The sequence below is a fragment of the Gorilla gorilla genome, chromosome 19 (genome assembly GCF_029281585.2).
Source record: "Gorilla gorilla gorilla isolate KB3781 chromosome 19, NHGRI_mGorGor1-v2.1_pri, whole genome shotgun sequence".
Taxonomy (NCBI): Eukaryota; Metazoa; Chordata; class Mammalia; order Primates; family Hominidae; genus Gorilla; species Gorilla gorilla.
The window spans coordinates 78,296,235-78,440,413 of record NC_073243.2 but is presented as its reverse complement, the minus strand read 5'-3'; the positions used below and the strand labels follow the sequence as shown (position 1 = coordinate 78,440,413).

The following is a 144,179-nucleotide window of genomic DNA, read 5'->3' as shown; positions in this document are numbered from 1 at the left end:
TTCAAAAATGAAGCAGTTCCTCCTTTTAGAAGGAAGGAGTTTGCCATTTTTAAAAGCCAAATATGATGTCTTTCCTTTAACAAATCTCTATGGTGACAGCTTTCATCATGGCTACTTCAAGTCTGGGACCAGTACCTGGGAGGAGAATTGGAGGTCTTAGGAAGCGGCACCAAGCTGTAAAGTCAGGGAACTAGTAGGTACCCGGATGGGGAGTGCAGGGGGAAAGGAGCACATGGTTACAATAAAAACAGAGCTCCTTGTTGGTGGTGTTCATTCTCCTCAAATAAGGAATTCCATGTTTTCCGCAGAAAGTGAATATGAGAAGGTCAGTTAGCCCTGCGATGATTCGCTGAAATGCACGCAGAGTAGCTGTATGTTCACTGGGAGACCCCCATTGGCATTGCACGCTGTAAATTATGGCATTCCTAAGAGGTAACAAGAGAGGTTCTGTCAGCTGTGCAATTACTTTGTTTTGGCAGGACACTTTGGAGTCAAGAAAACATTGGCTGGAGTTCAAGGCCAAGATTTTGGATCAGCTGCCACCATAATTTTTCAGAAATGTGATGATGTTCCTCAAGAAATAGTTTCCTAAGTAGGCTGCAGGAATGTCTCCTGCACATACTCGAAAGGGATTTAAAGAATGAAGCCCTTGGGGATCTACCAGTGCAGCTGAGTTACCATGGGCTTTTCAAGCAAAGGGTGAGAAGTCCAAGTTGCATCACAAATCCTCCTCACCAAATGTAGTGAAGGAATTAGAGAGTGGCTTTCAATGGAGCTAGGACATGCCTGGACTCTGTGTCTTCTACATGATATATGAGCACAATAATATATAATAAAATATGTCTAGACAAGCTACATAGAGCTTCTCTTTTCTTCATTGCAAGATCTGGGCTAAACTAAACAATGCAAGCTCGCTACAATGCCCAGTATCCTGTTTGGATGTAATGATAATCTAGCGGACAGTCATGTGAACTTCTAAACCACCTTCCAGCTCTCGAGAGGACCACTGAAGTCCTGCTTGCTCTCATTTTCTCTTTATTGTCTATTCCCAATCCTTTATTTGTGTATCAGAAAGCATTATTCATACTTTAAAAATTCAGAGGATCATTGCAAGTTGAATACCCAAGTCTATGGCTTGGTATGAAGAACATTCTCTACCCTTTTTTTTTTTTTTAAGAAGGAGTCTCGCTCTGTTGCCAGGCTGGAGTGCAGTGGTGCAATCTCAGCTCACTACAACCTCTACCTCCCTGGTTCAAGCGATTCTCCTGCCTCAGCTTCCCGAGTAGCTGAGACTACAGGCATGCACCACCACACCTAGCTAATTTTTGTATTTTTAGTAGAGGCAGGGTTTCACCATGTTGGCCAGGATGGTCTCGATCTCTTGACTTCACGATCCACCTGCCTCAGCCTCCCAAAGTGCTGGGATTACAGGCATGAGCCACCGTGCCTGGCCTCTCTACCCTTTTTTATTTAGTGTAACATTGCATCTAGACACTCTGTAATTAACACCATATGTTGTGGTTGTCAAGGGAAACATTTACAGTGTGCCTGACTGAGGTCCTAAGATAGAAAAGAAGATAAACTTTAGGTGACAGAAGGTTGGGTGTGAAATAGAATCTGTGTTGAGTCAGAAATACCATTCTGGAACCACAGCGGTAATGCCTAGGGAGACACTGAGCATGTTCAGCCAATAGGGAGGAAGAGAAAAAACACCAGTGTTTTGAGGGCAGTAGCTGGGCCATGCAAATAATATCCTAAAAAAAATGAGATAAGACATTAATTTATTGAGCTGGGCACAGTGGCTCACACCTGTAATGCCAACACTTTGGGAGGCCGAGGCAGGTGGATCATTTGAGGCCAGGAATTCAAGACCAGCCTGACCAACATGGTGAAACCCCATCTCTACTAAAAATACAAAAAAATTAGCCGGGCATGGTGGTGAGCACCTGTAGTCCTAGCTACTCGGGAGGCTGGGCAGGAGAATCGCTTGAACCTGGGAGGTGGAGGTTGCAGTGAGCTGGGATCGTGCCACTGCACTCCAGCCTGGGAGATACAGCGAGACTCTGTCTCAAAACAAAACAAAAAAAGACATTAATTTATGATGAATTTTTACATTCCTTTTAGAAACTTTATAGGAATAAAATTAAGTATATTAAAATACTGCTCTATAGGAGATTTTAAAAGATAGCAGCTGATCTCTGAAAGTTTATACAGTTAACACAAATGATTTCCAAAGTGGAAGCTGATGCTGAATTCTTCATTCCGTTTAGGAAATTATAATCATTATTCGTGGGGAAGCCTGTAAAAATTCCTCTACTTTAATATAAATGTGCTTAGATTGGTTCTACCTTATAAATACAATATTTCAAATGTCACAGAGATAATATCTTGCAAATGGATATGGACTGAAGTCTTACTTGGAAGGCCTACAGTTTCAATTGTTTACAACTGAATTTTTATGTTCCATAGATTTTATGTTTCCACCTTCACCATGTGTGCCATGCATTTGTAAGTGGTGTGTGGGAGTAGAGGCAGTAAATTTAGGAGGAGGCAAGAGGCCTCGAAGGTTGAATAACAGAGCTTCCCCTTATCAGATTCCTGGTGATTCTCTTCCTTTGTGTCCCCCCTCCCCTTCCCATCCATCCCCCAAATTACAATGCACACACAAACCTCACTAAAATACTTAACGTTTCTGGTGAGACAACAATTTGAGACTTTCAGCTGAGGCCATAAAAGAATTTTTTTATGTTAAGGATTTCTGTTTCAGGAATCAAGATCTCTGATCTGCTGGCAGACCTCAGAACAGAACTTTCTCCAGGGCCATTATGAAGCTGGAAAATTCACCCTAAAATTCAAGATACTTTTCAGGGTCAGAGGTGTCCTCATTCACTAGCAAAAAAAGAGCACTAGTTAGATTTTTGAAGCCTTGGGTTGGCCAATTTTCCCGCTATGAGATTTAACTTCATAGAACATCAATTTCCTTATCTCTGAAAGAGAAGTGTCATTGATGGGCTGGGTTCTGGGTCTACCTAGCAGAAAGAAGAGAATGGGAGGCAGTGGTGTCCTGGTAAGCACATAAGAACCAGGTCTGAGGAAAATGTGTCATGATTTGCAGCATTTGTTGATTTCCATGATGTGAATACTTGTACCGTGGCTGATTTCAAGCTACCAATGTGACATCATGGAACACAGAGTTGGGAAGAGATGCACAGAGCCCATGATCACATAGGATTTCCATCCTATGAAAAAGCAAATATAAATAACCTCAACAACATAGATAATAGTAATATGTAGTAAAAATCATTAGGAAGTGCTGTTTTGCATATACAAAAATCAACTCAAGATGAATTAAAGACTCAAAAGTAAAACCCAAAACTTAAAAAAAAAAATCCCTGGAAGATAACCTAGGCAATAACATTCTGGACAAAGAAACAGGCAAAGATTTCATCACGAAGATGCCAGAAGCAATTCCAACAAAAGCAAAAATTGACAAATAGTATCTGATTAAACTAAAGAGCTTCTGCAGAGCAAAAGAAACTATCAACAGAGTAAAGAGACAACCTACAGAATGGAAGAAAATATTTGTAAACTACACATCTGACAAAGGTCTAGTAACCAGCATCTCTAAGAAATGTTAACAAATTTAAAAGAAAAAAAAACATTAAAAAGGGGGCAAAGGACATGAACAGACATTTTTCAAAAGAAGGCATGTATGTGGCCAATAAGCATATGAAAAAAAAACTTAACATCATTGATCATTAGAGAAACGCGAATCAAAACCACAGTGAGATACCATCTCACACCGGTCAGAATGGCTATTATTAAAAAGTTAAAAAATAACTGATGCTGGTGAGGTTACAGAGAAAAAGGAAGGTTTATACACTGTTAGTAGGAGTGTAAATTAGTTCAACCACTGTGGAAGAAAGTGTGGTGATTCCTCAAAGATCTAAAAACAGAAATACCATTTTACCCAGCAATCTCATTACTGGGTATATACCCAAAGGAATATAAATCATTCTATCATAAAGACATATGCATGTGTATGTTCATTGCAGCAGTATTCACAGTAGCAAAGACATGGAATCAACAAAAATGCCCATCAATGGTAGACTAGATAAAGAAAATGTGGTACATATACATCATGGAATACTATGCAGCCATAAAAAAGAATGAGATCATGTCCTTTGCAGGGACATGGATAGAGCTGGAGGCCATTATCCTTAGCAAACTGACACAGGAACAGAAAACTAAATACCACATATTCTTAATCCTAAGTGGGAGCTGAGTAATGAGAACACATGGACACATAGAGGGGAACAACACACATTGAGACCTATTGGAGGGCAGAGGGTGGGAGGAGGGAGAAGATCAGGAAAAATAACTAATGGGTACTAGACTTAATATCTGGGTGGTGAAATAATCTGTACAACAAACCCCCATGACATGAGTTTACCTATGTAACAAATCTGCACATGTACTCCTGGACTTAAAAGTTAAAAAAAAAAAAGAAAGAAAGAAAGTGGTGCTTTGAGTATTCATTACCTTTGCTTTTCATAAAGCTTATTTAATTATAAGTTTTTATAATTTTGTTTTTCAAGAATGGCTTAGTTCCCAACCAGTTCACAAAATTTCTAACAATTTAATCATTTCTTCTCACAAGCCAATCTGAGCCAGCTCCAGCACACTCCTAGTGGGTTGATTTCTTTTATATGAGAGAGATGAACCAGAGAATGCCAATTCATTCTTAAATAAAATATAATAATAGCTTTGAGCTGAGGCTTACTTGAATGAGAAGATACAGGATCTTGGGTGGGTAGAAATGAGAATAAAATGCAAAAAGCATCCCTGTTACGCAGGGATTTGGAGTCAGGGGCTTTTTTTTTTTCTCTCTCTCTCTCTCAAGTCAAAGCAGCTAAGTTTAGAAAAGTCTTAAAGTTAGAAAAATACGTTTTAGTTTCACAGTTTGGAAGGATCCACTAAGTGAAACGTCTCTAATGTGTTGTCACATTATTATCACTCCCATTATTGCTGTTGTTATAAGCCAGTGAGTAGTGATCTGTTTCACTATAGAGGCTGCTTGTAAATGCAGCTGAAACTTCAACCTCGGGGCCTCGATTTGAGAAGCAGCTCTGAAAACCTTTCAAGGAAAGAGCAGTGGTCTGAGATGTTTGTTTTGCCAACGGTTTTGGTTTGAGGATGACTTGTTCGTCACTCAACTATAGTCAGAATGTGAGACATCTTTCACAGAAGGACAGAGATACACTATTAGGAACCTGGGCTGGGACACAGGTTTTGTGTGGCCCTTAGAAGAATCAGCCAGCAAGGATTTACTGAACAGATAGCTCTAAGTCACTGGGTATGAAACGAGGGAAAAACTGAATCCTGATGCCCAGAAGACAAGACACATTCTCATGTTACAATGAGTAAGCATGCAGATATGACATCATTCCATGTAGCAACAGCCTAAAGCAATGTTTCTAGATTCACCAATTTTATGAATTTCATTCAAGTCGAAAAAAAATGTGAGTTTGCCAACTTTTTATTTTGTCAAGTAAGAATATAAAACAAAAAACCCACTATTATGACTATCATTTTTAACAGAAAAGGTATTTTCACAATTCATACACAAAATCATGAAGTTATAATGTGAGAAAAAAGCTTTACATATTGTTTTAAGTATTGATATTTAATATTTGATATTTAAGGCTGGGTCTGGTGGTTCACGCCTGTAATCTCAGCACCTTGAGAGGCTGAGGTGGGAGGACCACTTGAACCCAGGAGTTTGAGACCAGCCTGGGCAACGTGGCAAAACCCTGTCTCCACCAAAAAAAAAAAAAAAAAAAAAAAGCAAAAATTACTTGGGTGTGGTGGCATGTGCCTGTAGTTCCAGCCACTCAGGAGGCTGAGGTTGGAGGACACTTGAGCCTGAGGAAGGCAGAGGTTGCAGTGAGCTGAGATCACACCACTGCACTCCAGCCTGGGCAACAGAGCAAGACTGTCTAAAAAAAATTGATATTTAAATATTGAATCAGTTTATGTTTATGAACACTTCCCTACATCATCTTAATTCATCTTAATTTTTCTTTATTTCAGCACAGACTGGTAAAACTTTCTGAATTGATACCAGTCTACAGATGGGAATGTGGGAAGCCCTGAACTGTGATCCTCAATTCTGCTGTAAAGGCACTCTTTTCCTCTCATCATGATTGATAGGGCAGCAGGCAACAGGGGTGAAAGGTGGCAGACCCTCTAGAGGGTCCTCCAGGTATTCTTAAGGCATGTGCCCTGGAGACCACCAGCAGTACCACTGCAGCCATCAGAGTGGAGGAGCACCTGGGCTCTGCTGCCAGACTCCCTGCTGTCATATTCTGGCCCTGTCATTTCCTAGCTGTGTGACCAGGACAAGTTGTTTAACCACTCTTTGTCTCAGGGATGACGACAGTGCCTGCCTCAGTGGGGTGCAGTGAGGATTGTGTGAGATCTGGGGCTTAGCCCAGCATGTGGAAGAGAGTCCATGTCACACACATGAGCTCTCATCCTTGCTCCAGCCAGGACCCTCACACGCACAACCTTGTGTGTGCCTCAGTGTCTTTATCTGTGGAATTGAGAGGTGAAGCCAGCTAGACTTCCTGGGTCGAGTGGGGACTTGGAGAACTTTTCTGTCTTACAAGAGGATTGTGAAATACACCAATCAGCACTCTGTAGCTTCGATTGTAAAATGCACAAATCAACGCTCTGTAGCTAGCAAGAGGATTTTAAAATGCACCAATCAGCACTCTGTAGCTAGCAAGAGGATTGTAAAACGCACCAATCAGTGCTCTGTAGCTAGCAAGAGGATTGTAGAACGCACCAATCAGCACTCTGTAAAGTGCACCAATCAGCAGGAGTCTAAAAGTAGCCAATCGCAGGGAGGATTGAAAAAAGGGCACTCTGATAGGACAGAAACAGAACATGGGAGGAGACAAATAACGGAATAAAAGCTGGCCACCCCAGCCAGCAGCAGCAACCCACTCAGGTCTCCTTCCATGCTGTGGAAGCTTTGTTCTTTCGCTCTTTACAATAAATCTTGCTGCTGCTCAGTCTTTGGATCCGTGCCACTTTTAAAAGCTGTAACACTCACGGCAAAGGTCTGTGGCTTCATTCTTGAATTCAGCGAGACCATGAATCCACCAGAAGAAATCAACTCCAGACACAGAATGAGGATGAGAATGAGAATGTACCTGCTCTGAGCCACACACTAAAGAGACCCCCAGGGCCTCCGTTATGGGCCAATCTTAACACCAGGAACCCAGCAACTTGAGGCACTAAGTAAATAAGGTTTACCTCATGAAAATATTAATGGCTCCAGTCTATTGAGTTTCTGGTGCATATCAGTCACCACTTGAAACCCCTACAAAGAAGTTATTATCCTCCCAGTTGTACAAAGGCAGAAACTGAGGCCCAGAAAGGTCCTATGGTTTGCAGAAGCCACAGAGCTAGAAAATAGAAAAGCAGGGATTTATGATCTCTTAGAGTCTTTCTTGTGGGAAGCCACTTAAGAATAAGCCAGTTTTCAGAAAATCTGCTTTCACAATGCAGATTTATTATGGAATATTAGCATTACAAAAATGCTACAGTTTCTTCAAGTAATAATTCCCCAGGTACAGCAAATATTTTGTTTTGGAATCACTTATTACTTGATAAAGAGCTAAAGAGAGAGAAAGACAAATCTACAGTGTCAGGCAATTCTCTGAAGGCCAGCAGCCTGGAAATTATAATGTCAAAAGGATAAATAAGGTAGCAATAGAAGAGAGAAGAGCTCACCAATTAGCCATACACACAGGGTTTGCAAACCCTAAAATAAGTTTGTGAAGACAGCTGGGTTTAAGAACATCAGGAGTGTAGGGAGGCTGGCAAATCGAAAGCATTTGCCCCATCCAAAGACATTCACATTCCATTTCTTTCTAAAAACTGGTTGCCCAAACAAAACGCATCTGCCAACCACCCGTTCATAGCCCCTGAGACACAAAATAAGGTAGAGTTCATTTCAGGTTAGGGGGAACAGGGACGCTTACAGAGGAAATAGGATTTCAAAGTGCAGATGGGTGGACTCAATTAGAAAGCAAAGGATTTTTCAGGCAGGAGGAACAGTGGGAATTGAGAGTTTCTGGCAGGAAAGGGCAGGGAAGTAAATCAATTTCAGTTAAGTCAAATGCAGCACAATTTAACTGCATCAAAGCAATAGTGAATGATAATAAACCAATACAGCAAGACTGAGGTTGTAGGGCTTTGGACATCAGGCATAGAATATGGAACCTGATCTGTGGGGAATAGGAGTACTTAAAGGTTTTTGAGCAAGGGAGTGAAACTGCTACACTGTCTGGGGTACATACCCTGGGGTTCGTTGTCAAGCACTGAGAAAGAATTCAGGACATGGACACATGTGGGTGGGTTAAAGAGTGGAAAGTTTAATAGACAGGAGAAAGGAGGGAAGAGAGCAGCTCCTTGCCAAAGAGAAAGAGATGTCCAAAAGAGGGGAAGCCACAGACCACAGCAGATTTTATAGGCAGGATGGAGAAGGCAGTGTCTGATTTACATAGGGCTCAGATTGGTTCAATCAGGTATGACGTCTCTACGTAGCATGTGAGGAAGGCTGGTCTAATTTTCTTATGCAAATGGTTTTCCAGTCGATCAGTGCCATCTTCTCTGCACATTTACAGCACACGTGGCTGGCAGAGAAGGGAAGATGGAGCCGCCATCCTGAACAGGTCTAGTCCTTAGTTCCTGCCAGCATTCACCCCTGCAAGCTCCTAGCTTGGAGGCTGCTCTTTGTTAGAAAATGGTTTGGGGTTGCTTTTCGTTAAAAAAGAAAAGCCTTACCAAGTACTCCCATACCCTTACTATCTGCCTAAGTAATTTCTTCTTAACTCCTAGATCAGGAGTAACATTATCAGTGCAGTATTTTAGGAAGGATGAGATGGCAGTTGCATGAAAGAGGAGAGCTTAGAAGGAGCAGAGTTAGAAGGCTGCTTCCTCTCATTTGGAGATAAGGTGATGAAGGCCTTGTTTAGGGGCAGTGAAAATGGAGATGGAGAGATGGGTGTGAGGTAATGAAAAGGAAGGGAGGTCACTTATAGAAGACTGAAAATGACGAATAATGGATTGAGCCATTTGGTGTAGCCACTGCCTACAGCTGTTAGCCTAACTCCAAACCCCAGCTCTGCCACTAGTTAACTGTGAGACCTTGGGCATGTTACTTAATTTCTCTGTGCCTTAATTTACACGTTCTTTTCTTTTATTTATTTTTTTTCTTGTGTTGGTAGAGCTTTATTGTGGGGGGGGGGGGGGGAACCAGATGATGCCATTTACTTTGTAACTGCAATATTTCTGTGAGAGGTGCGAAAACATACAAACATACTGATATTTTATACGTGGGGTTAAATGATTCATCTAACACACCCAAACAAGACACTTGAGCCCACAAACAAGTCTTGATCCTCTCTCTGATTGACTCCCAACCTCCACTTGTTTTCACCATCCCATAAAGCCTTTTAAAACCTGTCTGACTGATATGGTTTGGCTGTGTCCCCACCCAAATCTCATCTTGAGTTGCAGCTCCCATAATCCCCATGTGTTGTGGGAGGGACCCAGTGGGAGGTAATTAAATCATGGTGGCAGATTTTCCCTTGCTGTTCTTGCGATAGTGAATAAGTCTCTTGTGATCTGATGGCTTTAAAAAGTGCAGTTCCTCTGTACACGCTCTCTTACCTCCCACTATGTAAGACGTGACTTTGCTCCTCCTTCACTTTCCACCATGATTGTGAGGCCTCCCCAGACATGTGGAACTATGAGTCCATTAAGCCTCTTTTTCTTTATAAGTTACCCAGTCTCAGGTATGTTGTCAGTATGTATCAGTATGTATCAGTATCATACACTGGCTATGGAGATAACTGTCCTCCCTGACACTAGGTACTAGACAGCAATACCTTGACTTTGCTAGAATTAATACCCCCAGGCCAATTTATTTTAATTCATTAAACATTTCTTTTTATTTCTTTTTTTTAGTCCAAATAGAATTTAATCAGAAGAAAGATAGGTGGATTACATTTTTAAAATGCTGATCAAAATAAAGATGCTCTAACTATATAAATAGCAGATGAAGCAGACTTTAAAGTAAAAAAAGGTTATCACACAATATATCAGAAAATATAACAAACCTGAACCAACAAACATTAGCAACATAGCTCCAAAATATTAGATCAAACTATATGAAATTGCCAATAGTTGACCACTTTTTGACTTACAAAAGCAACAATTCATATAAAGTAAAGATCAATAAAATTATGGTAAATCAAATTTTTTTATTATGTTCTGGGATACATGTGCAGAACGTGCAGGTTTGTTACATAGGTATACACGTGCCATGGTTGTTTGCTGCACCCATCAACCTGTCATCTACATTAGGTATTTCTCCTAACACTATCCCTCCCCTAGCTCCCCACCCCCCAACAGGCCCCAGTGTGTGATGTTCCCCTCCCTGTGTCCATGTGTCCTCATTCTTCAACTCCTACTTATGAGTGAGAACATGTGGTGTTTGGTTTTCTGTTCCTGTGTTAGTTTGCTGAAAATGATGGTTCCCAGCTTCATCGATATTCCCGGAAAGGACGTGAACTCATCCTTTTTTAAGGCTGCATAGTATTCCATGGTGTATATGTGCCACATTTTCTTTGTTGAGTCTATCAGTGATGGGCATTTGGGTTGGTTCCAAGTCTTTGTTATTGTGAACAGTGCTACAATAAACATACATGTGCATGTGTCTTTATAGTAGAATGATTTATAATCCTTTGGGTATATTATCAGTAATGGGATTGCTGGGTCAAATGGTATTTCTGGTTCTAGATCCTTGAGGAATCACCACACTGTCTTCCACAATGGTTGAACTAATTTACACTCCCACCAACAGTGTAAAAGCATTGAGATGTTATCTCATTGTGGTTTTGATTTGCATTTTTCTAATGACCAGTGATGATGAGCCTTTTTTCATATGTTTGTCAGTGACATAAATGTCTTCTTTTGAGAAGTGTCTGTTCGTATCCTTTGCCAATATTTTGATGGGGTTGTTTTTTTCTCTTAAATTTGTTTAACTTCTTCATGGATTCTGGATATTAGCCCTTTATCAGATGAATTGATTGCAGAAATGTTATCCATTCTGTAGATTGCCTGTTCACTCTGATGTTAGTTGCTTTTGCTGTGTAGAAGCTCTTTAGTTTAATTAGATCCCATTTGTCAATTTTGGCTTTTGTTGCCATTGCTTTTGGTGTTTTGGTCATGAAGTCTTCACCCATGCCTATATCCTGCATCGTATTGCTTAGGTTTTCTTCTAGGGTTTTTATGGCTTTAGGTCTTATGTTTAAGTCTTTAATTCATCTTGAGTTAATTTTTGTATAAGGTGTATGGAAAGGGTTCAGTTTCAGTTTTCTACATATGGCTAGCCAGTTTTCCCAACACTATTTATTAAATAGGGAATCCTTTCCCCATTGCTTCTTTTTGTCAGGTTTGTTGAAGATCAGATGGTTGTAGATTTGTGGCATTATTTCTGGGGCCTATGTTCTATTCCATTGGTCTATATCTCTGTTTTGGTACCAGTGCCATGCTGTTTTGGTTACTGTAGCCTTGTAGTATAGTTTGAAGTCAGGTAGTGTGATGCCTCCAGCTTTGTTCTTTCTGCTTATGATTGTCTTGGCTATACAAGCTCTTTTTTGGTTCCCTATGAAATTTAAAGTCGTTTTTTTCTAAATCTGTGAAGAAAGTCAATGGTAGCTTGATGGGGATAGCATTGAATCTATAAATTACTCTGGGCAGTATGGCCATTTTCACAATATTGATTCTTCCTATCCATGAATGTTTTTTTCCTATCCAAATGGAATGTTTTACCATTTGTTTGTGTCCTCTCTTATTTCTTTCTTTGTGTGTGTGTGTGTGTGTGTGTGTGTGTGTGTGTGTGTGTGTGTGTGTTCTCTCTTATTTCCTTGAAGAGTGGTTTGTAGTTCTCCTTGAAGGGGTCCTTCACATCCCTTATAAGTTGTATTCCTAGGTATTGTATTCTCTTCATAGCAATTGTGAATGGGAGTTCACTCATGATTTAGCTCTCTGTCTATTATTGGTGTATAGGAATGCTTGTGATTTTTGCACATTGATTTTGTATCCTGAGACTTTGCTGAAGTTGCTTATCAGCTTAAGGAGATTTTGGGCTGACACAATGGGGTTTTCTAAATATACAATCATGTCATCTGCAAACAGAGACAATTTGACTTCCTCTTTTCCTATTTGAATACCCTCTATGTCTTTCTCTTGCCTGATTTCCCTGGCCAGAACTTCCAATACTATGTTGAATAGGAGTGGTGAGAGAGGGCATCCTTGTCTTGTGCGGATTTTCAAAAGGAATGCTTCCAGTTTTTGCCCATTCAGTATGATATTGGCTGTGGGTTTGCCAGAAATAGCTCTTATTATTTTGAGATATGTTCCATCAATACCTAGTTTATTGAGAGTTTTTAGCATGAAGGGGTGTTGAATTTTATTGAAGGCCTTTTCTGCATCTATTGAGATAATCATGTGGCTTTTGTCATTGGTTCTGTTTATGTGATGAATTACGTTTATTGATTTGCATATGTTGAACCAGACTTGCATCCCAGGGATGAAGCCGACTTGATCATGGTGGATAAGCTTTTTGATGTGCTGCTGGATTCAGTTTGCCAGTATTTTACTGAGGATTTCCACACTGATGTTCATCAGGGATATTGGCCTGAAATATTCTTTTTTTGTTGTGTCTCTGCCCGGCTTTGGTATCAGAATGATGCTGGCCTCATAAAATGAGTTACGGAGGAGTCCCTCTTTTTCTATTGTTTGGAATAGTTTCAGAAGGAATGGTACCAGCTCCTCTTTGTACCTCTGGTAGAATTCTCTGTAAATCCATCTGGTCCTGGGCTTTTTTTGGTTAGTAGGCTATTAATTACTGCCTCAATTTCAGAACTTGTTATTGCTGTATTCAGGGATTTGACTTCTTCCTGTTTTAGTCTTGGGAGGGTGTATGTGTCCAGGAATTTACACATTTCTGCTAGATTTTCTAGTTTATTTGCATAGAGGTGTTTATAATATTCTCTGATGGTAGTTTGTATTTCTGTGGGATCAGTGGTGATATCCCCTTTATCATTTTTTATAGTGTCTATTTGATTCTTATCTATTTTCTTCTTTATTAATCTGGCTAGCAGTCTATCTATATTGTTAATTTTTTCAAAAAACCAGCTCCTGGATTCACTGATTTTTTGAAGGGTTTTTTGTGTCTCTATCTCCTCCAGTTCTGCTCTGATCTTAGTTATTTCTTGTCTTCTGCTAGCTTTTGAATTGTTTGCTTTTGAATTTTATTCTCTTAAAAGGACTTGCTTCTCTAGTTCTTTTAATTGTGATGTTATGGTGTCGATTTTAGATCTTTCCTCCTTTCTTCTGTGAGCATTTAGTGCTATAAATTTCTCTCTAAACACTGCTTTAGCTGTGTCCCAGAGAGTCTGATACATTCTGTCTTTGTTCTTATTAGTTTCAAAGAACTTATTTATCTCAGCCTTAATTTCGTTATTTACCCAGTCGTCATTCAGGAGCAGGTTGTTCAGTTTCCATGTAGTTGTGTGATTTTGAGTGAGTTTCTTAATCCTTACTTCTAGTTTGATTGCACTGTGGTCTGAGAGATTGTTTTTTATGACTTCTGTTCTTTTGCATTAGCTGAGGAGTGTTTTACTTCCAATTATGTGGTCAATTTTAGAATAAGTGAGATGTGGTGCTGAGAAGAATGTACATTCTATTGATTTGGGGTGGAGAGTTCTGTAAAATGTCTGTTAGGTCTGTTTGGGCCAGAGCTCAGTTCAAGTCATGAATATCCTTGTTAATTTTCTGTCTCATTGATCTGTCTAATATTGGCAGTGTGGTGTTAAAGTCTCCCACTACCATTGTATGGGAGTCTAAGTCTTTTCATAGGCCTCTAAGGACTTTTTTTAAGAACTAGGGTGCTCCTGTTTTAGATGTGTATATATTTAGGACAATTAGCTCTTCTTGTTGCATTGATCTCTTTACCGTTATGTAATGCCCTTCTTTGTCTCTTTTGATCTTTGTTGATTTAAAGTCTGTTTTATCAGAGACTAGGATTGCAACGCCTGGTTTCGTTTTTTTGTTTGTTTGTTTGTTTTGCTTTGCTTTGCTTTCCATTTGCTTGGTAAATATTCCTCCATCCCTTTATTTTGAGTGTATGTGTGTCTTTGCACATAAGATGGGTCTTCGGAATACAGCACACTGATGGGTCTCGACTCTTTATCCAATTTGCCAGTCTGTGTCTTTTAACTGGGGCATTTAGCCTATTTACATTTAAGGTTAATATTGTTATGTGTGAATTTGATCCTGTCTTTATGATGCTAGCTGGTTGTTTTGCCCATTACTTCCTGCACTTTCATCATAGCATCGATGGTCTTTACAATTTGGTATTTTTTGCAGTGGCTGGTACAAGGTTTTCCTTTCCATATTTAGTACTTCCTTCAGGAACTCTTGGAAGGCAGACCTGGTGGTGATAAAATCTCTCATCTTGTCTGTAAAGAATTTTATTTCTCCTTTGCTTATGAAGCTTAGTTTGGCTGGATATGAAATTCTGGGTTGAAAATTCTTTTCTTTAAGAATGTTGAATATTGGCCCCCACTCTCTTTCTGGCTTATAGGGTTTCTGCAGAGAGATCCACTGTTAGTCTGATGGGCTTCCCTTTGTGGGTAACCCGGCCTTTCTCTCTGGCTGCACTTGACATTTTTTTTTCTTCATTTCAACCTTGGTGAATCTGATGATTATATGTCTTGGAGTTGCTCTTCTCGAGGAGTATCTTTGTGGCATTCTCTGTATTTCCTGAATTTGAATGTTGGCCTGTCTTGCTAGGTTGGAGAAGTTCTCCTGGATAATATCCTGAAGAGTGTTTTCCAACTTGGTTCCATTTTCCTCATCACTTTCAGGTACGCCAATCAAATGTAAGCTTGGTCTTTTCACATAGTCCCATATTTCTTGGAGGCCTTTGTTTGTTCCCTCTTGTACTTTTTCCTCTAATCTTGTATTCACGCTTTATTTCATTAAGTTAATCTTCAATCTCTGATATCCTTTCTTTTACTTGATGTATTTGGCTATTGATACTTGTGTATGCTTCACGAAGGTCTCGTGCTGTGTTTTTCAGCTCCATCAGGTCATTTATGTTCTTCTCTAAACTGGTTATTCTAGTTAGCAATTCCTCTAACCTTTTCTCTTTTTTTTTTTTTTTTTTTTTTTAGTATTTATTGATCATTCTTGGGTGTTTCTCAGAGAGGGGGATGTGGCAGGGTCATAGGATAATAGTGGAGAGAAGGTCAGCAGATAAACATGTGAACAAAGGTCTCTGGTTTTCCTAGGCAGAGGACCCTGCGGCCTTCCGCAGTGTTTGTGTCCCTGGGTACTTGAGATTAGGGAGTGGTGATGACTCTTAACGAGCATGCTGCCTTCAAGCATCTGTTTAACAAAGCACATCTTGCACTGCCCTTAATCCATTTAACCCTGAGTTGACACAGCACATGTTTCAGAGAGCATGGGGTTGGGGGTAAGGTTATAGATTAACAGCATCCCAAGGCAGAAGAATTTTTCTTAGTACAGAACAAAAAGGAGTCTCTTATATCTACTTCTGTCTACACAGACACAGTAACAATCTGATCTCTCTTTCTTTTCCCCACATTTCCCCCTTTTCTTTTCGACAAAACCGCCATCGTCATCATGGCCCCTCCTCGATGGTCGCTGTCTCTTCGGAGCTGTTGGGTACACCTGCAGAAAGGCTGTCACTTCACACTCGGAAGACTGCACAGCAGCCAGGCAGAGGCGCTCCTCACTTCCCAGACGGGGTGGCCGGGCAGAGGCGCTCCTCACCTCCCAGACGATGGGCGGCCGGGCAGAGACACTCCTCACCTCCCAGACGAAGGGCGGCTGGGCAGAGGCGCTTCTCACATCCCAGACGATGGGCGGCCAGGCAGAGGCGCTCCTCACTTCCCAGACGGGGCGGCTGGGCAGAGGCGCTCCTCACTTCCCAGATGGGGCAGCTGGGCATAGGCGCTCCTTAATTCCCAGACGCGACGGCCGGGCAGAGGTGCTCCTTACTCCCCAGACGGGATGGCCGGGCAGAGGCGCTCCTCACCTCCCAGACGATGGGCTGCCGGGCAGAGGCACTCCTCACTTCCACATCTGGACTTTTTAAAGTGTCTACATTTATATTACTTTGGGGATCATTTTGTCAAAGTCTTGAATAAAGTTACCCAGTCATAGCATGGTAAAACAAAACAAAACAAAACAACAAAAACAAACAAACAAAAAACCCAAAAAAACCCTTAATTTTGGGGAATTAGAATCTTACAAAAGAGGCCAATTCAACCAAAGGGGAACATGGTCATTGTTAAGACAATATGATTTTTTTTATTATTACTTTTATTTTTATTTATTTATTTTTTTATTATACTTTGTTTTAGGGTACATGTGCACATTGTGCAGGTTAGTTACATATGTATACATGTGCCATGCTGGTGCGCTGCACCCACTAACTCATCATCTAGCATTAGGTATATCTCCCAATGCTATCCCTCCCCCTCCCCCCACCCCACCACAGTCCCCAGAGTGTGATATTCCCCTTCCTGTGTCCATGTGATCTCATTGCTCAATTCCCACCTATGAGTGAGAATATGCGGTGTTTGGTTTTTTGTTCTTGCAATAGTTTACTGAGAATGATGGTTTCCAATTTCATCCATGTCCCTACAAAGGACATGAACTCATCATTTTTTATGGCTGCATAGTATTCCATGGTGTATATGTGCCACATTTTCTTAATCCAGTCTATCATTGTTGGACATTTGGTTGGTTCCAAGTCTTTGCTATTGTGAATAATGCTGCAATAAACATACATGTGCATGTGTCTTTATAGCAGCATGATTTATAGTCCTTTGGGTATATACCCAGTAATGGGATGGCTGGGTCAAATGGTATTTCTAGTTCTAGATCCCTGAGGAATCACCACACCGACTTCCACAATGGTTGAACTAGTTTACAGTCCCACCAACAGTGTAAAAGTGTTCCTATTTCTCCACATCCTCTCCAGCACCTGTTGTTTCCTGACTTTTTAATGATTGCCATTCTAACCGGTGTGAGATGATATCTCATAGTGGTTTTGATTTGCATTTCTCTGATGGCCAGTGATGATGAGCATTTTTTCATGTGTTTTTTGGCTGCATAAATGTCTTCTTTTGAGAAGTGTCTGTTCATGTCCTTCGCCCACTTTTTGATGGGGTTGTTTGTTTTTTTCTCGTAAATTTGTTTGAGTTCATTGTAGATTCTGGATATTAGCCCTTTGTCAGATGAGTACATTGCGAAAATTTTCTCCCATTTTGTAGGTTGCCTGTTCACTCTGATGGTAGTTTCTTTTGCTGTGCAGAAGCTCTTTAGTTTAATTAGATCCCATTTGTCAGTTTTCTCTTTTGTTGCCATTGCTTTTGGTGTTTTGGACATGAAGTCCTTGCCCATGCCTATGTCCTGAATGGTAATGCCTAGTTTTTTTTTCTAGGGTTTTTATGGTTTTAGGTCTAACGTTTAAATCTTTAATCCATCTTGAATTGATTTTTGTATAAGGTGTAAGGAAGGGATCCAGTTTCAGCTTTCTACATATGGCTAGCCAGTTTTCCCAGCACCATTTATTAAATAGGGAATCCTTTCCCCATTGCTTGTTTTTCTCAGGTTTGTCAAAGATCGGATAGTTGTAGGTATGCGGCGTTATTTCTGAGGGCTCTGTTCTGTTCCATTGATCTATATCTCTGTTTTGGTACCAGTACCATGCTGTTTTGGTTACTGTAGCCTTGTAGTATAGTTTGAAGTCAGGTAGTGTGATGCCTCCAGCTTTGTTCTTTTGGCTTAGGATTGACTTGGCGATGCGGGCTCTTTTTTGGTTCCATATGAACTTTAAAGTAGTTTTTTCCAATTCTGTGAAGAAAGTCATTGGTAGCTTGATGGGGATGGCATTGAATCTGTAAATGACCTTGGGCAGTATGGCCATTTTCACGATATTGACTCTTCCTACCCATGAGCATGGAATGTTATTCCATTTGTTTGTATCCTCTTTTATTTCATTGAGCAGTGGTTTGTAGTTCTCCTTGAAGAGGTCCTTCACATCCCTTGTAAGTTGGATTCCTAGGTATTTTATTCTCTTTGAAGCAATTGTGAATGGGAGTTCACTCATGATTTGGCTCTCTGTTTGTCTGTTGTTGGTGTATAAGAATGCTTGTGATTTTTGTACATTGATTTTGTATCCTGAGACTTTGCTGAAGTTGCTTATCAGCTTAAGGAGATTTTGGGCTGAGACGATGGGGTTTTCTAGATAAACAATCATGTCGTCTGCAAACAGGGACAATTTGACTTCCTCTTTTCCTAATTGAATACCCTTTATTTCCTTCTCCTGCCTGATTGCCCTGGCCAGAACTTCCAACACTATGTTGAATAGGAGCGGTGAGAGAGGGCATCCCTGTCTTGTGCCAGTTTTCAAAGGGAATGCTTCCAGTTTTTGCCCATTCAGTATGATATTGGCTGTGGGTTTGTCATAGATAGCTCTTATTATTTTGAGATACGTCCCATCAATACCTAATTTATTGAGAGTTTTTAGCATGAAGGGTTGTTGAATTTTGTCAAAGGCTTTTTCTGCATCTATTGAGATAATCATGTGGTTTTTGTCTTTGGCTCTGTTTATATGCTGGATTACATTTATTGATTTGCGTATATTGAACCAGCCTTGCATCCCAGGGATGAAGCCCACTTGATCATGGTGGATAAGCTTTTTGATGTGCTGCTGGATTTGGTTTGCCAGTATTTTATTGAGGATTTTTGCATCAGTGTTCATCAAGGATATTGGTCTAAAATTCTCTTTTTTTGTTGTGTCTCTGCCCGGCTTTGGTATCAGAATGATGCTGGCCTCATAAAATGAGTTAGGGAGGATTCCCTCTTTTTCTATTGATTGGAATAGTTTCAGAAGGAATGGTACCAGTTCCTCCTTGTACCTCTGGTAGAATTCGGCTGTGAATCCATCTGGTCCTGGACTCTTTTTGGTTGGTAAACTATTAATTATTGCCACAATTTCAGCTCCTGTTATTGGTCTATTCAGAGATTCAACTTCTTCCTGGTTTAGTCTTGGGAGAGTGTATGTGTCGAGGAATTTATCCATTTCTTCTAGATTTTCTAGTTTATTTGCATAGAGGTCTTTGTAGTATTCTCTGATGGTAGTTCGTATTTCTGTGGGATCGGTGGTGATATCCCCTTTATCATTTTTTATTGTGTCTATTTGATTTTTCTCTCTTTTTTTCTTTATTAGTCTTGCTAGCGGTCTATCAATTTTGTTGATCCTTTCAAAAAACCAGCTCCTGGATTCATTGATTTTTTGAAGGGTTTTTTGTGTCTCTATTTCCTTCAGTTCTGCTCTGATTTTAGTTATTTCTTGCCTTCTGCTGGCTTTTGAATGTATTTGCTCTTGCTTTTCTAGTTCTTTTAATTGTGATGTTAGGGTGTCAATTTTGGATCTTTCCTGCTTTCTCTTGTGGGCATTTAGTGCTATAAATTTCCCTCTACACACTGCTTTGAATGCGTCCCAGAGATTCTGGTATGTTGTGTCTTTGTTCTTGTTGGTTTCAAAGAACATCTTTATTTCTGCCTTCATTTCGTTATGTACCCAGTAGTCATTCAGGAGCAGGTTGTTCAGTTTCCATGTAGTTGAGCGGCTTTGAGTGAGATTTTTAATCCTGAGTTCTAGTTTGATTGCACTGTGGTCTGAGAGATAGTTTGTTATAATTTCTGTTCTTTTACATTTGCTGAGGAGAGCTTTACTTCCAACTATGTGGTCAATTTTGGAATAGGTGTGGTGTGGTGCTGAAAAAAATGTATATTCTGTTGATTTGGGGTGGAGAGTTCTGTAGATGTCTATTAGGTCCGCTTGGTGCAGAGCTGAGTTCAATTCCTGGGTATCCTTGTTGACTTTCTGTCTCGTTGATCTGTCTAATGTTGACAGTGGGGTGTTAAAGTCTCTCATTATTAATGTGTGGGAGTCTAAGTCTCTTTGTAGGTCACTCAGGACTTGCTTTATGAATCTGGGTGCTCCTGTATTGGGTGCATATATATTTAGGATAGTTATCTCCTCTTGTTGAATTGATCCCTTTACCATTATGTAATGGCCTTCTTTGTCTCTTTTGATCTTTGTTGGTTTCAAGTCTGTTTTATCAGAGACTAGGATTGCAACCCCTGCCTTTTTTTGTTTTCCATTTGCTTGGTAGATCTTCCTCCATCCTTTTATTTTGAGCCTATGTGTGTCTCTGCACGTGAGATGGGTTTCCTGAATACAGCATGCTGATGGGTCGTGACTCTTTATCCAACTTGCCAGTCTGTGTCTTTTAATTGGAGCATTTAGTCCATTTACATTTAAAGTTAATATTGTTATGTGTGAATTTGATCCTGTCATTATGATGTTAGCTGGTGATTTTGCTCATTAGTTGATGCAGTTTCTTCCTAGTCTCGATGGTCTTTACATTTTAGCATGATTTTGCAGCGGCTGGTACCGGTTGTTCCTTTCCATGTTTAGTGCTTCCTTCAGGAGCTCTTTTAGGGCAGGCCTGGTGGTGACAAAATCTCTCAGCATTTGTTTGTCTGTAAAGTATTTTATTTCTCCTTCACTTATGAAGCTTAGTTTGGCTGGATGTGAAATTCTGGGTTGAAAATTCTTTTCTTTAAGAATGTTGAATATTGGCCCCCACTCTCTTCTGGCTTGTAGGGTTTCTGCCGAGAGATCCACTGTTAGTCTGATGGGCTTCCCTTTGAGGGTAACCCGACCTTTCTCTCTGGCTGCCCTTAACATTTTTTCCTTCATTTCAACTTTGGTGAATCTGACAATTATGTGTCTTGGAGTTGCTCTTCTCGAGGAGTATCTTTGTGGTGTTCTCTGTATTTCCTGAATCTGAATGTTGGCCTGCCTTGCTAGATTGGGGAAGTTCTCCAGGATAATATCCTGCAGAGTGTTTTCCAACTTGGTTCCATTCTCCACATCACTTTCAGGTACACCAATCAGACATAGATTTGGTCTTTTCACATAGTCCCATATTTCTTGGAGGCTTTGCTCATTTCTTTTTATTCTTTTTTCTCTAAACTTCCCTTCTCGCTTCATTTCATTCATTTCATCTTCCATTGCTGATACCCTTTCTTCCAGTTGATCGCATCGGTTCCTGAGGCTTCTGCATTCTTCACGTAGTTCTCGAGCCTTGGTTTTCAGCTCCATCAGCTCCTTTAAGCACTTCTCTGTATTGGTTATTCTAGTTATACATTCTTCTAAATTTTTTTCAAAGTTTTCAACTTCTTTGCCTTTGGTTTGAATGTCCTCCCGTAGCTCAGAGTAATTTGATAGTCTGAGGCCTTCTTCTCTCAGCTCGTCAAAATCATTCTCCATCCAGCTTTGTTCCGTTGCTGGTGAGGAACTGCGTTCCTTTGGAGGAGGAGAGGTGCTCTGCATTTTAGAGTTTCCAGTTTTTCTGTTCTGTTTTTTCCCCATCTTTGTGGTTTTATCTACTTTTGGTCTTTGATGATGGTGATGTACAGATGGGTTTTCGGTGTGGATGTCCTTTCTGTTTGTTAGTTTTCCTTCTAACAGACAGGACCCTCAGCTGCAGGTCTGTTGGAATACCCTGCCGTGTGAGGTGTCAGTGTGCCCCTGCTGGGGGGTGCCTCCCAGTTAGGCTGCTCGGGGGTCAGGGGTCAGGGACCCACTTGAGGAGGCAGTCTGCCCGTTCTCAGATCTCCAGCTGTGTGCTGGGAGGAACACTGTTCTCTTCAAAGCTGTCAGACAGGGACATTTAAGTCTGCAGAGGTTACTGCTGTCTTTTTGTTTGTCTGTGCCCTGCCCCCAGAGGTGGAGCCTACAGAGGCAGGCAGGCCTCCTTGAGCTGTGGTGGGCTCCACCCAGTTCGAGCTTCCTGGCTGCTTTGTTTACCTAAGCAAGCCTGGGCAATGGCGGGCGCCCCTCCCCCAGCCTCGCTGCCACCTTGCAGTTTGATCTCAGACTGCTGTGCTAGCAATCAGCGAGACTCCGTGGGCATAGGACCCTCCAAGCCAGGTGCGGGATATAGTCTCGTGATGCGCCGTTTTTTAAGCCGGTCTGAAAAGCGCAATATTTGGGTGGGAGTGATCCGATTTTCCAGGTGCATCCGTCACCCCTTTCTTTGACTCGGAAAGGGAACTCCCTGACCCCTTGCACTTCCCAGGTGAGGCAATGCCTCGCCCTGCTTCGGCTCGCGCACGGTGCACGCACCCACTGGCCTGCGCCCACTGTCTGGCACTACCCTAGTGAGATGAACCCGGTACCTCAGATGGAAATGCAGAAATCACCCGTCTTCTGCGTCGCTCACGCTGGGAGCTGTAGACTGGAGCTGTTTCTATTCGGCCATCTTGGCTCCTCTCCCCTCTAACCTTTTTTCAAGGTTCTTAGCTTCCTTGCACTGAGTTAAAACATGCTCCTTTAGCTTGGAGGAGTTTGTTATTACCCACCTTCTGAAGCCTACTTCTGTCAATTCATCAAACTTATTCTCTGTCCAGTTTTGTTCCCTTGCTGGTGAGGAGTTGTAATCCTTTGGAGCAGGAGATGTGTTTGTTTTTTTTTTTAATTTTCAGCCTTTTTGCACTGGTTTTTCCTCATCTTCATGGATTTATCTATCTTTGGTCTTTGGTGTGGGTGACCTTTGGATGGGGTTTCTGTGTAGATGTCCTTTTCGTTGACGATGATGCAATTCCTTTCTGTTTGTTAGTTTTCCTTCTAACAGGCCCCTCTGCTACAGGTCTGCTGGAGTTTGCTGGAGGTCCACTCCAGACCCTGTTTGCCTGGGTATTACCAGCAGAGGCTGCAGAACAGCAAAGATTGCTGCCTGTTCCTTCCTCTGGAAGCTTCATCCCTGAGGGGCACCCACCAGATGCCTGTCAGAGCTCTCCTGTATGAGGTGTCTGTCAACACCTACTGGAAGGTGTCTCCCAGTCAGGAGGCATGGGCGTCAGGGACCCACTTCAGGAAGCAATCTGTCCCTTAGCAGAGCTTGAGCACTGTGCTGGGAGATCCACTGCTCTTTTCAGAGCCAGCAGGCAGAATGTTTAATTCTCCTGAAGCTACGCCAACAGCCGCCCCATCCCCCAGGTGCTCTGTCCCAGGGAGATGGGAGTTTTATCTATAAGCCCCTAACTGGAGCTGCTGCTTTTCTTTCAGAGATGCCGTGCCCAGAGAGGAGGAATCTAGAGAGGCAGTCAGGCTACAGTGGCTTTGCCGAGCTGCCATGGGCTCCACCCAGTTTGAACTTCCAGGTGGCTTTGTTTACACTGTGAGGGGAAAACCACCCTCAAGCCTCAGTAATGGTGGACACCTCTTCCCCCAACAAGCTCGAGCATCCCAGGTCAACTTTAGACTGCTATGCTGGCAGAGAGAATTTTAAGCCAGTGGATCTTACCTTGCTGGGCTCTGTGGGGGTGGGATCCTCTGAGCTAGATCACTTGGCCCCCTGGCTTCAGCCCCCTTTCCAGGGGAGTGAACAGTTTTGTCTTGCTGGCATTCCAGGTGCCACTGGGGTATTTAAAAAAAAAAATCCTGCAGCTAGCTTGGTGTCTGCCCAAATGGCCGCCCAGTTTTGTGCTTGAAACCCAGGGCCTTGATGGTATAGGCACCCGAGGGACTCTCCTGGTCTGTGGGTTGCAAAGACTGTGGGAAAAGCATAGTATCTGGAGTGGAATGCACCATTCCTCATGGCACAGTCCCTCACAGCTTCCCTTGGCTAGGGGAGGGAGTTCCCAGACCTCTTGCTCTTTCCAGGTGAGGCAACACCCCACCCTGCTTCTGCTGCACCCACTGTCCAACAAGTCCCAATGAGATGAACTGGGTACCTCAGTTGGAAATGCAGAAGTCACCCCCCTTCTGTGTTGATCTTGCTGGGAGCTGCAGACCAAAGATCTTCCTATTTGGCCATCTTGCCTGCAACCTAGTTTACACATTTCTAAGATGAATAGGATAACCACAGTCCTAGCTCATAGAGGTGCTGTGAGAGTGCAATACCTGCACATATCTAAGGTGCCTAAGCCCCACTTTGCCATGTGGAATGCTCTCAATAAATAGCTAGTGTCATCAAATTGAGAATGGCATACATTCTGCTGTCTTCATTTTCCTTCTGAATAAAATGCTGAGAATAGTCATAAAGTAGTATATGGTTAAAATGACAGGTGGCAAATTCTACTGAGACTCAGCCTCTTGCTGGATGTTTGCCTGAAAGTGTATCTTTGATATCACCCAAGAGGTTCCCACTGGGGGAACACCAATCTCTTCATGCACTGCTAGTCCTTCTCAAGCATTCCACAGAACCAGTTTATGCACCACCAGAGGGAGCCTAGCAGGGGTCACTGTGCAAGGGATGGAGGGGGTGACACAGCCTAGAGTAAGCGTCCCAGATCTGCTTTATTCCATCCTCATTCTGAACTGAACTGTCAGAGGCCCTTCCAGAAGAGCGGATGTCATCTCTATTCTGGTCTCTGTAGCTGCTAGCACTGGGAGTAGGAGGATCTTGTGGGTACCGGGAACCTCATGTCCTCTAGTCCATAAAGGTCACTTTAATGCAGCATTCTCTGCCAGCCTGTGTGATGCCTGGTCTCTCTTGAGCCATTGGAGTAGCAGTGGAATAAAAACCTCCTTTGTCTACACTGGGAAATCCCCTGCCCACCAACACCCTTAATGAGGTGCTACTCTTGCATTTAGGACAAAATGCCAGCATTCTCGGGAAAGACCTGGGGCTGAGGGCACCGAGGTGGGAGGCTCTTCTTTAGGACACACGAGTCCTCTATGTCATGGCAGGAACTGCTCTGACCAATCACAGCAGTGAGGTGATGAATTCCAAAGAGCAGTCCCCAGACCCGTCTCAGCCAGGGGAGAAAGCAGGGGGTGGAAGGCAGGTATAGCATGTATGGCCTACTGCTCCAGGATTGGCGCCTACACTCTAAGGAGGGAACCCAGATTTGAGTAAAGCTGCGCAGGCCCTCTGAAAGCTTCAGAGGCAATGTGGCTATCACTGTCCCTTTCTCGGCCCTTGTCAGGACCCTTTAGAGAGGGGCGGTGTACAGAAAAGGGACCTCTTGCCTTTCATCTCATCCTCCACGAGGTCGAGGCTACTTGTCATCAAGCCAAATTGAAAAGAAAGAAATGTGGGCTGCCCGGCTTTCAACAGTAGAAATTCCTTTTGCCTTAAAGGCCTCAAAAATTACCAACTGAGAGGTTTGTCTCCTTATCCAAGGAGACAGGAGAGTATAATAGTAATTCCACTGAATCTTTCACTACCTGCCAGGCAGAATCCTAAGCGTAAAGTTCTCACAGTAGCCCCATGAGGTTGGAATTGGTATTATCCTCATTTTCACACAAGGATCGGAGCCAGGCTATGAAACCCCAGGAGTCTGGCTCCAGAGAGTCGCCATCTATGAAATGGAAATGACAGAAGTGGCAGCATGTGAGAAAATGGCATGATGGATTAATACAAACCACATAGCACATCATGCCCTGCTCATCTTCCTCCTCCTCTCCACTCCTCAAGAACTTCAGCAGCTAATGATCCTCAGGGTTGCACAGGCCTGCAAAGGGAATTTTTTTCTTGACTCTAGTTTGATGCTAATGGATGGTTTATAAAAGTGCTATTTTTTGGCCAGGCATGGTGGCTCATGCCTATAATCTCAGCACTTTGGGAGGCCAAGATGGGTGGATCACCTGAGGTCAGGAGTTTAAGATCAGCCTGACCAACATAGCGAAACCCCATCTCTACTAAAAATACAAAAATTGACCAGGCGTGGTGGCACACACCTGTAATCCCAGCTACTCAGGGGACTGAGGCAGGAGAATCGCTTGAACCCAGGAGGCAGAGTTGCAGTGAGCCGAGATCGCGCCGTTGCACTCCAGTCTGGGCGACAGAGCTAGACTCCATCTAAAAAAAAAAAGTATTTTTTTTTAAAGACACATGGCCATTGGTATCTCCCACTATAGTAGTTGCTATTTAAGTCAATGCCAGATGCCCCTGATTTAGGATTAGGGCAGAGCTCTAAATCAATGGTGTTTGGAGCTCCCTAGGGCTTCTTCAGTGGGCACAGCCCCAAGAGCCAGTCATGAGGCATCTTTAGCCCATCATGGGATGTTGGGTATGCATGAAATGAAATTCAGAGGGGACTGGGGAGGTAGGAATATGGTGGAAAGATTCAAGGAGGCCATGTTTCCCAAAACGGAGATGGAAGAGTCACAGTGGGAAAGCTTGTTTTCCAGAGCTTTCCTGTCTCTACACTTCATTCCTGCCATGCCCCCATGCCCTACCCCACCCCACCCCGAGTCAGCAGAATCTCCTCAAACATGGGGAGTTTGAGTGGTATTTGTGGTGTCACCTGGGGACCTCATTGGTGGTGGCAGCAGCAGCAGGATCAGGGGAACATTGCTCCAACCATGCGAATTGCTATATGTTTCTTGGGCTTAAAATAAATCATTAGTAACTTCCCAGATGGTGAAGCAGCTTTCTACAACCCAGAGGCAACTGGAGATGCTGGAGGCTGGTTAATCTGCTTAGTATGCTGGAACATGGGGAGGTCTTTAAAGTGACAAAATTGACTTAGGACCTCTTTAAAGTGGCAAAGGACTTAATAACATGAGTCGATGAAGTCAACCATGAAGTGCTCTCGAGCTGTAGTGACTCAAGATGACGGTTATTCTTCATGAAGATTCCTTCTCTTACCAGCTGATTCAAGGTTTGCCCCTCATTTTAAAATTGTGTCAACGTGCCTTTGCTAGGCAGAAATTCTTGGGTTTTTTTCATGGGTATCATTCAAATATTACAATTCATCGGACCCACCTATTGCTCTTTGACCTAAACAAGTCCCAGGAGAACAAAAGCCCTCAAAGAATATGGATATGTGCAGTGCATGCTGGTTGAATTATAAACAGGAAAAGGTTTCCGTGGGATGTATTTTTTAATGAGAACACACTGTTATACTCTGAGTACGTGGCATTCTTGCTTGATAGAAACATTTACAAGGACACATACACATTTATATCCAAACATCAAATGAAGTAGATATTTTAAATGACCAGTTTGCACAAGAAATAAAATATATTACACAAAACAGGGGTTATATCCACAGTCATTAGTTCTCCTTTTCTACACAAAACAGCAATAAATTAAATCACATTATATGCAAATAGTTGTACATTAGAACAATAAACAGTATGTAACGTGTGCAGCTTTTACTTTTACTTTTCTACCAGACTCATGATAGATTTGTACTGTTTGGTAGTCCTGTATTTAAATCAACAATGAATAATGTGACCCAGAAGACAGGGGTCACAGAATTGATCTGTCACAAGGTCTATACCATGTCCTCTTGGTTTCAATTATCCACCATGCACAGGGAACAAATCTCAGATTCCTAGGACCCAACACAAAGGTCTGCAATGAACAAACTCACAGCAACTCCATGCTGTTCAGGGGCTACTTCATTGTTGTCTTATAAGATGTTGAAGATTTTCAGATCTTGGCAATAAATAATGAAGAGGCCACCCTGTTTCCAAATCTGAATTTGCCTCTTTTTTAGCCATCTCTGTCCAACTATCATGCACCGTGACAGCTTTGTTCTCCTAGCAAATAAGAAATATTTTGGTAGCCTATGTTGTGATTTACACTTGGTAAGTAGGCCCTTTATTCCTTGTGCGTAGAAATTTAGGTCTTTAAACATGAATCGAAGCAATGCAGCATTTTTGCTAACACTTAATTCTGCTTGTTCAAATCTCTCCCCTACGAATCATCTCCCACTGATATATCACAGAGCTATCATAAAATGGATTTTTACTCATGAGATCTGGCTCCCATTGAAACATTTCCATTGTGTTTGAAGTCACTTAAAACTTGAACACTAACAGCGTCAGCTGGTTTAGAATACTTTGCATTTGGTATGAATTAACATTAGTGGTTAATGAGAAATTTGAACAAACTCCAATCCAGCACCTTTGGGAAGTTATTTTAATCCTGCAGTCTAGCTGTGGGGTATGCCTGCAAGAGATATTTATGGAATGTGCATGCTGAACACCAAAGCCAGGCTTGTTGGAGTTTATGCACATCACAGGCTTGAACTTCCCTGAGAGCAAGTGTGGTCAGGTTAGCATAAGGGTTCTGATGAAAAGCCAGCTACATTCTTAAAACCAGCACTAGTTTCTCTTTCTTCCCCCGAGGAAGTATGGAGGCCTACTTACAAATTTCTACCTGCATGGGCAAGGTGCTGACACATCCTTGGAGCGATGCTGAATGTGGATGTGGGTGGAGGGGCAGAAGGGGCAGTAAAGACAGTGGCAACGGGCAAAGCTACCCTCTTCTATTTCTGTTAGAGGATCAAGCTTCTGATTCTTCTTGCTCAGCACGTTCCATGCTTCTTGCTGAGTATGATTGTTGAAGGGGCACTAAATTATTGATTACTCTTTAGTTCTAAAGACAACTGAAAAAGAAGCTGGTCCCTCTGAACACCATCATCTCATTCTCTCCGCTTCCACAATTGCCTCTAAAATATATCCCGTGTTTTTAGACAGTTTCAGTTTTTTCCACTGAATAAGAAATTCAGCTCATTACCAGCTTCCTCATGTAGCCCCAAACCATGGGGTGTGATTAAATAAAACCCATGAAATGTCTGTAGGTCGAGGGGCCTAATTTGGGCTGACATTTACTCTCATGTCTGCATCCACTCAGGATCTGAGTGCTTTGTGTCCCAAGAAACACAGGTGCTTGTTCCTTCCAGTTTATAAACACTCACAGTGGCATAATACTCTATTTGATCTCCCAAAGAGATTTCCACAAATAGCCAGTGTATACTGGCTTACAAGAAGGTAGTGACGCCACTGGAACCTACTTTCTGAATCCATCACTATCTGCATGAGATCTATGCAATGGCCTTCATCTCGTTGTTGACTGCATGTCTTACACACACACACCCAAAATCAGCCATAACTAAAAGGAAAGTGATGCATTTGGGGCAAAGAAGGCACATGTGCCTTGAGTAAATTAATGATTTTAGAAGCCTGTGAATAGCGAGAAGTGAGGGCATTCCAAAGCAAACGTCTTTGAATTTAAGAGAAAGGAGAAAAGGAGGTGTTCTTTTCTCATGCATTTCTCTCTTCCCTCCATTAAACATGGGTTCTGAAATGTGAAGAATTATAGTAGGGTCTGTAGAACCATTCCTGTGGTTCAAGAAAAGACAAGTTGATGGTTCTTCAGAGAAACGTGATGTTTTCAGGGACCTTCTCATGAAACCTGTTGTCAGTCTTGAGGGAGAGACGGACTCTATACAAAAAATTCTTCCCAGATTGAAGTTATCTGGGGAACGCTTTTATTTCTGAGTCTCCCCCTACCTGGCCCCCCTACCCAAAAATCTAAGAAGACAATGATGACCATAAGACAGACACTTATTTCCAACACCAAAAAGCATCTACGCATTTTGACCTGTATCAATGTCAGCTGAAGTTTGACTGGATGAGAAAATACTGATAAAATATCCTTTTTGAAATCTGAACACCCTGGATTTCAGGGTAAAAACCTATAGAATGACTTAAGAACTAAAGCCCTATTTATTTTACTATATGACATGTGACTACTAGTAGAGTATGAATTACTAGTTGTCAAAGATGTTGCTTAGCAGTTAGGAACGTAAATCCCCAAATATAATCATGAGAGATCTGAATCCAGGGTAACCTTGGGCCAGGCACCTACATTTTTAACGAAGGTTTCCAACTTAATGGAATTTTCAAAACCTAACAGAGTTTTTGTAACCCATATGCAGATTTCAAAGAAAAAAAGTAGATGACTGACATGTAAATAAGCAATCAATATTAACATGAGAATTGATTTTAAATTGGTATAGCGTCCAGAAACCTCATGATTTGTTCTGCCACTTTTAGAATACTAAATGCTCACTTATCTTTAAGATCTTATCTAGAGCTATCATATTAAGTTTAGGACTATTCCTCTACCTGAAGTTAAAATAGAATATATTTGCTCTAAAAATGTTAGTGTTAATGGGCTGCTATAGAAGTTTTAAAAAGGTTAGAAACGTTTATACTCAAAGACTGCAACCAGGTAGATTATTTTTCCCCTGTAATAAGCACATAGACTTGAAATGTAAATGCTTTTTACAAGCACAAGATAAGAGAAAATGAATATCTCTAAAATATAAAGAAAACATCATTGAAAAATAAAAATGAGAGAGAAACAAGCTCTCCAATTCAAGTAACTAAGATGGACACAATCCTTCCTTGCTGTTTCACTTTGGGGAGTCCCAAGCGGTACAATGCTTTGCTTTCCTGGATTTTACTTCTCAAACTCTCTTCCTGCACTAGAACTTCTGGAGTTTGCCCTTCTTGCCTTCTTCTTCCATCCTCTCTGGAATTCGACACTTTTTCCTTTGCATCCAGCATGGAGAACTACAACATAGTTGTTTCAGTTGATCACACTTAATTCTTTTATCACGCCCTCTCAGCTGCCTCCCAGCTCCCATTTCTTAAACAACAGAAGAGAAATGTGCCTCACACAGAAATAATCTGTTAACTGTGACTCAGGTGGGAGCAACAGAAGCCGACTTCTCCAGGGAAGTACTCACACATGGGCCAGCATCTGGGACAGGCAGCTTGCGCTTACCTTTGCCTCCACTGTTACTTGTGTGAACTACCACCTTCATCACCACCAAGGGATTGCTCAAACTCTCCTGTTTCCTCCCTAGACATGCCTTTTAATAGATATTAAGAAATTTTTTAAACTATTTTTCAGATGCTCAAAATGTTATTGAGGAAAGACCCCAGTTATGTAATTCCAAGATGGTGCACTCTCATGACAGCTTCCCATTCCTCCCTCACTATCTTCTCCATAAAGTATAAGTGAAAGTAGTAACCTGAGTTTAAACTCATGTTGCAAACTACTGGGCGCAAAGCAGATACCCAGTAAAAACTTACTCAACTTTCTCCAAATTCCTTATCTCCACACCTAACCCACTATTACAGGTATTCATGGATGCCTACAAAGTTCTGTGGAGTTAACTGAAAGGGAATAGAGTAGATATTTAGGTTCCCTCTTTTAAACAAAATAATCACTGGGAATTTTGGTAAATGCCATGTGTAAAAGTTTTAAATTTGTCATTTCTGTGCTTGCTGTCAAGTAGTAACTCTCAACAAAGTTGTTCTTGAGGGAAAAGGGCTGCCTCCCTTTATAAAACTGTTTAATTCTAATAACTTTTTACTCTTGATCTTGAAACTCATGATCTGGCCAGAACTGGAAGGAGTGTCACCCTAAAATAACTTGCATTTAAAACAGTTAAACAGTAAAAACGCAAAAGAGTCAAAATTTTGATGTATTCCTGTAGAGTTTGTAATCTGAATACATTTACACATCTCTGTAATTAAAGCAGCAATTAGCATTTGGCTGTGGCCAAGGGAAAAAGGGAAACAGGGAGAAAAAGAGAAGTTTTTTTTTATCATTATTGGTTTGTTGTACACTTCACCCATGCTTTTAAAATGTAAGCAACATTTAATCTTCAAAATGAAAAAATAGACAAATTTTTCTAATACCAAAATATAAGATTAAAATACTTGTAAAATAAAATGTTAGTGCGAAATAGGGCTTTTTTTTTACATCAAAAAGGAAATATTTTTGACTTGCTTTTCTTCTGTAAATCCTCCCATCTCACTATTTACAACAATCCAGAGTAGCGTTTATGAGACACTGAAAAAGACAGGGAGGAAATCCTTTTTCAAGATATGAAGTCAGAACCTGAATGTAGACATTGGACAGAGAAGTCCTCAACCACAAACCTGTCCTCCAGCTCTAGAGGGAGTAAGGCTGTATTTCCAACCTTGAGATTTTTCGTTACATTTTCCCCTTTTTGGGTGTTAAATTCTTTCCAAGAATGCTGTACTTGTAAAAATGATTTTATTCTAGCTACAAAACATTTCATTTAAGAAAACCGCATTTTATATCCTTGTGTGAAATGCTCCCAAAAGCCATCAAGATATGGAGACAACAGATTTTAAAAACATAAATCTAATCATATGGCCTTGAAACAGTATGAACATTTAACAGAGTGACACGATATCATTATTATATTTGTTTGTCATGAGATGAAAGGCCTGGAGGCAGATGGTGATTAATAATAATTCCTGAGCTTCTACAGAAATTTTAAAATGAAATTACTAACTGCTTAAAATAATGAATTCTTCAAGAACGCCCCTTCTGTTTCATTGATGTCTTTCAACCCGTCTATCTCCTTAAAGAATCTCAGGCAGAAAAAAAGAAGTGGGGGGCTTCCTTTAAGCTACTGAAAAATGGGATCTGATGGAATCTTCCCGTAATTCCCGATGTTTTCCAAGGTTACTTTCTTCTTGCTGGTTTCGCCTCTCAATGGTTATTCTGTATTTCTTCCTGGGTAAAGGGAAAGTGAATGTGGTAATAAAACTTGGCTACAAAATACCATGGTTTCTCTTACAAAGAGTGCCCTCAAGGGACATCTGGGTTTCAGTTGATAAATGAGAAGTGACAGAATATGAAACCCTGGTCAGAGATTAAAGTAGTGTGCCCCCAGGCATGGTGCCCTTATTCAAGAGAGAATATTGGCATGCTTTCCCAAATACCACAGAACAAGCCTTCCCCTTCTTCCCTGGGTGCCTTGGGGGTTAGGTCTTGTCTATTAGGCTACAGAAGTTCTCCCTGATTCCCAGGATATGCCCGAGATAAAGATCAAATTACATGTACTGTGGCCAAAGGAACAGGAATACAATTGTTCCCACAAAGGGTCACATATGCCTAGTTACAATCCCATGCAGAAATAAAGAAACCTTGCTCTAATGACTTACGAATAAACCACAAACTCAACTACCAAAGATTACAAAGGAATGGGCCACCCTCACGGGGCAGAACAATCAGTACCAGTGCACACACGTACATTATTACAATTTTGCAAGCCTTGGAGCTTAACCACAGTGGCAAATGAGCATGTGGGCTCTCCAGATACTGAGCACAGATCAGCCTGAGAGCATGGGCTATGCAAAGCTCCCTCCTCCTCTTTAAGGTGAGCCCAGGCATCTATTTCTGAATTGGAGAAAGCCTGAGAAGGGGGAAGTTGATTTCCCCCTTTATCCAGATTCCCTCCCCACTGCTTCACTTGGTGGGTGGTAGGAATTCTTGTCAGAATATCTGTGATCAAAGGGCTAGACACAGTGGCTCACACCTGTAATCCCAGCACTTTGGGAGGTCGAGGTAGATGGATCACTGGAGGTCAGGAGTTCAAGACCAACCTGGCCAACATGGTGAAACCCCGTCTCTAATAAAAATACAAAAAATTAGCCAGCCATGGTGGTCTGCACCTGTAGTCCTAGCTCCTCATGAGGCTGAGGCAGAATTGCTTGAACCCAGGAGGTGGAGGTTGCAGTGAACAGAGATCGTGCCACTGCACTCCAGCCTGGGTAACAGGGGGAGTGAGACTCCATCTCAAAAAAAAAAAAAAAAAAAATCTGTGATCGAAGGGCAGCAGCAGCTCTCTGTCCCACTGTGAGATGTAGTCAAAACCCATGACCCTGGCACCCAGTATGCTAAACCACTGACCGCACCAAACCTGGGGTCCTGCCAAAAGAATGGCTGAGATTTTTTAACCACCGTGCTTCCTGGGTGAAAGAGGGATGTGGACAAATCACAAAGAGAATCATGCAAAAACAAATGACAAAGACAGTAGAAGAGAGTGAATTGTACCTTTACAAACGGTCCTCACCTGAAAAAGTAGAAGGCCATTAGCAAGCCAGCTCCTAGTAAAGCCCCCACGACAATTCCTGTCACTGCCGATTCTTCTAGGCCACCTGCTTGAAAAAGAAGCATGGATAATCAGGGTTCATTTTGAGATACAGTTAGAAATGCCTCGAGTTTCATTCATTGCAAGAAGTTCCTCGATTTCCCATTGGAGGCAACTTTTCCTTTTTCAGAAATATTTTCTAAGGGACCCTACACTTATTTTTTTTTTATGTTTTTGTTTGTTTGTTTTTGCCCAGTGCAAAGCTTAAGAACCACTTGAGAAAGTGCTAGATAAACAAAAACACTATTAAGACAGTGGACACAATGAGAACAGAAGAAAATTCAAGAATCAGAGGAAAACTGGAACTGAAGATTTCAGATATAGCCACTCTCTTTTGAGTTTAAAGTCAAAGAATTGGGAGGCCAAGGTGGGTGGATCACCTGAGGTCAGGAGTTTGAGACCAGCCTGGTCAACATGGTGAAACCCTATCTCTACTAAAAATACAAAAATCAGCTGGGTGTGGTGGCAGGCACCTGTAATCCCAGCTACTCAGGAGGCTGAGGCAGGAGAATCACTTGAACCCAGAAGGTGGAGGTTGCAACAAGCCAAGATCACACAACTGCACATGAGCCTGGGTGAGACAGCAAGATTCTATCTCAAAATAAATAAATAAAGTCAAAGAAGACAACCAGATGGACCGGGGCACTGACCCAGGGCTTCTTATTTTCACAGATGGATGGTGACACTTCAAAGTGCTAGAAGATTTGATGAAAAATTCATTGGGTCAATGTTCTGTTTTTAGATGTTCTCTCACCAAAGCCAGAGTTTCATGTCAAAATGTCCTACATAGCTTTGGAAAATGTGGATAACAATTTGAAACAATCAAGTTCAGTAGTGTCCCAGTTACATAAAAGTGATAAATAGCTAACTTGTATCTAGAGTTTAGTACGAGGCCCTTCAATGTGTTATCTTGTGTAATCCTCAAAACAGCCCTGAAAACGCTTAGGTGGGCACAATTCTTTCTCTTTACACATTGGAAAACTGAGGCTTAAAAAGCTGAAGGAAGACTCCTAGGGTCACAAAACCAGCAAGTAACAACAGTGGGATTTCAAATACAGGCCCAATCTCCCCAGTGTGTTCTTAAAATTCTTCCTCCTTAATTCCTTCCCATAATTATTGCATAGACATAAATACCTAACAGTTTAAAAGATACTTTCAAAAGCACACATATATTAGCCTGAAATGATCAACTGGCCTCCTGAAAGACCTATATTCACTTTGTTCTCCCTCACTACCGTATTCTCTAAAACAATTATTTCTAACAGCTTTCCTATTTGTAAGCTACTTATGAGAACATCCAATTGCTTCTCTACTTATATACAAAGCTGCTCATAAGTAATACATCTTACACTTATTTGCCAATGTGTAAATGTTCAGATGTTTAAGGGATCTTATCTCTTTGGTTCGGAGGAGCTGGAAAGTAACCACAAACTTGAAAAATCAGAACGAGACTTGCTGTGACAGATGAATAAGCGAGTGATATTTACTGATTGATATTTTGATTTTCTCTAAAAGTGGAAACATGACCTAGCCAAGAGATTATAGTAAGAGATGTAAAAATAGGAAGAAACATTCTACCATTGTGGAAGAGAAGACTGGAAGGGAAGGAAGACCTGAAAGCCCAGAGACTTACCACATCAGAGAAAGAAATGTAAACTTCCAAAATGTAAGCCCCTAGAAACACTTGGGTTTTAAACTTACATTACACTGAGGTTAGAGGTGATGACATACATAGCAAATTAAGTCTCTAGACTTACATGATTTGCAGGGAGAGCTGTTTGTATGCTCTACAATTCGGTTTTCATCTATTCTCAGTTTTAAAGGGCCCCAAGGATATTTGACATTCGGCCGCATTTCAAAACGACCTTCTTTTCCAAAATAATCACCAATAACCTATATAGAGGCAAAAAACAAATAGACAAACCGAAAAGTCAAAGGAGGCACCAAGCTCGCAGCCTTCCACAGCTATTCCCCAAAATGTACAGCCTGATCTAAACCGGCTGCCTCTGGGCATTTCATCAAATCACCATCTCCAGGGCAAGGATAGCAAGTGCTTCAGAAAAGCGTGGTACATTGGGCATGTTCCTCGGTTGTCCACACTGATGGTCATGGTGTGTTCTGGGGACTTCGTAAGTCAAGATTTGAAGTCGCTAATGGTGCTCTCAAGAGGGCATTAAGAGCGGTCGTGCCAGAGCAGGATGTGGGAAGCAGTGAGAGTGGTGCCCCCTGGGCCCTGCACTCACTGAAGGCCCAGCCCTGTCAGTGCTGCCCCTAGGATTCTTCAGTCACTACCACCTCGTGGAAAGGAATAATCTCGGAATTCCGGCTTTTGCTTTGTTCATCGGATAAGGCACTGTCCCACCCATCTGTCCCAGAGCAGCCCACCCCATCAGCCAAATGTAAGGCCCAAGTTACTTTCAGGGACATGTGAAGGACAGCCAGGGCCCACCGTATACCCGATTTAAGCATATGACAGGTACCCAGCCTCACAGCCCTCAATTGTTCAACATGTAATTAAAGAGCGTCTTTCAGGAACCTCCTATTTCACCACTTCCGGTTGCCAGACTATTTCTTCAAGAGTTGCACTCTCCTCTCTGATGAACCCACCCTATGTGCGCCCCCATTTCCAGGCTGAATTCTCTTTCTCTTAATTGGCTCCTCTGGCCCCTGGAAAATCATTATTCTGTTATGGTTTAATTCCATGGTCATCCCTCAGTTTCTGGTTAAAATGATTGTTTGATCAGCTCCCCAAGCCCCAATCTAGAAGTGCCTTCCCACCCAGGTTCTTGGAAGTCATTTCTCTTTTGTCTGAAAACAAGCGCATGGCTCCCGAGTGGCTGGCGACATCTCCTCCCCTTCTCCTGACAGAGGTACAGCAGGTTCTCACAGGCCGTGTCAGGTCTAGAGGAAGTCTAGATTGCCACCAAAATATAACAATCACTGGCGTGTACTGAGCACTTGCCAAGGGCTTTATACACCTCCACCCCTGCAACCTCACAATGGACTCTGATGAACTGTCGCTACCCACCTTTCCCAGGGGGAACCAGAAATACAGATGAGACCCAGACCACTCAGTGGGCAAAACAATCATTCATTAAACATAGCGAGGGTGACTCCTGCTGCTTCAGAACTTCCCACAAGAGCCAGGCATCTATTAGGTTGGTGCAAAAGTAATTGAGGTTTTGGTCATTAAAAATAAATAATTAAAAATAATGGCAAAAGCCGCATTGCTTTTGCACCAACCTGATACAAATAAAGAGGAAAACAGCAAGTCCCATATGCCAGGTCCCATGAAGGGCACCGGAGCGATGACCCTGGGAGCCGCCGATCAAGGAAACAGAGGAAGTGGCATTCTTTGCTGAAGCACTGCATATTTGTATAATTGTATATGTATATTTATAATTTAAAATGTAGATAGTACTTTTCTAGGTTTCATTTGATCTGTTCCCCTTAACAATAGTCATGTGACATCAGCCAGGAAGACATGATGATTTCCATGTTACAGCTGAGGAAACTGAGGCAGAGAGTTCACACTCCCAAGCACAGAAGACTCATCTTTGTGTCCAGGGCCCTCTTTTCTCTTCACGATGTTATCCTGAAACTACATCATCTTTGGAAATGTTAACACACATTGAGTTTGTAACCACCCACCCTACCAATCCCGCTCAGAAAAGCTCAAATCTTAAGGGAGGAAATATAGTTTCACTTTACTGATTTTACCCGATGACCCTCATCCGCAAGACTAAGGTGTGATTCTTGGCCACTTGAAGGGTAGGATATCCTCACTTAGAATAAACAAGGAACCATTTCCTGAAGTCTTCCTTGAACCCTCAATCAAAAGTTGAGGGTTTTCAACTCATTTTTATTTGGAAGCTGCATTGGAGACAGCTCTTTGGCCACCAGAACAAATGCATTCCTCAGAGTCCCCACGAGCAGAAGGAGCAACTGGTGCAGAGGTCTCGCGTGCTCACCTCCTGGGTGCCCGCCTCCACATCAGTCATGGCAATCACAGAGAAATCCCCATATCGGTCTCCGTTGGCATCTATGGACACCTGCCCGGCGATACCTACAGGACCAGAAGCGAAGAACTCAACGTTGGTTACTTAAAACACCTCTGTCTGCCAACAAAAACAAGAAAATGAATTGGCAGGATTTTTTAAACAAACTCATGCCACAGGGAATCTCATCAGACTCTGAGCATTTTTGTTGGCATTTTGGAAAGACATTGTAATTTCATCTGCGTCTGCATTCCTAAATTCTTAACATTTCTCCATTTAAAAATGAAAAGAAAAAGAAATAAATGATCTTCTTTAGGGGATATGTTTGAAAAAAGATTAAGGCTAATCCTGAAAGCAGCATGCTTATCCCAGAGTTTTGTATTAATTTTTTTTTAATCGCAGAGTTAGAAGTGGAGGTGGGGTACATTTATAGATTTGTCATGGGTTTGCGTTATCATTGGATGAACATTATAATAGAAAAATCATTCCAGCCCAGGACTCAGTGAATGTGCTTTTCTCCAGGCTGCTTTAATACACAGGAGAGCAGCAGGCCTGCTTTGTGGGTCACTGGAGCCAATAGCTAAGAAGAGCTATTCTTCTTTATCCTGGTTGAGTTCTTCGCTAATTGTTTATCCAAACTTTCTCTGGACGCTTAGTACTGAATTAGTGCTGCAGCTGAGGCAAAGATGAATTGAACACATTCTCTGCTCTAGAGAGGGGCAGCCTGGACTGGGGATTTAGCTTGTTCACACCAGAATCTAACCACTTACATTAAAATCCCAGTTTTTACATTTACATAGCTCCATGACCTTGGACAAGGAACTTAGCCCTCTAAGCCTCAGTCTCCACAACTGTAAAATGGGCATAACAGTACCTCCCTACCAAGAGGCTGTGGAGAAGATTAAATGAGACAAAACAAATAAAGCACTTTCAACACATTTAAGGGAAGTTAATTGTTTTCATCTACTGTCGTTATTACTGTCACTATTATTACTACTATTTATTTTATAATTACTCTTGGTAGAGAAGACCCAACTGTACCCACATCACTCAGAGGAGGAGCCAGCACATCAAGTTGGAGAATCAGGGAGGACTCAGTGAAAGAGCGGGAATTTTAGGCCAGGTGCGGTGGCTCACGCCTGTAATCCCAGCACTTTGGGAGGCCGAGGCGGGCGGATCACGAGGTCAGGAGATGGAGACCATCCTGGCTAACATGGTGAAACCCCGTCTCTACTAAAAATACAAAAAAAAATTAGCCGGGCGTAGTGGCGGGTGCCTGTAGTCCCAGCTACTCGGGAGGCTGAGGCAGGAGAATGGCGTGAACCCGGGAGGCGGAGCTTGCAGTGAGCTGAGATTGCGCCACTGCACTCCAGCCTGGGCGACAGAGCCAGACTCCGTCTCAAAAAAAAAAAAAAAAAAAAAAAAAAGAGCGGGAATTTTATAGGGATGTTGGAGGAAGTCTAAGATTGGGCAAGCAGTAATCAAGAAGTGGGAGAGAGGCTGAAACGCTGGCCTAGGTGTATCTGCCAAGGCACAGAGGCCCAAGAGGAATTGTGAGATTTCTGGGAAGATGGCCCATGTGGACAAAGGGAGTCAGTGACATGTAAGGCTGGAACGGGGTGGCCAGAGAACGGAGGGCCTTGGGTATCCACTTGCTTTGGCCTATAATGGTGGCTCAGAGCAACTAATCAATAAAAGCAAATATGTCATCGGCTGATATTAAGTATGTCTGTGTCATAATTCTCATTCACTAAATAAGAGAATGCATACATCAGCCCCATTTTAATTAACTAAAGCTATTCCCTTTTCAACTGGGGAGAGTTCAGTGTAATTCTTAATTGGCATTTCTATTGATTTGGTTCTCTGATTTGGTTCTCTCTGGAAGTACTGACTCTTCTAGTAAAATGAATGTCTGGGAAAAAGGATCCCAAGGGAAAGTTCCAACCTCTAGTGTGGCTTGGAGAGGGCATGTATTTGGGTTTACTGTCCTTTGGGTTGTGGTTTGAAGGCCCATTGATTTTTCCAGACTTTGGTCTACTTTACCGGAAACAGAATGGAAGCTACCATTCACTTTGATTTTTTTGTCTTCTTAATATAGACTGGTTACAAAGGGTACACCTACCATAAACTTGTGTATCCTTGACAGCCTATAAAACTCTTAAGTGATAAATAGGCTTAAAATACACTTGTATATTGGCTATCCAAAACCATTTGTCATTCTATTGAGAGATGTTTATGATGTTGTGTCCTGCTAAGTATTTTGCAGAGTATTTTATAAGATGAGGTGGCCCTAGTAATTTAAGACCTCATTATACCTTTAAGCTATTGCAATTCTGCCAAGAAATGGGGTAAGAATCCTCAGGGTGGCCAATTAGCAAAGTGATACTTCACCTGAGAGTATCGTACATAAGGGAGATTGTCAGGCTTACAGTAGAATTTTCCTGTACATAAGTAATGAGACTTTCCACCCTATTTCTGTTTGGCTGTAGTGGAGCTCAAAGTTTAAGCCACAGTCCTATTTACCTTGTCACTCTGACCTCTCACACAGAGGAAATCCAGCTTCTTCCCAGGCCATTTATTGAAATGAGAGTTGATCACAGGTTTCATGGCAATAAAAGCCAAATTTGTCAAATCACAGTCAGAGTATTTTTCCCTTGACAACTTAATGGTCACTTAATGGTGACCATTAAAGTTAAAATTGTTTTCAATTTTAGGAAGGTTTGAGTTTTTCTTCATACAGATACCTTAGAGATCTTTTTAGGCCTACCCTCAAATGGACCATTGTTTAGCAAATAAAATGGGCTCTCCAAGCAATTCAAGCCAAAAACTTAGCTTGGCTTCAATTATCTTTACATTTAAACAAATGAGATGCTAATTGTAGACTGAACTACACAGTTGATTGTTTCAGGACTCATTTCATATTGCCTGTGTAGACCTGGCCCTAGAATAGAGACATCAAGATGGCCTATGGGAAAATTGAACCCATGCCCTGGCTCTAACCAAAATACATTCCAGCCATCATTGGCACCTACCCTCCCCTTCACATCCTCCCTCAGTGGCGCCCTCCAGCATCCCCCAACTCTGGCTCCTGTCCCTCTGTCAGAAGACCAAGAACAAATGACCACACCATGTAGTGAGTAATAGCTAAGAATGGGATGTGGCCGACCAAGGTTGTGTCCACAGATGCCAGGTTCTCAGTGTATTGTGCAAAACTTCTGGGAAATTTGGCTCTGTCCTAATATGCCCCCTGAATTATCCTATTGGATTCTAGCTCCTCAACTGAAGCAGTCAGAGGTAAAACAAGATAATCCCAGAGGTCTACTCACCCATGAACTACAATCTGTCTAATGCTAAGGGAGATGTCACTCTGGTTTTGAGTAAGACACGGCATCCACTAGAGAGAAATGAAATATACCAATTGCCACCATAGATACTGCCCAGACAACTCTAGCTGGAGCTCAACCTCTCCCTACTGTCCTGTCCTGCCCTTTCTAAGAACTGAGGACAAACTGAGGGACAGGAGTCCCAACTGAAAAAATATGAGCCCCAAATCTAAACTTGGCAGTATTTGCTCCTGCCATTGAAAAATGTCACTAGTTGGATTACAAATAGATATAGGCATACCCCAGTGCATTAAAGGGCTGAAAGAAGTAAGAGCAAGCACAATGTAAAACCGAAAGAGCTCTTGTCAGTCATTAACTAGACCAACCTCCTTATTATACAGGTGAAGAAAGAGAAGCTCAGAGGACAAGGTTACTAGTTAGTGGCTAGGATGCACTGAACCCTGGTTCAGCGATTTGTACCTTATGTTACCGGTTGTCAAGTGATACCCATAAGCATATATAGTTTATTTTCCACATAGCAGCCATAAGGACCCCTTTTAAACACACAAGGCAGATCATGTCAGTCAAAAGCCTCAGGTGACTTTCTGTCTCACCCAGGTGGAGCCCAAAGACCTCAGCAAGGCTTGCAGGTCCGCATGATCTGGCCTCATTACCTCTCGGGTTTTGACACCTATCACACTGCCTGTCACACTTGGTGTCAGCCACATTAGCCATCTTGCTCTCTCTGGGGACACTCCACAGTCTCCCAGATGCACTCAGGATCTCCACGTTTGCCATTCCCTCTGGAGTGATCTCTCCTAAACATCCACAGAGCTTCCCTCACTTCCCTCGGGTCTTTACTCAACTTCACTCTCAGAGACCTTCCCTGACCACTCTAAACTAGCAGCCCTACTCCTCCTTGCCTGGCATTTTCTAGCTCCCTATCCTACCTTATTTTATAGCTCTGAAAGATATACTGTATTCATTGTTTGTTGTCTCATCCCCCCACTGGCATGTAAGCTCAAATGATTGCATAAAATGTCTTTAGTTCACTGGTGAATCCTCAGCACCTTGAACAGCACCTGGCACATAGTAGGTGCTCAATGAACATTTGTTGAATGAATAAATTAATATAGAGTTGATATCTGCAAGGCTCCTGCAGTGAGATCACTTCCATATTGAGTTTCATGTTCATTTTCTTTGACTGTTGGTGAGGTGAGAGGAAACTAGCACTCTTATATACACTGTTAGCAAGAATATAGATTAGCAGAACTTTCTGGAAGTTTTTGGCAATTTCTAATGCACTTTAAAAAGCACCAACATACTTTTGGACCCAGAAATCCCACAAGTAGGAATGTTCCCTGTTGGAAGGACTCACAAAAATTCTTCAAGATGTGCAAGAGGCTTGTGACAGCATATTGCATAATAGCAAAAATTGCAAACAATTTTACAAGTGACCATCAATAGGAGATTGGTTAAAGAAATTCCTGTACAGCCATACAGTAGAAAAATACGTAACTGTCATTTAAAACTGCATTGGATCTATGAGTTCTCATATGGAAAATTCTTTAACTTGACATACAAGTAAAAAACCTAAGATGAAAAATAGCATTCATACTATCATCCCCTTCATACAAATTTTAAGATAAGATATACAAATGCATATGTGCTGGCAGAAGGCTTAAAATATTTATACACAGAATCATAGAAAATCATTAATAGTGATACACAGTGGGGAGAGGGGACTAGGTTGGGAAGGAAAGCTTTCAGCTTTCAATTTGCACATTTTTGTACTGTTTAAATTTCCTAGCCAAGCATAGTCTTATCTTGTACAATTTTTCAGTGCCAACAGAAGCTGCTTGAGATGAGATTATGGGTCATTTTTTGTTGTTTTCCTATAGTTCTCTGTTATTAAGAAAGCTTGGGAGGCCAAGGTGAGTGGATCACCTGCGGTCAGGAGTTTGAGACCAGCTTGACCAACATGGTGAAACCCCATCTCTACTAAAAACACAAAAATTAGCCAGGCGTGGTGGCACACGCTTGTAATCCCAGCTACTCAGGAGGCTGAGGTATGAGAATCACTTGAACCCAGGAGGTGGAGGTTGCAGTGAGCTGAGATTGCTCCATTGCATCCCAGCCTGGGCAACAAGAGCGAGACTCCATCTCAAAAAAAAAAGAAAGCAAAAACTAACATTCACTATTTTAAAAGTAAAATAAAAGCACTTTGGGAGGCCGAGATGGGTGGATCACCTGAGGTCAGGAGTTAGAGATCAACCTGGCCAACATGGTAAAACCCTGTCTCTACTAAACAATACAAAAATTAGCCAGGTGTGGTGGCAGGCGCCTGTAATCCCTGCTACTCAGGACACTGAGGCAGGTAAATCATTTAAACCTAGAAGGCAGAAGTTGCAGTGAGCTGAGATCGTGCCACTGAACTCCAGCCTGGGCAACAAGAGCAAAAACTCCATCTCAAAAAAAAAAAATGCAGAGGGCTCAATTGAACCTGCTAATCATCTCAAACCACCAGGTTTAACTGTGACAGCTAATGTTTTCTGTGTTTCACAAAAACCAACATAGTCTGAACACATGAATGTATATCTGGGATTAATACTGGTTTTAAAACTCATCACAGAACTCTTCACAAACTGTCCTGTCGTGCATGAGGCTTGTGTTCAATGCAATATTAAGAAGCATAGAGCTATTACCTAAATAATCAGGAGACAAGGCCTTTCCTCTTTCAGTGGGGCTTGTTCAAAGCACTTTCACGTGTATTATCTCATTTAATTGGTACAACAAGCCTATGAGATGGGCTGCTTTAGAGCTGAGAAAAGCAAGAAGCTGGAAAGGCCCCACAGCTGCAACTGAGAAAAACAGAACCAGAAAAGCAGCAGCTCATTTGGCCCCATGTCGTTGCTTTATAGATGGAATCCCCACCTTCAAATGTTCTGTTCCAAGTCTGCTGTATAATTTTCCCTCCATCCTTTTTGCTGTAACCAGCTCTGAGTACTTCATGTAGAGCCAAGACGTAGAGGAGGATGGCATCGTGGAATCCTTCAACAAACATGTTAACCTGAAAAGAAAACCCCAGATCGGTGAACCAAAACACCAAGTGACACATGCCAGGAATAAGATGAGCAATCCAAAGGGTTAACAAGTTAGACTTCAGGTCTGTTAGCCATGGCAGAGGTGGCCAGAAGGGGCACTAACAAGAATCACGCCATGACTTTCCTGGCATGGCTCAGAGGGGAAAACCCTTCCCCAGTTGGGGAATTTGGAAAGCCTCGTTCAGAAGTCAAGAAAACTGTACCTGTTGACCAGGTCAAGTATTTCAAGTGTGCCCACCTTTGCCAATGGTCCCTTTTGGACAAGTCCCCTCCTCCTTCCCCACATCTGCCTCTATCTCAAGCTTATGTGAATTCAGCTTCCCCCTTGAGGTCTTCTCCACCTTCAACAGCCCCACGATCTCTTCATGCTCTGAACATGGAGCATAACTAAAGAACAGTAGAGATCCATTCACTTATATTTAGCAACTGTTGATACCTACTAGAGTGCTGGTGCTATGGGTACAAAGAGTAGATGTTGCAACTTCTGCCTGTCTGCCTAGCATTTGTGTCCTCTCTCCCATTAGTAATAATGTCTTAGTCTCTCTTTCCAATTTGTGTTTTGAGTGCATCTAACCACTCCCTATCCCTACTCCCTGCCAAGCTCCAATGACAGGAATGGAAAACAGGCTTGCACTGTTGGTATATCCCAGTTGAGCCCTGACTCAAGTAAGCTAGCCCTTGCCCTCAGGAAACTTAAAGTTTCATAAACATAAACACTGGTCATGTGGACTTGGGGAAGTCACTTCATCTCTTTGAGCTTTGTTCTTTTCATCTGTATATTGACCATGAGACTAGTGCCTGCTTCAAGAGGGAGTTGCAAGAATTCTATTAAATAAAATGTTTGGTATTATCATGCCTGGCACATATCAAATTCTCAACAAATAGAAGCCAATGCTATCATGATATTATTTGTGGGCTTTAAAGTGTTGGAGTCTGTGCTGTGTTCGAAGTCTGTTCAGAATACAGTACAAATACCAAAAAGGGAGTGGTCAATCTGATGGGTTGGAGAAGGGCGGGCAAGAGGGGCTTAACAGCGGTGAAAAAAAGTCGAACTGAGTTATGAAGATGAAGGGATGTTTCTCAAGTGAGGGCAAAAACACAGAGTCAGGGCACATTCTCACAGCCTGGTGTATTTTGGGAAGTGCAAATGTTTTGCTCGGCTGGGAGCAGGAGAAACAGGGTCACACCAAGATGGAGAGGTAAGGAGGCTGGAGAGGTAAGGAGAGTCAGATCATCGAGAATCTGGAGACCACACTGAGGAACTTGGACTGTCTTCAGTAGGCATCTAATCACTTTAGTTCACCCCTTACCTACATTAAAAGCAACCTTTGGTAAATTCTAATACCACATTTAAACCCATTATAACATTTATTGGATATGAAATGAGCAAATTGAATCTTGAAACACCAAGAGGTTTACAAAAAACTCTGTACAAAAAGTACAAAAAAATCCAAGCCTTCTCATTTCAGAAAAAAGTGTCAATGATGAAATGCCAATGATGCAGAATGAACTGGGCATTCTGTAGATGACCACCTGGCATGGCTTAGTGGGGAAAACCTGCTACCTGCCCCATCTCTAGAAGGAAACCTCGTGGGAAGAGAGCTGCAACTGACCTTCTGCATCACCTGGTTCAGATACACAAACATTCACAAGATACGGTTCCGTGACTGGATCTACTTAACCTTATCCCACCCCTAGCTAGGATGGGGACTCCTGTTTGCATCCTGGAAGCAGATATTTCGTGTTTGCCAAAAGCTAGTGCTGAGAAGCAGTTTAGAATAATGGTTAAAAATCCTCGCCCCCCTTTCCAGTTCTGCCACTTCCTAGTTGTGTTCTGGTTTCCTCATCTGGAAAATTAGAAAAATTAACAGTACCTATTTCGTGGGGATGTCGTTAGGTTTAAAAAATTAATAAATGTAGAAGACTTCACATAGTGTCTGGCAGAATCAGCATTCCCTGTTAGCTTTTGTTGCTGTGTCTAGAGATGCAGAATTATTAACCTAGAGATCCTGCTTAGTTTCAAATTATTAACACCAGTATTCAAAATAGAAGTGATTTTCTTACAGGTATCATGTATGTTATTGGCCCATTTTACACTCAGTAGGAGAGAAGCCTACTATTCATGTTGTTTGTGCCCTAGACAGTTCTCTCTATTCCACAACACCAAGCTCTTAATTCTACCCCAGTATGACAAGTGCAGTTCAAGTGGTCATCTGCTGACCCTCTGCAAGAGGTGGAGGGTGGGAAACAGTGCTGATTTGCAGGAGAGTTTGGAGTTAGCTGGCTGGACCCACAGTCCAGTCCTGGCGCTGACAGGTTACTTAATCTCTCTAATCTTCAGTTTCCTCATCTGTTAAGTGGGGGTTTAGTACCATCTCACTTCAGAGAGCTCTTCTGAGGATTAAATGAAGAAGTGCATGTAAAACACCCAAACAGTTCCTGGGACCGTGGAAGGAACTGATAGATTCTGGCTCTTACTCTTAGCTGTCAAGCTTAAGTGTCAGAGTGATTATTTTCTCAGGCAAAGAAAAATAATGTAGAAATAACATCTACCAGTCAAAGATAATTTCTGCTCATTTGGCTATGCCAATTTGATTTTCCAAAGGAATATGAAATTTCCACTTAGGCCATGAAGTCATTATGGCTTGAAAAGTCTTCATGCTGATGAATTTTAATAAGTGAACTTTAGCAGTGTAATTTCATTCTCAGTTCACATTTTTTTTTAAGTTTGAGGTCTATCTTCTCTTTGATAATTTTACAGAAGCCAGCCAGCTACAGAGGGAAGTCAGAGAATCACAGAGTCATGGCCTATGGGAGATGCCAGGTGCCCTCGGAAAGCTCTGATCAAATCCCCTTCTTACTTTGAGGACCCAAAGAGCATTCATTGCTCTCCTCAGTCTTCCTGCATTCTGTTCTTATTGTACAAGGGTTGTGCCCTGCAAGCTACTTGTTCCTGGGGTTCCCAAGACAGGCCTTGTTTAAATTGTGAAGCACCAGCCACTGGGCATCACCCATCCCCCTCTCGTCCTCCTCCTTCCATCCCATCCTCAAAATCCTAACCCAGGACCACCACGTTGATGTTGATCACCCAAAGCACTGACTGTGTGCCCCAGCACCATATCCTGTATAGCCCTTCCCCTTCCTTCCTTCTTGACATGCCCTCTGAGCTACCCCCGCTACAATCCAGGATAGGAAGAAAGATTACATGGTGGAGAACAATGAACTTGAGTTACTTTCGTCCTCACAGGTTTAATGGTAGAAGGAAATAGACAGGCCCTGAATACACACCCAGGTCTGAAAATACATTCTAGCTTGATTTGCAAATGGATCGCAAAATTTACCTTCTTTCTTCTCAGGGTGGCTGAGTGTCTCCCTCTCCTGCCAAAATTAACAGGAGAGCTGCTGACCCCGCTGAGGTTTGCTGGCACCCCGCCCACTGCGGGGGAGGTTTCATAACACCTACCCCACAGGACCTCAAGCCAGAAGCAAAGCCCCAGAGACCGGCTTTTCTTGAGAAGAACATTCTCACATCTACACGTGATTTTTAGTGGGAAGAAAGCCCATTAGCACATTGTAGACACTGAAAATTCGACGTGCAAATTAAGAAAAAAATAAGGGAGAAAAAAAAACCCAAGTATGAAGTTGGCTTAAGAACACTTCCTATTGGCCCTCCAGGTTGAAAGGAACAAGGTCAGCTGGTATGTCTCCTGCCTCTGGACAGAACAACCCTTGAACCTCAAAGTCCAAGTCCTGACTAACACAGGTCATGCTGCCGTTATACTGTTGTTACCTATCACAGGTAAACAACTGGGATTTCCCCACGGAGCAATCTGTTCTAGTAATTAGCATCCTTTATTGCCAGGAAGCTTTCCTTACTATCATCAGCCATAAGTCTTAATTAAGTTCCTACATGCAGCCATTTCCTCTGCTAGATGCTCAGAAAACTGGGAGAAGAGAACAATGCAGTTTCCAATCTCCACCAAACAGCACCACTGCTACCTACAAACAGGTAGATGGGCTCTGTGCATGCAAGTTACGAAGTTGTGACATGGGCCTCGCTGAAAGCCAAGCTCCAGGGTAATCATTATTGGTGCTGTTTATCAAATAAAGTGGCCTTCCAATGAGATGAAAGTCATTCACCATCTTCCACTCATTCTTGCCAAAACAAGGTAGCATGACAAGAGGGTGCTAACTCTCGTTCCTTTCATTTCTATTTTCTTTCTATTCCTTTTTCTTTTCTTTTTTTTTTTTTTTTTTGAAACAGAGTCTCACTTTGTCACCTAGGCTACAGTGCAGTGGTGCAATCTCAGCTCACTACAGCCTTGACCTACCCAGTTCAAGGGTTCCTCCTGCCTCAACCCCACAAGTAGCTGGGATTACAGGTGTGCACCACCATGCCCGGTTAATTTTTGTATTTTTTGTAGAGATGTGGTTTCACCATGTTGCCCAGGCTGATCTCAAACCGGAGCTCAAGTGACCCGCCCACCTTAGCCTCCCAAAGTGCTGGGATCACAGGCGTGGGCCACCGCACCAGACCTGTCATCTCCATTCTCTTGCTTCTGTCCTCTGCAGCTGGCCAGAATGGAAGAACACTGTTTTGCCCCGGCCTTCCTCTCTGATAGCACCTGCCAGCCACATTGATTTATTAGTGTTTTTTTAGATCCTCTATCATGGGGAGAGCTGAATAGAAATCATGTTGTTGCTGCTGTTTATCTTCTAACTGATCATAAAGAGTTGGTGCTCACAGCCTGGCTCCCAACCGTGGCAGCGAGCCACGTCGCTCTCACTTCTCTCTGGAGACACAAATTCATAGTTAGATGAATCCCTCAATGCCTGTGTTCCAAACAAGTCAGCATAGAACGCTGCGGGCCTCAGCTGTTCTGTAAAGTGAGAGTGGTCTAGCTCTTGGGGTTGCTGGATAACTGACAAAGCCTGTCAAGCTCTCAGATAGAGGCTGCTGGAAGAAAGTGACCGAGTTCAATGCTTAGCTAGGCTGTCCTGGAGCTTTGCCTTTGGTGTTCACGGGAACACAAGCATAGCACACAGTAGTTCTACCTTCCCTACCACAGACCAGTGGTTCCCAGTGCAAAGGAGGGAAACTGAGGGTGCCAGGCAGCATTTCTCAAGACTCTCTTGCAAAAGACATGCCTTCTAACCACCCATTTTGGTTGAAGGGGAGATGACAGAAAGGGAAATTTGGATGGAAAGTAGGTAAGAGAGGAGATGGGCCCATCATAGGCTTGTCCCTCATCATAGTGAACAATGGCTGGACCACCTTCTCTGACCTGAATTGAAACTGGTCCAGCCCACCTGGACCACTTGAGGTGGTAGATAGCAGAAGGAAGTAGTCTGGGAGTGCTGTGTGCATAGCACGAGGGTTAAAGAACATTCTGCATTTGATGAACACTTTACAAATAAAATACAGTACCTAGACTTTAAAAATAGAATATCTATTTTTGTTCAATTTCCTTTTAAATCATTAAAATAAGTGTACAATTTAGGGTCACAGCAGCAACTGCCATAAACCAAGTAGCCTCACAACCTCCTCAGCACCAAACAGAGGGAGGTCTCTTTCTTACTGACAGAGACCCCAATTCCTGTTCTATAGTGGGCCTGTCTTCATGGAATTCTCACTTGGTCACTTGATGACGTATTTTAGCCTTGAGGAAAGTTAAGCTGAAAATCTGCGCCTTTATCCCAGTGGAACTCTGGGAAAATGCAAAGGGCAGGTGACTGACAGGAGGCACCACAGAGAGAGAGCTGGGGTCTTCATCTACAACTCTGTGCATAGTGGAAGCATCTCTGAACCCTCTGGCATACTTCTTGCTCCCCCGACTGAAGTTAGAACTTACTTAGGGTGGGATCTGACCTAAGTTTTCCAAATAACTGTCCCCATCATGGGCTCAGCTCTGCACTGGTAGCGATGCACTGGGCTGGCAAATTAACTTGGACCTTCCTGAGGTGTGGCTGCCTGCAGACTGTTTTCTCTCTCATGACCTAGAACAGACTGGATCGTTAAACAAAAGCAGTCTTAGGAAGATCATTAGGTAGAGTTAGGGCCCTCATTCACCTTCTATAATGACAGGGACAACAGAGGGTCACACAGCTGGCACACGGAATCCAGAGGCATAAGCACACCTCAGCAAGGAAAGCTGGTCCTGTTCATGGGAAGCAACAAGGAGATCTCTGTGGGCATCAGTTTTTTGGAATTGGTGGGTATGGAGCACAAGTAAGTGAGAATGACTTTTGAAAATTCTCCCAAGGCTCATGCAGGGAATACAGTCATATGATATATTTGCCCTTTGGATGTGTCACACATGCGTCATATACAGATGCTTCTCATCCCGTCACCCTCTTGAAGGCTTAGTTGAGAAATGCACATACATAATGACACAATCGTTCCTGGCCTTCAGATGAGTAAGTGAGTGATGTCTGTCCTAGGCCCTGATGATTCACCAGTGCCAGCCAGACATGCCTCTGAAAGGCTGGTGACCCAACCCCCACAAGACTGCTCGGGACACATGCAGGCCTCTCTTCCCTGAGGTCTGTGTCCTGTCAAGGCACGAAGTTGAGGTGGGCAAAGGCATAAACCAAAACCCAACAGGAGAAGGGCGGGAAGAGGAGCAGGATCAGGAGCAGGCATCCCACTCACCCTGCAACTGTGCCGGGCAGCAATACAAACAGGAAGAGGGGTGATCAGGTCAAACGGAGGTGGACGCAGGGAAAGAGGAGGGGCACAATTTCTGGCCTCATTACTTCTGATCGTCCAAAATCAGAAGGAGCATGTAATTCTAATTTCTCTGACTTCATGATACCCTCTTAAACTTGTCCTGAGAACTTCGGACAGCTTCCCTTGAACTTTTTGAGTCACCTAGAGATGTGTTTACAAAGAAGAGATTAACAAAAATACAGGTTTTTATATGGATGGCTTTTTTTTCATTTCTGCTTTATACCCTAAAATGAAACTTCCCTATTTTTATTTAAGCAATTTCAAGGTGTGGTGAGGACTGAGCTAAGATCCAGAACCCCAACTCCAACAGTTTAATTTTGTCCAATTCTTAATTCAGAGTTTCCCAAGCTGTATTCCACAGAACAGTAGCATTCCTTGAAATGTTAATGAATGGTTCTAGAAATAGAAGTATTTTGGTTAAGCAGGTTTACAAAATGCTAAATTAAACAAAGTCAAGCAGTTCTCTTCACTGCTGGGCAATAATTATAATAGCCAACTTTTATTGAACACCTACTATATGCTAGGAGTTACATAAACATAGCTTGAGTTCTGTTGCACCTTACAAAACATTCATAGATGCGTACTGTTATTATCCTATGACAGAGAGTCTGACCAACCTCCGAACAGGAAAAAGTGATCCTGGTCAGTGGATGGGGTCAAAACTCAAGAAAACGTTGAGTGGGCAAGTTTTTAAGAGTCTAAAGCTGGCTTGCCCAGTTATAACATTTATCCTATTGACACATTTGTTCAGCCAGCAAATATGATAAAACAGTTTTGTGCTCCAGTTTGTGTTTTTAATTGGCCAATACTTGGGTGGCTCTACAAGTGAACATATATGCTGTGAGAGACAAATGACACAAGACTAAGACTGACAATGTCCTTCAGTTGCTGTGACTGAGTTGACCTCCAACCCATCATCAGGGTGAGGGAGGAACAGAAACTGCACCTGGAGAGGGAATGAGAGGGCAGAAGATGGAAGAGAAAGGACAAAACAGTACGTAAAACAACAAGCTAATTGTCCCTCATCTCAACCTGGTCTTTAAACCAACAGCTAACAACAGCTTGACTCAGGTCAAGTGAATCAGGATTTCTGCTAAGTTGTGAACTCACCAAAGATATCTCTAAATAAGCCAGACATGAAGGATGAGTGTCCTACCTCACATAGCAGCTAAACACATCAGCAACTCCACCAGGTAATAAAAGATCTACTGATTAAATGTTTTCCAACTAGCACTCACTATGAAATAAGATGACTTTGGTTTTGAAGGGTCTTTGTTCTGGAGTGATAATTACAGTAATAACCTTGATAAATAACAATAATAACCTTGATAAATAACAATAATAATAATAATAAATGTAGTAAAACTTCATTTACCCAGTCTCATTAGGAAAAAGAGATGTTACAAATAAGCAAATTTTCCGGGTTCCTTAATGTCATTTCTCTAAGTATCAAAACTTTTTATATAATCTAAAGACCTTTGATTGGAAATGCTCCTAAAATGAACCACAGACATTGCTGTCTTGGTAACAGAAACATGCTGACTGTGATATGGAATGCTATGATCATGAGCAGTCCAGTTGCCTCCACCACTATTGAGGTTGGGATTCTGCTGTCTACACAATGCCGACACCAGACTTGTGTTTTTCAGATATTATTTTTTAATCTGCACTAGTGGAACATGAGCTGACGACCCTCACTCTTTCCTGCCATGCTTTCTCCCCTTGGCTGCTGGTCCCCTTCCTGCTAGGGACCTCTAGCGTACAAAATTCTACTCAACTTTGCTGGACATTCTCAGGTTACTCCTCCAGTCCACTTCCCACCCTTCTCCAGCCAGCTCTGTGCTGACATATACCCACAGCACCAATGGGCACCCCCACCATCCTCTGGCTTCCGGTTGGATTAGCAGGAGGTGAGAGGGCAGAGGAGATAAAGTTGGAATGCCAGGGGCTGCTCTCCCAGACCAGATGCCACAGGCAGTTCCCCCACACACACTGCCACAGGCCTTGCAGGCTCTGGTAACTTTTCCTCCTCTTGCTCCTTCTGGTCTAGGGGTGGTCACAGCTTCCCACCAAGTTCACAGGCCCTGGGGTTCTTAACCACCCTTTGTAGGTTTTCCTAAACATAGCTTTGTAAATAGTGCCTTTATTTATAGATTCCGTTTGATTCCCTTTCAATGTGTCATCTGTATCCTCCAAAGACCCCTACGGACACAGAGATCAACCTTATGTGAGCCAGCGAACTTCTCACTGAAGTCTTCTCTGAACCATCCAATTCCTCCTTCCTTCCATAACTGCACTCAGTGAAAATTTGTTATTGTTTCACTCACCAGTCCATTTTGCACTTTTGTGCATCTGTGTACCCGATACTGCACAAGCTCCCTGATGCACAGCCAAACCTCAGGTATCTTTGTTACTCTGGGACCTAGCCCTGCATCAAATACAGAAACTGCACTCACTGGAGTTAATGCTGCTGTCACCAGTCACTTCCTGCCACTGTCATCGTGCCTGCCCATAGCATGCCATCATCCCCTCTCTCACTCACTCCCACTAATGTTCTATAAGCTAGGGGAAGAAATCACAAGGCTTGTTATAGCTGTACTTAAAATCGGGGTAAATAGGTTCCAAGTGAGGATTTGAAAGATTCCCCTGTGATGAAATTAATTGATTATATGTCTATTTTAGCTGTTCAGAGGCCTTTGTCACATACTTCTTTGCTCTTGACTGTGTCTTGAATACCTGAGATTACCATAAAACTGGCTCAGCAGCTGCTGCCAAGGGGAAGACTTCCAGGCTTTAACACCAAGACAGGGATGCTCACGCTATAACTATTAGCAATTGCGGTACTTACCATTACTTTTAATGCACCAACCTAGTAACAATATGCTTCTCAGCCAGTGAATGAGCAAACTCATTTTTTGAAAGCTTTTCTATCAAGTTTGCTATAAAAAAAAGAAAAAAGCTAAACTAAATATTATCTCCCTCACAAGAAACTTAATTCCCTGCATTTGGGTAAAATTAAGGAATCATTGGCAACTTTTTGGTGTGATTAGTAGAATTATTGTTATGTTTTAAAAAGAGCATTCCAGTAGTGGTGGCATAGTTTGTATCAGATTAACTCTCTCTAATAATAATTCTATATCCTGGACAAATTCTTTTTTTTTTTTTTTTTTTTTTTTTTTTTGAGATGGAGCCTCACTCTTGTCACCCAGGCTGGAGTGCAGTGGCGTGATCTCGGCTCACTACAACCTCCACCTCCTGGGTTCAAGCAATTCTCCTGCCTCAGCCTCCCAAGTAGCTGGGACTACAGGCACCCGCCACCACGCCCGGCTAACTTTTGTATTTTTGGTAGAGACGGGGTTTCACGATGTTGGCCAGGCTAATCTCAAACCTTTGACCTCAGGTGATCCACCCGCCTCGGCCTCCCAAAGTGCTGGGATTACAGACAGGAGCCACCGTGCCCGGCCAAATTCTTTTTTGAAGAACTACTTGAAAGCACTAGAAATTGACCAAATGCAGATGCTAGCTAGCAGAGATTTGACCCTCAAAAGAAGAGACAACACTATTTGGAAACTAAATTGACAGGGCTTTTCCCTTGAGGGTACCCCCTGGCCCCAGAAGCAGGGGGCAGCTGGCACTCAAGCAGAAGGTCACAAGCTTCTTGGCTTTAAAGATCAGAAGAGATAGGTGAGAGCTGATATCAAGGGGGTAATTCCTGGGAAGAACAGAGCCACAGAGAAAGGAGCACCCAAGTCTTTCATAAACTTCTGCTGTCCATGGTAAATCCCTAAACTGCACATGCATGAAGGAGACATCAGGAGTCCAGTAGAAAGAGGGTAGCCTGAGAAGCTGAGGAACATCTGAACTGCTGCCCTCTGTGTGGAAGAGAGTTTGGAGTTTGAACCCCACCAAGCTAGAGGAAACTGGGGAATGCCTCAGACTTTCCATGAAAACCCTACAAAAGGACCACATGTTAGGAGTCAAGACTATGTCCAAAGACTAACAATTCATTCTAAGACTAAAAGCAAAACCAAAACAGAGCAACCCTAAGAAAGACCAAAACCAAGTTTCCAAAAGTTCAAGGATGTCAGTCAGTAATTTAATTACCTGCTAGAACAAAAATTAAGACTTCAAATAAATACTCTGAATACAATCTTTATAACATAATATCCACAACATCCAGTATAAAATCAAAACATACTGGACATGCGGGGGCTGGAGAGGTGACCTATACTCAAGAAAAATATCATGAATAGAAAGTGACCTGGAGATGATATAAATGTTGGAATTAGCAGACATGAGTTTTAAAGCAGCTATTATAAATATGTTTAGAGACTTTTCAAAAAGATGGCCAAAGAGACTGGGCACAATGGCTCACATCTGTAATCCCAGCACTTTGGGAGGTCAAGGTGGGCAGGTCACTTGAGATCAGAAATTCAAGATGAGCCTGACCAACATGATCAAACCCTGACTCTTAAAAAAAAAAAAAAAAAATAGCTCAGCGAGGTGGCCATTGCTACTAGGGAGAATGAAGCAGGAAAATTGTTTGAACCCAGGAGGCAGAGGTTGCAGTGAGCTGCACTGCAGCTCTGCACTGCCACTGCACTCTAGCCTGGGCAACAGAGTGAGATTCTGTCTCAAAAAGTAAATAAATAAATATAAATAAAAAACAAAAGATGGGCAAAGAACAAAGCTGGAGGCATCACACTACCTGACTTCAAACTATACTACAAGGCTACAGTAACCAAAACAGCATGGTACTGGTACCAAAACAGATATATAGACCAATGGAACAGAACAGGGGCCTCAGAAATAACACCACACATCTACAACCAGCTGATCTTTGACAAACCTGACAAAAACAAGCAATGGGGAAAGGATTCCCTAGTTAATAAATGGTGTTGGAAAAACTGGCTAGCCATATGCAGAAAACCGAAACTTGACCCCTTCCTTAAACCTTATACAAAAATTAACTCAAGATGGATTAAAGACTTAAATGTAAGACCTAAAACCATAAAAACCCTAGAAGAAAGCCTAAGCAATACCATTCAGGACATAGGCATGGGCAAAGACTTCATGACAAAAATACCAAAAGCAATGGCAACAAAAGCCAAAATTGACAAATCGGATCTAATCAAACTGAAGACCTTCTGCACAGCAAAAGAAACTATCATCAGAGTGAACAGGCAACCTACAGAATGGGAGAAAAATTTTGCAATCTATCCATCTGACAAAGGGCTAATATTCAGAATCTACAAAGAACGTAAACAAATTGACAAGAAAAAAGCAAACAACCCCATGAAAAAGCAGGTGAAAGATATGAACAGACACTTAGAAACAGAAGGATATGACAGAAGGATATGAACAGACACTTCAAAAGAAGACATTTATGTGGCTGACAAACATGAATAAAAGTTCATCGTCACTGGTCATTAGAGAAATGCAAATCAAAACCACAATGAGATACCACCTCACGCCAGTTAGAATGGTGATCATTAAAAAGTCAGGAAACAACAGATGCTGGAGAGGATGTGGAGAAATAGGAATGCCTTTACACTGTTGGTGGGAGTGTAAATTAGTTCAACCATTGTGGAAGACAGTGTGGTGATTCCTCAAGGATCTAGAACCAGAAATACCATTTGACCTAGCAATCCCATTACTGGGTATATACCCAGAGGATTATAAATTATTCTGCTATACAGACACATGCACATGTATGTTTATTGCAGCACTGTTCACAACAGCAAAGACTTGGAACCAACCCAAATGCCCATCACTGGTAGACTGGATAAAGAAAATGTGGCACATGTAAACTATGGAATACTATGCAGCTGTAAAAAAAGGATGAGTCCATGTCCTTTGCCAGGACATGGATGAAGCTGGGAAGCATCATTCCCAGCAAACTAACACAGGAACAGAAAACCAAACACCACATATTCTCACTCATAAGTGGGAGTTGAAGAATTAGAACACATGGACACAGGGAGGGGAATATCACACACTGGGGCCTGTTGGGGGATTGGGAGGTAGGGGAGGGATAGCATTAGAAGAAATACCTAATGTAGATGACAGGTTGATGAGCACAGCAAACCACCATGACACGTGTATACCTATGTAACAAACCTGCACATTCTGCATATGTATCCCAGAACTTAAAGTATAACGAAAAAAATATTATATTTTTGAGTTAAAGAAATAAAAAAAAACTAAATTTAAAAATAAAATAAAATAAAAATAAAAGTAAAAAGGTGGCCAAAGAGAGTTACCATATGAGTAATCTCAGCAGAGAAATGAAAGCTATATTTAAAAAAAATAGAAATTGTAGAACTGAAAAGTACAATATTGAAAAAGGAAATAGTCACTAGACAGGCTTAAAAGCAGATTAGAGACAGCAGAAGAGTCCGTGATCTTGAAGAAATAACAATAGAAAATATCTCAATCTAAAGAACAGAAACAAACACCAGTATACAAAAATCAACTGTATTTCTATATACTAGCAATGAACTATTGGAAATGGTTGTTTTATTCTGTGTCCAATAGCAGCAAAAGACATAAAATTATTTTTTTAAAAAATCAGAAATGTGCAGGATCTTTACACAGAAAACTATAAACATTGCTGAGATAAAGAAGACCCAAATAAATGGAGGAGTATCTCATGTTCATGGATTGAAAGACTCAGTATATTTAAGATGTCAGTTTTCCCCCAAATTGGTGTACAGATCAATACAATCCAAATCAAAAATCCAGGATTTTTTTTTTTTAGAAACTAACAAGTTGATTCTTAAATCAAATTGACAAGTTGATTTATATATAAAAAGGAAAAAACTTACAGTAGGCAAAACTTTTTCAAAGAGAAGGACAAATTAGGGGGCTCACATTGCCAGATTTGAATATTTGCTACAAAGCTACAGTTTTCAAGACAGTGTAGAACTGGTGTAAGAATAGACAAATAGATAAATGGAACAGAATAAAGAGTCTAAGAACTGCACTTAAAATAGTCACTTGAGTTTTGACGAAGGCACCTGAGCAAGACAATGGGAGAAACAAAGTATTTTCAATGCATTGTGGCAGAACAAAAAAAGATGGGAAAAAACTAAAACTTGATTCCTACCTCACAGCAAATACAAAAATTCACTTGAGACAGATCACAGACCTAAATATAAAAGCCAAAACTTTCATGAAGCTCTGAAAGAAAACCAGAAAATATCTTTGTGACTTTAGGGTTGGCAAATTTTTATTAAAGATGATACCAAAAAAGCAGAACATTAAAAAAACTGACTACATCGAAATTAAAAAAAAACACTGCTCATCAAAAAGCACAGTTAAAATATTAAAATGCAGGTGAAAGACAGAGAAAATATTCACTGTACATATATCTGACTTATATCCAGAATATTTAAAAAAGAAATCTTTCAAACAACAATAAAAAGACAGCCTAATTTTTAAATAAGCAAAGTATTTCAGCAGACCGGTCACAAAAGTGAAGTAGCCAACAAGCACATGAAAAGTAGCTCAAAACCACTAGTCATCAGAATATAATTTAAACTACAGCAAGGTAGCATTTTACATCCATCAGAATAGCTAAAATTAAAAAGCTGACAACACCAAGTGTAAATGAGGTTGTAGAACAACTGTAACTCCATACATTGCTGGTTGGAATGTAAAATGATACTACTTTGACAGCTTCTTATAAAGTTAAACTTGCATCTATGCTATGACTCAGCAATTCCATTCCTGGGTGTTTACTCAACAGAAATGAAAGCATGGGTCCGCAAAAAAACGTATACAAGAATGCTCATTGCAGCTTTGGTCACAATAGTTCCAAACTGGAAAAAAAAAAAAATCCATCAACAGAAGAATAGATAAACAAATCGTGGCATATTTAAACAACATAGTATTACTCAGCAACTTTCTGAAAAAGAATGAACTACTAAGGGCAGCCACAGAGAAAAGTCGGGTTACCCACAAAGGGAAGCCCATCAGACTAACAGCAAATCGCTCAGCAGAAATGCTACAAGCCAGAAGAAAGTGGGGGCCAATATTCAACATTCTTAAAGAAAATAATTTTCAACCCAGAATTTCATATCCAGCCAAACTAAGCTTCATAAATGAAGGAGAAATAAAATACTTTACAGACAAACAAATGCTGAGAGATTTTGTCACCACCAGGCCTGCCCTACAAGAGCTCCTGAAGGAAGCACTAAACATGGAAAGGAACAACTGGTACCAGCCACTGCAAAAACATGCCAAATTGTAAAGACCACTGATGCTAGGAAGAAACTGCATCAACTAATGAGCAAAATCACCAGCTAACATCATAATGACAGAATCAAATTCACACATAACTATACTAACTTTAAATGTAAATGGGCTGAATACTCCAATTAAAAGACACAGACTGGCAAATTGGATAAAGAGTCAAGACCCATCAGTGTGCTGTATTCAGGAGACCCATCTCATGTGCAGAGACACACATACGCTCAAAATAAAGGGATGGAGGAAGATCTGCCAAGCAACTGAAAAACAAAAAAAGGCAGGGGTTGCAATCCTAGTCTCTGATAAAACAGTCTTTAAACCAACAAAGATCAAAAGAGACAAAAAAGGCCACTACATAATGGTAAAGGGATCAATTCAACAAGAGGAGCTAATTATCTTAAATATATATGCACTCAATACAGGAGCACCCAGATTCATAAAGCAAGTCCTTAGAGATCTACAAAGAGACTTAGACTCCCACACAATAATAATGGGAAACTTTAACACCCCACTGTCAACATTAGACAGATCAACGAGACAGAAAGTTAACAAGGATATCCAGGATTTGAACTCAGCTCTGAACCAAGCAGACCTAAGAGACATCTACAGAACTCTCCACCCCAAATCAACAGAATATGCATTCTTCTCAGCACCACACCACACCTATTCCAAAACTGACCACATAGCTGGAAGTAAAGCATTCCTCAGAAAACGTAAAAGAACAGAAATTATAACAAACTGTCTCTCGGACCACAGTGCAATCAAACTAGAACTCAGGATTAAGAAACTCACTCAAAACTGCTCAACTACATGGAAACTGAACAACCTGCTCCTGAATGACTACTAGGTACATAATGAAATGAAGGCAGAAATAAAGATGTTCTTTGAAACCAGTGAGAACAAAGACACAACATACCAGAATCTCTGGGACACATTTAAAGCACTGTGTAGAGGGAAATTTATAGCACTGAAAGCCCACAAGAGAAAGCAGGAAAGATCTAAAATTGACACCCTAACATCACAATTAAAAGAACTAGAGAAGCAAGAGCAAACACATTCAAAAGCTAGCAGAAGGCAAGAAATAACTAAGATCAGAGAAGAACTGAAGGAGACAGAGACACAAAAAACCCTTCAAAAAATCAATGCATCCAGGAGCTGGTTATTTGAAAAGATCAACAAAATTGATAGACCACTAGCAAGACTAATAAAGAAGAGCAGACAGAAGAATCAAATAGATGCAATAAAAAATTATAAAGGGGATATCACCACCAATCACACAGAAATACAAACTACCATCAGAGAATACTATAAACACCTCTATGCAAATAAACTGGAAAATCTAGAAGAAATGGATAAATTCCTGGACACTTACACCCTCCGAAGACTACACCAGGAAGAATTTGAATCCCTGAATAGACCAATAACAGGTCCTGAAACTGAGGCAATAATTAATAGGCTACCAACCAAAAAAAGTCCAGGACCAGACGGATTCACAGCCGAATTCTACCAGAGGTACAAGGAGGAGCTGGTACCATTCCTTCTGAAACTATTCCAATCAATAGAAAAAGAGGAAATCCTCCCTAACTCATTTTATGAGGCCAGCATCATCCTGATACCAAAGCCTGGCAGAGGCACAACAAAAAAAAAGAATTTTAGACCAATATTCCTGATGAACATCGATGCAAAAGTCCTTAATAAAATACTGGCAAACCGAATCCAGCAGCACATCAAAAAGCTTATCCACCATGATCAAGTGGGCTTCATCCCTGGGATGCAAGGCTGGTTCAACATACGCAAATCAATAAACGTAATCCATCATATAAAGAGAACCAAAGACAAAAACTACATGATTATCTCAATAGATGCAGAAAAGGCCTTTGACAAAATTCAATAGCCCTTCATGCTAAAAATGCTCAATAAATTAGGCATTGATGGGACATATCTCAAAATAATAAGAGCTATTTATGACAAACCCACAGCCAATATCATACCGAATGGACAAAAACTGGAAGCATTCCCTTTGAAAACTGGCACAAGACAGGGATGCCCTCTCTCACCACTCCTATTCAACACAGTGTTGGAAGTACTGGCCAGGGCAATCAGGCAGGAGAAAGAAATAAAGGGTATTCAGTTAGGAAAAGAGGAAGTCAAATTGTCCCTGTTTGCAGATGACATGATTGTATATTTAGAAAACCCCATCATCTCAGCCCAAAATCTCCTTAAGCTGATAAGCAACTTCAGCAAAGTCTCAGGATACAAAATCAATGCATAAAAATCACAAGCATTCTTATACACCAATAACAGACAAATAGAGAGCCAAATCATGAGTGAACTCCCATTCACAATTGCTTCAAAGAGAATAAAATACCTAGGAATCCAACTTACAAGGGATGTGAAGGACCTCTTCAAGGAGAACTACAAACCACTGCTCAATGAAATAAAAGAGGATACAAACAAATGGAAGAACATTCCATGCTCATGGATAGGAAGAATCAATATCGTGAAAATGGCCATACTGCCCAAGGTAATTTACAGATTCAATGCAATCCCCATCAAGCTACCAATGACTTTCATCACAGAATTGGAAAAAACTACTTTAAAGTTCATATGGAACCAGAAAAGAGCTGGCATTGCCAACACAATCCTAAGCCAAAAGAACAAAGCTGGAGGCATCATGCTACCTGACTTCAAACTATACTACAAGGCTACAGTAACCAAAACAGCATGGTACTGCTACCAAAACAGAGATATAGACCAATGGAACAGAACAGAGCCCTCAGAAATAATACCACACATCTACAACCATCTGATCTTTGACAAACCTGACAAAAACAAGAAATGGGGAAAGGATTCCCTATTTAATAAACGGTGCTGGGAAAACTGGCTAGCCATATGTAGAAAGCTGAAACTGGATCACTTCCTTATACCTTATACAAAAATTAATTCAAGATGGATCAAAGACTTAAATGTTAGACCTAAAACCATAAAAACCCTAGAAGAAAACCTAGGCAATACCATTCAGGACATAGGCATGGGCAAGGACTTCATGTCTAAAACACCAAAAGCAATGGCAACAAAAGCCAAAATTGACAAATGGGATCTAATTAAACTAAAGAGCTTCTGCACAGCAAAAGAAACTACCATCAGAGTAAACAGGCAACCTACAGAATGGGAGAAAATTTTTGCAATCTACTTATCTGACAAAGGGCTAATATCCAGAATCTACAATGAACTCAAACAAATTTACAGGAAAAAAACAAACAACCCCATCAAAAAGTGGGCAAAGGATATGAACAGACACTTCTCAAAAGAAGACATTTATGCAGCCAACAGACACATGAAAAAATGCTCATCATCACTGGCCATCAGAGAAATGCAAATCAAAACCACAATGAGATACCATCTCACACCAGTTAGAATGGTGATCATTAAAATGTCAGGAAACAACAGGTGCTGGAGAGGATGTGGAGAAACTGGAACACTTTTACACTGTTGGTGGGACTGTAAACTAGTTCAACCATTCATGGAAGACAGTTTGGTGATTCCTCAAGGATCTAGAACTAGAAATACCATTTGACCCAGCCATCCCATTACTGGGTATATACCTGAAGATTATAAATCATGCTGCTATAAAGGCACATGCACACGTATGTTTATTGCAGCACTATTCACAATAGCAAAGACTTGGAACCAACCCAAATGTCTATCAATGATAGACTGGATTAAGAAAATGTGGCACATATACACCATGGAATACTATGCAGCCATAAAAAAGGATGAGTTCATGTCCTTTGTAGGGACATGGATGAAGCTGGAAACTATCATTCTCAGCAAACTATCACAAGAACAAAAAACCAAACACCGCATGTTCTCACTCATAGGTGGGAACTGAACAATGAGAACACTTGGAAACAGGAAGGGGAACATCACACACCGGGGTCTGTCGTGGGGTGGAGGGAGCAGGGAGGGAAAGCATTAGGAGATATACCTAATGTAATGATGAGTTAATGGGTGCAGCAAACCAACATGGCACATGTATACTTATGCAACAAACCTGCACATTGTGCACACGTACCCTAGAACTTAAAGTATAATTTTAAAAAAGGAAAAAAATAGAAAAGAAATATGATAATGAACAATTTAAAAAAAAGAATGAACTACTAAAATATACCTCACCATCCAAAATCTCAAAAGCAGCATATAAAGTGAAAGAAGCTAGACACAAGAGTATAAACCACACGATTTCACTCACGCAATGTGTGCTGTATGAATTCAAAACTGGACAAAACTAATGTGTGGTAATAGAAATAAAAATGCCTGCTTATGGAGGTGATAATTGATTGGAAAGGGACATGAACGAACAGTATATGATCCCACAAATGTCCTATATCTTGATTGGAGTGGTGCTTACAAGGACATACACTTTCATCAAAGTTGACCAAATTGTACAATTAAGGTCTACATATTTCATTGCATACAAATTTTAACAAAATAGTAAAGAGCCTTATCTTTTAGACACATACTAAAATATTTACAGATGAAATCATGATGCCTCAGATCTGCCTCAAAATTATCAGGATGTGAGAGAAGGGAAAAGGTTATAAATCAAATTAGATCGAGCTGATAATTGTAGGATCTGAGTGATGGGGGCATGGAGTTTCCCTTTACTGGGCTTTCTATTCGTGTGTATTTGAAATTTGCCATTTTTTAAAGTTTTGTTTATTAATCAATTTCCTAAATGAACAAACTACGCCTAGAAAATTGTAGAAGCTTTTCCACAGTCAGTACCTTTAGAACATATGAAAAACCATTAATAATAAGGTCAACATTCATATTTTTGACCAGTCCAGCACTGTTTTCTCATCATTTAACCAAAATAATTCTTTAAAAAAAAAAAAAAGACATTTGTAGATCTCAAATGTCAACCTAAAAGGATAGGGCAACACACCAATGATCAACGCTCTCTTATTCCCATTTGCAATCCATCATACTGAACTGATCTAAATCACTCTGGAACCCATTTTAAAAGTCTTTGGAAACTATGGAAATAATGAATTTCATATGCTTATTAGCTATCAGGAAAAATAATAATTCATTATAATTATCCTGAAATTATCCATTCAGTTTGAGAATTCCACTGTCTTCAAATTTCAAGAAATGCCCCATAGTCTTCACAAGGTTGGATCATGCTGTATCCTATATATTTTAAAGAGACTGATCTTTTTAGCCTATTTTATAAGAAAGTTGTTTCACTCCTTTGGGCAATTAAAAGATACTCTATTTCTTTTTTGAAACCTTTAAAGCTAACATACTCTACTAATGTGGTGAGACTTATTTCTGTTAAGAAATTTATCAAAACTATACAGAGTATTCCAGATGCAGATGTATCATGATTTGGAATCATAAAGATATTCCCAATATTTTGAAAGGTAGAATGACCTGAGCCCAATAAATGCATTGGCCACCATACAAGAGAGACTCCTGGGTACAAGTCTTAGAAGGATGCATTACCTCAACCTTATAGGCATTCTTAACAGCCTAAAAGAGTTACAGATCACAAAATTTTACAACTGGAAGGGAATTTAGACCTCATACAGTACAACAAGTGTACTGTGTAAATGAGAAACTGAAGCCCACAACAGTTGCCTGATTCACCCAACATCATGCAGAGGGAAGGATGGAGCTGCAACTAGAACTGAAGTCTCCTAACACCAAACAAGCACCTTCATCATCAGTGTCCAGTGTTTATCAAGCAACACACCTCCCTAAACACCTAACTTACACTCAGGGATAGAACTCCAAGTATATCAGCCTCTTCTTTAGAAGACTTAATATGACTTCTCTAGCAAGTATAAAAAGTTCCAAGATGCTATCTGCGTATCAGGAGGGATTAAAAGAAAGAAAGAAAGTTTGCCCTATCAAACACAACTTTTAATTAACTGTCAGGAAAATATGAACCATGAAAAAAAAAGGTAACATTGGATATTAGATTGTTAGGCAGCCTTAGGGTTGTTGAAAAGAATTCTGTAAATTGACATAAAGCCAGAAAAGAAGGCTTAATCTATTTAGATCCACTGCTGACAAAGCCAATTCATCATTATTTAAGGATCTGCTATAATTTTTTAAGAGCTGAGATGCAGAATTTAAAGGGAAAAGAAATCATCTTAACCAGAGTGCTCTCAAAGAACTGAGACATCAAAAATCTTATATGTCAAATATCATTATCAACTGATACAAGTGCCCTCCCTCACTCTCAGGGCATAATGAATACATTACGGAGGTCAGAAGTCAGCTCACATTCTTCTTCTCCACCCACATTCTATGGCATTTCTGGTGAGCCACTTCAATGTCCCTGTGCATTATCCATCCATTCAACACTGTAACCTCTTGGTTCCTTGCCTGCCATATTTCATCCCCATTCAATTTCGTCAATTCACTTTTATGCACAAACTCTCTACCAATGTCTCTCAGACTTTAATGTGCAGACAGTGCCCCCTGAAGATTGTATTCAAATGCAGATCATGATTCAGTAGATCTGAGGAATGGAGGACTAAGATTCTTCATTTCTATAATCTCCCATGTGATGCTAATGCCACTGGTCCATAGACCACCAGTTTGGTAGCAAGCCTGTAGACCTTATTATAGGCTGGAACAGCTCAATTTTCAAAATCCTTGGAAATCATACTTTTTGCTACTATCCCCTTGCCTTCCTACGCTCTTCTGTGGGCAGAACAAGCTCTTTGAACTCAGACTTTCGTCTTCCTTGATTCCTCTTCCAGGCTTGGTCACAGAGCTCTGAATGGAGTAGTCAGGAGGTGACATAGATAGATACAGTGCTACTTAGGCAGAGGTGCCAGCGGGAAACTGGAAGTGGGGGCTGTCACTCAGGAGAGAGGTTGGAGTCAGAGATAGAAGGTTAGGTGTTATCCACATAGAGGTGAACATCCTGCTCAGGCAAGCAGATGTATTGCCTAGAAATAGTGTTTAGAGAGAAAAGGGCCAAGGGAAAAAGCTTGGAAAACATCAATATTTATGGAGCAAGTAAAAAAAAGGCGTCATCAAAGAAGACAAAGAAGGATGCGGCAATGTAGGTAGAGAACTTGGAGATGATGGTGTTTTGGCAGTCAAGGAAGGAACAAATTTCAAAAGGACACAGATCTTTCCAAACCACTCTTCTAAGAAACCCATCCATTCAAGCGGGGTTATTTCACTATTTCTTAAATGTGTCTAATGCGTCTCTAGTTCTAAGCTTGGATTCCCTGTATTTGCCTCACTTAAGAGGCTCATATCTACTCATCTATTTTGACCCACGAGGGAACCCCAACACAGGTGCTAAATTGTCCTCACAGCACATAGTACAATACCTTACCCAGAGGAGGAGCTCACGGAGTGCTGGAGGGTGCATATATGGGTTCAATCACCAACCATCTTCAGGCTTAACTATATGCGTGCTGATAGGGAGAGTCAAGTGGTTAACAAAAATATATGTGCACTGAGAGGTCAAATAAACCACATCTGAAATCTGTTTAATCCAAGGAATTCTTGAACATACAGTTACCATAAATATATGTCACCACTGAGCACAGAAAAGGAAAAATAACCTAAGATCGAAATGAATATAATATGTGTGGCAACAGTGGGAAAATTGGTATGTCAATCTCACACAGAATTGTTGACTAACAAAGAAATTAAATCTCTTGGCCGGGCGCGGTGGCTCATGCCTGTAATCCCAGCACTTTGGGAGGCTGAGGCAGACGGATCACGAGGTCAGGAGATCGAGACCATCCTGGCTAACATGGTGAAACCCCATCTCTACTAAAAATACAAAAAATTAGCGGGGCGTGGTGGCGGGCGCCTGTAGTCCCAGCTACTCAGGAGGCTGAGGCAGGAGAATGGCGTGAAACTGGGAAGCCGAGCTTGCAGTGGGCGGAGATCACGCCACTGCCCTCCAGCCTGGGCTACAGAACAAGACTCCGTCTCAAAAGAAAAAAAGAAATTAAATCTCTTTAAGATAGGGTATAAACACAGCTTTCCAACACCAGTGATTTAGTAATTATTCCACATAGAGATATCTGGGTAGAAGAAATAATTAATAAAGGTCTCCAAATTCAGGCCAATAGTCATATTGTTTATTATACAAAAAATAATCCTCTCTGCACCCCCTCCCCACCTCCAAATCACAGTCTGTGGGGCCAGATTTTTTAAGATCTTTATACAAGAAGCAAGTTCACCCCAGAGGAGAAAAAAATCAGAAGATAAATACTAATCCAAACTAATTTCCTACAGCTTGAGCTCCTTTGAAATTTTATGATCAGTAAGAGGGCTGAATCCCCAGCAATATATTATTCTAGTTCCTCTCTCTTAACAATTGGCTGGACCCCAGAAAGGATATCACTTAAAACTGTTACTACATACACACTGCTTGCAGGGCCACGGGGAGGTTCTACACTCAGCTGCTGGGACTATTGTCTTTGGCTACTATCACTCAAAGTGCTTGAGCTTAAAAAAAGAAAAAAAAACCCTTACAATCATTTTTCATAACTTCCAAGAGCAACTCAGTGTGGTTTACTTCATTTAACAAATTAAAGTCTCTGGCACACGAGGTGGCATGCCCTTGGGTCATCGATTGTTTTAATAGCCATCAATTAATATTTATTGAACCACTACCTTGGGCTCGGTCCACCACATCCACCCACATGGATAGCAGCATCAATGGCCAGGCCTTATGAACCAGAACTCTGCCCTAAGACTTTAAAAAACTGTGGCTGCTGTCAGCATCAAACACCAGAGTCCTTGGTTAGTACAGTGGCCAAGGAAGCTGGCAGTGGCCTGTCAGTCTCTCTTCTTCCAAGCTGGAAGGCTGACTACATGAGCATGCTTTTCTGGGTCCTGTCAAATGATCTAAAGTGCAGAGTAATATTGCTTCCACTTTACTAGTGCAATGCAAAACTTCATGCAAGGGAGTTTAAGTTGTGAATGTGGCCATCAGGTGGTCTGACTGAAGACATGTCTCATGAGCAGGGCTCTCTTATCAAAGGAGTAAATCCTGGCATTTGAGGGACACTCTCATCTCCTGTGACTGACAGCAAAATATCACCTTTAAATTTGTTTACTTTAAGCCTTCCTTTTCCAGGTTCCTCCTTTAAATGCAATGTCCTGGTAAAGCTACTCTACTGAACCTCTAATGGTTTGTGCAACAGTTCCTCACCAAGTTAAAAAAAAAAAAAAAAAAAAAGGATGCTGAGACCCTGCAGTGCTCAGAGGCATTGGAAGGGGTAAGAAAGGCAGAAAAATAAAGGAAATCTGAGCTTTTATCCTCTACAGTTTTGCCTCAGACTCCTTCAGTTACACTGATGGGTATAACTGCTGGAGCTGATACATGTTCTTTCTACAGGCTGAACTGGTAATGTGTCTATAGTCCATATTTTAAGTGATCAGACTATTCCAACAAGAATTTAAATTGTGTTTCAATTGTGAAGAAGTTGGCCAAATTAACTGAAGTGCCGTTCTCCTTCATACAGGAAAAAAAAAAGAAAATAGCATAGCATTTCAATTATAAAACATATTCCCATGCTGCATTGCTATTTTAGTCATGCATATTTAAGTATATTGTCACCATTATTGCAAAACATCTTTCTAACTGAAATTAATTACATTACCACACATAATGGAAAAAAAACAGTGACTACCTTTCAGAAGGACAAAATGAAGCTCATTGCTTGGAAAAGACCTTTTTCACAGGTGTTGCTGCTCTTCACATTTTCAGATTGTACCACTTCAATAGTATTTTTGAAATTAATAAATCCATACCTGCCAATATGTGCCAATTGCAAGCAAATACTTATTTACAATCAAACAAAAAACACTCTAATCAGGAGATTCCCAAGTTCTTCAAATATTCTACTTTAGCACAACTAAAGCTAAGTAAAGATCAGAGGAATAAACAAGTTTCCCTTTTAATCCAAGAAAATGGGAGTAATGTATATTTTTTAGATTTTAATACCTCTTTATTTAAATGAGTTCTGAAAGCCAACTGATAGTTCTTTAGCTAGAGAAAATGAATGGCTTTTAATCAGCCATTCCTCCTGCAACACCTCAGTCCACTTGATTACATTTTCCTAATAAAACTAATCTTATTAAACATGTTGCCATGCAAACTCATTATTTTTCTGTTGTTAAAAGCCAACTTGTAGTTTACCTTTATTCTCTCAAATACAATTAGCAAAGCCCTCCAGTGCCTGAAAGGACCTTTTTATATGGACAAATTATTCCCTAGCTGACTTTAAAGAAAGGGAGTGAGGGCGAAGGAGGGGAGGGGAAAGCCTCCTTCTATCCAGACGCAGCTCCAGCAGAAGAGCCCAGCCTTGCAGTCTCGCTGGAAGGGGGGCAAATACAGCTTCATTTTATTTCTCCCATTAGCTTCTCCCATTAGCTTAAAATTTTTTCTCTAGGAGTATACAATTCCAATTAAATGATATTGTACAAGGCAAGAGGGCACGAAGTGTCTGGCCAAGATTTTATTGATGATCTGATAACTTTTCAAATAATGTCACCTCCCATACTGCTTCTGTGCAAAACTAGTATCAAAATCCAAGTTGGTTTTTTGTTTTTGTTTTTGTTTTTGGAGGTGGAGGAGTCTCGTTCTTGTTGCCCAGGCTGGATTGCAATGGTATGATCTTGGCTCACTGCAACCTCCACCTCCTGGGTTCAAGTGATTCTCCTGCCTCAGCCTCCCAAGTAGCTGGAATTACAGGCACCCACCACCACACTCAGCTAACTTTTTTGTATTTTTAGTAGAGACGGGGTTTCACTATGTTGGCCAGGCTGGTCTTGAACTCCTGACCTCAGGTGATCCACCTGGCTTGGCCTCCCAAAGTGCTGCGATTACAGGAGTGAGCCACCACGCCCAGCCCCAAGTTGGTTTAAACAGCTTTAATGCTGACACTTCTCCCTCATATAAGGAAATTAGAGCATTGTTTTTCAACACTTTAGACTTTCCAACATGTGACGTCTGGGCTATTCTAAACAATTACTTTTTAAATCCAGTCCCTTTCAAACATCTTGGCTAGATAAACCACCTGCTCCTCAACCTCTTGTTTCATATTTTAGTGTCAGAGAGAGACCTGGGAGAGAGGGAATGCCCAACACACATCCCACCTCCCTATCAATACTGCTGTGCATTGGTTACTACTGGGGTATTTGTTTAATTAGTTAAATTTTCACTTCTAAATAAAGAGAAAAAACAAGCTACGGGTGGCCTGCTAACCTCAAACGAGCAAATATCCAAGGTTATAAAATCACCCCCTGCTCAGAATACCTGGTTAGAAATAAAAACAGCATTTACCAAATTCTACCCCAAAAACAAGAACAGAGGTTGCATTAAGAAGTATAAAACTGAATTTGAAAGCCAAAGTACTAAGGATGCAGCATTATTTTATTTAAAATGTACTTTACATGTTCTTTATAACTAACACAACTTTCTTTAATGAAACAAAACCAAATATATATATATATATATATATCCGATCTCTGAAATTCACTGGAGAAATTCTGACCCACTTTTAAAAACTAGGCTCTAATTTTATGTTTGCAAAACTACACTTGCAACTGTATCTTTGCAAACACATATTGGACACAGAACATTGCAATTACTTAATTTGTGTATACAACGGTGGGTTTTACATTGAGAAACAGTTACACACCATAGAACGGTGACAGTTTAGAGCTGAAGAAAAGCTGGCCCTTTGTATTTTAAAGCTGAGTAATGAAAATTTCCAAGAGACGTTTCTGATGTAGTGTTACAAGCAGCAGAATACTTGATTGTAACAACATTATCCTCAAATGGGGAGTGAGAAGGGGTGCCTGTGATTATTGGGATTCTGATTTGTCAATAAGGGCTAAGTAAATTCCATACCAAGATAACAACAATGAAACTCAGCCTCTAAATTAAGACTATTAGAAAAACACTGTTTGCCTGCATGTAATACCAAAATCCGGGGAATGCGAAGGCCCTTTGTGGTGGGGGACCAAATGTCTGGCTGCACAACAGAGGAAGCACCAGGAAGATGAGGGACCTAGCCAAGGGCTTTCTCAGCCCAAGTCCGCTGAGCTTGGCCACAGTCAGGACCCTGCCTTCCCTCCTTTGGCACTAGAAGGATGCTGTCTGCAACAATGGAGATTACTACAGAGTGGATTCATTTCAGAGGAGATGGTCTCTGCTCTCTAAGGGTACAAGGGAAGGTAACTGCGGCCCTTTCAACAAGTTTATATCCTCAAATATTTTTCACCTTTTTCTCTCTTATTTTACAACAAAAGAGTTTTAACAGATTGTAGAAAGGGTATAAAATTGCTACATTATGTTGTGATAAACTACAAATAATCTGCCAGGACACAAATATCTCCAATTATTTTTATGTAAATATCCCTGTTTTTACCTTAAAATCGAGTCAGCTCAATTTTTTAAAATCTACTTTAAAACCTAAAAGTCTCTTTACACTGCGAACAGGATCCCTAAATGATGTTCCTGTCCATGTAGGAAAGACACATTTTTAAAAGCCAACAAAGAGCTATGTTAGAGGAAACAGCTCCAGACATAAAGTAAAATCAACAGTCTTCATATACCAAGATGACAAACCTGCAAGACACCACCCTTTTTGTTGTTACCTGGCAAAGCAATTGGTATGCATTATTGTTCGTGTGTTTTGCTTGTCTGTGGTTGCTTTTAAAGAACCACAGAAGTCAGGTATGTCCACAAGGGTAAAAGAATGCACTGAGTTAGTAAATGAAGAAAAGCAGCCCTTAGAAGGAAACTATAACCAAATGGGAATTTCTAAAGGAGCTAGGGCATTTTGGACCAAAACATATGTTCACTTGCTCTCTCAAATACATCCTGTCTCTCTTTCCCCTGCTTTGGTAAGATTATTCCCCACCCCACCTCCACCCCACAAAAAATGGCACCACCATCTTTGAACACTTGCATGGTACTGAGAGTCAACAATACAGAAGAGACTTCAGGTAAATCACAGCCATATAAACACAGATTCTTTCTAAAATCCCCACCAAAATGAAATAAATAAATGTTTTAAGACATAAACCTACAAGTCTAAAGAGTACAGAAAGGAAATAGCAGATAAGAAATATCGACAAGCCGGGAGGGGTGGCTCCCGTTTGTAATCCCAGCACTTTGGAAGGCTGAGGTGGGCGGATCAGCTGAGGTCAGGAGTTGGAGACAAGCCTGACCGACATGGTGAAACCCTGTCTCTATTAAAAATACAAAAATTAGCCATTAGTCATGTGTGGTAGCCGGCGCCTGTAGTCCCAGCTACACGGGAGGCTGAAGCAGGAGAATTGCTTGACCCTGGGAAGCGGAGGTTGCAGTGAGCCGAGATCACGCCACCGCACTCCAGCCTGGGTGACAGAATGAGAAATATCAACAAAATGTTGGAAGTTCGGAAAAGGTAACTGACTCAATAGAACTGAAAAACTACAACCAAAGTGTACACAGAAGGGTGGCGGGGAACTCCAACAAGAAGCAAAGCCAATCCAGTTCAGAGGCTCTAGAATTGGAGTCACTGTCACCTCTGGAGGTGGGGGATGCAGTGGCACTGAAAATAGCAAGATTAGTTGAAAGTCTGTATAAGGAGCTCTCATAATTATTTTTATGTAAATATCCCATTTTTCAACTTTAAATTGAGTCGGATCTCCTCCCTAACCTTATACAGAGAAGAAAGTGCCTGTCCCATCTAGGCAAAAGGCATTAGTTTTATTGTCTGAAGATGTTGAAGCCAAGAAGATCTGAACAGGAAGGTACCAGGCATAGCTGAAGATTGGGTGAAGCATAAAACTGAAAATTGAGTTTAAGTAATAAGTCTGCAGTCCTAAAAGTGAGACTTTCACTCCCTGGGCCCCAAGAATATAGAGCAGCCTTATGACCCTCAAGAAGGAATTTGGAGGGGAATTTTGTAGTGAAACTGAACAACCTAAGATAAGCAACTTCCAGATATTCATATTTGGGATAATCCATTGAATAACAAGCTTGATACATTATTACCCTATAGTAAAGTTCACCACTATAACAAGTTCCACTCATACACATAGAGCTTCTGGAAAGCTCCATAGTGGCTCACCCTTAAATATAAACAGCTAAGGATTACCAAAAGTTTAGGAAAAGTTTATAATAGAAAAGAGAAAGAGATCAAAATTAATTGAAAAAAATGAACTTGAAAGGCAAACACTACGCAGAAAGTAAAAGAAAATTTTTTTAAAAAATCTTTTTTCCTTCTGATTTAGTTCTCAGAGGAAAAAACTTTATCTCAACAAATGTAATATACCTGCAATTGTAAGAAGCACCTTTTTTTCTAAGTTGCCCTTAGAAAGAAAAAATTCTACTTATTAAATTATAACAGTCCACCAATTATAAAATGAATCTCAATTTTGGATAAGTTAAAATATTTTTTAAAAGTGTATTCTACAACTGATGAAAGCATGCACTCAGAAAGATAAAATATTGTATACAGGAAACAAGTCAAGGTGCTATCTTTTAAAAGGGGGGCACAGAAAACAAGAGAGAGCTCTTGGAAATTAAAAATATGACAGCAAAAATTAAAAATTCAATAAATAGGCTGGAAGGTAAAGTTGAGTCAATTTCTCAGAAAGTAAAAGAAAAAAGAAGAGTTGGAAAATAGGAGAGAAAATTAGAGAATCAACTGAGAAGAGCCACATCCCATTTTAAAGTTCCAGAAAAAGCAAGCAAAAAGTGCTCATAACAAGGATGTAAAAACATTCATATTATTGTGAAATTTCAGAACACCAGTGAGTACAGTTTTCTGCCTATTTCATTCCCTTCCCTTCATCTGCTTTGCTCTGCCCTATATCATATGAAAATGACTCCTCCAGGTCCCTTTCCCTGTCAGCTGACATCTAGTTGGTTCAGCCAAGAAGAAGCACTGGTGGGAGACTAGCACCAGAAAGAAGAAAAAAGCCAGGATATTTCTCCCACTTTCCCTTTGCCTTGGGCAGCATCTCTAGAAGAACCTGCATTTACTCTGTCCTTTTATCTCCCAGGGCAACCCTACCTTTGGAGTCTTAGGAAAACTATCTCTTCCTTGGTCCTTCCAGCTTTACAGGTGGTAATCCTTTCTGCTGTTGCTAATCTCTGGCTTGCATTATTCTTGCATTTGGCGTCTCAGCTCTTTCTACATCTTAAAGGTAATTCCTCATATTAAATCCCTGTTGAATCACCTGGCATAGGCTCTATTTTCCTGACTAGATCCTTACTGATACAATCAACAATACAGAGAAAATACTAAAAGCTTCTAGAGATGGAGAAAAAGAAAGCATGAAAAATATAAATAATCAGAATGGTAACACCAAAAGCTACAAAACAGCAGAGTAATAGCATCAAAATTTTGAGGAAAATTAATATTCAAAGAAAATTTTATACCCAGCTAAACTGTCAATTAAATGTAAGACTAAAACAAAATGTTTTCTGATACTCAAAGTCTCAAAAGATTTTCCTGCCGGGCATGATGCCTCATACCTGTAATCCCAGAACTGTGGGAGGCTGAGGTAGGAGGATTGCTTGAGCACAGGAATTCAAGACCAGCTTGGGCAACATGATGAAACCCTGTCTCTACTAAAAATACGAAAATTAGCTGGGCATGGAAGCACGCCTATAGTCCTAGCTACACAGGAGGTTGAGGTGGAAGAATCTATTAAGCACAGGAGGTGGAGGTTGCAGTGAGCTGAGATGGCACCACTGCACTCCAGCCTGGGTGACAGAGTGAGACCCCTTCTCAAAAAAAAAAAAAAAAATGCATGCCTCCTTTCTTCTTCAAAACCACATGGAAATTTAAGAAAAAAGGAGATCTGATACCTGAGAAAAGAGATATAAGAGAGAACTGAAGGACATTTCCAGGTGGTATTGGAGAAATAAATTGCTCTAGATTAGAGCAGGAAGATAAAGGGTTTTAAAAAATCAACATTATCTAAAATGTTTGGCAGAGAAAGTGAAAATGAAACAGTAAGAACTACATAGGCACAGAAGCAAATAAGAAACTAAAGCAATTAGTAAGGCCAGAGAAACAAAAAGCTATACTGGAAAGGATATGTAATTGTAGAATACTATATGGTTCTACTATAAATATTTATATGGTCATAATAATAAAAGCTCTGAATTTTTTTAGCTTTTCTTCACATTTTATTTTATGAATGTATTTTTAACCAGAAACTATGTTATAAAGTATTAGGAAGGTAGAAGGAAAAGAAAGAACTGGCAGAGAAAGAGTACATAAAAGAGCTAGCTAAATCTTTTTCCACTTTAGGAAGTCAAGAGATAATATCAAAATTTTTACTATCAAAAACAGCAATATGGATAATCAGTTTTAGAAATGTGGAGAGAAACAGCAGAAAAGCAGATAAAACATTAATGATGATTGTCTCTAGGGAAATGGGAATTAGAAGTAGAGAATGGCAGAAAAGAAGATTCATGTTTATCTATAACTCTTTAGTACTATGAATGTATTTTTAATTCATTATATTGGGCCCTTTCAATCTAGAAAGTTGTATATTATTTATCATTTAATTTGTTGTGTATCATTTAATTGTGTATCATTTAATTCATTATATTGGGCCCTTTTTATCTAGAAAGTTGTGTATTATTTTGACTTAAACAACAACAATATGAGGGAAGGAATGTGAACTTCACCCAAAGACAGAACCAACTGTTAAAGGGCCAGTCAGTGAATGGGTCTCAAAAGTGCCAAACACAATCAGGAGAGTGGGTCAAGTCAAAAGTGAAATTTACAGGCCAGAAAAGCCAAATAAGCTGACTGAGAGGAAAATCTGTCTCCCACACTGACTCAGTCTAACATGAGAAATAGTAGCAGGGACAAATTTAAGTCTACTCTTAAAAGCATAAGGCAAAAACACTGGGAATTGAAAAGACTGAACTGTCTCCCTAGTCTAGAATGAAAAAATGAATATATCTTTCATTTCAGAAATAAAACTAATGGTTTTTATCATGTAAGATAAGGTAGCATTTAAGCATTTAGGTCTTTGTTTAGTTTCTTCCAGGGGGGTGATTTTTCAGTGCAACCTGACATACACGATGTTGTCGTACCCTATCCATGTGAATAAACAGGGCTCAGGACAGTAACTGGGTGAATGGAATACTGACAAGCCATGGTCTAATTCAATGATTTTCTACTTTTTGCTACACTGACTCCCATTAAGAATCAGATGATGGATGCTGACCCTTCTCTCCAAAAGTATATATACACACGTGCACTTACACACAACATTTTGTACATAATTATAAAGTGCTAACACACCCTAGGTCAAGAAAACATCCACCTAACGAGCTCATGAAAACATGAATGAATTTGAAAGATACCTCTTACTAAAGAACAAAGTGAACTCACTGTTAAATTTCGATTCTCTAGAAACATGGATATTTTCACACATATGCCACATTCGATCTGCTACAAAATAAACTGTCCAGACTCCTGTGATTATCACCAGCATGTCAGAGTGCTTTACACTAAGGTATATGTTGTTTTTTGTGCATGCTGGCATAAGAATGCAGCTCTCATGGGCCCCCAGAGCTCACAGTCATGGATATTTACGTACCTGCTCAAGTATTTTTAGGGGGTGAGGATCTCACCCCAAATGGGACCACTCATTTTCCAGGATCAGACTCACATTCATATTTCTGGAGCACTCAATAAACAGCATCTAATTATCAAGGGAATGATGGTTTATACTTCAGAAAAAAATAGGAAAACCAGGTCACTGAGGATGAAGAGGAGATGAAGTCCTAGCCAGACTTTGACAAGTGTCTGAAAGAGGAAAGAGAAATCAGTATCTTACAAGTGTGTATTTGGGCAGGTGGGGTGCAGGGAAAGGAAGGAAATTCTTCAGCCTGTGTTGCTGCCAGGCTTACTTGTAGAGCCTGAGACACATAATCTTCAGGTCATGGGTTTGCCCCCTTATGGGGTACATTGTTGTTAAAAGGGTCAGACTGATGTAGTGGAAAAAGAAAGTCACTGACCCAGGCAGGAGTCAGGGGATGCAACTAATCTTGGCTTGGCCACCACACAGTGCATTCTAAAACCAAATACCAGTGCTCTGGAATTGGAACTGCTCATGGGCAGAGGCCAAGCACCACCATTAAGATGCCCTTGAGTGAGGGCCACTGCACATATGGGCAACCCAATAGAAACCACCAGAAAAGGCCAGGCGGGTACTTGGCAAAAACTTGTCTGAGCCATACCTAGAGCCCTACTGACACTTGAGAGCCTCTGCAGTAGGGCTTTACTTCTCACTTTAGATTTCAGGTGACCTCCAGATGGTCCTCAGAACCCCCACTGTGAAACCCCATTACTATCCCCACACTATTTCCCATGGTATAAGTGAAACTGAATACTTCGCTTTGTGTACCCAATAAGGTCTAAGCATAAGACTCCACCACCAGCCAACATCACTGTACTGCCTGCAATATACTAGTTACATTTGGAAAGGCCACCCCACCTTTCTCAGCCTCAGTTTCCACCACTGTAGAGGAAGTGTGTTTGATTTGATGTACTTTCTATTCAATAATAACAAAAATAATAACCATAATAATAATAATAGGTACTTTGGCCATTTCCTATGTGCCATGTACACAGTAAGGGAATGCAAGAGTGGGCAGAAACAAGAGTAGTTCCTGCTTTTGTAGAGTTTACAGTAGAAGAGACAAAGGTTAATCAGAAAATCCCACACATCGGTGTGCAATTACAACCCAAGAGGTGTGCTGCGATGCAAAGGAACCGAGCACCATGACATAGTCTGGGGTGTCAGGAAAGACTGTCCGGAGGAAGTGGTGTTTGAGTTACAATCTGAAGGATGAGTAAGAGTACTGCATGCGGTAGGCACACAAGAGTGTCATATGTATCAGCCTGGAATACAAGAAACAAAAGTAAGAGAAATGATAGCTATCATCCAATGAATGCTTACCAAGTATTCATCATGGTAAGTATTCATCATTGGTAAGCACCGATGAATGCTTACCATCCAATGAATGCCTGGCATTGTGGTGAATATTATTTTTACACAATTCTTGAGTTATTTGAACAACTTTGTCAGTCAAAAATTGTTATTCCCATTTAATAGCCAGTAAACTAACGAATTAAGTCTCAGAAAGGTGCCCAAGATAAGAATTGTAAGAGGCAGCTAGGTCTATGAAATCCCAAGCCTGCGTATTTAACCACTGGGCTGCACTGCCTCCAGTGGTGGTCACTGAGCCTCATTAAAACATGATGCAGGCAGGGCGAGATGGCTCACGCCTGTAATCCCAGCACTTTGGGAGGCTGAGGCAGGCAGATCACAAGGTCAAGAGATCGAGACCATCTTGGCCAACATAGTGAAACCCCATCTCTACTAAAAATACAAAAATTAGCCAGGCGTGGCGGCACGTGCCTGTAATCTCAGCTACTTGGGAGGCTGAGGCAGGAGAATCACCTGAACCCGGGATGCAGGGGTTGCAGTGAGCCAGGATTATGCCACTACATTCCAGCCTGGCGACAGAGCAAGACTCTGTCTCAAAAAAAAAAAAAAAAAAAAGATGCATCAGAATGGAATAGATTTCCCCTTGATTCACTAGTAAAAGAACAAACGCATTTTTTTAATATTATAGTACCCATAGGAATAGTGGGGACACTGTCATAAGATACATGTACTAATAACTAGACAATTATAGTATATGCAACACTTACAGCCCCAGTGATAGACTAGCCCTAAACAACCCTATTTTCTATCACACCACACACATGTAGCACCCAAGCTGAGGGAAACAGGAGTGAACACTGGACTCAGGGAAGCTAATTTACAGGCTGCTAATAGCATTTGAGACAACCCAGCCTGAAAATCTCCACCTAGGCAGGCATGTGTAGGTTCAACCATAAGTATATTCTCCAAAATATGAACTGGGAAATAGAACGATTCAGTCTTGAGGTTGAGATGGTCCTGAGTTATTCTAGGAGTGCAGAAATGGTTACAATCAGAAACATCTACTAATGCAACTCACATCACAACTTTATAACAGAATAAAGAAAAACTGAGTATCACAATATGTGTAAGAATACGCATTTGATAAAATTCAAACACTCAAATCTACACAGAATAAAATTGCATAGAACTTAATACACACACACACACATACAAAGAGTATAGATAAAACTGGGAAATCTGAGCATAATGATTGCATTGCATCCGTGTCAATATCCTAGTTGTGATCTTATAATTTTCCAAAATGTTACCATTGCGGGAAACTGGGAAATGTATACAAGGAATCTCTCTGTATTGCATCTTATAAAACTGCATGTAAGTGTGCAATTACCTCTACTAAAAAGTCAATTAAAAAGAGAGAGGGCAAGAGATGGATAGAGGAGAGAAGAGATCAATTTTACCAAAACAAAATGGCATTAATCCATCAAAATTTGGTAAGTTATAAATATGAAACATTAATTTTACTAAAAACATCATTGCTACTCTATCCTCTCAATGCTTCAGTATAGTCTGTAAATATTTTAAAGTTTCAAATTTTTCATTTTCAGAAGACCATAACCTTTTTAAAGATGCTGACAACATGGTAATACGATGAATGCAATACTAACATATAAGAAAGAGTCAGTGGTATCATACAATACATAACGTCTAAAGTAAAAAATCTATGTCCAAAGATTTTCCTTAACCTACATTATACAAACCTTGATGCTTGATGTGCTATTTTTGTTTCAGTTATCGTATTAGAAGGAATAATTTTGCCAAAGAAAAAAACTTCACTAACAAGAGAGAAAAGGGAACTGCCACAGTCTAATAAAGAGTGTCCCCCGAACCCCACAGCAAACACCATGCTTAAGTGGTGATGTGAACAGATATGAATTCTGTTATATGCTCTTTACATTAAAGTTAAGATGCCCACTATCACTGCTTCTATTTAATACATATTGGGATCCCACCCAAGGCCATTTAAAGTTTTAATTTAATTAATTATACTTAATTTTAATTCAATATATTTAATACTTAAATTCAATTAAGTATACATATACTTAATTATATTTTTAAAAAATTACCTTATTTACTTATTTTTTTAGAGGTGAGGTCTTGATATGTTATCCAGTCTGGGCTCAAAGTCCTGGACTTAAGCGATTCTCCCACCTCAGCTTCCCAAGTACCTGGGATTACAGGCATGTACCACTGTGCCCAGCTTCTTAAGTACACTTTCAATTAAGCATACTTAAAAGTAGAAGAATTTAAAAGAAACAAAACTGTCACTATTCCTAGGTCATGTGATTCTTTGGAAAATGCATGGTAAATTTTAGAACAAATGAGAGAGTCCACCAAAGTCACTGAATTCGAGACGGATAGCAGAGAATGAAGAGCTCATGATGGGCATCATGAACTGGAGTTCTAAGTAAGCAGATGAGACAACTCATTAGCACAAATAAGAGAAGCAAAAAGACTGAGTCTAGAGAGAAGACCCCAGACTCCTACAGGCTCCTGCACCACACTAGATCAAAGACTAGTCTCTGCGAACCCAGCCACACCAGGTGCTGGCTCTTTGGCTCCCATAGTTCCTTCCCATGATACTTACCAGGACCACCTGTCTAACCTAACTTGATAAACATCTGCAGCTGGTGTTCACAACAGCCCAACTCAGCCAGGCGTGGTGGTGTGCACCTGTAATCCCACCTACTCCAGAGTCGAAGGCAGGAGGATCCCTTGAGCCCAGGAGCAGCCAGAGCAACACAGGGAGGCCTCATCTCAAAAAAAAAAAAAAGCCCCACTAAAACCTACATACATACAAAAGATGGACACATCTTCAGAACTAAAATAAGTTATTATAGTTAGCTCTAACTTCTACTTAAAATTCTAATTTTTATTTATTTATAAAGTCAGTTTTAATAGGCCCACCATCAGAGGGAAGCAGTATGGTAATCTAGGGCTGCAAATAATCTCTAAAGTGCTCTTATCAGGTTTGGAATGTACTATAAATCTTTGTAGTAGGTATACCTTTCCAGTGAGATTTTGCTTAGACTACAATTAAAATAAGATTTAATATTATGAACACAGAACAACAGATAATCAAGAAGAATTACCCAGTAGTGGGATGCCAACTTTTTCTTTGAGACAGGGTCTTACTCTGCCACCCAGGCTGGAGCACAGTGGTGCAATCACGGATCACTGCAGCCTTGAGCTCCCTGGGTTCAGGTGATCCTCCTACCTCAGCTTCTCAAGTAGCTGGGACTACAAGTGCATGCCACCATGCCTGGCTAATTTTTGTATTTTTTGTAGAGATGAGGTTTTACCATGTTGCCCAAGCTGGTCTTCAACTCCTGAGCTCAAGCAATTGCCTGCCTCAGGCTCCCAAAGTACTGGGATTGCAGACGTCAGCCACCACTCCTGGCTGGGATACCAACTTTTGCCCAATGAGAGGAAACCAGACAACATGGCACCACTGTTGAGTCTTTAAACCATAAAATCAATATGAACCTAATAAAGTAAAACAATATACAGTGGCATATGTAAAAGAGTTTGGTGTTTTCAATAATGGCCCAGGCTACATTTGGCAGCACTACTGAAGGAAGTTCAGTACCCTTTGTGTTCTTTCATATTTCTGAGACAAAGGATTTTGATGATGACAACACTATCACATGTTTCCTTAAACGTAGGCTCTGTTGCAGAAACCCTACTTCTTTCATAATTCAGAACACGCTGTCCAATATGGTAGCCACTAGTCATGTGTGGCCCAATGAGCACTCGAACAAGGCCTCCGCACACTGTAAGTGTAAAATCACACTGGATTTCCAAGACGTAGTACAAGAAATACATTAAAATCTCATTAATAATTTTTAATTGATTAAATGTTGAAATATTATGTTTATATTGTGTTAATTGGAATATATTATTAAAATTAATTTCACCTGGGGTTTTTTTTCACTTTTTCAAATATGTCAACTAGAAAATTTTAAATTCTATATGTGGCTCACTTTTTTGGGTCACATTGTATAACTACCAGACTGATTTAAAAAGTCAAAAGGTATTTTAAATGATGTGAATATAGTATATGTAACATTTAAAACATTAATAAAATGTTTATAAGATCCTTTGTATGTCATTTGATAACAAATTCCTATAAAGACAGGTATAATCTTGCAACAATGGTACAAAAGAGGTACAGTTTATTTTTTTCTAACTTTCTGACAGGGATATCGCTAAATGCTTCAGCTAAATAATCCGAAATCCTCCCAACAGGAAAAAGTAATTTGAATCGGGGAAACTGAGCAATTTTTCCAAGATCACACAGCTCAGAAGTGCTAGATCTAGACTCAGAAGGCAGCTCTGAGGCCAATGCCAGTACTCTGTGGTACCTCAAGTAGAGAAACTAGGAGAAATCCTGTTTGGAAGTGGCCATCTCTTATGAAGTTGATCATTATCCAACTTGGGCAGAGACTATCCAGGCCGTATGCCTATCATTAAGAAGGTGCTTCTAATTAGCTGGGCATGGTGGTGTGTACCTTTGGTACCAGCTACTCAGGGGGCTGAACTTGGAGGATCGCTTGAGCCCAGGAGTTTGAGGCTGCAGTGAGCCGTGATCGTGCCACTGCACTCCAACCTGGGAGACAGAGCAAAATGTTGACTCACAAAAAGAAGAGGAGGAAGAAGGTCCTCCTTTTCAATTTGGGATGCTGTAGAGTGATTAGTTTTGAAGACCAGTACACCAACTCAACTAGCCCAAGGTGCCCATCACTCATCCTGTTCTAAGAAAGGATTTACAGGAGTGGCATGTTGGCCATGTAGCAAAGCATGTCAGAGGCAGTCAAAACAATGATGCCAAATGAGGTGTGGTCAGCTGCCTGCGGTGCCAGCTCTTAGATGAATCCCTCTGTTTAATCCTCAGTCTGAAATGAGGTTCTGACTCTTGTCCACTCTTGAAATGCACTAGTAACAACAGCACTAATGGAATGTGAAGCCCTACAATATGTGAGTAGGAAGCAACTTACAGCAGAAAGAGGCAACAACACCATCCACAAGCAGACTAGCCAGAACGCTAAGCCAGGCTGCCAAAAGAAAGTGTCTCCTAAAACCCCAAATATCAGCTGCCACCAAGCTTTGGAAAAATTAGGCATGCAAATCTTTGACACTCCTTCATCCTCCTTCTCCCCCAAAACCCTCTTAGTCAAATACGTGATGGAAGTCTACAGACATTCTACTCAGCACCACCACAAGTGCCCATGAAAAAGCAATTGTCTGTCCTTCCTGCAGCAGCTGAAAAAGTGTAAGTGAAGGGTAGAGATGATAGTGGGTATACTGAGGTGGGAAGGAGGAAAACCACCCAGAAAGGAAAACACACACACACACACACACACACACACACACACACACACACAGAAGGCAACAGTGACATTCAGACCTGAACCTAGGAATTTTTGAATGGCTCAGAATGGGACACTCTGTCATCTCTGATTTAATTAGAAGACAGTTTTCAGGATGCTAAAGGTCTAGGCTCATAATCAGGCACTTACGTAATCCTCCATATTGAGCCCTTGTTTCTCAACTGAACTTTTCACCTCCATGGAAAACTTCTCAAACTCAGGTTTCACTGTCCTCAGTAGAGTGACTGTCTGGAGGGACGAGTATGCTTGCTTAGCTTCAAAGTCGTGTTTGTCTCCTCTCTTCCATGAGCCATCTCCTACAGAAGAAATAAAAATATTTATAATTCCAAGCCAGCCACCATAAAGAGGCCATTCTCCCTTCACAACTGTGAGGTGCCCCCGCATGTTACTTTTGGCAACCAGGAAGAGAAGTATTGTCATAGTTTTGCACTTAGGTATGATGGGACAACGTCAAGACCATTAAAGGAGAAGAAGGCCCTTTGGACATGTGTTCCTTTGAAATGTGAGCGAGAAAGAAGAGTACTGTTGAGGTAATTGCCTTGTAATAACCATGTAACTGCAATTTTCAGCCCTGCCCCACCCCCAAAATTGCAGCACTGTAAGAGAAAGAATTCAGTTTTTATTCCTTGCCATTCATACTTCTTTTTTAATACCTACAATCAACTGTGGAGGTGAATCAAGTGGCTAGTGTGGTATAATAAACCTGATGTTATGTGTGTGTGGGACGGCAGGTCACAGTGACGCATGACAATGGATATGCACAACTATTAGACAGTTAGTGATGTTACTCATAAGTGGGAGTTGAACAATGAGAACACATAGACACAGGGAGGGGAACATCACACACCAGGGCCTGTCAGGGGGTGGGGGGCTGGGGAAGGGATAGCATTAGGAGAAATATCTAATGTAGATGACGGGTTGATGTGTGCAGCAAACCACCATGGCATGTATATACCTATGTAACAAACCTGCACATTCTGTACATATATCCGAGAACTTAAAGTATAATTTAAAAAAAAGAAAGTTAGTGCTATTAAAATAAAAAACTTTGAGATTATTGATATTTATTGAGTCTTTTCAGGGTGAACAGTAGCTTAGGTGAACTCAAAGATTTGTGTCTCTCTCGTGCTAGCAACATCATAGAAATTATTTATTAGACAATGTCCATTAGTGCATTAGTGGTAATGAGATAAAAATTGCTAACATTTATTAAGCACATATATAATAATAATAATAATAATAATAATAAAAGCTCTATTTGTTGAGCACTTTATATGCGTAAAAACTTTACTCCTCAGAAGACCCCGTGATATGGGTACTATGATCCTCTTTATTTTACAGATAAGAAAACTGATGCATTGAGAAGCTAGGCATCCCAGTGTTTCACAGGTCTCTCTTTTACAAAAGCAAAAAATTACATGAATAAGAATAATTATTTTTCTCTTCGTTATTTTATTTTCAAGAAAACATGTGGCTTACAGGGCCCCAAAAGGCAAGGTGGACCTCTAACTTTTGACAATAAGCTATTTTTTCTACGAAGTATTGTTATGATTCCTGGAGAGCTCTGAAAATACAAGGAACTCCACCTGCTGGAGTCCAGTGCCAAAGTCATTTGTTTGCCCCAAGCCCCCTCATCCTTGGTAGAGGCCTTGAACCCAAGAGCTACGCAGTGAGAACGTCTCTGGGATATACGGCCAGGACTTTGTGTCACTCACTCTACTCTTCCTGAAGAAGTTTAACAAAGACCTGGTGGCTTTGGAATTTCTATGACAGTGTGAATCAGACAAACATCTATGAACTATGCCAGGTCCTGAGATTGGCAGGGTGAGCATTGTAAATACAGTCTCCACCACAATCAAGAGAAAGGCTGAGGGAGTGACATGTAAACAATTGAAGTTATCACAGGTAGGACCACAGCTTACTATGGGGGGTACAAAGAAACAACACAGAGTAGAGAGGAAGATGCAATGAGCTCTAAACTGGGGGAAGGCTGCATGTGAGGAAGAGGCATTAGAAAGTTCCTAACTGTGTGAACAGGATTTTAATAGGAGGGGAGGAGGGTGGAAGGCATGCTTGGCTGAGCCTACATCACAGCACAGGCAAAGGTGCAAATGTGCCTGACAGCCAGGAGGCAGCTGGACACTTAGTCTAGAGCCCGAGAAAAGGCAGAGACAAAGAAAATGTTTGCAGAGGCATCTGTATAATCATAATCCTAATAATAGCAACCATTTATTAATTGCTTACATATGCCAGGGAGCTGTTAAAAGACAAATAAGACACAGCTGAGGACAGAATTCATTAGGAACTAAATCTGTGCTCAATGAGCATAAGATTAAATTTCAGGCCACCGAGCAAAACTTGACAAAGTCCTCCTCCTCTCCCACGAAACCTCCCAGACACTGAGGAGGCCACAGTGTGAGCAGAGCCATACCCCTGCTCGGGCCAGTGAGCCACCAGGCAGGCAAAAACCAGCTGGATGCTCAATCACCAAGATACAGCATGGCCTTTGTTAAGGGGCCAAGTCCATTGCCAGGAAGACCCCAAATTCTAAGAATGCTCAGGACATCTTTGTCCAATGGAGGAGCCCATTGCTTGCAGGCATGCAATAAATAGTTATGGATTCATTTTTAATTGACTCAAAGTATCAAGACTCAGTAGAGGTGATGTCTCAGGCAAAGACGGTGTGAGTTTCTCAGCTCTGGAAAAAAGTTCTCTCCAGGGGAAGGGAAATGCTTAACTCTACAGACTTGTATGTTATGTAATTAGAAAACACACATAGGACTAGAAACTGCAACTATCTCACGGACCGAAATGGACAAAAACTTTTTTTAATTTGCAAAGAAGTAAAATGCAATACAATAAATCTGTCTACCACAATCTAAAAGGTAATGGCTTTGGAGTTTTGTTTTCCTTTTTTTTTCTTTTTTCTTTTTTTTTTTTTTGAGACAGAGTGTCTCTCTGTCACTCAGGCTGGAGGGCAGTGGCATGATCTCAGCTCACTGCAACCTTTGCCTCCAGGGTTCAAGCAATTCTCCTGCCTCAGCCTCCCGAGTACCTGGGGTTATAGACATGCACCACCACACCCGGCTAATTTTTGTATTGTTAGTAGGGACAGGGTTTCACTATGTTGGCCAGGCTGGTTTCAAACTCCTGACCTCAAGTGATCCACCTGCCTCGGCCTCCCAAAGTGTTGGGATTACAGGCGTGAGCCACCGAGCTCAGCCTGGAGTTTTGCTTCCTAGAAAAAAGGATGGAAATAGTAGTGCTTATTAAATTTAAGCCAAGCTAAATAGGTATCTATTCCCAACCATAACTGATACTGTGACTTCTTGCTTTTGTGGGCATTTCTAACTGTGGTGTGTCAGTAACATTTCCCATATCAGGGCTGTTGAGCATTATGAAAGCAGAGGTCGGCTTGGCATGACGCCCCATCAGTGGGGACAAACTTAATGCAGTAGACAACTGGGTGCCTCTGGAGATTTATGAGCAGAACAGCAGAGTGATATGATGAGAATCAGCCTTGGGAAATAGCAGTGGATTAGGGTGGGGGAGACACCAAGCGTTCACAGCCGCAATAATCCAGGCAAGAGGTTAGGGAAGGTTATATGTGGGAAGTCACACCAAAAAAGTTAAAAATGGTTCTTGGGATGTTACAATTATGAGCAAGTTTTCTTTTCCTTTTTTTTTTTTTTTTTTGGTATTTTTCTGAATATAGTAAATTTTCAACAATAAGCATTGACTTTTATTATAAAAAAAGAGATAGAGCCCTTGAGAACAAAGGCAGAGCACTGTGCATGAGGAATCTCAAGACTGTACAACAGTAAGGGAGTGAGGGACAACACAGAGGGAGGCATGTCACAGATGACGCCAAGGAGAAAAGGAAAACAGGTTAACAGTAAAGAAGCAGCAGAGCCAGATGGAGGAGGAGGGGTTAGAAGGACATGGAAATGATTATTTCAGTTAGGGGTATGGTAAATCCAAGGTGACTGCAGAATGCCCAAGTGACCACCAGGCTAGAGGTGGAAATGCTAGTCCGAAGCCAAAAAGAGGAGTGAGGACTAGAGACCGTGCTGGGTGTCATTTCCACACGGCTCCAAGTTAGAAACCAGGGGCTGCCTCGCCAGACATGAAATACAGTGCAGAAAGCAGAGGGAGAAGGGCAGAGCACAGACACTTTGGGGGGATGCTATTTTTAGTGGGCAAGAGGAGTAAGAGGAAACAGAAAGGAGCTAACAGAGAACCAGAAGAATGCTGTGTCACCAAAGCTAAGAGCATAGGGTTACCAGAAAGGGATGGATGGCAACAAGATCGAATGCTCTAGAGCGGTGCTGTCTCACAGAGGCGCCACTAGCCACATGTGTGACTATTTAAATGTAATTAAAATTAAAAATTCAGCTCTTCAGTCACACTTGCCATATTTAAAGTGCTCAATGCCACATGTGGCTAGTGGCCACCACATTGGGCTGCACAGACTAGAACATAGCCGTCATTGCAGAAAGTTCCATTGGGTGGCACAGCTTTGGAGGCATGAAGCATGGTCTCAGGTAAGGCTAATGGATTTGGTAATGAGAAGCTCACTGGTGACCTTGAGGAAAGCACTTGCAGAGGAGTGGTGGATTCTAATGCTGTATTGAACACCCAAGCTTGCACTGGGTACAGAATATTTATGAAAGAGGAAGGTAGTCTGTTCAGCACCAAGCCCTGTGCCCAGCGATCCTGTGGCTGAAGAGCTGCAGCCAATAAGGGGTACCCATGTTGGGGTAACTGTGCCATCCTGTAGTTCCCAGTACTTACCGAGGACCTAGCACATAGTAAACTTTCAATATATATCACCTGAATGAGTGGCTGAGACATCACAGAATCTGTCCAAAAAATGAACGCTAAGCATTCACCTGGCCTGGCCCCACAGTACTGTGGCTCTTCAGCTGTGGTGGTCATTTAAGGAGAGAAAATATCTGCCTTCCTTGGCTTACCCCCACCCTGTCCAAACGACCCACTGTCACATGGTTGCCATGGCTAGGCTGGTCCAATCACACCCATTGTTAATAACAGCACCCCTTAATGGGGGATACCACTGCGCACAACTCCATATGGCTGTTTGACCTGCAGTATTTCTTTCTTTAATTCTCATAACAACTCTTTGAAAAAGATTTCAGTACAATCCCTATTTTACAGATGAGGAAATTGAGGCTCAAGGAGATTAACATGCCCGAAGTCATTTAGCTAATAAATGATAGGAACAAGATCCAAATGCAAGCCAGACTCCAGATACCAACACCCCACCTAACCTACATTCATTTCATCAGAGTTTGGGCGTTCTAAGATTTAAAACTGCATATGCGGTGATTGACAAAAACGTTAAAAACAAATGTAGAAGAGGAAAAAATATCAGAAGGGTAAGTGCCAAAAGCTGTTTAGCAGCTGTTATGATTGATGAATTATGTAAGAATTCTTTTTCTTTTTTCTATGTTCCAAATTGACTTTAATGTACATGTATCACTTTTATGGCAAAACATAATTCTAATCTCTCCCTGGTTTTTCTGTTTTTTTTCCATTTTTAGCCAGTCAAATAATTTAATTTGTGCACATCACCAATCTCTACTATACTTCTGTTCTCATCTTAATTAGTGCTCTCTGAGTTCTCAGGAAGATAGGGAAGCTCTACAATAATAACAGTTCTAGACAGGATCGCCCAGATAAGTTACCACCTAACTCACCTTCTAAGTAGGTAATGCCAATGGACAAAAATGTCAATCGGTGCCTTTAAAAACTCTATGGGGCAATATATATTATCTTCTTTCTAGACTTTTTTAAACCTATGTTTTAAGTCTTATTTTCAATCACTTGAATTATCCCATAATATATTACCCATTGAACTCCTGTAATCACATAATTTGGGCAAATCTGAGAATCTTTTTTTGAGTGCTCACCAAGACCAAACAATCTAGTAATTAGTAAAAATGGACGCACTATCAATATGTTTTTTTTTTAATCCAACATCAAGTAAGTAGTGACTAAAATTAGATGCCTTGGCCGGGCACGGTGGCTCACATCTGTAATCCCAGCACTTTGGGAGGCCAAGGCAGGCGGATCATCTGAGGTCAGGAGTTCGAGACCAGCCTAGCCAATATGGTGAAACCCCATCTCTACTAAAAATACAAAAATTAGCCCGGCGTGGTGGCACATGCCTGTAATCCCAGCTACTCGGGAGGCTGAGGCAGGAGAATTGCTTGAACATAGGAGGCGGAGGTTGCAGTGAGCTGAGATCATGCCATTGCAATTCAGCCTGGGTGACAAGAGCAAAACTCTGTCTCAAAAAAATAAAATAAAATAAAATAAAATAAAATAGTGATAAATAATAAAATAAAATAGAGGCCTTTTCCTAGAACAAGCATAGGGTTTGGTGTGAAGAGGCCCAGGGAGAGGTAGATGTTGAAGAACTTTTCATGAACATATATATCTGATTATTAGGGCACAAAGTTTCAAACAAGGCCCTTTACTACTGATGTATAGCAGAACCTTGCTCTAGGTCACTCTGCCCACCATGTGATTCTGTTGACTGCTTCTACCCCAAGGAAAAAGGTGCTTCAGAGTCTGTGGAAGATGGACAGTTGCCTTCCCACATCCATGCTCTCTTCTTCCTCAGTAACAGATTCCTAAATTGATGTAGGATAGCAGTGAGTCCAATTAAAAGCACACATTCCCTGATATCCCTTGTCACTAGAGCTAGTCAGTGACATGTAAGCAGAAGTTAATGAGCGGGGCTTCCGGGAAAGCCTTTCACAGAGAACCATGTCAACAAGGAGGGTCTCTTTTTACCTGTTGTCTTTTCTCTTTGTCTTGCCTAGAATTAACACACGATCCCTGGAGCTCTAGCCACCATCTTTGATCTTGAGAATGGATTTTATGCACTAAGATTGAGAGTAGCAGGAAAACAGAACCAGCTTGGACTCCTGATGACATTAGGAAGTCATCATCCCTGCCCTCAACTTCCCACCTCTGGATGTGTTTCAGGTAAGAGAATAAATCTCTACATTTGTTTAAAATCACTACAACTAGACATCTTGGTTAGGTGCATGAAGATGCAATTCCTAATGCACCGAGGTCCTTGGGATATATTATATTAACATTGGCTAACCTGATAACAGAATGTATGACCTTAAATCTATCTATAAACCTAACACCACAGAAAAAATGTATAAACTTAACATAATTTTTTAAGTATTAGGTGTAATGGTCAAAGTAAACTAGGACTAACAAAATATAGCTAACATTTATTAAATAGTTATTCCAAGAAGTTTGCAAGGTATTTTATATACATCACCTCATTTATTACTGAGTCTGATGCCATAAGATAAGTATTATTATTCTCATTGAAGAAACTAAGGCTTGCAGGGGAGGGCAGAGTTATGTTACTTTGCCAGGGTCAAGGATTAAGCTCTTAACCATCTCTTAACCCTTACCTCTTAGAGTTAACAGCTGGTTCATGGCAGAGCCTCTCAGGCAGAAAAACACAAAAGCACAAAGTCTGAGCAAATATGGTGTAAAAGGTAAAATATAAAGGATCTAATCAGAAACCCCAAGTATACTTTGTAAGTTGTATAAAAGCATTCTATATAACTCTGTGTAGTAGAATTTTCAAGAAGCAGAAAAATTAAATTCATATGAAAGGAAGTGTTAAAAAGTTGTCCAAACATCACCAGCAATAAGTCATATAGTATGGCTTCTTATGCACTGGTATTATGCAATGAGAGGGACACAACATCACGTCAGCAGTATTCTCACCAAAATACATAAACTCAATCTCATTGTGGAAAAATACCAGATAAATCCAAATTGAAAGACATTCTGCAAAATAATGGGCTCATGAAAAGTGTCAAAGTTAGAATAATCTTCCTTACATCTAAAAAAAATCTTGTTGACATTTTTGTAAGATATTTATTTAACCTCAGTGTAAGAAAAAATTGTATTCTTTACCATGTTGAGTTTTCCAATTCATGAACAAGGTATGTCTCTCATTAATACAGATTTTTTTATTTCTTTCATTAGTGGTTTCATCAGTGTTTTGTAGTTTTCAGCAAAAAAACTTAGACATTTTTTAATTTATATTTTTAAGTATTTCTTTTTTGACTAAATGATATTATATTGTTGATTTGGGCATCTACATGTTCATTGCTAGAATAGAGAAACACAAGTGATTTTTGTATGTTGAACCTGTATTTTGGGACCTTGCTAAACTCATTAATTAGCTTTAAGGAATTTTTGTAGATTATTTGGGATTCTCTACATAGACAGCCATGACATCTGCACAAAACAGCAGACTTTTTTCTTCTTTTCCAACCTGTATGCTTTTTATTTTCATTTCTTGCCCTGTTTATCTGGCTAGAACCCACAGTGGCAAATTGAATGAGTAATGAAAGTGAACATCCTTGCTTAGTTTCCTGTATTATGGGAAAAGCATTCAGTCTTTCACCATTAATTGTGATATCAGCTGCGAGGTTTTCGTAGGTGTTCTTTGTCAACCTAAGCAGGTTCCCCTATATTCCTGGTTTTATAATTTTTTATTTTTTATTTTTAAAATCATGAATGAGTGTTGAATTTTGTTAAAAGCTTGTTCTGTATCTATTGATATGATCATGTGACTTTTTTTAACTTCCTTAATTTGATGGATTAAGTTGATTGCTTTTCAAATATACAACCAACTTTGCATCCCTGGGATAAACCCCGCTTGGTCATAGTGAAAACTTTTTTTTTTAAAGTGTCAAAGTCATGAAAGACAAGGAAAGACTGAGGAACTATCACATACTGGAGGAGATAAAGGAGACACAACAACTAAATAGCAGTGTGAGATCCTGGATTGGATCCTGGAACAGAAAAAGAACATTAGGAGGAGAAGTGGTAAATTTCAAATAGGCCTGTAGTTTAGTTAGTAATACTGTGCCAATGTTAATTTCCCTGTTTTGATAATTGTACTATGGTTATTTGGTAACATTAGAGGAAGCTTGGTAAAATATGTACAGTCATGCCGCATATAACATTTCAGTCAATGACAAACAACATATATGACAGCAGTCTCAGAATATTATAAAACTGTATTTTTACTATACCTTTTCTATACTTAGATAGAATCTGTGTTTAGATACCCAAATACCATCATGCTATAATTGCCTACAGTACCCAGTACAGTAACTTGCTGTACAGGTTTATAGCCTAGGAGCAATAAGCTATACCATGTAGCATAGGTGTGTAGTAAACTATCTGCCATTTAGGTTTGTATGAAAACCTATGGTGTTCATACAATGATAAAACTGCCTAACCACTCATTTCTCAGAATGTATCTTCATCATTAAGCAACACATAACTGTACACGAAGTCTCTACACAGATTAAGCTTCCTAATCCAAAAGTGGGAAATCCAAAATGTTCCAAAATCCAAAACTTTTTGAGCATCAACATAACAACATAACACCACAAGTGGAAAAATTCCACACCTGACTTCATGTGATAGGTCAAAACACAGGCACACAATATACAGTTTATTCAGCATCCTCAGGGAAAAAAATAAAATTATCTTTAGGCTATGTTCATAAGGTATATGGAACATAAATGGATTTCATGTTTAGACTTGGGTCCCATCTCCAAGATGTCTCATTTTACATATATATATATATACATACACACACAAATATTCCAAACTCCAAATAAAAACTTGGAATCTGAAGCACTTTAATACCAAGAAATTTCAAATAATTGATTTTCAACTTATATTTTTTTGCAAGTTTTTTATATCTGACATTATTTCATTATAGAAGGGTTTTTTGTTGTTTTTTTTTTTTTAATTTTTTTTTATTATACTTTAAGTTTTAGGGTACATGTGCACATTGTGCAGGTTAGTTACATATGTATACATGTGCCATTCTGGTGTGCTGCACCCACTAACTCGTCATCTAGCATTAGGTATATCTCCCAATGCTATCCCTCCCCCCTCCCCCCACCCCACAACAGTCCCCAGAGTGTGATATTCCCCTTCCTGTGTCCATGTGATCTCATTGTTCAATTCCCACCTATGAGTGAGAATATGCGGTGTTTGGTTTTTTGTTCTTGTGATAGTTTACTGAGAATGATGGTTTCCAGTTTCATCCATGTCCCTACAAAGGACATGAACTCATCATTTTTTATGGCTGCATAGTATTCCATGGTGTATATGTGCCACATTTTCTTAATCCAGTCTATCATTGTTGGACATTTGGGTTGGTTCCAAGTCTTTGCTATTGTGAATAATGCCGCAATAAACATACGTGTGCATGTGTCTTTATAGCAGCATGATTTATAGTCCTTTGGGTATATACCCAGTAATGGGATGGCTGGGTCAAATGGTATTTCTAGTTCTAGATCCCTGAGGAATCGCCACACCGACTTCCACAATGGTTGAACTAGTTTACAGTCCCACCAACAGTGTAAAAGTGTTCCTATTTCTCCACATCCTCTCCAGCACCTGTTGTTTCCTGACTTTTTAATGATTGCCATTCTAACTGGTGTGAGATGATATCTCATAGTGGTTTTGATTTGCATTTCTCTGATGGCCAGTGATGATGAGCATTTTTTCATGTGTTTTTTGGCTGCATAAATGTCTTCTTTTGTGAAGTGTCTGTTCATGTCCTTCGCCCACTTTTTGATGGGGTTGTTTGTTTTTTTCTTGTAAATTTGTTTGAGTTCATTGTAGATTCTGGATATTAGCCCTTTGTCAGATGAGTAGGTTGCGAAAATTTTCTCCCATGTTGTAGGTTGCCTGTTCACTCTGATGGTAGTTTCTTTTGCTGTGCAGAAGCTCTTTAGTTTAATTAGATCCCATTTGTCAATTTTGTCTTTTGTTGCCATTGCTTTTGGTGTTTTGGACATGAAGTCCTTGCCCACGCCTATGTCCTGAATGGTAATGCCTAGGTTTTCTTCTAGGGTTTTTATGCTTTTAGGTCTAACGTTTAAATCTTTAATCCATCTTGAATTGATTTTTGTATAAGGTGTAAGGAAGGGATCCAGTTTCAGCTTTCTACATATGGCTAGCCAGTTTTCCCAGCACCATTTATTAAATACGGAATCCTTTCCCCATTGCATGTTTTTCTCAGGTTTGTCAAAGATCAGATAGTTGTAGGTATGCGGTGTTATTTCTGAGGGCTCTGTTCTGTTCCATTGATCTATATCTCTGTTTTGGTACCAGTACCATGCTGTTTTGGTTACTGTAGCCTTGTAGTATAGTTTGAAGTCAGGTAGTGTGATGCCTCCAGCTTTGTTCTTTTGGCTTAGGATTGACTTGGCGATGCGGGCTCTTTTTTGGTTCCATATGAACTTTAAAGTAGTTTTCTCCAATTCTGTGAAGAAAGTCATTGGTAGCTTGATGGGGATGGCATTGAATCTGTAAATGACCTTGGGCAGTATGGCCATTTTCACGATATTGATTCTTCCTACCCATGAGCATGGAATGTTCTTCCAATTGTTTGTATCCTCTTTTATTTCCTTGAGCAGTGGTTTGTAGTTCTCCTTGAAGAGGTCCTTCACATCCCTTGTAAGTTGGATTCCTAGGTATTTTATTCTCTTTGAAGCAATTGTGAATGGGAGTTCACTCATGATTTGGCTCTCTGTTTGTCTGTTGTTGGTGTATAAGAATGCTTGTGATTTTTGTACATTGATTTTGTATCCTGAGACTTTGCTGAAGTTGCTTATCAGCTTAAGGAGATTTTGGGCTGAGACAATGGGGTTTTCTAGATATACAATCATGTCGTCTGCAAACAGGGACAATTTGACTTCCTCTTTTCCTAATTGAATACCCTTTATTTCCTTCTCCTGCCTAATTGCCCTGGCCAGAACTTCCAACACTATGTTGAATAGGAGTGGTGAGAGAGGGCATCCCTGTCTTGTGCCAGTTTTCAAAGGGAATGCTTCCAGTTTTTGCCCATTCAGTATGATATTGGCTGTGGGTTTGTCATAGATAGCTCTTATTATTTTGAAATACGTCCCATCAATACCTAATTTATTGAGAGTTTTTAGCATGAAGGGTTGTTGAATTTTGTCAAAGGCTTTTTCTGCATCTATTGAGATAATCATGTGGTTTTTGTCTTTGGCTCTGTTTATATGCTGGATTACATTTATTGATTTGCGTATATTGAACCAGCCTTGCATCCCAGGGATGAAGCCCACTTGATCGTGGTGGATAAGCTTTTTGATGTGCTGCTGGATTCGTTTTGCCAGTATTTTATTGAGGATTTTTGCATCAATGTTCATCAAGGATATTGGTCTAAAATTCTCTTTTTTGGTTGTGTCTCTGCCCGGCTTTGGTATCAGAATGATGCTGGCCTCATAAAATGAGTTAGGGAGGATTCCCTCTTTTTCTATTGATTGGAATAGTTTCAGAAGGAATGGTACCAGTTCCTCCTTGTACCTCTGGTAGAATTCGGCTGTGAATCCATCTGGTCCTGGACTCTTTTTGGTTGGTAAACTATTGATTATTGCCACAATTTCAGCTCCTGTTATTGGTCTATTCAGAGATTCAACTTCTTCCTGGTTTAGTCTTGGGAGAGTGTATGTGTCAAGGAATGTATCCATTTCTTCTAGATTTTCTAGTTTATTTGCATAGAGGTGTTTGTAGTATTCTCTGATGGTAGTTTGTATTTCTGTGGGATCGGTGGTGATATCCCCTTTATCATTTTTTATTGTGTCTATTTGATTCTTCTCTCTTTTTTTCTTTATTAGTCTTGCTAGCGGTCTATCAATTTTGTTGATCCTTTCAAAAAACCAGCTCCTGGATTCATTGATTTTTTGAAGGGTTTTTTGTGTCTCTATTTCCTTCAGTTCTGCTCTGATTTTAGTTATTTCTTGCCTTCTGCTAGCTTTTGAATGTGTTTGCTCTTGCTTTTCTAGTTCTTTTAATTGTGATGTTAGGGTGTCAATTTTGGATCTTTCCTGCTTTCTCTTGTGGGCATTTAGTGCTATAAATTTCCCTCTACACACTGCTTTGAATGCATCCCAGAGATTCTGGTATGTTGTGTCTTTGTTCTCGTTGGCTTCAAAGAACATCTTTATTTCTGCCTTCATTTCGTTATGTACCCAGTAGTCATTCAGGAGCAGGTTGTTCAGTTTCCATGTAGTTGAGTGGCTTTGAGTGAGATTTTTAATCCTGAGTTCTAGTTTGATTGCACTGTGGTCTGAGAGATAGTTTGTTATAATTTCTGTTCTTTTACATTTGCTGAGGAGAGCTTTACTTCCAACTATGTGGTCAATTTTGGAATAGGTGTGGTGTGGTGCTGAAAAAAATGTATATTCTGTTGATTTGGGGTGGAGAGTTCTGTAGATGTCTATTAGGTCCGCTTGGTGCAGAGCTGAGTTCAATTCCTGGGTATCCTTGTTGACTTTCTGTCTCGTTGATCTGTCTAATGTTGACAGTGGGGTGTTAAAGTCTCCCATTATTAATGTGTGGGAGTCTAAGTCTCTTTGTAGGTCACTCAGGACTTGCTTTATGAATCTGGGTGCTCCTGTATTGGGTGCATATATATTTAGGATAGTTAGCTCCTCTTGTTGAATTGATCCCTTTACCATTATGTAATGGCCTTCTTTGTCTCTTTTGATCTTTGTTGGTTTCAAGTCTGTTTTATCAGAGACTAGGATTGCAACCCCTGCCTTTTTTTGTTTTCCATTTGCTTGGTAGATCTTCCTCCATCCTTTTATTTTGAGCCTATGTGTGTCTCTGCACGTGAGATGGGTTTCCTGAATACAGCACACTGATGGGTCTTGACTCTTTATCCAACTTGCCAGTCTGTGTCTTTTAATTGGAGCATTTAGTCCATTTACATTTAAAGTTAATATTGTTATGTGTGAATTTGATCCTGTCATTATGATGTTAGCTGGTGATTTTGCTCATTAGTTGATGCAGTTTCTTCCTAGTCTCAATGGTCTTTACATTTTGGCATGATTTTGCAGCGGCTGGTACCGGTTGTTCCTTTCCATGTTTAGTGCTTCCTTCAGGAGCTCTTTTAGGGCAGGCCTGGTGGTGACAAAATCTCTCAGCATTTGCTTGTCTGTAAAGTATTTTATTCCTCCTTCACTTATGAAGCTTAGTTTGGCTGGATATGAAATTCTGGGTTGAAAATTCTTTTCTTTAAGAATGTTGAATATTGGCCCCCACTCTCTTCTGGCTTGTAGGGTTTCTGCCGAGAAATCCGCTGTTAGTCTGATGGGCTTCCCTTTGAGGGTAACCCGACCTTTCTCTCTGGCTGCCCTTAACATTTTTTCCTTCATTTCAACTTTGGTGAATCTGACAATTATGTGTCTTGGAGTTGCTCTTCTCGAGGAGTATCTTTGTGGTGTTCTCTGTATTTCCTGAATCTGAATGTTGGCCTGCCTTGCTAGATTGGGGAAGTTCTCCTGGATAATATCCTGCAGAGTGTTTTCCAACTTGGTTCCATTCTCCGCATCACTTTCAGGTACACCAATCAGACGTAGATTTGGTCTTTTCACATAGTCCCATATTTCTTGGAGGCTTTGCTCATTTCTTTTTATTCTTTTTTCTCTAGACTTCCCTTCTCGCTTCATTTCATTCATTTCATCTTCCATTGCTGATACCCTTTCTTCCAGTTGATCGCATCGGCTCCTGAGGCTTCTGCATTCTTCACGTAGTTCTCGAGCCTTGGTTTTCAGCTCCATCAGCTCCTTTAAGCACTTCTCTGTATTGGTTATTCTAGTTATACATTCTTCTAAATTTTTTTCAAAGTTTTCAACTTCTTTGCCTTTGGTTTGAATGTCCTCCCGTAGCTCAGAGTAATTTGATCGTCTGAAGCCTTCTTCTCTCAGCTCGTCACAATCATTCTCCATCCAGCTTTGTTCCGTTGCTGGTGAGGAACTGCGTTCCTTTGGAGGAGGAGAGGTGCTCTGCGTTTTAGAGTTTCCAGTTTTTCTGTTCTGTTTTTTCCCCATCTTTGTGGTTTTATCTACTTTTGGTCTTTGATGATGGTGATGTACAGATGGGTTTTCGGTGTGGATGTCCTTTCTGTTTGTTAGTTTTCCTTCTAACAGACAGGACCCTCAGCTGCAGGTCTGTTGGAATACCCTGCCGTGTGAGGTGTCAGTGTGCCCCTGCTGGGGGGTGCCTCCCAGTTAGGCTGCTCGGGGGTCAGGGGTCAGGCACCCACTTGAGGAGGCAGTCTGCCCGTTCTCAGATCTCCAGCTGCGTGCTGGGAGAACCACTGCTCTCTTCAAAGCTGTCAGACAGGGACATTTAAGTCTGCAGAGGTTACTGCTGTCTTTTTGTTTGTCTGTGCCCTGCCCCCAGAGGTGGAGCCTACAGAGGCAGGCAAGCCTCCTTGAGCTGTGGTGGGCTCCACCCAGTTCGAGCTTCCCGGCTGCTTTGTTTACCTAAGCAAGCCTGGGCAATGGCGGGCGCCCCTCCCCCAGCCTCGCTGCCGCCTTGCAGTTTGATCTCAGACTGCTGCGCTAGCAATCAGTGAGATTCCGTGGGCGTAGGACCCTCCGAGCCAGGTGTGGGATATAGTCTCGTGGTGCGCCGTTTTTTAAGCCGGTCTGAAAAGCGCAATATTCGGGTAGGAGTGACCCGATTTTCCAGGTGCGTCCGTTACCCCTTTCTTTGACTGGGAAAGGGAACTCCCTGACCCCTTGCGCTTCCCAGGTGAGGCAATGCCTCGCCCTGCTTCGGCTCGCGCACGGTGCGCGCACCCACTGACCTGCGCCCACTGTCTGGCACTCCCTAGTGAGATGAACCCGGTACCTCAGATGGAAATGCAGAAATCACCCGTCTTCTGCGTCGCTCACGCTGGGAGCTGTAGACCGGAGCTGTTCCTATCTATAGAAGGGTTTTTTAAAGTTGTCCAAAAATTACCTCCAGAAAGAAGTTAGGTGCAAATACAGAGTTGAGCTGTTTTCTTATTTCAAGGAATATTCCTATGGTATCAGAATTGTTATAGAGCATGGAAAACAATGGAAATTATCTCAGTTAATTCTATAAAGCTAATAAGAACCTGATATTAAAATCTGGCAATACCATCCCAAGAAAAAGACTCTTTTTTTTTTTCTGAGATAGAGTTTCGCTCTTGTTGCCCAGGCTGGAGTGCAGTGGCAAGATCTCAGCTCACTGCAACCTCCACCTCCCAGGTTCAAGCAATTCTCGTGCCTCAGCCTCCCAAGTAGCTGGGATTATAGGCGTGCACCACCATGCCCAGCTAATTTTTGTATTTTTAGTAGAGACGGAGTTTCACCATGTTGGCCAGGCTGGTCTTGAACTCCTGACCTCAGGTAATCCATCTGCCTTGGCCTCCCAAAGTGCTAGCATTAAAGGCATGAGCCACCGCAGTCCAGCTAAAAACTGCTCTTGAATCTCACTCATGAATATAGATCCAAAACCCTAAATAAAACACTAAAAACTTAAACTCAACAATATATCTTTTGAAAAATCATCATGACAAAGTACACTTGATTTCAAGAATGCCACGGTGGCCCAATATTTTAAAATTTATTAAGAGAACAGGTCAAATGCATTTGACATTATTCAATATTCATTTCTGATTTTAAAAATCAGACTTGATAAACTGGGAATAAAAGGATACTTTACCATCTACTTCATGACAGAAGTCAAAATTTAAAGTATCACCCCTGTTATATGATATTATTCTGGAAGTTCTTGCCAATGCAATAAGAAAAGAATAAGAAATAGGATGTTCAACTATCAAAACGGACAAAAAAACTGTCATTGTTATTTGAAATGATATAAAAACTATTAGAGCAGAGGATTTAATAAGTAGAATTCTTGCAAAATAAATAAACAAGAACTCATTGCTTCTCTACATAAATACCATTCCAAAATACAACAGGAAAAGATCATGATCATAATAACAACCAAAAAACATAAAATACTAAGAACAAACTCAACAAGAATAATGCACAATATAAATGAGAAAACTGCAAAACTTTGCTTATAAACATAAAAAGAAATTCAATTAAATAAAATAAGGTAAAAGTTAGATTACACAGGCTTGACAAGGCTACAGGAAAACAGATAATCGCATACTTTGCTGCAAAAGTAAAAATGGACAATATCTATCAAAACCTAAATGGCAGGCAGCATGGTAGCTCATGCTTGTAGTCCCTTTGGATTTTGAGAGGCTGAGGCAGGCAGATCACTTGAGCCCAGGAGTTCGAGCCCAGCCTGGGCAACACGATGAAACCCTGTCTCTAAAGAAAATAAGAGAAAGTAACCAGGCGTGGTGGCACACACCTGTTGTCCCAGCTACTCAGGAGGCTGAGGTAGAAGGATCACTTGAGCCCAGGGTGTTGAGGCTACAGTGAGCCAAGATCACGCCACTGTACTCCAGCCTGGGCAACAGGGTGAGATCCTGTCTCAAAAAAAGAAAACAAAACATTAAATGCACATAACCTTTGAGCCAGCAATTCTACTTCTAGAAATTTATTTTACAGATAATATATATGTATAAATATGTGAGACAGAAAGTGTATGTGTGTATGTACACTCAACACAGCATTGTTCTTAATAGCAGAAAGCTGGGAACAACATCAATATTGAAAAATAAGACTCATAAAAGATGACTATCAACATTATAAAAGAACTTGTAGCCATACCATAAATAGTGTGATCAATATATTGAAGAATATTTTTGTAAAACATGTATTTATAAAATAGGCAGGATGTACATACTTCTAAAAATTATCAACGTACTTTTGTCTGCGTGGCAGAATTATGGTAACTTGTTTCTTTCCTGTGCTTTTCTATGTTTTCTAAATTGTCTGCAATACTCATGTATTGTAATTAACAGGGAAAAGTAATAAAAGCTTTATCTGTGGATAAGAGGAATTCTAGTACCTAACATTTGTATCAGGTACTTGCCAGACCTAATGCTTCTAAATTCATATGCACTGCCTCTAAATTCTGTATTTGTAGTTGCCAACTTGCAAAACTCAGCATACATGTTTTTCATTTTCACCAGTTTCTACCACTATTTCAATGAACTCAACCCTGCAGCCCATAGTAAAACTACATTCTGATCTTGAGTGAAGAAGTGAAAGCACCACTCCGCTTGTGTAAAACAGAGGGGAAAAGACCATCATGGCAGGAAGGAGGGCAAACTAGGGTGTTTATCTTGCAAGCCTCAAATCTCTAATTTTATCCACTACAGGAAGCAGTGGCTACTTTTGTTTCATCAACTTTTCTTTATCTCCATGATAAGCGTGTTTTATTATCTGTATATGCACAGTGATGTACTGCTCCAGTAAGCCAGGATATCAGGGCAGGAAACCGGGGAGTATGTTTTAAGGTTTAGATCCTGTCCAACTATATCTCATCAGCAAGAACTGGGAAGTGAAGCTCAGTATAAACATGCCATTTGTGATATACACACTTACACTTCCCCTACAACTGCTCCGCTCTGAGCAGCCAGCATGCAGCGTTTGAGAAAATGTTCTGTAGCCCGATGCTGTCTGCTTCAGAGAGAGCCCTAACCACATTTGGGGGAGAAATGTCTTGTACCTGTTATCTTTATGATCTCCTTAAACACCCTCCATGACAGGAACCCTGCAAACTTCCCCAGATTCATTATAGGGAATTAAATGCTTTCAACTCTATACATTGGTGGTTCACAACTTCTGTATAGGAGAGGTTTAAGGTGCAGTAATCTGGAAGAAAGAGGGGACTGGGAGCAGTGGCTTTCAAATGATTTGTACCTCAATTTGCAGTAACAGTTATTTTATTTCACACTGTGACCCACTGTAAACATAGGTGTAACATGCACATATACACACAAATGTGCAATAATATTACTAAAGTAAAAGCTTTCTAAAACAATACACAGGCTAAGTGTGACACACCTTTACCTATTCAGTAGTGTTATGTTCTAGTCTATTCCATTCTATTAAAAATTCTGCCCAAATCTCACTGAAATTATTCTGATCATGATGGTATCATGATGATAGCAATGTGCAGTTGGAAAAGCACTGGACAAGAGGTCTTTGGGGCCTGGATTTATGACCATTGGAGTGCAGGAGTGGGCTACGCTCATACCCAGACAGATGTCTTGACATCATAGGTACATGGTATCTTTTTGCTCTAATTGAATTGTTGGAGATGAAGCAAATTCAAGAAATTTTTGAGAAGCTGTAGGAGTGTTCAGAGTCACAAATTTCCAAAATTGCATTTATGGAAATCACATTTATGGACATAATTCAAATTTCTGAATCTTTCTCACAACCCTCTTGTTTTTTATTTTAACTTTTACTCTAGATCCAAGGGGTACATGTGCAGATTTGTTACATGGGAATATTGCGTGATGCTGGGGTTTGGAGTATGGATCCCATCACCCAGGTGGTGAACGTAGGACCCAACAGGGTTTTTTAACCCACCCCCACCACCCCCAGAAGTCCCCAGTGTCTATTGTTCCCATGTTTATGTCCGTGCTTGCTCAATGTTTAGCTCCCACTTATAAGTGAGAGCATGCAGTGTTTGATTTTCTGTTCCTGCATTAATTTGTTTGGATCATGGCCTCCAGCTCCATTAATGTTGTTGCAAAGGACATGACTCCATTCTTTTATAAAGCTGCATAGTATTCCGTGGTGTTTATGTACCACATATTATTTATCCAACCCACCATTCATGGGCATCTGACTACCTCTCTTGGAACCCTAGCAGAGGAGGGGAAAGTGGAAGCAGAGTTACCATAGGAAGAGCTGTTGAAGAGCTCAATGTTGAAGAAGGCGTAGTCTCCACTGGTCATGCCATGCCTGTGCGCCGCCAGCATGATGCTCCGGATGGTGTCACTGCTTGCACACATGATCACCACTAGGGGAGGAACAAACAACACACATGAGGCACCCCTTTGCAGAGCACTTCGAGCATGCTGACACCAGTAAGGGACATCTGACAAGGAACGGGATACTTATATGGTCCTGAAGTATCTCCTCACAATCACTTGTTAACTACAAATGGACCATGGAGGAACCTAGCAGACGCCTCCATAACCAAGAGATGGAAGCCAACATCACCAACCATGGGAACACAGACTCATGAGACACCTGGAATAACACTTTAAGGACCAAAAATGTCCAGATAGGCAGCCTACATCTAATCAGAAGGTGGCAGCCACAAACCCAACTTGGGGGATGGTCTGTAGAAAATCGGCCTATGCTCTTTAAAATGGTCAATTTTATGAACAACAAAGACAGGCTGAAGAGACATTCTAGACTGAACAAGGCTTAAAGGAATAGGCAACTGACTGCAATGTTTGATGCTGGATTGGATTCTGGACCTTAAAATAAATACATACATATATACATAAGTGTTTTGCTATAAAGGGCATTATGAAGATGACTGGTGAAATTTGAATAAGTTCCATACACTAGATAATAGAATTCTGTTTGTGTTAAAGTTCTTACTTTTCATAATTATGCTGTGGTTATGTAAGTAAACATTCTTGTTCTTAGGAAGTACACAGTTGAATGTTTAGGGGTAAATAAGCATGATTCTGTACTTTCAAATGGTTCATAACAAGTATTATCTGTGTGTGTATGTATATGTACACATATATTGATTGATAGATAGATAGATGATAGGTAGATGGGTAGAAAAGAGGAGAAGAAAGGAAGGGAGGGGAGGGGAGAGGAGAGGAGGCTAGAGGAGGGGAGAAGAGGGGAGAAGAGGAGAGAGGGACTGGGAGATACTTGAAATCATAAATCAAATGTGAAATAATCAAAATATTAACAATTGATGAAACTCTAAATTAAGCTTTTACAGACCAGTTCTTTATACTTTCTTACATCTTTTGATGAAACTTTAAATGAAGCTTTTACAGACCAGTTCTTTATACTTTCTTACATCTTTTCCAAAAGTGCAAGATTATTTCAAAATAAAGTTCTTTTAAAAAAAAACTGCATCAAATAAATCACCAGATTTGCCCGATATAAGATAGTGAAAACTGTCAACTGCTTTTTATACTTAATAGCATGGTAAATGCATTGTCCTGAAAAAGCAAACTTAATGATTTTAGAGAGAACATTCACTTAGCAAATCAGAGGATTCAGAGGGTGCTACAAGCTTCCTGCTGTTTGAATTTTAAAACATTATTTTCAGGTTGTCTCAACATACGTAAGAAATCGTTTGTAAGATTCCAGGTATCTCTCTCATGTTCTCTCAGTTTATATCCACACTGTTGGATTCAAGAGGCTTCACACAACTCGAAAGCCTCTCGAATTGGATATTGTTGCCTACCACATAAGGGCTACACAGCCTAGAATGAAGTAGGGCTTGACCATTACCCAGTCTATTTGATCCCTGTTGATAGACCCAGGTCTCCATGACCGGTACCACTGTGTTTTGCTGCACACATACTGTGCAGAGAGACCTGGGGAGACCTGGGTGCTATAAACCACATTATCATGATGCATGCCAGCCCTCCAAGATGTGTATGTTCTTTGTAAAAGCATGGGCGCTGAAAGACATAAAACAAACTTCAGGCTATGCCAAAGCGGCCTTGGCAACCTGCATGGAGGTTGGGTTCTTGTTGATATTTAGTTTACTGCGCACGTTAATTCAGTGTTAGATCATGACTCTGACATTTCATACCCCAAAAGGGCTCGGTGTACAGCATAAAAGCTCTAGAGAAAAAGTTTTTAAAACAATACAAATATTAAAGATCTACAACTGTGGGAGTAGGTGTTGCTTCTGCCTGAAAGTATAGGTATACATTTGGAATAAATAATCTGTTCCAAGATGCCTCAGTAAGAAAGTTTTCAAAGAAACTCCTAATTATTTGTTATGACTTAGACCCTTGTTTTACCTCTGATTTGATTCTAGCCTCTTAAATGAACAAAGAGCCAAGGTGTCCCATAAAACATTCAACAAGGGACTGAGGCTGGACAAGTTTGAAGAATGTGGATTCCAAGAGTGGATGTCTCCAGGAGGTTCCAGGAAGTTCTGGCTGACTGGCCACCAAGCAGCCCTCATCATTTTTCGATCAAGTGATCATAGTCCAGGGTCTGGCTCTCAGTCCCAAGATGCAGAACCTGATTCTGTCAACATATAGAGAATAGAGTCATTGCTTAGGGGCAAGTTTCCAGTAACCTAACTCAGATATGTATAGGTAATCTGAAATGCATACTGTTTAAATTCAATGAAGTCCAGGATGGTTATGAATATATTTGTGTCAACATGCCCTGTACCTGAGCATGCTAACTGGAGAGACAAATTATAAGCAGTAGGATGCAAGTAAGGATGAAATCAGAATCAGGGAGGCCAGTAGAGGATTCAGATGTCAAAGGCACCAGAACTTGATGACCCTAGGCATCCATCTAAGAGATATATCTGGTCCAGGACCAAACAGGCAGGGTGCAAGGACCAGAGGACAAGCTTTCCTAAACTTTGCCTGAAGTTTCCCTAAACATTGGCTTCTGTGGCACTTTTTTTTTCTATTTTTACATTCGTGGCCCATCTCCTTTTCTCTCTTCCTGCTATGGTTTGGTTGTGTCCCCCAGATTTCATGTGTTGGAAACTTAATGCTCAAAATCATTTGTTGGTGGTATTTGGAGATGGGGCCTTTGGTAGATACTTATGATTAGATAAGGTCATCAGGTTGGGTCCCCTAAGATGGGACTGGCAGTTTAGAAGAAGAGGAAGAGAGACCTGAGCTGGCACACATTTGCTCTCTCACCATGTGATGCCCTTCATAGTGTTATGACACAGCAAGAAGGTCCTCACAAGATGCCAGCACCATGCTCTTGGACTTCCTAGCCTCTAGAACCATAAGCTAAATAAACTTCTTTTCTTTACAAATTATGCAGTCTGTGGTATTTTGTCATAGCAACAGAAAACAAACTAAGACATACCCCACCACCACCAAGTCCTTCTGATGGACACATTCTTTGTTTTCTTTTCTGTTGTTATTTTGTTTGCTGGTTCATTTGTTTGGAGACAGACTCTCACTCTGTCACCCAGACAAGAGTGCAGTGGCTCAGTCTTAGCTCACTGCAACCTCCATCTCCTGGGCTCAAGCGATCCTCCCACCTCAGTACCTCCCAAGTAACTGAGACTACAGGTGCCTGTTACCACACCCGGCTAATTTTCGTTCTTTTTGTATAGATAGAGTTTTGTCACGTTGGCCAGGCTAAGTGATCGGCCCACCTTGGGCCTCCCAAAGTGCTGAGATTACAGGCATGAGCCACCACGCCCAGCCTACCTTCTTTCTGTAAATGTTAGTAGCCACTTAGACTGAGCAAAAGAGACATAGAGTGGCACTGTGTCTATCTAAGCAGATTTTGATTATTTTAGATCTTATCCATTTTGTGTTGGCCATGTGATTTAAGATTCAGAAGGAAGCCCTAATTTCCAAGTTCATGAGCAGAGCATTGTCTTTCTTGAATAAACCAAACCCATAATGCACATTATCATCCAGTTTCAGTTCAAACTGGAGCAAGCACCTAATGACAGTTGTAAAGTAGTCAGAATGCATGATCCTAGATTTTTATGATGCTCCCCAATCTCTTAGGGTTGTCTCACTCATGCCTAATTGAACAGCAAGTATTTTTAGTAACTTGCCTTTATACAATCAAAAGGTTTAGAATAGTTTTAGTAAAAATAACTTTCTTTTCCTGCTTATGTTTCATCAATTTATATAATAACTAATTAAATTACATATTTATCATAATAAGCACAACCTGCATCAACAGATTTGTGGACAACTCTTAGAAAGTATATGAAGAAGTATGAGAAGTGTGCAGCATATTCAGGAGAACTATACTAGCTGCCAGCACCTACCAACAGGTGATAAGATTTATAGAGAACAGAGGACATCAGCTAATCCTGCGACCTGCATAAGTGGAGGTTAATTAAGGCAGTTTTTGTTGTATCTCAGTATAGTTAATACATAAATATTAATTTTGGGTCACATTGTTAAAATTCTAAAAGAGGGAATGATGGTGTAACTGTAACTTTATGTATAGACTTTTCTTCATTCTACTCTATTTCCTCCTCCTTGCCAAAGAACTTTCAATGTTCCATGCCACCCTCCATCATCTGGTTACCACAATGACTTCTGTAAATGGCTTCTCACTATTGCATCATGTTCTTGCAATCACTCTAAGAACAGCAGAGATAAATGCAAAGAGGTAGCTATAGAAGTCAATTCGGAGAATCAAAAACATTCCAGGTAGTATCCCTGAATTGGGGGGATACTTATTTCCAAAATCTCAAGTTCTCATTGGGAGAAACCTCTAATGTGCTAACATTTCTTATCTCTCAATGTGCTTTCATTTACACTCCCCTCACCCCCAACAAGAGGAAAAGAAGTGAAATGTCTGATTGTTGAGCCTAAAACTGAGTATGCTGGCTCAGTCTTTTCTTCCGTCTTCTTTGGGTTGTGGCTGTTTGCAGAAAGCACACATCATGGGCTTCTTTTGTCACATGGTCAAGAGTTAACAGGGGAGATTTGCAGCTAAATGGCACTATATGTGATTTAATAGATATTCCTGCCTAATTCTGGGAAGAAGTAATAGCAAGCAGGCCCTTTTGGAAATAGATCTAAATCCATGTTCAACTGCTTTTATCAATAATAAGGATATATTCATATTCTCCATCTGGTTACTGTACCCATCTTCCAGTTAATTACAAATTTAGAAGGAAAAGAGGGATATCACTGCATGGAAGCAAAGCAGAGTATGCCATGTCCTGCACACTGAAAATGTGATACGAAAAATGAAAAACTCAACAGTAACTTTAAAAGTGGCCAAGGAAATATCCAAACAAGATGAACTACAAAAAAAAACAACAACAACAACAACAACATAGGTGGTAAATAGAAGGTAAGAAAAGTAGAAGATCAATCCAAGAGGTCTAGCATCCAAATAAGAAAGAAACCTAGAAATAGGAAATAGAGAAAATGAAAAGGATACAATTATCACAGAAATAACTTAAGAAGTATTCCCAGAATTAAAAGATATGAGTTTCTGGATAAAAGAGGCCTATTGAGTACACAAGGAAGAGGAGAAGATTCTAAAAATTTCCAGGAAAGCAAAGCAATGAACTATAAGTTCAGAATCCAAACTGATTCCAGCTTTCTAATAGCAATGTTAGAATTTAGAAGACAGTAAAGCAATACTGTCACATTTCAAGGGAAAATTATTTCCAACCTAGAATACTATAACTATGTGTAAAGGTATGATGAAAATTTTTCAATCACAAAACCTCTCAAAATTTAGGCCTTATTCATCCTTTCTCAGAAAGCTCTTGGAGGATGTGCTCCAACAAAACAAAAATATAATCAAAAAAGAGAAACACACAGGGATCTAGCTCAACAGAGAGGTGATGGAAGTCCCAGGAGGATGTTGAAGAACCCAGAGTGGCAATTGTGCAAAATACCTAGAAAATAACTGGGATGCAAGGCAGGTTCAACATACGCAAATCAATAAATGTAATTGATCACATAAACAGAACCAACAACAAAAACCGCATGATTATCTCAATAGATGCAGAAAAGGCCTTCGATAAAATTCAACAGCCCTTCATGCTAAAAACTCTCAATAAGCTAGGTATTGATGGAATGTATCTCAAAATACTAAGAGCTATTTATGACAAACCCATAGCCAATAGCATACTGAATGGGCAAAAACTGGAAGCAGTTTTTCCCTTTGAAAACTGGCACAAGACAAGGATGCCCTCTCTCACCACTCCTATTCAACATAGTGTTGGAATTTCTGGCCGGGGCAATCAGGCAGGAGAAAGAAATAAAGGGTATTCAATTAGGAAATGAGGAAGTCAAATTGTCCCTGTTTGCAGATGACATGATTGTATATTTAGAAAACCCCATTGTCTCAGCCCAAAATCTCCTTAAGCTGATAAGCAACTTCAGCAAAGTCTCAGGATACAAAATCAATGTGCAAAAATCACAAGCATTCCTATACAACATTAACAGACAAACAGAGAGCCAAATCATGAGTGAACTCCCATTCACAATTGCTACAAAGAGAATAAAATACCTAGGAATCCAACTTACAAGGGATATAAAGGACCTCTTCAACAACTACAAACCACTGCTCAATGAAAATAAAATAAAATAAAATAGGACACAAACAAATGAAAGAATATCCCATGCTCATGGATAGGAAGAATCAATATCATGAAAATGGCCATATTGCCCAAAGTAATTTATAGATTCAATGCCATCCCCATCAAGCTACCAATGACTTTCTTCACAGAATTGGAAAAAACTACTTTAAAGTTCATATGGAACCAAAAAAGAGCTGGCATTGCCAAGACAATCCTAAGCATAAAGAACAAAGCTATAGGCATCACGCTACCTGACTTCAAACTATACTACAAGGCTACAGTAACCAAAACAGCATGGCACCAGTACCAAAACAAATATATAGACCAATGGAACAGAACAGAGGCCTCAGAAACAATGCCACACATCTACAACCATCTGACAAAACAAGAAATGGGGAAAGAATTCCCTAGTTAATAAATGGTGCTGGGAAAATTGACTAGCCATAAGTAGAAAGCTGAAACTGGATCCCTTTCTTACACTTTATACAAAAATTAATTCAAGATGGATTAAAGACTTAAATGTTAAACCTAAAACCATAAAAACCGTAGAATAAAACTTAGGCAATACCTTTCAGGACATAGGCATGGGCAAGGACTTCATGACTGAAACACCAAAGGCAATGGCAACAAAAGCCAAAATAGATAAATGGGATCTAATTAAACTAAAGAGCTTCTGCACAGCAAAAGAAACTACCATCAGAGTGAACAGGCAACCTAGAGAATGGGAGAAAATTTTTGCAATCTACCCATCTGACAAAGGGTTAATATCCAGAATCTACAAATAACTCAAACAAATTTGCAAGAAAAAAACAAGCAATCCCATCAGAAAGTGGGCAAAGGATATGAACAGACACTTCTCAAAGGAAGACATTTATGCAGCCAACAGACACATGAAAAAATGCTCATCTTCACTGGTCATCAGAGAAATGCAAATCAAAAACACAATGAGATACCATCTCATGCCAGTTAGAATGGCAATCATTAAAAAGGCAGGAAACAACAGATGCTGGAGAGGATGTGGAGAAATAGGAACACTTTTACACTGTTGGTGGGAGTGTAAATTAGTTCAACCATTGTGGAAGACAGTGTGGCAATTCCTCAAGGATCTAGAACTAGAATTCTCATTTGACCCAGCAATCCCATTACTGGGTATATACCCAAAGGATTATAAATCATGCTACTATAAAGACACATGCACACGTATATTTATTGCGGCACTATTCACAATAGCAAAGACTTGGAACCAATTCAAATGTCCATCAGTGACAGACTGGATTAAGAAAATGTGGCACATATACATCATGGAATACTATGCAGCCACAAAAAGGCTGAGTTCATGTCCTTTGCAGGGAAATGGATGAAGCTGGAAACCATCATTCTCAGCAAACTATCGCAAGGACAGAAAACCAAACACCACATGTTCTCACTCATAGGTGGGAACTGAACAATGAGATCACTTGGACACAGGGCGGGAAACATCACACACCGGGGCCTGTCAGGGGGTGGGGGGTGGGGGGATTGGGGGAGGGATAGCATTAGGAGAAATACCCAATGTAAATGATGACTTGATGTTTGCAGCAAACCAACATGGCACATGTATACCTATGTATCAAACCTGCACGTGGTGCACATGTACCCTAGAACTTAAAGTATAATAATAAAAAAGCACTCAGGAGATTTAAAATAAAGAATTAGAAGATTATTTAATTATAAATCCATAGGAAATTAAGCAAATAAACAAAAACAGACTGTTTTAACTCCAAGGAAAATAGGTAGGGGAAAAAAAGGAAATGTCAACATAGAAGCCTATGTGACTTAACCTTAAATATCATTTAGAAAGTAATGATAATATTTATACTGAAGACTGAACTAACTAAAAAATATTGTGTAAGAGATGGGGTCTAGCTATGTTGCCCAGGCTGGAATGAAGTGGCTATTCAAATAGGGCAATCCATAGCCTCAAACTCTTGGACTCAAGTAATCCTCCTGCCTCAGCCTACTGAGAAAAATTTTGGCACAACCATATTGGAAAGATGACTGGAAAGAAAGCTTGCATGTGTGGTTAACAGGCAGTAGAATGATCAAGAAGAGAATTTTCTTCCACTGGGATTCCAACAGATAAGACCTAAAACTGAAAAAAAAAAAGTAGCATGTTATTAAGAGATATGAAGGCCAATACTTACAGGAAGAGCTAACAAGAATTGAGAGTGAAAAATGGAGAGTAGGAGACAGGAAACTTTTTCTCCTCATAAACCTTGTGTAGTTTTCTCACTTTCTATAGCTGTAGAACTAAATTTTAGTAAAAAGTAAATCTAACTTTTTTCAAAAAAGATTTCTCTCTGGCTGTTTCTACACTCCATAGCAATGGATATTGTTTGCAAAATGGAGATTGCATCTTTATTTCTGTTGTTCATAAAGCTCCATCTACTCCAAAGGCCTTTAGAGTTTCCACACTGCAGCCTACAAAGCTCCTTTTTTCCCCTGCTGTGTTAGTTATTTTACACTTATCATGGGTTCTTTCCTTAAAAATGCTGCTGATTGACCACTTGGTCATTTACCCCAGACTAATTCTAAAAATAAATGATTCTTGTATTGATTAAATACTGTTATCTCTATCTCTACAGACTGTATAATGTTGTACAGTCATTATGCAGGCCCAGATTAATGACATACTAGTAACTAAAAGGATAAAACTACAGTTCTTCACATAAAAACATTTGCATTAGGATACTTCTAGTTCTGCATCATATAAAGTGCATCGACAAAACAACTACTGGCTTGTATTGCTTGAAAAAATTATTTCTAAGCCTGTCTTTTTAAAACTAAATTTATTGTTAAGTGTGTGGAATATTGAGGGCAGTAGCTGGCTGTGTAAGTGAATCTATTTTAAATAAAGATAATTGTTTTTAAAAATAATATATGCTCAGGTCTGTTTATTTTAGTGGCATTAGCGAAAGACATGACAGGAAAAAAAAAGATTTTAAATTATTGACTTAGATGGTAAATCCTTAAAATGAAGGAATAATTGATGCCCCTTAGTTTTTCTTTCTACAGTATGCCATGTGAAATTTTAGTCGCATTATTATTTGAGATGCTGGCACGGTCAGTTTTTTACTTGTTCAAACATTTGTGATTTGGTTTTAAAGAGAAACTTAAGTCCAAAAAAAAAGTAATACCAATGTTCTCACCAAAAGAGGGAGGAACTCTCTCTACTTCAATTCATAATACTTAATAGGGAATTTTCAAAAGCAAAAATACTGTCAGTTGCATTTTCACACTTGGGTGAGAATATCAGTTTGAAAAGGCCTGATTCTCACCCCACACATTGTTTCACAGAGAAGAAAACTCACATAACGAGGCCAGCCAAATCCACAGGCATCTGCATCTCAGCCCAGGGTTCTTTCCCATGGCATGGCCTCACCCTTGGGGTAAAGGTGATTATCATCATATATAAAATAATAACTACAATGAAACCGCACATTTATTGAGCACTTCGTATTCTTCTGGCACTGCTCCCAGGCATTCCTGGGTTAGCTTCTGTAACCCTCACAGTTTCCCAAAGACGTGGGTGCTCTGACTACCCCTACTTTACCTAAGGAGCTCGAGGTACGGAGATTTCATAGCAGTCCAAGATCCCCCAGCCGGTGACTGAGCCAGAAACTTCACTGCAACCATGTACCGAAGCCCTATTTAATACATTAACTGCTTACGGTAAAGTAACTGTGTTACTTCAATGTATTTTTAAAAGGTCCCCTAAGAGAGCTTTGTTATCAAGTAACTTTTTCTCTTGAGTGTAAGGAATTTCGGGTGGAAGGATGATTAGAGGCGACTGGAGGACGATTAGAGGAGAAACTGTTTTGTTTCCTATTTCTAAATATCTGCCAGGTCACTGTTGGAAATACTTTTTAGAGTAAGAATTGTAAAATCCTAACCTTATCACTTGTAAAATATACAGGTCAGTTAAGCAAACTTTCACCCCTCAATGCAAACTTGGAAAAAAAAAAAAAAAGCAAAGAGACTTCGGAACGTCTATGAGGCTTTTGGAATTAAAAAATAATTCCTACAGCCGACTTCAGCCCTAGTCCTCAGAAGCCCGGGGCGCACCAGTCCCCAGGCCCACCAGGGCACTGCTGTCCGCCCAGCCCCAGGCCTCAGCCACCACTGTGAGGGTGAGGGGCCCCGGGGCCGCGATCTGCCCTCCTCTGGTCTCACACATGCCCGTGGTTTTGTATCCCAGGCCACGTGCGCCGGGGCAGCCGCTGACATTGGGATCTACAGGGTAGTGACATTACGGACGAGTCAGCAAGCCGCGGATCTCGCCCGTAGGGGGACACATCCCCAGCCCCAGCCCGCCTTGAGAAGTCTCTGACTTCTAGCGCTTAGCCCTCGAAAGCCGAGAACTGGAGAAGCAGGTTCCGGGAGCCATAGCAGCCCCGGGCGCAGACACCCCCGTGGAGGCTGCAGTAACCTGGCGACTGGGGCTTGGGAGTGTAGATGTGGGTTCCTTGCAGAGGCGTGGCAGGCGTGGCAAGTCCGCAGCCGTTGGACACACGTGCCCTTTTTCATAATCGGCAAAGCCTGCGCCCCGCCTGCTTGGCTGGCAGGAATTCGGCACAGACAGCCTGGAGTTCCAGAGCTCAAAATTTGGCCATGCATTCCCACTGTCAAACACCTCTCGCCTCTTTGCTCTAAAGGGTGAGTCCGAGGTGGCCAAGATGGCAAGGCAGTGACAGCAGCGCCATTATCGATGGCTTCTCTGTCCACTCTCACCTGTTCCTGGGGCCCTCGGCCTCAGGTTGCGCCGTCCCCTACGACCAGCGCCCAGGTGCTCGGCCATGCCAAGTTGTGGACTAGCCCGGCGCCTGGCTCAACTCCGCTCCCCTTCGGTCTCATCCGCGTGGCACTGGGGTCTCGGGGAGCTTTGCCGGGATTGCACCACTCACATTCCAGGCGCGTGAGCGCCAAGGGGGAGCAGAGACGGGATTCCCTCATCGCAGTGCTCCTAATCCCTGACTAGAGGGAGGAGGGATCGGCGCTATGCCGGCATCTCAGTCCGCCTTCCCTCAGATTCTACCCTACCGTAAAATGGGCCACACTGGCGACTACACGTCCGCGTCCACCCGCTCCCCGAAGCCATAGCCACCATCCTCAGCCTCGAGCTCTTTGTCCAGTTTGGGTTTTATTCCAACACCCAAAGACCCATGGAGAAAACTTGGGGGACAAGTGGAAAGAAGGTTCAGCGCTCCTTTCTTCAAAAGGCACTCCCGCAAAGCTTAGCTCTGGGCGCATTAGAGACTGCGTTGCAGAACACGCTGGGAGAAGTGAGTGTCGCCAGAATTCAGACACACAGGGGCATTTTTGGTGGAAACCACAGAAGCTCGTTTATAAGGGGCTGGAAGGGAAATGAAAGGAATGAGAAGAGTGATTCAACAAGCCTTTAAAAGAAACCTGGGGTCTGTGGAAACAACAGTCAGAGAAACCCCAAGGGCGGGCGAGCTAAGTGGCGACGCCTGGCTGCGAGGCGTCCGCGGACGCCTAAGTGGGGGCGCACGCTGGCGAAGGACAGGGGAACAAGTTCTTTCCGCCTCGGATGCTTCAGACCCTGGATGGAGCCAGGCACTGGGAGTGCGCCCCCTAATCACCAGCCCGGCGCTGGCAAAGTGGAAACTGGGAAGAAAAAACATCCAAATGTTTGACAGCGCCTGTTGGACCTGGGCACGCAGGAGCTGCAGACGCCCTCCCCTCCAACCCCTTCACCTCCCTGGGACCCTCTAGGTACACCGCGATGGGCGGTCGTCAAAGGTTGTCGCAGCCACACAGCGCATACCTGAACGAGTGCCCGCGCGCACCCGACCTCAGCGCCGCAGGGGGGGAGTGGGGTCTGCAGAGTGGACGAGTGTGCAGGGAGAGCCGCGGAGAGCGGTTGGGTTAGGGCCCGGGGCCCGGGACGCGCCCCTGCTCACCTCTCTCACTGTCCTGGATATTGCGCACGATGTCTTCCAGATCCAAGTCTTTGGTCTCGTCGAAACTGTAGATGGACGTGTGCAAACCCTCCTCCTGGAAGACCTCGTGGACCCCCTCCAGGGTGAAGTAGCAGTTCCGCTCCAGCTTGTCGTCGCTGTAGACCAATGCAGCGCGGCTCCAGTGGTGGTGGCGGAACAGGGCGAGCATCATCTCGCCCATCTTGGCGTAGGCGGGCGCCACGCGCGTGAGGTGCGAGTACTCAGAGTCCTTGTGCTGGAAGCCAGCGGCCAGCGCCCCAGCCGACAGCATGGGCAGGTCCCAGTGCGATGCAAGCCGGGCCACTGGCGCGGCTGCATACTCGCACACTGGCCCCAGGATAAGGTCCGGCTTGGCGCCCCGCGCCGCCGCCACGCGGTCCACCAAGCTGAAGAGCGCACGGTTACCACAGTCTGAATCCTCGTAAGCCACCTGGAAGCGAGTGCCCGGCGGCAGAAGCCGCCTCCCAGTCCCGTTGCCCTCCACGCTGCGCAGAGCATACTCGATGGCCGGCCGCACCCGGGTGAGTGAAAACAAGTACGAGTCATCCTGGGGCAGTAACACCAGCACCTCGATCTTCTGTGGCGGCAGCGCCTCTCTCTCCTGGCGTCCGCCGCCTATGCCCGCGCCACCGCCGCCGCCGCCAACGCCACCGCCACCGGTGCCGCCGGCCAGCAACGCCCAGCCGAGTAGTACGCACGGGGAGAAAGTGAGCACCAGCAGAGACGGCATCGTGCCGCAAGAAAGAGCTTGCCCTAGCCGCTGCCGACTCGCCCTCTGCCCCCTACCCACCCTTCCTCTTTCCTCCCCACTCTTCTCTCCAAGGTCCCTGCGCCCCCTTGGGCGCTTTAACAAAATAGAATACCCCCTTCACTAATGCGCCAAAAGATAGAGAGGAAGCGTCCTTCTCTGCAATGTCACTAGTTTTTCTTAAAAAAAAAAGAAAAAGAAAAAGAAAAAGTTCACCGGGTGTAAACCTGTGCGTCTGTAATATACATATATATATACTTGTATATATTCGCCCTCCGTTTATACATATACTATTTTGCTTAGAGGTGGCTTCTTATTTGGGCGTTGCTAAGGTTGCTTTTGAAAGCGTTTTTGTAGAAGAAAAAAAAAGTTAGACTTGTCCAAGTGTTTGTAATTGACGGTGCATCTCCCTCGCATTTGATCTCATTGATTCGCGCCGGTTCCTGGATCCATAGCCCGCGTTTAAATAGCGTGGCAGCGGCTGAGCGTGTTACCACACATGGCGCGCCGAGGCCGGGCTTGTATTTCCAGCGGGTGGGGTGGGTGGGGGTGGGGAGATGTGGGGGCTGGGCTGGGGGAGTCTCTCATTAACATTCTTACATCAGGGCTCCTCCCTGCACCCCTTCACTACCCATCGCGCCCCTGTCCCTAACCACCACTCCCCGCAGGCCCTCTGCCTTTTCCTTAAAGCTGAAATCGCCCACGTCTGCACCGGCAAGAGCCCCCACCACGCCGCGTGCCTGTGCGATCCCCGCCTCTCCCTTGCCACGCTCTCCAGCTCCTGGCTTCAAAAAAGGAAACGTGCTTTAAAGTAGAGAAATGCGCGCGCGCACGCACACACACACACACACACACACACATACACACACACACACCGTGCCAAAAAAAAAAAAAAAACAGGACTGGGGGAAAGGGATGGTTCTAGAAATTGTGGTTTCGGTGCAAAAATCCTTAGGTGCCGCTTGCTCTCACCTTTCTCGTTCTGGCCACATTCCTTCCTGAAGCACCGACGCGGGGCGAGCACCTGACCTTCCTGGTCCCTCGGCGCAAGGTCAGGGAACAAGGACCAAGGTCCCAGTGCAGATGGCTCCATCGCGGACCTGGTGTGCCCGGCTGCCCCGGGCGTCACCTACACCCCGCCTTCCTCAGCCCCGCGCCAGCCCCCTCCTGCTGGGCCACGCAGGTTTGCGCTGGAATCGCAGCGGTGCCGGGGTCACAGTGTCCCAGCTCACGGACCCTCTGTCAGCGCACTGAGAGCAGGAAAGTGAAACTTGTTGCTCCCAAAGGCGAGGGAATGGTTGAACTTCTGGAGGTGTCACAAAGCTTGGAAAGCATCCCCAAAGCGTCCTCGGGGCTTTGTTTGCTAAACCAGGTACCTAAATAAAGGGACTGTCTTTCCCAAAACGTTCCCGGTAGGTCCCCCGGGTACGACACACGCTCCCCTCCAACCTGAGTGCTCAAAGATCCAACCGCTCCTTCTCTGGAGCGCTCGAGGCACTGTGCTGGGGTTCCGCGACTCCAAGAAAGGTCCTGCCTTGGAGACCCAGTCCTCCCACTGGCCATAGCCACAGCAGCGGTGGAGACCGGAGGGAAGCGGCTCTGGAGAAGTCCGTGACCAGAGGAGCATCGCGGGAGTCCGCCGCGCGGCGGGGCGGGTCAAAATGGAACTGGACCTTCTGTGCCTACTGCAGCCAAGCCATTTGCAATGTGAACGGGCTACACTGGGCGGGAGAATTCTGACAATTAAGTCCCGCACAGTTAAATACATTGAAAATGTGTTAAAATGGTCTTTCATTTGGCTAGGCGTCCGTGTCCACAAATTTCTTTTAGTCTCAGACCGACGCCCTCTTTCGGCAGAAACTTGCACCCGACTCAACCCGGGTGCCGCAGTCCCAGACGCTGCGTTTTTTACTCCGAGGCCTTAACGCGCTCTGGTTCTCACTTGCGACGGTGAAAAGGCAAACTGGGGTTTCTGGGGATATGGCAACTTCTGGCGTCAGCGCTCGCCTCCCTTAACAGCACTCTCCTTATCGCTCTTTCTGGAACCGTCAATGTGATTATGGGTAATGTTTCAGCTTCTGGGTCATTTATATTTCAGATTATGCACTGTGATTCCGAAATCTTCACTGTTAAGTAGGAGCTTCTAATTCCTGCGTGAATTTCCATTTATTTAATTAGAGCCACTAACCAGGAGCAAAAGAGACATCTATATAAAATTTAATTCCACAAACAGGGTAATACACACACACTGGAAATTGAGATTTAGTGCTCCACAGCAATTAAATCTTTCCTGAATTTGCAGAAGGGCAGGCGTTTATGGCAGCACAGATTTAAAAAAAAAAAAAAGAACAACAACAAAACAAGAACTAAATCATGAATTCCAAGGGTCTTAATGGATTTCAAAACTGGTTGCCAGGCACTGTGCTGGGGTTCCGAGACTCCAAGAAAGGTCCTGCCTCGGAGACCCAGTCCTACCACTGGCCACAGTGGTAGGAACCAGTGTTTCCTATTACTCTGCGGTATGCCCTGTGTCTGCGGAACACCAGCCAGTGGCGATATGATTCTGCTGTGTGTGGTGTGGGTTTATGCGGAGAGTCTGGGGTTTCAGTGGCACCGGTGTGAACGCCTGTCCCATCCCAGATGCTACCTAGCCTCGCCTGCAGTTCAACAGCAGGGCAGTGCGCTTAAGTAAGGGTGAGTGCCCGTAGCCTCTCCGCAGCTTTTGGACAAGAGCTCTCGACTTGCAGTTTGTCACACTCAAGAGCACCAACAAGACCAAGCTGCGGAAGGGAAGAGACCCCAAACCAAGCAGCGGAATGAATTAAAAAAAAAAAAAAAAAAAAGCCAGTGTTATGCTTTTGCTGAGGCTCAAAACACCCCTTAAGAATTCCAGTGAGCAACAATTAGGGTTTTTAAAAAACCTTTTCAAATGAAAAGAGTTACAAGATTATGGGAAGAACCACCAAGTAATGTAAGTGTATGGATTTCAGTGTTACGGGTTTGTTTACTTTCCATCAAGTTAGAATTTTTGCAACCAACTGAAAGTTTGTGTAAATATGTAGTTCTAAATCTTCAGGCCAGAAGACTTAAGTCACCCAGCCTGACACCCCTTACTCTCTAGATGAATTAAGGCCCAAACAGTATAAGTGATATACTTAAATACCTCTTCATCCTCTGAGAATATTTTTAAATGGGATTGTATTCAAAATAAACCAAGGACCACCAGTTACATCATGTGAAAGTGTTAGGAACAAAGTTAATTTCTACTCTAAGTAATAACATTCTTTATATCAAGTTTATATATATATATAGCTAAGTTTGGAGGCTAATACAGCACAATAAACCCAAAAATAACATTTTGTAATAGAATTTTTGCAGCACTTTAATCACAAAAATGAACCAAAAGGAAAAAATAGAAATAACTTATTTATTTGACTCAATGTTTAAATATTATTTCTTTCAATTCTGTAAAACACTGAAATGGGGAAAAATAAGTATTTTTTTAACATTCAAAAGAGTGGTAACCTTTTTACTAGGTGCTTCCTTTCTGGCTTCAGTTGTTGAATGAAACCAAAGGAAAGTTATGGGAAAATGCTGCAAAATGAAAGAAAATTAGCCATTTGAAAGAAAGACAATGTTAGCTCTAAACAGGATATTTCAGAAACTAATAGACTTTTTATGAGGTTTAGAAATGTTTTACTTAATATCCACAAGCCATGTTTTGTTGTTTGGGTTGTTGTTTTTTTTTTTTTTTTTTTAAAGCTACTACAATAAGGTGGCAAGCTACTACAATAAGGTGGCAAGTTTTCTATAAAGTATTCAACGGTTTATTTTCCAGCTCTATGAAATGAAATTACTGTCTATATGTTATTTCTCACTACCAGGAAAGACAGCATTAATATAGGAAAACTAACATGTGATTCTTTGAAGTGTATTAGAAATTCTATCAGAAGTAAGTTTTCTCCACCACCAACTGTAACAGTCTCTGCAACTCTTCTCCCTTGGCATCCTGGCTGCAACCTCTAAACTAAGAACCCACCTAGATTTTCAAAGGGCCTTTTCTCCCTTGTTGAGCCAGCCCTAAAGTTGTATTCGAGAATACCCCTGTGAAGCCTGTGGCCCACAATAAAATACCTTCTGAGGCCAGAATTGTTGAAAACACACTCCCCCCTAGAGGCAGAAAAGATGAAAGAACATTACAAATAATTCAGGAACATTTCTGTAATGTAATCAGTGTTGAGATTTCATTCTTTACATATAGTTGCTGTTTTAGAGTGAACTATTCAAGAAGTGGGGAAAAATATCAATGGATGCCAAAAAATTAAATTAAAATTTTGCCTCTAGGTTCTCACTTTCCTTAGCAGGGACTTTATTAACTTACTCTTTTTCTTCTATTATATAAATCTATTATTTTAATTTGCCAGCACTATAAATAATAGTAATTTTATATTTTTCTAATTAAATTTATAATTCAATCTCATCAGAAGCTGCAGCTAATGTGACCTTAAGGGGTTCTTTTGAAAACACAGAGTTGTTTCTTTATTATAATCCTCCTAGATTTCCATCAACTACAATCTTTTTTTCACTTCTTTGAAGATGTTCTGAGGCAAAGTGACATTAGAAAGACTTCTGAAAAATGTATAGCTAGTCTGTGATTTAACCTGAATACTGGCATAAGATTTGCAAGCTATATGAAGAATTCTCATATCATTGATTTATAGACAAGTTAATTTATATAGATTATTATATTCACAAAAACGAGTGTGAATGGGGACTTCGAAAAGTTCATGTAAAATGGAATTAAAAGATAAAAATTTAAAATATGAACTTTATTTCTTAACATAAGATTCACAAGTTCAAGACACTCTTCTGAGTGGTGATCCCAACCATGTAGTTTATCCCTAAAAAGCCAAGGGTCCTGGAAACTTAAGCATGTCAATGCAATCTTTATTAACAGAAAAAAAAAAAGAGTGCCCTTTACAAATTTATTTAAGACCAGGAAACAAAGAGAAGTCAGAAGGAGCCAAATCAGGACTATAAGGTAGACACCTAATGATTTCCCATCAAAACTCTCACAAAATCACCTTTGATGACAGAAATGAGCAGGAATATTGTCGTGGTGGGGAAGAAGTCTCTGGCGAAACTTTCCCAGACATTTCTAGGCAAAGTTTTGACTAACTTTATCAAAACACTCTCATAATAAACAAAAGTTACCATTCTTTGATCCTCCAGAAAGTCAACAAGCAAAATGCCTTAAGCATTTCAAGAAACCATTGCCATAACCTTGGCTCTTGACCACTTCCACCTCTTGGTAGCCACTGCTTTGATTGTGATTGTCTTCAGGATCATGTTGGTAAAGCAGTGTTTCATCCCCCTGTGTATTAGGCCATTTTTGCATTGAAATAAGGAAATAACTGAGACTGGTTAATTTATAAAGAAAAGTTGTTTAATTAGCTCACGGTTCTGCAGGATGTACAAGAAGCATGGCACCAGAATCTGCTCGGCTTCCAACAAGGGCCTCAGCAAGCTTACAAGAATGGCAGAAGGCGAAGGGGGAGCAGGCACCTCACATGCTGAGACAGAGTGCAGGGTTGTCAGGGAGGTGCCACACACTTAAACAGCCAGATCTCATGAGAATTCACTCACTATTGCCAAGGACAGCACCAAGTCATGAGGGATACTCCCTCATGACCCAAACATCTCCCACCAGGCCCCGCCACTGACACTGGGGATTACAATTCAGCATGAGATTTGGCAGGGACAATTCTCCAAATAAATGCTTTGGGATATTTCACTTGTTTAAAATTTCCATTGAAAGTTCTGCTTTTGTCTTCAACTAATCTGGCTGCAACAGTTTTGGCACCCATTGACTGGAATATTTGCTGAACTTTAATTTTTCCACTGGAAATGTGTAAGCTGAACCAATTGAGGTATCTATGGCGTTGATTATTGTTTCTGCTGTTAATCGCTGGTCTTCCCCATTGATATGGTTTGAATCTGTGTCCCTGCCCAAATCTCATGTTGAATTGTAATCCCCAATATTTGAAAAGGGGCCTGGTGGGAGGTGATTGGGTCATGGGGGCAGTTTCTCATGGTTTAACACCATCCCCCTTGGTGCTGTCATGGTGATAGAGTTCTCATAAAATCAGTTGTTTAAAAGTGTGTAGCATCTCCCCCTCCCCATCCCTCTTCCTCCTGCTCTAGCCATGTAAGACATGCCTACTTCCCCTTTGCCTTCTGCCATGATTGTAAGTTTCCTGAGGTCTCCCCAGAAGCCGAGCAGGCGGCCATCATCCTGCTTCCTGTACAGCCTGTAGAACTGTAAGCCAATTAAACATCTTTTCTTTATAAATTACCCAATCTCAGGTATTTCTTTATAGCAGTGTGAGAATGGACTAATACAGGCACAAACAAGATTGGTTGATTTGTTTGTTTTTTCTCAAAACTTGATGTGGATGGTCTGCCACTGTGGGCTTCATTATCAACATTATCTTGTCCTTTCTCAGAATGAGTTGTCTATTTGTAAACTTCTGATTTCCTTAAGGCATTGTCCCCACAAGCTTTTTTTAAAGCATCAATTACTTCACCATTTTTCAACCCAAGCTTCACTGTAAATTTAATGTTTCTCCTTGCTTCAATTTCAGCAGAATTCATTTTGCTATGATAGTGCCTCAAATTGAATCCTATTCAGACATGTCATAAAAAGTTAGTATAAGTTTGTTAAAAAATAATTTTGAAATCTATGCATAGTTTTTTTCATAATACACATATTCCACAAGCTTTTTGAAGACCACTTATATGCACTTCAACTTCATGCATACCAATACTGACTATGTTTAATGGATTTATTTAGTTGTATGCTGCCTTCTTCCAAAAAGGATTTGAGAAAGCACACAAATACATAAAATCAAATTTTAGAAAACTTTCCTCCACTGGCTGGGGAGTGCAGGAAATGGGCACTGGGCCATGTGCAAATGCCAGTGCATGTTGCAGAGCCATTGGGTCTTACTCTCTTGTAATGGCCTCAGAAATGATCTCCTCTCCCATCTCAGTTTCCATAACATTGCTCAGATTTGTGATCACACCAAATTGTATTTCCATTTGCAGGAAAATATGTCTGGGTTGGGATCCAGTCTCCAGGGTGGTATACTGTGTTAAGATCATGCATTTAGAAGCCTCATCAAAATGTCTGTGCATTATCACTTAACCTGTTTAACCTTCACTTTCTCAATTTTCTCATTTCTAAAATACAGATATCAATTGGAAGACAGAGCAAGCTGGCTAAATAGAAGCCCCCACCAGTTGTCGTCCCCACAGGAACACCAAATTGAACAACTATACACACACACACACACACACACACACACACACAAAGAGCCAAAAGAACACTTCATAAGAACCAAAAACCAGATGATAAATCACAGTGCCTGGTTTTCATTTCATATCACTGAAAGGGGCATTAAAAAAGCGTAGGAAAGACAGCCTTGAATTGCCAATGCCAACCTTCCCCCATCCCCCAGCAGCAGCCATGTGGTGTGGAGAGAGAATCTGCACACTTGAGAGACAGAGTGCAATGACTGTGGGACTTTGCACTGGGACCCAGTGCTGCCCTTTAACAGCAGAAAGAAATACTGGGCAGAACTCAGCCAGTGCCCATGAAGGGAGCATTTACACTAGCCCTAACCAAAGGGGAATCATCCATCCTAGTGGTTGGAACCTGAGATACAACAAGCCTTGCCACAGTGGGCTAAAGTGCTTTGGGTTCTAAATAAACTTGAAAGACAGTCTAGGCCACAGGGACTGCAATTTGTGGGCAAGTCCTGGTGCTGTGCTAGGCGTGGAGCCAGTGGATGTGGGGGACACATGACCTAGTGAGACACCAGCCAGGATGGCCAAGGCAGTGCTTGCACCCCACCCTCTCCCAACCCCAGGCAGTGCAGCTTGCAGCTCCACAAGAGACTCCTTCCTTCCACTTGAGGAGAAGAAATGGAAGAGAAAAGAGGACTGTCTTGCAATTTGGCTACCAGCTCAGCCACAGTAGGATAGGCACCAAAAGGAGTCCTGAGGCCCCCATTCCAGGCCCTAGCTCCCAGATAACATTTCTAGAAATATTCTGGGCAAGGAGGGAACCTGCTGCCTTGAAGGGAAGGACCCAGTCCTGGCAGGATTCATCACCTGCAGTCTAAAGAGGCTTTGGGCCATGAATAGTCAGCAGTAATAGCCAGGAAGTATTTGCTGTGGGCCTTTGGTGAAACCCAGAGCTATGCTGGCTTTAGGTGTGGCCCAGCACATTCCCAGCCATGGTGACTACTGGGAGAGACTCCTTCTGCTTGAGAAAAGGAAAGGGAATAGTAAAGGGGGCTTTGTCTCAAAGCTTAAGTGCCAGCTCAGCCACAGTGGCATAGAACACTAAACGGGCTTTTGGGGTCCCCAGTTCCAGGCCTTGGCTCTTGGAAATGGAGACCCCAAGATGCCATTAGATGGCATTTATGGACATTCCCTGGGCCAGAGGGGAGCCCAGTGCCCTGAAGGGAGACTCCCAGGCCCAGCAGCATTTATGACAAGCTAACTGAAGAGTCCTTGGGCCATGAGTGAACATCAGCTGTAGCCAGGAAGTACTCATCATAATCCTGAAGTGGTGATGACCATATGGAGAGATTCCTTTGCTTATGAAAAGGGAAAGGAATAGTGGCACAGAATTTGTCATGTGGCTGAAAAAATGCTCACCATCACTGGCCATCAGAGAAATGCAAATCAAAACCACAATGAGATAGATACCATCTTACACCAGTTAGAATGGCAATCATTAAAAAGTCAGGAAACAACAGGTGCTGGAGAGGATGTGGAGAAATAGGAACGCTTTTACACTGTTGGTGGGAATGTAAACTAGTTCAACCATTCGTGGAAGTCAGTGTGGCGATTCCTCAGGGATCTAGAACTAGAAATACCATTTGACCCAGCCATCCCATTACTGGGTATATACCCAAAAGACTATAAATCATGCTGCTGTAAAGACACATGCACACATATGTTTATTGCGGCACTATTCACAATAGCAAAGACTTGGAACCAAACCAAATGTCTAACAATGACAGACTGGATTAAGAAAATGTGGCACATATACACCATGGAATACTATGCAGCCATAAAAAATGATGAGTTCATGTCCTTTGTAGGGACATGGATGAAATTGGAAATCATCATTCTCAGTAAACTATCGCAAGGACAAAAAAAAACAAACACCGCATGTTCTCGCTCATAGGTGAGAATTGAACAATGAGAACACATGGACACAGGAAGGGGAACATCACACTCTGGGGACTGTTGTGGGGTGGGGGGCGGGGGGAGGGATAGCGTTAGGAGATATACCTAATGCTAAATGACGAGTTATTGGGTGCAGCACACCAGCATGGCACATGTATACATATGTAACTAACCTGCACATTGTGCACATGTACCCTAAAACTTAAAGTATAATAATAATAAAATTTAAAAAAATTAAAAAAAAGAATTTGTCATGTGGCTTGGGTACCAGCTCAGCCGCAGTAGACTAGCGTGCCAGGTAGATCCTAAGGTTTCCAACTTTAGGCCCTGGCTCCTGGATGGCATCTCTGAACCCACCCAGGGGCAGGGGGAACTCAGCATCCTGAAGAGAAGAACACAAGCCTGGCTGGGTTTTCCACCTGTTAATTGTAGAGCCTTAGGGCCTTGAGTGAACCTAACTGGTAGCAAGGCAGTGGTTACTACAGACCTTGGGCAATACCCACTGCTATGCTGGCTTCAGATCTGACCCAGCACAGTCCCAGAGGTGGTGGCCACAACAGAGATACTTATGTCAGCATTCCCTGGCTTCAGGCAGCTCAGCACAGAGAGAGAGACTCCGTTTGTTTGGCAGGAAATAAATGGAAGAGAAGAAGAGTCTCTGCCTGGTAATCCAGAGTACTCTTTCGTGTCTCATCCAAGACCACCAAGGCAGTACCTATATAAGTCTGCAAAAGCCACAGCATGACTGAACTTGGGATGCCCCCTAATGCAGATACAGATGCAGTGACCAAAAACTTAGATTACAATACCCAAGTCCCTTTGAACACCTGGAAAGCCTTCCCAAGAAGGATGTGTGTAAAGAAGCCCAGACTGCAAAGACTACAATAGATGCCTAACTCTTCAATGCCCAGACACTGACAAACACCCACAAGCATCAAGATCATCTAGGAAAACAAGACCTCACCAAATGAACTAAATAAGGCAACAAGGATCAATCCTGGGAAGACAAAGATACGTGATCTTTCAGACAGAGAATTCAAAATAGCTGTTTTGAGGAAGCTCAATGAAATCCAAGATAACACAGGGAAGGAATTCACAGTCCTATAAGATAAATTCAACAAACAGTTTGAAATAATTTAAAAGAATCAAGGAGAAATTCTGGAGTTGAAAATGCAATTGACCTACTGAAGGATGCATCAGAGTCTCTTAACAGCAGAAGTGATCATGCAGAAGAAAAAACTAGTGAACATGAGGACAGGATATTTGAAAATACATAGTCAGAGGAAACAAAAGAAAAAATAATAATAATAAAACAGCCAGCAGACACTTGAAAAAATGCTCATCATCACTGGTCATCAGAGAAATGCAAATCAAAAATACAATGAGATACCATCTCGTGCCAGTTAGAATGGTGATCATTAAAAAGTCAGGAAATGACAGATGCTGGAGAGGATGTGGAGAAAGAGGAACATTTTTACACTGTTGGTGGAAGTGTAAATTAGTTCAACCATTGTGGAACACAGTGTGGCGATTCCTCAAGGATCTAGAACTAGAAATAACATTTGACCCAGCCATCCCATTACTGGGTATATACCCAGGAGATTATAAATCATGCTACTATAAAGACACATGCACACGTATGTTTATTGCGGCACTATTCACAATAGCAAAGACTTGGAACCAATCCAAATGTCCATCAATGATAGACTGGATTATTAAAATGTGGTACATATACACCATGGAATACTATGCAGCCATAAAAAAGGATGAGTTCATGTCCTTGGCAGGGACATGGATGAAGCTGGAAAGCATCATTCTCAGCAAACTATCACAAGGACAGAAAACCAAACACCACATGTTCTCACTCATAGGTGGGAATTGAACAATGAGAACACATGGACACAGGGCAAGGAACATTACACACCAGGGCCTGTCGGGGGGTGGGGGGCTGGGGAAGGGATAGCATTAGGAGAAATACCTAATGTAAATGATGAGTTGATGGGTGCAGCAAACCAATATGGCACATGTATACCTATGTAACAAACCTGCACATTGTGCGCATGTACCCTAGAACTTAAAGTATAATGAAAAAAAAGAAAAAAGAATTTAAAAAAAACAATGAAGCACATCTACCAAATCTAGAAAATAGCCTTAGAGGGGCAAATTCAAGAGTTACTGGCCTTAAAGAGGAGGTAGAGAGAGTGACGCAGCAGAAAGTTTATTCAAAGGGATAATAACAGAGAACTTTCCAAACCTAGAAAAAGATATCAATATTCAAGTACAAGAAAGTTATAGAACACCAAGCAGATTTAACCCAAAAAAGAACTTGAGACATTTAATTATGAAACTCCCAATGGTCAAGGTTAAAGAAAGGATCCTAAAAGTAGCAAGAGAAAAAGAAACAAATAACATACAATGGAGCTCCAATATATCTGGCAGCAAACATCTCAGTAGAAAACTTACAGGCCAGGAGAGAGTAGCACAACATATTTAAAGTGCTGAAGGAAAAACTTTTAAACTAGAATAGTATATCTGGTGAAAATATTCTTCAAACATGAAAGAAAATTAAAGATTTTCCCAGAAGTGCAAAAGCTAAGGATTTCATCAATACCAGACCTGTCCTACAAGAAATGCTCAAGGGAGTGATTCAATCTGAAAGAAAATGACATTAATGAGCAATAAGAAACCATCTGAAGGTACAAAACTCCCTATTACTGTGTAACAGTAGGTACACAGAAAAGCATAGAATATTATAACATTGTAATTGTGGTGTGTAAACTACTCATGTCGAGTAGAACGACAACAACATAAACTAATCAAAAATAATAACTACAACTACTTTTCAAGACATACACAATACAAGAAAATATAAATACAAGTGACAAAAAGTTAAAAAGCAGGAGGATGAAGTTAAAGTGCAGAGTTTTTCCAAACACTGCATGTTCTCAATCATAAGTGGGAGTTAAACAATAAGAACACATGGACACAGGGAGGTGAACAGCACACACTGGGGCCAGTCAAGGGGTTAGGGGATGAGTGGAGGGAAAGCATTAGGACAAATAGCTAATGCATTCGGGGCTTAAAACCTAGATGATGGATTAATTTGATAGGTGCAGCAAACCACCATGACACACATATACCTATGTAACAAATCTACATGTTCTGCACTTGTATCCCAGAATTTAAAGTTAAATAAAATAATAAAAAACACAAAAATGAAGCGCAGAGTTTTTGTTCATTTGCTTTTTGCTCGTTTGTTAGTTTGTTTATGCAATCAGTGTTAAGTTGCCATCAGTCTAAAATAAGTGGGTTATATTATTTGTAAGCATCATAGTAACCTCAAATAAAAAACATACAACACATACATAAGAAATAAAAAGCAAGAAATTAAAACACACCATTGCAGAAAATCACCCTCACTAAAAGGAAGACAAGAAAGAATGAAAGAAGAGAAAACCACAAAATAACCAGAAAACTAATAACAAACTGGCAGGAGTTAAGTCCTTACTTATCAATAATAACATTGAATGTAAATGGACTAAACTCTCCAGTCAAAAGACATAAACTGGCGGAATGGATTTAAAAAGACAAGATCCAACCATCTGTTGTGTACAAGAAACACACTTTGCCTCTAAAGACACACATAGACTGAAAATAAAGGGATGGAAAAGATATTCCATGCAAATAGAAACCAAAAAAGGGCAGGAGTAGCTATACTTAGACAAAATAGATTTTAAGATAAAAACTATAAAAAGAGACAAACAAGGTCATTATCTAATGATAAAGGGGTCAAGTCAGCAAGAGGATATAACAATTGCAAATATATGCACCCAACTCTGGAGAACCCAGATGTATAAAGCAAAGATTATTAGAGCTAAACAGAGAGACAGATCCCAATACAATAATAGGTGGAGACTTCAACATCCCACTTTCAGCCTTTGACAAATCTTCCAGACAGAATATTGACAAAGAAACATTGAACTTAACCTGCATTATAGACCAAATGGACCTAATAGATATTTACAGATCATTTCATCCAATGGCTGCAGAATACTCATTCTTCTCCTCAGCACAGAAAAGACCATATGTTAAGCCATGAAACAAGTCTTTAAAAATTCAAAAAAAAAATGAAATTATATCAAGTATCTTCTCTGACCACAATGGAATAAAACTTGAAATAAAAAATAAGGGGAATTTGAAAACTATATAAACACATGAAAATTAAACAATATGCTCCTTAATGACCTGTGGGTTAATGAAGAAATTAAGAAGGAAATTTTTAAATCTCTTGAAACAAAGGATAATGGAGCACAACATACCAAAACCCATGGGATACAGTGAAAGCAGTACTAAGAGGAAAGTCTATAGCTATAAGCACCTACATCAAAAAAAGTAGAAAAACTTCAATTAAACAACCTAATGATGTATCTTAAAGAACTAGAAAAGGAAGAGCAAATCAAACCCAAAATTGGTAGAAGAAAAGAAATAATAAAGATCAGAGCAGAAATAAATGAAACAGAAACAAAGAAAACAATACAAAAGATGAACAAAATGAAAAGTTGGTGTTTTGAAAAAATAAAGAAAATCGACAAACCTTTAGCAAGACTAAAAATAAAACAGAATACCTGAATAAATAAAATCAGAGATGAAAAAAGAGACATTACAATCAATACCACAGAAATTCAAAGGATCATTAGAGGCTACTATAAGCAGCCATATGCCAATAAATTGGAAAATCTAGAAGAAATGGATACATTCCTAGACACATACAATCTACCAAGATTGAACCATGAAGAAATCCAAAACCTGAACAGACCAATAACAAGGAACAAGGTTGAAGCCATAATAAAAAGTCTCTCAGCAGAGAAAAGCCCAGAACCAAATGGTTTCACTGCTGGATTTTACCAAACATTTAAAGAAGAACTAATACCAATTCTACTCAAACTACTCTGAAAAATCGAAAAGGAAAGAATACATCCAAACTCACTCTATGCAGCCAGTGTTACCCCTGACACCAAAACCAGAAAAAGACACATCAAAAAAAAAAAAAAGAAAGAAAACTACAGGCCAATATCTCTGATGAACATTGGTGCAGAAATCCTCAATATAAGAATAGAAAACCAAATTCAATAACACATTAAAAGGATCGTTTATTGTGACCAAGTAGGATTCATTCCAGGGAAACAAGGAAGGTTCAACATAAGCAAATCAATCAGTGTAATACATCACATCAACAGAATGAAGGACAAAAACCATATGATCATTTCAATTGATGCTGAAAAAGCATTGAATATAATTCAACATCCCTTCACAATTTAAAAAGCCCTCAAAAATCTGAGTATAGAAGGAACACATGTCAACACAATAAAAACCATGTATGACAAACCCACAGCTAGTATCATGCTGAATAGGGAAAAACTGAAAGCCTTTCCTCTAAGATATGGAACATGACACTGTCACCACTGTTATTCAACATAGTACTGGAAGTCTTAGCCAGAGGAGACAAGAGAAAGAAATAAAGGGCATCTAAACTGGAATGGAAGAAGTCAAATTATTCTTGTTTGCAGATGATATGATCTTATATTTGGAAAAATGTAAAGACTCCACAAAAGGTATTGTAACTGATAAATTCAGTAAAGTTACAAGATACAAAATCAACATACAAAAATCAGTAGCATTTCTATATGCCAACAGTGAATAATCTTAAAAAGAAATCAAGAGAGTAATCCCGCTTTCAACAGCTAAAAATAAAATAAAATACCTAGGAATTAACCAAAGAAGTGAAAGATCTCTTCAATGAAAACTATGAAACGCTGATGAAAGAAATTGAAGATGACACAACAAATGGAAAGATATTCCATGTTTATGGATTGGAAGAATCAATATTCTTAAATGTCCATACTATCAAAAACCATCTACATATTCAATGTAATCTCTATCAAAATACCAATGACATTCTTCACAGAACTAGAAAAAACAATTCTAAAATTTATATGGAACCACAAAAGACTCGGAATAGCCAAAGCTATCCTAAGCAAAAAGAAAAAAAAAAAAAAACTGGAAGAATCACATTACCTGACTTTAAGTTATACTGCAAAGCTATAGTAACCAAAACAGCATGGTACTAGCATAAAAACAGACACAGAGACCAATGTAACAGAATAGAGAACCCAGAAACAAATCCATACCTCTAGAGTGAACTCATTTTTGAAAAAGGGGTCAAGAACATCCATTACGGAAAGGACACCCTTTTCAAAAAATGGTGCTGGAAAAACTGGATATCCATATGCAGAATAATAAAACTAAAACCCTATCTCTCATTATATACAAAAATCAAATCTGAGACCTCAAACTGTGAAACTGCTACAAGAAAACACGGGAAACTATCCAGGACATTGGTATGGACAAAGATTTCTTGAGTAATACCCCACAAGCACAAGCAACCAAAGCAAAAAATGAATGAACTGGATCACATCAAATTGAAAAGCTTCTACACAGCCAAGGAAACAACCAACAAAGTGAAGGCAGCCCGTAAAATGGGAGAAAAAATTTTCCCCATCTGACTATCCATCTGACAAGAGATTAATAATTATAATATATAAGGAGCTCAAACAACTCTATAGGAAAATATCTAATCATGTGATTTAAAAATGGGCAGAGGATCTGAATAGACATTTCTCAAAAGAAGGCATATCAATGGCAAACAAGTATGTGAAAAGGTGCTCAACATCATTGATCACCAGAGAAATGCAAATCAAAACTACAATGAGATATCATCTCACCCCAGTTAAAATGGCTTTTATTCAAAAGCCAGGCAATAACAAATGCTGGTGAGTAAGTGAAGAAAAGGGAACTCTTGTACACTGTTGGTGGGAATGTAAACTAGAATAACCACTATGGAGAACAGGTTGGAGGTTCCTCAAAAACTAAAAATAGAGGGCCAGGTGTGGTGGCTTACGCCTGGAATCCCAGCATTTTGGGAGGCCAAGGCGGACAGATCACGAGGTCAGGAGATCCAGATCATCCTGACTAACACCGTGAAACTCCGTCTCTACTAAAAGTACAAAAAGTTAGCCGGGCGTGGTGGCGGGCACTTGTAGTCCCAGCTAGTGCGGAGGCTGAGTCAGGAGAATGGCGTGAACCCAGCAGGCGGAGCTTGCAGTGTGCCGAGATCGCGCCACTGCACTCCAGCCTGGACGACAGAGCGAGGCTCCGTCTCAAAAAAAAAGAAAAGAAAACTAAAAATAGAGCTACCATAAAATCCAGCAACCCCTCTGTTGGGTATATACCCAAAAGAAAGGAAATCAGTACACTGAAGAGATATCTGCATTCCCATGTTTATTGCAGCACTATTCACAATAGCGAAGATTGAGAAGTAACCCAAGTGTCCGTCAACAGACTAATGGATAAAGAAAACGTAGTTAATATGCACAGTGGATTACTATTCAGCCATAATAAAGAATGAGATCCTGTCATTTGCAACAACATGGATGGAACTGGAAGCCATTATGTTAAATGAACTAAACCAGGCACGGAAAGACAAACTTAATATATTCTCACTTATTTGTTGGAGCTAAAAATTAAAATAATTGAACTCATGGAGACAGAGAATAGAATGACGATTACCAGAGACTGGGAAGGACAGTGGGGGGGAGGGAGAACATAGGGATGGTTAATGGGGCAAAAAATATACTTAGATAAAATGAATAAGATCTAGTATTTTATAGCACCACAGGGTGGCTACAGTCAACAATAATTTGTTGTACATTTTAAAATAACTAGAACAGTATAATTGGATTGTGTGTAATAAAACAAAGAGATAAATGCTTGAGGTTATGGATATCCCATTCACCCGATGTGATTATTATTCATTGTATGCCTGTATCAAAATATTTCACATACCCCATAAACATATATACCTACTCTGTACCTACAAAAATTAAAAATTAGACAAATAATAAAAATAAAACGCAGATATCATCCTGGTGTAGCAATAAGGTTGAGAAAAAGCAGATGCAAAGTGCTTAGTATACAGTAGAAAATTAATAAATGGCAGCTCTTTTTATTACATTCCCTTCAATGCCTGGTAAAAAGTTTTACACCAAGTAAGTGTTCAATAAATGCTTATGGAATGAACAAATGAATCTAAAACTCTAGACAATATTGTTATGTTGTAATTTGTTTGGAATTATCTACTGCCTGATTACAACAGACCTTACTGTATAATGTTTGCTTGTTAACAGTGGCTTCCCTGGGGGAACCCTTTTAGTAGTCACCTTGATATTGGCCCTGGTATCCCAACTTCAGATATTTCCAAGTAAGCTTGAGACCAGCACTTGTTCAATATTCTTTCTCTTACATAATGGGACAAAGAGAGTAGGACTCATGTTTGCTACCCCACAAGTGCCCTTAACAGCTTTCAGTATCCTCCAGAAACTCAGGCTGCCTCCAGCTGGAGAGAACTAGAAGGAGCAAGAGAAGACAGGAAGCCATCAGAGGCAACGAGAAAAGAAAGGGTGAAAATAAAAGTGGCTATGCAAGGGGCAGGACTTTGAGGATGAAGGAGAGCCAGAAGCAGATTGTATGAAGGCACAAAGAGGATTGCATTGGGGGGAGTGTATGTAACTTTTGGATCATGGGTGTTATAAATAATGAGAGAAGAGTAGAATGTACTAATGTACTCAATACTCAGCTTATAAAAATGTCCGGCCCAGGGCTTAATGCTCTTATTAAACTCAAGAAACCTTTGAAACATCTACAGTATGTCAAGGACTATGGTGCTCTATGACTTGAACCTTTTGGATCAGACATTCATTCCTTTTGTTTGAGGATGTGATTTGGCCCAAGTTATATTTAAATCTGTGTGATAGCTAATCGTGTTACAGCAGGCAAATATGCTATGTTCAAAAGTAACATTATCAGGACAAAAATATACCAAATTTCAAAAACACCTTATAAAAATCATTTTTCTGATCATATTACATCACAATATTGAACATTTTCTACTCTAAATTAGTCAGCATTAAGCCATTAAAATATAAACTCCGTAAGGGAGTTTTTCCTTCAATCCTGCATTCCCTCCCTGAAGAACAATATGTGATCACTTAAAATTTTATTTTACCAATGATAAATCCGAAGAATGCAAAGATTACAGAATTTGTAAGAATTTAAAGAAGTTAAAGAAACAGAATTTACAAGAGAAAGAATGAAACAATAAAAGGAAAAAAGAGATAATTCAAAGTGAAATTAGCTCATTTATATACAAATTTATTTGTATGTATTGCTAAAATCATAATTTTCAGAACATTCCGATACAGTCATGTTAGATTTCTGATTATACAAACAATATAAGAGATCAAAGATCCCTTTTTCTTTTTTGAGACAGGGTCTTGCTCTATTCCCAGGATGGAGTGCAGTGGCACAGTCACCGCTCACTGCAGCCTCAACCTCCCAGGATCAAGGGATTCTCCTGTCTCAGCCTCCTGAGTAGATGGACTACAGGCACATGCCACCATGCCTGGCTAATTTTTTTATTTTTTTGTAGAGACAGGGGTCTCACTATGTGGCCCAGGTGGGTCTCAAACTTCTGGGCTCAACTGATGATCCCACCTTGGCCTTCCAAAGTGCTAGGATTACCGGTGTGAGCCACCACCCCCAATCCATACTTAATTCTTGATTATTTCCTTGCTAATGAGAAAAATGCAATAGCCTAAAAAAGAATCAGTGTGTTCTCTTTTATTATGCTAGGAACAGAAATTTAAGGTAATGAGGAAATTTTCTATTACCATGATGTGCAATGTTGTGAGATACAATTTTTTATTTCTTTCCAGCAAGTACATTCCGGTTGGTATTACATCTTGGATAACTGATGCATGAGACTAAAATAGAATAGAATGCCATAAGAAAAACATCAGGAAAATTCTTGACATTTGCCCTCTCGTATTTTTGGTAATCATATTGTAACATCAAATTCTGCCCTCACATTAGTGGAGAAGTTTATTTCATCAAGCTGACATTGTTCCTATTCAGTTGGTGGTAACTCCTTTCACTTTAAATATTCGTCTTTGTTCCTCATCTATCCTACAAAAATATTCTCTTGTCAGCCTTTTTATTATTGTTCCTTTATGAATTAACTTCCTGGGAGAAATAGTAAGAGCTATTTTAACCTGAATCCTGTTGTTTGGCAGGCTCTTGGTTGTCTTGAGTTATGACATGGAAATGCCTTTCTTCTTGGGTAATTTCTCATGTCTAAGTATATATAAGTGTACACATTTTCTCCATTTGCAAATCATTCATGTACTAGTGAATCACTTCGGGTTCTTTTTTAACCTCAGGTAAAAATGTTTAATTAGCTATATCCTCAATTCTTGGCACACTCTCATTTCCAATCTGCAAGGTTCTTGTCTTATTTTACTTTGCCCCTTCGTTGCTCTCTTCACATTCCTTTCATTCCATAGGATTCTTCTTAATGTGTTTAATATATGCTGTAAATAGATCTGTTTTCCTGAAAAAGAGTGTTTCTTGTGCATTCATGTATTATTCCAATATAGAAATTGTATTGTGCTATTTCTTATTTTTGCAGAGAATAGCATGGACAGATCTTAACAATAGTAAGTGTAAAATCTACATCATTACTTTTGCATGCTGCATAACATGCTAACACGTTTTACTTATTCCTTCCCCTCACTTTTGACACCTATGCTATTTCCCAGTTAGTAGAAACTGCTCTGATGAAGCTCTTCATCGGTGTCCCCTTTTAGACTTACGTGAGCATTTTCCTGGGATACATGTTTCTAGCTCAAAGGTATATGTGTTTTATTTTACTTAGTACAGCCAGATTACTCTGCAAAATGGCAGCATCAGCTAACATTCTCACCAGCTCTACAAGGAGGATTCCTTCAGTACAAATTCAATATGTTTCTAACGCCTTTCAGGTGTGTCTTCATTCCCAAAGAGAAAAGCTGAACCAGTTTCCTGAGATCTTTCCTAACTTCAGAGTCTGTCTTCTGGATGAAGCGAGAGTTTGAACATAAGTTTTGGATCTGATCTTTAATTGTCCTCAATTAGGTCACCCACCTCTTCTGGTCCAAACACTGTGGCCAAAGGAACTGCATGTGATACATTGAATAATTGATTTCCCTAAGTAAAATCCCAGTATTGTGCCAAAAGGAGAAGAAATTGATGCATAATGTCCAAAAACAAGTACTCGCTTAATGTCCAAAAACAAGTAAACAAGTGCTCGCTAAAACCGCAACTTTGCAGATAGGGGTATGAACAACACATAACACTTACCCAAGCCATAACTTCTCTGAACAATATCCGGGATGTCTCAGTTTTCTATTTCTGCATAGTAAACCACCCCAAAACTTAGTATCTTAAAACAGCAACCATTTATTTACTTAGGATTCTGCAGGTAACTTCAGATGGGCAGCTCTTCTAGTGTCTCCTCTAAGAGAGCTCACATGGTTACAGTGAGCTGTCTCACTGCCTACCAAAAAGGGATTAAAATATCTGCTCATCTGGCAGTTTATCTGGAGCAAGAAGGTCCAAGAGAGCCACACTCACATGTCTGGAGAATACCCGGGGTGGTCGGCTGGAACATCTCAGTTCTCATCCATGCGGCTTCTCCAACAGGGTAGACTGCATTTCTTAAATAGTGGTGTGCAGTGTTCCAAGAAGACAAGCCTCAGTGCACAAGTGCTCATCAACCCTTTGGCATGACATTTGCTGATGTCCCATTGCCACAGCATGTCATATGGCCTAGACCACAGCCAATATGGGAAGACACTACACAAGGGTGTGAGTACCAGGAACATGATTTACAGGGAGCCACCAAATAACAATTCTACCATGCTCAAGGACAGTTGGTGAGTTTCACTAAGAGTTCCCTAGGAAAAGGTATGACTTCCAAGCCAATAACTGAAACCAAGGACAAGCCCGGAAAAACATCTGGCTCCTCTGGCTTCAGCCAGCCCATGGTACATGGAGGGAGAACTAAGGTAATGGTTCTAGGATGATGCCTGCACAGGGAGACTGGAGAGAAGCTCAAAGCACAGACAAAATACAAGCAATGGGGCTTTGAGCTTTTGCCAGCTTTTGGAGCTGGAGGGTATCCACCGAGCTGGGCTTCTGAGCCATGGAAGCCATCTGCAGCAGAGACACCTAGTGGCCCATCCAACATCCATTCTCCCCTTCGTCCTTGATTAACAGAACTCTGTTTTATTCAGGGAAACGATCTGCTCTGCTTAAAAACTATTCTGATTAGCCTCTCTTGAAACTAAGGGAGGGAGGGGGAGAGGGCAGGAAGGAGGGATAAGGAAATAGAAAAAGGATGACAAAAGCTTTCCACTCATCACCCGCCCCCAGAAAGGCATTAAAATAATTCTAATTCTTATTTTCTATCACCATGATTTTCTAAAAGGATGATACCCAAAAGTAAAATGAGTCATTTCATGTAGCAAAATAATTTTTTTCTATTAAGCTCTACTCTTCAGAATGGTCCAGGTGGTTTCCTACCACTCAGACAGCAGCAACAGTTTTCTGCTCTAAACAGAGCTAATACCAAGAGAACAGTCTTGTTTTTTACTTTTGAGCATCTAAGCAGGTATTTGTAGATCTGTAGCAGTCAATAGTCTAAAAACCAAAATGCTTTTGATTTACAAACACCAGGATCCCAAAAGAGAAAATTTATTTTTATTCTAAAATATCAGCTTTACATACTAAGGAAAAATGCTGGAAGGCAGGGGTCTATCCATAAATAAATTGGGAAAATAATGCTGAAGATGTAGGAGTATCCAAAAGAGGATAAAAAATTTTACCAGAGAGATCTGGAGGGGGTATAAGTGGTGCATAGATGCTTCCTGGCTGTGAGTCCTGGGGTCAGGGGGTAGCCCGTACTAAAACCACATGTAGGTTTGGGAAAACCCAAAGATCAGGAGAGTCACTGCCTAGCTTCCCGGTTATATTCAGAGAGACTGCACACTCAGAAAGAACTCTCCCATCCAAACTGGTACCTGAGGAGCAGAGCAGCCATGGCCATGGGAGGTGCACAGGCAGATGGCCATGAGGGAGCCTTGCTGAGGCCTGCCCATCACCTGTGAGACGCAGGTGCCACTGAATGTGTTCTATGCCCCCAGGAGAGAAACAGAAACAGCTGGAAGGGCTGGAAGACCAGCAGAAGCCTCACGGAATGACAGGCAGATGCTGGCAATGGCTGAACAAGGACTGTACGTCTGAGACAACCCTGGGATCCAGAGAGTAGGTAAAGATGCAGGGAATGCAGGGAGATAAAGAACAAGACCAGGCCGACCCAGTCCTATGGAGCAGAGGCCAGCAAGGGCAGAAGGCCGGAACAGCTGGAACATCCCTCCCCAGGGCCAGGTTCCGTACACAGCACATCCCTCTGCCATGCTGCCACCGCAAAGAAGGCTTAGCCTTCCAAGAAGGGAAGGAGATAATAGGGAAGGGACATAATCATTAACTGGTGGGATTTAAATCCTGGAATAACTGTGTCACAGAATTCTGAGAAAATCGTGTTACCCTAAATCAACAAAATCAAGTTTCCCACTTCCACTTGGGCTAAATTCATTGAGAGGGTATTAAATTGTTTCCCCATTCCTGATTTTGTGCCTGTTACTCTCAAAATAAAGGAAGGTTGACTGACAATCTATTAGCAGAATGCTAAGAAAATGTCTTTCTGCTGACATCAAACATTAGGGAAACTGAAGATAAACACTGGCAAAGCACCCACAGTTAGGATAGCGTATAGCTTGTTAACGTTCACTTGAGTTCACCTGCAGCTGATCATTAACCTAATTCAAAAACATTCCAAAAAATTACATGAGTTAGAACTTTCCTTAGGGAATGGGGCTGAGGGTGCAAGAGATGCAACTAAGGACTAGTATTTTTAACCATGTGGTTAAAAAATATTAAAAACAAATATAGATACTCCTTCAAGTCAAGTTTAAATCATCCCATTGCTTTTTTGTTATGGAGTCTTTAGGCTTAGCATTTATAAAACACCTTCAATGAATAGCAAACTATTGAGAAACAACAAAAAGAAACAAAACAAAATATTCTCCTGGAATCCCTCTTCACACCTACAAGGGCATCAGCATTAACTCAATATTAACTTTTTTTCCTGTTCAGTCCCTACCTCACCCTGACATGCTTGCTGTGTTATAAAGTCAGACTACATTTATCTGGTTTCCATGAAGGAATGTGCAAATTGATCTCGTGATTCTTTTTTAAGATCCCCATCTCACCCCCAGTGTGAAAAAAAAAAAAAGCCTAGGGGTCCAGAGATTCTAAAATCAAGTTTCTCCTCTACCCCACCCTGAATGGGAAACAGTGTTTATGGGGTCCTCCATATTCTACGCATGCAGGTATCAAAGAGTTTTCAAATCAGTAGCCAATGCTGTTGCAATGCCGTGAATTAGCCCTCTTGTGGGATAATCAAGCATTGAAAAATTGAAGTTATAAAACCTAGTAAATTTGTCAGCCTTTCTATCATTCCTTACTTCAGATTAGTTGTCTGTCCTCTGTGTCATTCAAGATTGTAGAAAATGGAAACCACCATAGTTATTTCAAACAGGAAGGGCCTTAATACAAAGATTTAGATGCTTAAAAATAATTGGAAGTTGCTTTGTATTAAAATATTAAACTCCCTTTATACCCCTCCCAAACTTCCTTACATGACTCCTATTTTTCTTAAAGCTCATTTTTATACATTATTTTGGTATAAAACTTCTGTTTATTACTTCTACTTATATTTATCTGTTCAGTGCTCATGAACTGAGCTCCTGTTTTGCATTAGGCACTGTTCCAGGAGTAGGAATGTGTTTCCATGCCAGCAAATTCTAGCAGGTGGGGATGGGTGCCAAATTTCCAGAGTTAATATTATACCAGTCCCAGAGAATGTGCTTAATTTTTGTTTTATTTCCCAGTCTGCACTAAATTAACTTAATTATAATTATAGGTGCAGCCTATTTTTAAAAAACAGAAATGAAAGTTATAGGGTGATTATACCGTTTAAAATGAACTATTTACACTACAGCTTTTTTAAAAAATGATTGGAAAGACTGGAGGAGCAGAATTGGAGATCTCAGCTAGACTTTTGGCCTCAAGGTCCCACCACCATGTCTGCAATTTCAAGATGAGGAACCTACTTCCACAACATCCAGCCCTACTGCCAATGTCACAGCTGTCCCTTCCTCTCCAAGATGGTGGCTGAATTGTAAATCATGACTGTGGGTCCTTCAAAAACTCATGCCCACATCAGCTGCCACTGCCACAAGGACAAAGGTCTTCCTCCCTTTCTGCTTTCCAAATGTCTCAAGAGGAAGTAAGATGCATCGAATACCCTAATAGCAAGGGAATCTGAAGAGTTTCATTTTTAGCCTTCCCAAACACTGTGACGTAAGAGGAACACAGAAGGGAATGAAATGGGTGACAAATCTCAATGCATCATATCAAGCCCATCCCCAACTAAGAATGATTCATAACTTGACAAAACTGTGTAGATGCTGTGAACCTTTTGATGTGCAGAATGATAAGATGTCATTGATATATAAGTAATACGACTCTTCCCTGCCCCTCACTTTATTCCTGACCCTTACACAATTTCTGGCCCTCACACCTTTCCTAACCTTTATCCCATTCCTAACTCTCACCCCATTTCTGACCTTGACTTCATCCTTAACCTCATCTTCACTTCATTTTTAAATACTTATCTGAGTTTCACCCAGTTGAGTTTCACCCAATCACTGTCCCTCACTCTTTCCCTGAGTCCCACTTTAACCCCCACTCTCTTGGTCCACATAGTGTTGCTATAAAGAAATACCTGAGGCTGGGTAATTTTTTTAAGAGATGGGATCTCATTCTGTCCCCCAGACTGGAGTATGGTGGCATGATCATAGCTTGCTGTAGCTGCAAACTCCTGGGCCCAAGAGACCCTCCTGCCTCAGCCTCCCCAGTAACTGGGGTTATAGTCACACACCACTGCAGCTGGCTAATTTTTTTTTAGAGATGAGGGATCTTGCTATGTTGTCCAGGCTAGTCTCGAACTCCTGAGCTCAAGCAATCCTCCCACCTCAGCCTCCCATGTATCTATGATTACAAGCACAAGCCTCTACATGGCTGGATAATTTATAAAGAAAAGAGATTTATTGGCTTATAGTTCTGCAAACTGTACAAGAAGCATGGTGCCAGCATCTGCATCTAGTGAGGGCCTAAGGCTGCTTCCATGCATGGCTGCAGTGGAAGGAAGCTGGTGTGTGCAGAGAGAGATGTTCTCTAGTGAGGAGGCACCATGGCAAGGGCACGAAAGAAAGGAAGGAGGTGCCAGACTCTTTTAAACAACCAGCTCTCAAGGGAACTTACAAAGTGAGAACTCACTCATTGCTCTGAGGATGGCACCAAGACATTCATGAGGGATCTGTCCCCAAGTCCAAACACTTACCACTAGACTCCACTTCTAAGATTGGAGATTGAATTTAATGATAGACTGGATAAAGAAAATGTGGCACATATCCACCATGGAATACTATGCAGCCATAAAAAAGATGAGTTCATGTCCTTTGCAGGGACATGGATGAAGCTGGAAACCATCATTCTCAGCAAACTATCACAGGAACAGAAAACCAAACACCACATGTTCTCACTGAAAAGTGGGAGTTGAACAATGAGAATATATGGACATAGGGAGGGGAACATCACACACCAGGGCCTGTCAGGGGGTGGGGGGCTAGGGGAGGGACAGCATTAGCAGAAATACCTAATGTAGGTGACGAGTTGATGGATACAGCAAACCACCAGGGCACGTGTATACCTATGTAACAAAACTGCACATTCTGCATGTGTACCCCAGAATTTAAAATATAATTTAAAATTTTAAAAATTAGAAATTTTAAATTTTAAAAAAATTTTTAAAAAAGAAGTTAAGCTAGATATTTTCCCAATCATATAGAAAAATGTTAAACCAGATCTTTTCCCAATCTCTTTTGTTCTTAATCTGTAATGGGTGGATATAGAAACTATTTTCTTCTGTGAATTTATCAAGTACTTTGAAGATAAAAGTATCTTATTGTTTCTATCAAAAAAAATCATGAGTTTTGGGAGACAAACATATACAAACTACAGCATTCCACCTCTGGCTTCTCAAATCTCATGTCCTTCTTACACTGCAAAATACAATCATTTCATCCCAATAGTCCCCAAAAGCCTTAACTTGTTCCAGCATCAATTCAAAAGTCCAAAGTCTCATCTGAGACTTAAGGCAAGTTTCTTACAGCTTGTGAGCCTGTAAAATCAAAAACAAGTTTTTTATTTCCAAGACAGAATAGCTGCATGGGTATTAGGTAAACATTCCCATTCCAAAGGGGAGAAATCAGCCAAAAGAAAGGGGTAACAGGTTAGACATTAAATCTTAAAGCTCCAAAATAATCTCCCTTGACTCCATCTCCCCTGTCCGAAGCACACTCGAAGCAAGGGGTGGACTCCTGTGGCCTCTGGGAGCCCTGCCCCCATGTTTTGCCCATTGCAGCACACGTGGCTGTCCTCATGGTTTGGAGTTCAATGTCTGTGGCTTTTCCAGGCTGAAGGCACACGCTGATGGTAGCTCCGTAATTCTGGGGTCTCAAAGGCAGCAGCTGTTCTCCCAGGACTTCACTAGATAGTGCTCTAGTGGGACTCTCTTTGGGGGCTCCAACCCCACATTTCTGCTCAGCATTGCCTTAGTAAATGTTCTCTTCAGGAACTCTACCCCTGTGGCAGACTTCTCTGTGGGCGCCCAGGCTTCCCATATATCCTCTGAAATCTAGGTGGAGCTGCCACACCTCTACCGCTCTTGCATTCTGCACATCTGCAGACTTAATGTCACAAAGTCACCAAGGCTTACTACCTGCACCCTCCCAAGCAGCTGCCCAAGCAATACCTGGGGGCCTTTGAGCCTCAGCTGGAGCCAGAGGGGCCATGCAGGGAACAGCATCTTGAGGTGGCACAGGGCAGTGGTGCTGGGGCCTGACCCCTGAAATCTTTCTGTACTCCTAGGCCTCTGGGCCTGTGATGGGAGGGGCTGCCTCAAATATTTCTAAAATGCCATAGGAGACTTTTTCCCTTTTAGCCATGCAAATCTCTCTAGCAAATGGCATCTCAGCTGCACCTCTGGATTCCTCCCATGAAAATGCTCTTTCCTTCTTTAACACTTGGCTAGGCTGCTAATTTTCCAAATTTTTATG

At 41.0% G+C, this 144,179-nt stretch overlaps 1 protein-coding gene across 4 annotated transcripts; it reads right to left on the bottom strand.

Moving 5' to 3' along the window:
• Positions 1 to 27,077: 27,077 nt before the first annotated feature.
• Positions 27,078 to 118,458, bottom strand: NPR3 (natriuretic peptide receptor 3). 4 transcript variants are annotated; one of them, XM_055367617.2, is made up of 8 exons: positions 117,652 to 118,458; positions 103,555 to 103,677; positions 83,965 to 84,131; positions 44,249 to 44,384; positions 37,965 to 38,059; positions 35,751 to 35,886; positions 33,916 to 34,000; positions 27,078 to 32,573 (listed from the first exon to the last, which is right to left on the bottom strand). In XM_055367617.2, exons 1-8 carry the CDS (start codon positions 117,770 to 117,772, stop codon positions 32,462 to 32,464), a joined length of 975 nt encoding a protein of 324 aa, XP_055223592.1. In that variant the 5' UTR covers positions 117,773 to 118,458; the 3' UTR covers positions 27,078 to 32,461. The 4 variants fall into 4 exon arrangements, with proteins under 4 accessions (XP_055223592.1, XP_055223591.1, XP_004059042.3 ...); XM_055367616.2 differs by having other exon boundaries at positions 33,916 to 34,003; positions 117,652 to 118,375; XM_004058994.5 differs by lacking the exon at positions 117,652 to 118,458 and adding an exon at positions 115,893 to 117,594.
• Between the last annotated feature and the right edge of the window lie 25,721 nt (positions 118,459 to 144,179).

Excerpts from the sequence above, each read along its gene's own strand:
- NPR3 (XM_019013701.4), bottom strand. The coding sequence starts at position 116,661 with ATGCCGTCTCTGCTGGTGCTCACTTTCTCCCCGTGCGTACTACTCGGC. Across the intron at positions 38,060-44,248 it reads TTGGAACAGAACATTTGAAG|GTATCGCCGGGCAGGTGTCC; the intron begins GTGGGGATTCCA and ends CTGGTCCTGTAG. Across the intron at positions 34,004-35,750 it reads CAGCTCTCCCTGCAAATCAT|CAGGTGGCCTAGAAGAATCG; the intron begins GTAAGTCTAGAG and ends TTCTTTTTCAAG.